At 47.5% G+C, this 144,179-nt stretch overlaps 1 protein-coding gene, 1 long non-coding RNA gene, 1 other non-coding gene and 1 pseudogene across 3 annotated transcripts; 2 read left to right on the forward strand and 2 right to left on the reverse strand.

The window, feature by feature from the left end:
* Positions 1 to 43,198: 43,198 nt before the first annotated feature.
* Positions 43,199 to 102,265, forward strand: LOC136498644 (uncharacterized; annotated as a pseudogene).
* A 487-nt stretch (positions 102,266 to 102,752) lies between these two features.
* LOC136497196 (uncharacterized) lies at positions 102,753 to 105,574 on the reverse strand. Its single transcript, XR_010769240.1, has 2 exons — positions 104,960 to 105,574; positions 102,753 to 103,166 (listed from the first exon to the last, which is right to left on the reverse strand). It is a non-coding gene; the product is annotated as an uncharacterized lncRNA (long non-coding RNA).
* A 7,276-nt stretch (positions 105,575 to 112,850) lies between these two features.
* On the reverse strand, positions 112,851 to 112,957 carry LOC136498763 (small nucleolar RNA R71). Its single transcript, XR_010769764.1, has one exon. It is a non-coding gene; the product is annotated as a small nucleolar RNA R71 (small nucleolar RNA).
* Positions 112,958 to 121,593: 8,636 nt separating this feature from the next.
* Positions 121,594 to 122,069, forward strand: LOC136495608 (protein PXR1-like). The gene is made up of 2 exons (XM_066491492.1): positions 121,594 to 121,871; positions 121,928 to 122,069. The coding sequence occupies exons 1-2, from the start codon at positions 121,594 to 121,596 to the stop codon at positions 122,067 to 122,069; spliced, it is 420 nt and encodes a 139-aa protein (XP_066347589.1).
* The last annotated feature ends 22,110 nt before the right edge of the window (positions 122,070 to 144,179 follow it).

Consider the following 144,179-nt stretch of genomic DNA (forward strand, 5'->3'; position numbering starts at 1 on the left):
TCATCATCACTATCGCTATCATCATTGGTAGCATGTTCATCACCACTACTATCATCATTTGATACCTTGCGATCACCCTTGGTCATAAGGCATAGGTGTGTAGGGGATGATGGTGGTGGTGGCAGTGAAGATGATGAAGAGTCAATAACAATGGCGACCACCTTCTTGTTGTCACTATCATCATCAGATGAGCCACTAGATGAATCAATGTCTATGAGCCAATCACCGACGATGTATGCCTTTCCACTTTTCTTCTTCTTGTGGAAGTCCTTCTTGCCATCTCTCTTCTTATATGGCTTGTTTTTCTTCTTCTCATCTTCTTCTTCATTGCTTGAGTCATCTTTCTTGCCCTTGTACTTGTTCTTATACTTGTCTTTCTTGGGCTTTGTGAATTGATGTGCTAGATGACCAAGTTCTCCACAATTGTAGCAATCCATCTCAAAGATTGGCTTCCTTCTAGAGCTTGTGAAGAACATCTTCTTGCCATCAAACTTGATGCCACTCTTGTTGAGCTTCTTTAGCATCTTGGTGGTTCTTTTCACCATGAGAGCAAGACTTGCATCATCAACTTCATTATCACTTGAGCTCTCATACTCAAGCCTTGCTTTGCCCTTCTCTTGGCTAGCTTTGAACGCTAAGTCTTTTTCTTTCTTCTTAGTAGAGGATGAGCCATCTTGTGGTGTGATGTGCATGTACATCTCATGAGCATTGATCTTTCCTAAGATTTGTGTTAGTGTAGCGGTGGAAAGATCACCTTGATGAAGCATGGTCACAATATGCCCATATTTGTCAATGGGGAGGACACTCAAGATCTTTCTTACAACATCGGATGGTTGCATTTGAGTGAGTCATAGCCCATTGACTTCCTCTACAAGAACATTCAAGCATGAATACATTTCATTAGTGCATTCTTTGGGAAGCATCTCAAAAGAGTTAAGCTTTTTGATGACAAGATGATAGCGTTCCTCACGCTCACTCTTTGTTCCCTTATGGAGCGCACAAACGTCTGACCATAGTGCATGGGCATCTTTGTGGTTCCTCACCCAGTTGAACACATCTTAGCAAAGGCCTCTAAAGATGGTGTTTCGAGCCTTTGCATTCTATTTTTCATAATTCACCTCATCGCCTTGTAGGAGTGTAGCATCCTGAGGTTTTGGGAAGCCTTGTGAGGTGGCTCTAAGTATTCCAACATCTAGAGCTTCTAAATACACCTCTATGTGGATTTTCCAATATGGAAAATCATCCCCCTCAAAGATAGGAGGAGGTCCATCCCCGTAAGACATCTTTCTCTAGGTGGTTAAGCCTAAATATGTGAGCACGAGGCTCTGATACCAATTGAAAGGATCAAGATGCCCAAGAGGGGGGTGAATTGGGCTAATTCTAAATTTCTTTGCAATAATTAAGTTCTATGGTCCCAATTAACCCCTTGTGCCTAGAAAGTGTATCTATTGATCTACCGCACAAAAGTTTAGCAACTTATGTTCCAATCCTACTCTAGCATGGCAATTCTATGAATGTAAATGACAAGAATTGAATTGCTCAAAGTAAATGCTCAAAGTAAATAGAGAAGGAGGAACACGGCGATGTTTTGCCAAGGTATCAGAGAGTCGCCACTCCCCACTAGTCCTCATTGGAGCATCCACGCAAGGGTGTAGCTCCCCCTTGATCCGTGCAAGGATCAAGTGCTCTCTACGAGTTGATTCTTTGATACTCCATCATGGTGAATCACCCACAACCGCTCACAACTTGAGTTGGGTCATCCACAAGGTCCACCGGATGATCACCAAACTCCCAATCACCACCAAGTCGTCTAGGTGATGGCGATCACCAAGAGTAACAAGCATGAACTCTCACTTGACCATGACAAGCCTAATGAGAAGGGTGGATGCACACTTTGCTACTCTTGATCTCACTAATGAGGGCTCTCTTTGGGATTCTCAAATCTCAATCACCTCACTAGGACCTTTCTCTTCTTGACACTCTCAAAGGTATTTCTTAGCTGTTGGAATGAGCAAAAGTACCTCCATACATGAATGGAGGAAGTATATATAACCATGGCTGAAAAACAAACTATTATGTGCTTCTACAGGGTGACCGGACGCTCCGGTTAGTTCTCCCAAACTCTAGTTTTTAAAATATGACCAGATGCGTCCGGTCATGATTTTCCCTCTCTAGAACCTTACTGGAGTCGATCGGACACTGGGACTCAGCGCTCGGTCACTTCCAGATGACTTCACCTTGATCAAATGAACTGATTGGACTCTGTGCCAGCGTCTGGTCAAACCGAAGCTAGCGTCCAGTCAGCATTTGACCCTCCATTCACTTCCAACCCTCGATCATACATGAATGAAGTTTGCTCTAATGGATCGAAGGGGTTTTTAGGAACTACCTAGTGCTAGGTTTAGCAAATGTGCACCACACCTAACCCACTAGACTCACCTAGGTCAAGCTACCTATCCATACCCCCCTTAATAGTATGGCCAAAGGAAAAACAAAGTCCTAAATTACTCTAAGTGTCTCTTCAACTCCAATCGACACTTAGAACTAGTCCATCCTTAACCATGTCATCCATCCTTTGAAAACTGAAATGATTTCCATTATAGGGGCATGACCACCATGATAGCCAAATCAATCTCCATTACCGTGACCTAACTTAGTTGCCTCTGCAAAACACACGTTAGTCACAATAATCATGTATTGTCATTAATCACCGAAACCCCACTAGGGACCTAGATGCTTTCACTTCTCAATGGTGAAGCCCTTCTCAATGAGGAAGTTCCGAAGGCGCTCATACCATGCTCTTGGGGCTTGCTTAACCCCATATAGCACCTTGGACAACCTATAAACATGATTAGGATATCTAGGATCTTCAAACCCGGGAGGTTGATCAACATAGATTAGTTCATTAATAAAACCATTTAAAAATGCACTTTTCACATCCATTTGATATAGTTTCATTTCATGATGTGATGCATATGCAAGGAGGATACGGATGGCTTCTAGTCTTGCAACTAGTGCAAAGGTCTCTCCAAAATCCAAACCTTCAACTTGAGAGAACCCCTTTGCAACTAGTCTTGCCTTGTTCCTCACAACTATGCCTTGATCATCTTGCTTGTTGCAGAACACCCACTTTGTTCCAATGACTCTTGCACCTTTTGGCCGCTCTTCAAGAGTCCAAACTTCATTGTGGGAGAAGTTGTTCAACTCTTCATGCATGTCATTTATCCAATCCAGATCTCAAAGAGCTTCTTCTACCTTAGTAGGCTCAAAACAAGAGACAAAAAAGTCATGTTCAATGAATGAAGCAAGCTTTTGAGAATGAGTCATTACTCCCTTTGATGGTCTCCCTATGATGAGATCTTGTGGATGAGCTTGAAGTAGAGGTGAATTTCTTCTATCAACCACTTGGGGGGGAGATTGCGGAGCATCAACATCTTGTGCTCGTACCACCATTTGCTCATAGGAGACATGAGTGTCTTCATTTTCTACTCTCCCATCTTTTTCACCATCTTGTGGCACACTTGATGAAGAAGGTGGATTGATCACTTGTACATCATCTTCTTCATCATTAGGCTTGATGTCTCCAACTGGAATATTCTTTGTGGCCTCCCTCAATGGTTCATCACCTACATCATCAAGATTCTCATGTGCTCCTTGGGAGCCATTGGATTCATCAAATTCCACATCATATGTTTCTTCAACCAAGTCGATGGCATGATTAAATACTCTATATGCTTTGGACTTTGATTAGTAACCAACAAGAAAACCAATATCACAATGTCTTTGAAACTTCCCTAGGTGTTGCCGCTTCTTGTAGATGTAGCATTTGCAACCAAACACCCTAAAGAAGGAGACGTCCGACTTCTTCCCATTGAGCAACTCATAAGGTGTCTTGCCAAGAAACTTTTGAAGGAATAGGCGGTTGGATGCATAGCATGCGGTGTTGATAGCTTCCACCCATAGAGCTTCGGGAGTGTTGTACTCATCAAGCATTGTTCTTGCTAGTGTGATCAAAGTTGGGTTCTTTCTCTCAACTACACCATTTTGTTGAGGAGTATATGTTGTGGAGACCTCATGCTTGATACCAACTTCATCACAATAAGCTTCTATGTTGTGTTGTCAAATTCTTTACCATTGTCACTTCTAATCTTCTTGAGCTTTACTTCAAACTCATTTTGTGCTCTCTTGGCAAACTTCTTGAAGCATGATGCAACTTCGGATTTGTCATAAAGGAAGAACACCCATGTGTATCTTGAATAGTCATCAACAATCACAAGACAATAAAGATTTCCTCCCAAACTCTTGTATGTTGTTGGTCCAAATAAGTCTATGTGAAGGAGTTCTAGCACTCATGTGGTTGATATGAAAGCTTTTGTTGGATGAGTATTTGCAACTTGCTTGCCGGCTTGACATGCACTACAAAGCTTGTCCTTTTTAAACTTCACATCCTTCAACCCTCTCACCAAATCATTCTTCATTAGCTTCTTGAGTGAGCTCATCCCAACATGAGCAAGTCTTCTATGCCATAGCCACCTGAGTGTTGTTTTGGTGAATAGGCAAGTCTTCAAGTTAGCATCTTTGGAGGTGAAATCCACTAAATATAGGTTGTTGTATCTAAATCCTTTGAATATCACTTGATCATCATCCTTCTTAGATATGACAACTTCCTTCTTGGTGAACAAGCATTGGAAGCCAAGATCACACAATTGTCCAACGGATAACAAGTTGAAGCTCAATGAAGCAACATATAGCACATTTGAGATAGAATGATCATTTGATATTACCACTTTGCCCAATCCTTTAACCTTGCCCTTTGAATTATCTCCAAATGTGATTCTTTCTTGTCCATCTACTTCTTGATCTAGTGAGGTGAACATACGAGGATCACCGGTCATATGTTGTGTGCAACCACTATCAATAACCCAATGACTTCCACCGCTTTAGGAACCCAAACTTGTTGAGGGCCCTTCACCTTCTCAACAAGTGACTTTGCAACCCAAATTTTCTTAGGCCTATTCTTGTTTGGAGGTCCTAAGAACATGACTTTCATCTTCCCACTGGAATCCTTTATAAGCATGTAATGAGCATTGAAGGCAAAAGGTCTAGCATGCTTGGGTAAGGGTTGTGGTGGTGGAGTTTGGCACTCATGGGCAAAGTGGCCTTCTTGTCCACACTCAAAACACTTCTTTTGCTTTGGCTTTTGTTGTTGTTGAGCTTGAGCCTTCTTCTCTTTGTTTGCCATGTACCTAATGCCACTTCTATCCATCTTCATGATGGTGTTCATTAGTAGCTCACTTTGAAGATGCTTGCCTCTTGTGAACTTGCTCAATCCAATCTTGAGATGCTCTTTCTCCAACTTGAGCTTCTTGTTCTCTTCCTTGAGTGCATCATTATTTTTATCTTCCTTGAGCTTCTTGTTCTCTTCTTTTAACTTCTCATTCTCAAGAATCAAATCACCATCATGATCAAGAGTTTCTAGCACTATAGTGTTGGTGGTTTTGAGCTCTTCAAGATCTTTCTTTAGCTTTTCATTGTCATTCTTGAGCTTGACATACTCATCATAATTATTGGTCTCAAACACTTGCTTGCCCTTGCTACTAGAACTTTGCTCTATGCTCTCAATGATCAAATCATCATATGATGTAGCTATATCAATCTTAACAACATCGTTAGTAGCATCATGTGGCTCATTGGATAAATATTCTTGAGCAATGACAAGATTATCATGATTAATCTTTAGGGTTGTATATTCATCTTTTAGCATAGTATGGCTAGTGATGAGCTTAGTATGTATCCTCTCAAGTTTATCATGTTTTTCTTTAAGCTCTTTCTTAGAAGATTTGAGCTTCTTGAGTTTGGATGATATAGCATCATTTGCTTCTCTAAGCACAGCACTAACTTTTCGGCTATATCACATTTAGCTAAAAGAGAATCATTCTTAGCTTCTAACTTGTCATTCTTAGCTCTAGTCTTTCTAATGATTCTAGTATATTTGTTTATCAATTTGACAAGTTCATCATACAAAGGTGATTCAAATTCATCATCATCACTATCACTATCACAATCATCATTGTTAGCATGATCATCACTACTACTATCATCATCATTTGATACCTTTCATTCACCCTTGACCATAAGGCATAGGTGTGTAGAGGATGATAACGGTGGTGTTGGTGAAGATGATGAAGAGTCAATCACAATGGCAGGCACCTTCTTATTATCACTATCATCATTGGATGAGCAACTTGATGAATCAATGTCCATGAGCCAATCACCGACGATGTAGGCCTTCCCATTCTTCTTCTTCTTGTGGAAGTCCTTCTTCTTGCCATCTTTCTTCTTGTATGGCTTGTTCTTCTTCTTCTCATCATCTTCTTCATTACTTGAGTCATCTTTCTTGCCCTTGTACTTGTCTTTCTTGGGCTTTGTGCATTGGTGTGCTAGATGACCAAGTTCTCCACAATTGTAGCAATCCATCTCCAAGATTGGCTTCCTTCTAGAGCTAGTGAGGAACTTCTTTTTCTTACCATCAAACTTGATGCCACTCTTGTTAAGCTTCTTTAGCATCTTGGCAGTTCTTCTCACCATGAGAGCAAGACTTGCATCATGAATTTCATCATCACTTGAGCTCTCATACTCAAGCCTTGCTTTGCCCTTCTCTTGGCTAGCTTTGAATGCTAAGTCCTTGTCTTTATTCTTAGTAGAGGATGAGCCATCTTGTGGTGTGATGTGCATGTACATCTCATAAGCATTGATCTTTCCCATGATTTGTGTCGTTGTAGCGGTGAAAAGATCACCTTGATGAAGCACGGTCACAATATGCCCATATTTATCAATGTGGAGGACACTCAAGATCTTTCTTACAACATCAGATGGTTGCATTTGAGTGAGTCCAAGCCCATTGACTTCCTCTACAAGAACATTCAAGCGTGAGTACATTTCATTAGCACTCTCTTTAGGAAGCATTTCAAATGAATTTAGCTTTTTCATGATGAGATGATAGGGTTCCTCACGATCGCTCTTTGTTCCCTCATGGAGCGCACAAATATCTGACCATAGTGCATGGGCATCTTTGTGGTTCCTCACATGGTTGAACACATCTTTACAAAGGCCTCTAAAGATGGTGTTTCGAGCCTCTGCATTCCATTTCTCGTAATTCACCTCATCACCTTGTAGGTGTGTGGCATCCTGAGGTTTTGGGAAACCTTGTGAGGTGGCTCTAAGTATTCCAACATCTAAAGCTTCTAGATATGCATCCATGCAGATTTTCTAATATGGAAAATCATCCCCCTCAAAGATAGGAGGAGGTCCATCTCCATAAGACATCTTTCTCTAGGTGGTTAAGCCTAAATACGTGAGCATGAGGCTCTAATACTAATTGAAAGGATCAAGATGCCCAAGAGAGAGGGGTGAATTAGGCTAATTCTAAAATTCTTTGTGATAATTAAACCCTACGGTTAGCCCAATTAAGCCCTTGTGCCTAGAAAGTGTTTCTATTGATCTACCACACAAAAATTTAGCAACCTATGTTCCAATCCTAATCTATGATGGCAATTCTATGAATGTAAAAGACAAGAATTGAATTGCTCAAAGTAAATGCTCAAAGTAAAGGGAGAAGGAGGAACGTGATGATGTTTTGCTGAGGTATCGGAGAGTCGCCACTCCCCACTAGTCCTTGTTGGAGCACCCACGCAAGGGTGTAGCTCCCCCTTGATCCGCGCAAGGATCAAGTGCTCTCTATGGGTTGATTCTTCGACACTCTATCATGGTGAATCATCCACAACCGCTCACAACTTGAGTTGGGTCATCCACAAGCTCCGCCAGATGATCACCAAGCTCACAACCACCACCAAGCCATCTAGGTAATGGCGATCACTAAGAGTAACAAGCATGAACTCTCACTTGACCATGACAAGCCTAATGAGAAGGATGAATGCACATTTTGCTACTCTTGCTTTCACTAATGAGGGCTCTCTTTGAGATTCTCAAATCTCAATCACCTCACTAGGACCTTGCCCTTCTTGGCACTCTCAAAGGTGTTTCTCAGCTATTGGAATGAGCAAAAGTACCCCCACACACGAATGGAGGAAGTATTTATACACATGGCTGAAAAATGAACTGTTATGTGCCTCTACGGGGTGACAGAACGCTCTGGTCAGTTCTCCCTGAACTCTAGTGTTTAAGTTGTCACCGGACGCTAGACAATGTTTGGTCACGATTTTCCCTCTCTGGAACCTTACTGGAGTCGACCGGATGCTGGGACCCAGCGTTCGGTCACTCACCTCTCAGCGTCCAGTCACACCAGACGAAATCACCTTAATCAAATGAACTGACTGGACTCTGCACTAGCGTTCGGTCACTCCAGAACCAGCGTCCGGTTAGCATTTGACCCTTCATTCACTTCCAACTCTTGATCATACATGAATGAAGTTTGCTCCAATGGATCTAAGGGCTTTTTAGGAGCTACCTAGTGCTAGATTTAGCAAGTGTGCACCACACCTAACTCACTAGACTCAATTAGGTCAAGCTACCTGTCCATACCCCCTTAATAGTACGGCCAAAGGAAAAACTGTAACACCCTAGGTGTTTATCACCAGTTAAGCAATGGGTTTAAACTCAACCATGGCATATTAAGTGGTGATGGAGATGTTAGGTCAAACATATGAAAATGAGCCACCACTTAAACTTGGACCATGCACCATTGCTTACATGCTGCCCTTTCTAAAAAATATGCTTGGGAAATGCTGGATGTACTTGTTTCATGTGTCTTGCCTCAATATCCCTCTATATTGATCCATGGAAAAGTTTCGTGAAGTTTGGAATCAAGAAGTCACATGAAATGACAAGATATATCCTTGTTGGAATGGCCTTATTAAGTGAATGAGAACATGTGTCATCAACCAAACCTTGCAACCTTGCCCAAATAACTCTAGATGAACTCTACAACAAAATTCATGAAAGGTTCATGTTGAGCAAATGCCAAGAAAATGCTCCAATGGATCACAAAGGATAATTTAAGCTTTATCGTGATCCTACTTTGGTCAAAGTAAAACTATAGCTTCTGCACCTGTTTTGAAGTTGGACATTAAATAAAAGTTGAAGCTCATGTTATGTAGAAGAAACTTTGTTTTTGGAGTATAACATGGATCGGCTCGGAACCAAGTCTAGCAGTGGCTCAGAGTTGGAACCTGCTGCTGATTTCAGCACTTAGAAATATTCTAAGTCTAGAAATTCATCGACATCGGCATTGGCGTCTCGCGTTCTCCAAATTTCGTTAAGCAACTGGACTTGATCCCAAAATAAAAGTTGGAGCATACATCGGGAAGAAGAGCGTGCAAAAGGATGGCACTCGTTGGACCTTGTCTTGACCATCGATTTTTGGAGTTTGGTAATCGCTGTCAATGCATTAACACTTGCTAATTGGATGCTAATTAACTATTGTTCCAAAGACCTAATGGATGTGACCCCTTAACCAAGTTTGTAGACCATCCTGAGTAGAGCAACTTTGCTACTGGAGCCAAGGTCGGAATCTCCACGGAATATGCCAAAAAATGGACCCCAAGTCGGGCATAGAGACGCACGCCACGTGCTCGATGAATTGTCTCCGTGGCAGCCATGCAGTAGCGCGTGCGTTCAACCTCCGTGCCACGCGCCACCCTGCTCCCTGTGCCTCCAAATGCAGACGCCCGAGCTGCCCTGGCATCCCGCACTCGCTCTCGCCCTTCCTGGCGCTCTTCCTCTGTGCGAGCACACCAGAGCGGAGCCACCATGGCCGCCGCCACCAAGCTTCCATGCCACCGCTGCTTCCTCTCCTACAGCCCTCCTACATCTACACTGAGTGTCGCTATGCGTCCAACGCCTCACGCCGCCCCTCCCGCACCCATTTTCCAGTCATCATGGCCGCCGTATCGCCGTCGCCATCGGAGCAGCCACCGGTGTTCCACCTGTGCATGTGGCCAGGCCAACCTAGCCCGCCTCTGGCCGACCTGAGTAGCCCCACGCGTGTGAGAAGGTCCCTGGATTCTCTCCGCCGCTTTGCCGATGCCATAGACGACCACAGCCGCCGAAGCTGCGAGCCCGGCCGCTCCCCTGCGCTGCTGTCAAGAGGTGGAAGAAGGTGGACCACGCACGGAAATAGAAGGTTCTCCAGAGTGTTAAGTGAAGGAACCGTGACTCTAGTGAATAGTGCCTGAAGGACCTCTTCGCTGATGTTTGATTTATGTTTTCCGCAGGGACCCCAATGCAAGTTTTACATTCCTTTCTTTGATTTTTTTTCAGATTTCGATGATCATCTTTGAAAGATCGTAGTAAATTGTAGAAAAAACCAAAAATAGCAAATGAGGACTTTTTGGAATCCTTCTGAAGTTATCTATGCACTAGATCTATAATATGGAATGATTTAGTTTAAAGTTTTTACTGTAAAAATCAATTTGTGCAGTTAGGTTTGTAATACTAGTTGTGTCTTGTCTTTTTCATAACAGTAGTTCTTTTGCTCAAATAAATGTGAAATGTTTATGGAGTGCTCATCCAGTGATTGTTGTTGTCTGGTAAAAATTTCAGGAGTTTAGGATTTATATTTTAATATTTATAAAAATAACAAATGCCCTGTATTGCTTTGCTCCTACTCTAAATAGTTCTGCATGTTTGAATTAATTGGCTCAGTTAAGTTATGAATCATGACTTTATGAAAATACATGAGTTGTAGTACTTTTCTTAAGATTTCCAAAAAAGTTAAATATCATGATTTTTGGTTAAGTAGATCTTGAGTTATACTTGCTTAAATCTCTGTGGCTGTTTTTGCCCAAACCCAAATAGGGTTTCCTTGTTCTTACTGTGGAGCCTTCTTACTTGTAGAATTAGCTTTAGGTGTTTACAACAAAGTTGTTTAGAATTTGCTAAGATTTCTAAAAAGTCTAGAACCACATTTATTGGACATGTATAACTCCATTTGTAGCTGTTTGAAGTGGCATATCAGTTTCTGTCCATGTTTTAGACAAAGATTCATTCATTGGATTAATTGACCTTGCTAACTGTAGAATCATCTTAATAGGAGAATAATAAAGTTATAGGTAACTTTATAAGCTTTTCAAAAAGTTAAGATTCATGTTTATTGGAGGTCTAGAACTCCAGTTATGCCTCTTTAAAGTCCTATCAGTTTTATGTACCACTGTTGTTTGGGCTGCATGTGCAGTTTTGCTTGTGCAATTATTTTTGTGGTGTAAATGATGTTTGCTATAGTTGTAGTGAATACAAAAGTTGTAGAAAATTTCATAATATTACTTGTGTTCATATTGTAAGACCATAGGCCTGATAGTTTAGGAGTTACATGACTTTTAAGTCTTCTGTCAAGTTTTGATTGTATTCAGAGCAGATCTGAAAGATGCTAGTGTTTGATCTAGTTAGGATTCGAATCACACCTAGATGATAATAAGAAAGTTGTAGATAACTCACTTAAACATCTTGTGTTAAATTTTCCTAGCATTTGGCCAAGTATTTTGTGAGTTATGCCTATTTAAAGTTGGGTTTTAGAAATGACTGCTCTCTATCAATTGTGGACCAGTTGTTGTAAATGGGTATATTTGACTTAAGTAACTTGAGAATCATGCTAAGATGAATTGTAGAAAATTTCATAAGCTTTTCAGAATGTCTTGTTGCATGACTATTGGATTTGTATAACCCTAGTTATGATCCAAACTTGAAGTTGTTGTTTCCAGTCCAGAAATAGACATATGCTAGTTGTGATTATTTACTCCATGTGTAGCTAAGTGTGGCTTATGCCCTTGTTGATGGTCAAGTTATGATACTTGTGACCTTGTTAAACTTGTGTCATGCTTGATGTGCTTGCTCTCTGTAGTTAGTTGTGTGATGTTAGTTAAATAGCTATTGGTGTCTATGTCTTGTATAATCTTGTGTTTGTCTTGAATGCTATTATATGATGCATCTTATATTACCGTTCTTCATATTCATACACCTACATCTTGCATCTCATTTAGATACGCTAGATGAACCACGTGAAGGATGTGATGTGGAGCCAAACTCGAGGATTGGGTTTGGTGGATCTGCCCCGACGATGGAAGGACTAGCAAGTGCTAGGACCAGAGATGTCACCAAGACGGTGCAAGCTAACTGAACTGACTTGTGTCAGATCCCAGGCAAGCCCCGGAGCATTCTAAGTCTTCCAGTGTTTTACAAAATATTACTTGAGTCCTTATGATTGATGCATTAGGTATAAGAGTTGTCTAGAAACACTTGATGCATGGAACTACCTTGCCTAGATACAAATACTAACTTTAACCCTATGTAGGTCTAGGATCGAATATATGCTTAGCCATGCTTAGACCGGTAGAAGTCGGGTGATTTCTTGTCACCTGTGAGATATAGGTGGATACCGAAGCACGGTTGGCTATATTTGCTATCGTGGAAAAGAACCATGGGGTAAAAGGAAATCAAGGTCGGGCGGAGTCTATGTGTAGATTGACTCATGTGATTCCGTCTGTGTCGATTAAGGACCATACCGTTGTTGGTGCTTCTGACAAGATTGAACGCATGCCTATCACTTAGCTGGCCAGATAACTTGTTCCGACCGTAAAGCCGAGTAGCTCAACTCAGGTCAGGTCCCATTCTATTGTGCGCTCCTTGCAGGGAGCCAAACTGAGCCCAAGGGCAGGGTAGTCCTGAACGTCCTGGCATTTGGTGTCCCTGATTATGTGGCACAGTATGAACCCGCGAAATGTGTACCTGAGTTGTACCAAAGGTGACCTAAGGTGACTAATGATCTGGTCTGCCAGGGTTTGTGTTGGGAATAAATTCCTAGCTGGTTGAAATCGATTCGAATCATCGTCTCTCCCGGATAGTGAGAAACTTGGCTAGTCCCAACATCGTAGTAACTGTGTTATGGAACTTGATGGTTCGAATGAATATGGAATTACAATACTGGCTATGGTTACTATTGTATGCTCTAAAAAGATATACCACATGTTTGGCATAGGATAGTTGCTAATCTAGAGATGGATAGTTATAATTAACTTGATGACAGAATTATAATTGTATAATTAAGTTAATCGTTTTTTATGTAAAATGTTGTCAAGCTACCTGCACTTATAAAGCCTTGCATACTCCTTGGAGTCAATTTTATTTCTGGTTATGATGGGTAAGTCTAGCCGAGTATATTTGAGTACTCAGGGTTTATCCCACTATGTTGCAGGTGAGGTTTCGGCCTACTAAAGATGGTGGCTAACCACCAGTGGGCTCGGTGACTCTATATTTACTTCTCATCTATATGCTTTTATCTGAGGATGTCACATATGCTAGCAATGTATTTGGAACTTATATTAATGAAATCCTTTGAAAGCAATGTTGTTTTCACTAATCAGTTTTGAAACCCAAACTTATACTATTATTTGTGAAACAATTTGTAATATTATTTCCGCTGCAACTCTGCGTATGTGATGTGTATTTGCTTAATCACGCAATCTTAGTTGTGATGTTGATTTACCGAGGTCCTACATGACACTTGGCGGACTACTGGGTTTATATAAGTGAAAGTATGCACGTGTCAACGTGTTAGCGGGGACAACCGTACTTGATCTTGTATAAATTGGGCAGTTCTATCACAAAAACAAAGTCCTAAACTACTCTAAGTGTCTCCTCAACACCAAACGACACTTAGAACTAGTCCATCCTTAACCTTATTGTCCATCCTTTAAAAACCAAAATGATTTCCATCATAGGGGCATGACCACCATGATAGCCCAATCGATCTCCGTTATCGTGACCTAACTTAATTGCCTCTACAAAACACACATTAGTTACAGTAATCATGTATTGTTATTAATCATCGAAACCCAACTAGGGGCCTAGATGCTTTCAATCTCCCCCTTTTTTGTGATTGATGACAATACCACCTCGAGTATGTGAAAGAGATGAGGTTTTTAACATGCTTGGTTCATATAAGCTTTTGTCAATAAGAACAAAAGAGTTAGGCAAGCTTATATGACCCAAGCCAACATGATGTACTCAACAGATATGAAATAAGCATGAGTACAAGAAATAAAGCTCATTTGCATCAGAGTAAAATGTGGAAGCAAAGTGAATGAGCATAACACAAGTGATATGACATATAAATAATTCAAAGTAGAGAGCACACATGTCACATATCACATAAATATCACGATCAAATTAATATCACGATTACGATCACACTTAAGTAGTTCAATGCATAATAGTAAACATGAATGCATAATGTATCACACATAAAACTCCAAATGTAATAGTTAAGCTATAAGCTAATAGATAGACTCCCCCTAAATGTATCGCTCCCCCTAAGCTATAAGCTAATAGATAGACACCCCTATATCGAAGTTCACAAGCACCTTATAAAGATCCTAATTAGGCGGCAAAGGTGTCGGGCTTGCTAGAGCTCACCTATCCAATTCTATGAGTAAGGTCAGACAAACCTATGCCACTAGTATTTTGCACACCGGGGAGCTCCTACACATGCTAGTAAGCAAAAGCACAAAGCCACCTAAGCTCACTAGCAATGCTCAATAACAAAGCTACACAAGCCAAATTATAGAGCGCAAATTACTTAGCTACACAAACTAAGCAATGTGACTAACAAGGTTACTCAAACTGAATTAGTCACGCAAGGGGGCTATTTCTATGCTACACAAGCTAGAAGGTACTAGCAAGCTACATAAGCTAACTAATTACAAGAGCAACTACACAAGCACAATGTAAATGAAGTAAATACAAGCTTGTGTAACGAGGATGTAAACCAACGGGAATACAAGGATGACACGATGATTTTTATCTCGAGGTTCATGTGCTTGCCAACACACTAGTCCCCGTTGAGACAAGCTCCAAGGTTGCTACCGGTCCTCTTGCTAGTGGTGACCCGCAAGTCACACTCTCCCATGTGGAGTGCTTACCTCAAGCTCTAGCACTTGACCCGGCTGGACCACTTGTCGCCCTTCACGTCTCGCTCTACTAGAGTTGCTCTTTGTGGCTCCCGCAGGGCGAGCACAATGCCCTTCACAAAGCTCTTCTCCAGAGCACCGCACAAAGCTTCTTGCGGGCTTCGATGGAGACCACCACCAAGCCATCTAGGAGGTGGCAACCTCCAAGAGTAACAAGCACCACTGGCTTGCAACTCGATCACCTAGTGCCACTCGATGCAACCTCATGATGCAATCACACTAGAATCACTCACTCACTCGATTAGACGAATACTATCAAGCTAGAGTGAGTTAGAAGGCTCCCAAGCACTACCACATAAGCCACCAAGGCTCTAGTGTGCTCCCTTACCAGCCCAAGGCTGGCCAAAGGGCTATTTATAAACCCCCACATGAAAAGAGCCATTGTACCCCTTTACTGGCCACAACTCGAGGTGACCAGACACACCAGTCAAACTGACTAGACGCACTCGGCCAGCGTCCGGTCAATGGATGCTTGCCACGCGTTGCTCCTATTCAACCTCAGTTGCTTGATCTCAATGGTCGGTTGTCGCGCACCAACAATCAAGTGACAACCAGATGCACCTATGTGCAAAGACCAGACGCGTGAGCCTCAGAGTCCGGTCATTTCCAGAGAGCTCCCTGAGCCTCTGTTTTGTGACCGGACACGTCTGGTCCCTAGTGACCGGACTCGCCTCCACGTCCAGTCCCCTCTAGATCAACTTAGCGTGCTACGTCAGCATACATCATCACTGACTGGACACAACCACTAAGCGTTAGGTCACTTCTTCGCCCAGCGTTTGGTCGAAGACCGACGCCTATGCCTTCACTACTACCACTGACCGGACGTGCCGATCCTGCCGAGGCTAGCCTCCGAACACTCACAGTGACCTCCTTTCAAATCCTTTTTTCACCGAGTAGATCCACATCAACTCCAACTTCTTCTCCTTTGTAAATGTGCCAACACCACCATGTGTGTCGATAGAATATCGTCGGTAGTCCTTCGAGGGGTATCCCACAAAGGTAGATTGATCGACAGAGAAGCATGTGATCAAGAACAAGAAGGCAATAGAGACACATGAGTTAGATGGGTTCAGGCCGTCAGTATGACGTAATACCCTACTCCTATGGTCTGTTGGCTTGTATTAGCTATTGTATGATATTGCGTGAATTTGGAGGGGTCCCTGCATGCCTTACATAGTCCAAGGGGCAAGGTTACAAGTCGGTTAGATCTAAGAGATAACCGGAAAGTAATAACATATTACATGAATCTTGGGATCATACATATCCTAACAGATCTCCTAGTATCTTCATGATATCTTCTTGGTGTCTTGCGAGAGGCGCCGAGCAGAGTCATGCCTTGCAAAGCTTCATCTTGTGGGCTAGCCCGCCCCTAGGGGTGCAACCCATGTGGTCTGTCATGGGTATCTAGGGTCATACCCCCCATAGCTAGTCCCTGAGCGCCTTGTACCCGTTCTGCAACATTGTCTTGAGCTTGTCCAAGCAGGTGTGAACAAAGCCAAGCAGTCAACTCATGGTCCGACCATCATGATGAGTTGCCAAGCAGCATGAACCATCATCGAGCAGCATGAACCATAGTCGAGCTATGTGAACCATAGCCGAGCAGTATAACCCAAGTACAGCTTGCCATAAGGGTGTAAGTTGCTCAAGTTCATAATCGAAAATTTCTTCGTAGTAGACCAAGTGTGCCCACTTAGAGTCCGACCACAAGAAAAGGAGATAGTCTTCTTTAGCTTCAAGAGGTGCAGAGTCTTCTAGAAAAAAGTAAACACATTCACTGCAAGGTGAAGTGTGCCCACTTAGTCCCCAAGCCTGATAGTAGATGATGTAGTCATGTGGTGCCAGAGTCCAAAGTAGAAGAAAAGTAGAAGACCAGTCTGGCAGCCAGTCCCCGGGTGTAGCCCCAAAAAGCACATTCACCGTGAGGTGAAGTGTGCCCACTTAGTCTCTAAGCCTGATAGTAGGTGACATGGTCACATGGTGCCAGGGTCAGAAACAGCAGTCAACTTAGAGAAAATAGAATCACAGAGAAAACACCAGAGTAATGGCTATACAATAGTAATTATTGAGCCATGATGGTTGGCGGAGATGTCGATGAATATTCGGTGAGCCATAACAAACTGCGAAGATAAATCCTTGAAATGGACCAGGGTTGCATGAAGGCCTAGGTAACGGCCCACCTTTAGTTGTGGAGAATTCGGAGAAGCACAAATCATGGGAATGGTTTCCCAAAAACCCTCAAATGCGAAAAGGTGGGGGAGTGCTTTAAAACTACACCACCGCACTCCACGCTCATACCTTTGCCCCTTTGCCATTTCATCTTCCTCCTTAGTCATCGCATTTCTAGATTCACATTAACACCTACTTCTACCGCCAATCCCTAACCAGATCTGAGAGATGGCGCCGAAGAAGGGAGCTATGAAACCAAAGAAAGCGAGGCCAAAGAAGGCGGATGCAGGAGCCAGCCATGATGAAGAGTGGGTACCATCGCGCATGGGTAAAGCGGAGCTCAACAGATTGGTGGAGGCGGGCGTTCTTCCTGACCGCGTCACCACCGGATGGCGGCTAGCCAGTGGTGAGCCCTTCTCAATGTCTCACACTGATGAAATAGTGGTGTTTGAGGATTATTTCTGGTGAGGATTGTGATTTCCTGTTCATCCTCTTTTGAGGGATCTGTTGGAGTTCTGGGCTATAGTCTGTGCAATCTCCACCCAAACACTATCTTGCACGTCTCGATTTTTATTCACTTTTGCAAAGCGTATTTGGGGATTCTTCCACACTTCAACCCCTTTAGACATCTGTTCTGGCTGAAGAAGAAGGGCGGCAGCTGTTCCAAGGTGGTCGACAGAGTATATCTTCAGTTGCATGATGGAATGGCAAGCGAGTACATTACTGTGCCGCTGAACACGTTGCTAAAAGGGTGGAACACAAGGTGGTTCTACATGAAGCAAAGCTATGGCAGAATCGCTCGAAATAGCACACTTATGGAGGCGCTCACCTTCCATCAAACACTGAGCACCCCGAAAGCAAGCTACAGTGGGAGGTATCCATCGGGCACACCCCAAGGGAGAACCTGAAAGATCCACATTTTTCCCAAGGATCCAATAATGAAAACGAGTTACCATACTTGTCCATTTCATACATCAGAGTTTCATAAAAAGTACATTATTATAGTACCAAATGTCAGAGTGCGGAATGATAAACAGTGGAATTTAAATAAACATCTAGCGAACAGAGTGAGGATTCCGTTTGAGCCCACTAGAAGGATCCTCCACACAAAGGTACTTCTCATGCATCACCTGCAATAGGGGTAAATAAACCCTGAGTACACAATGTACTCGCTAGACTTATCCCACTAGTGGGAATAATTTCTTGACTCCAAGGAATATGATAAGCTTTATGGTTTGCTGGTTTCTTTTGGCAGAAAGCAATGCTAATAGTGAGTCCTTGTTTATATATTATTATCAGCCGGATTAAGTTATCATCTAGCCAGTCTATATAAGCACCTGTTCTACTTTCAAGTAAGAGTTGAGCAATCAGTTCCATTTCTTCTTCTTTCAACTTTCAGTTCTTACTATGGTGCTAAACCACAGACAAGCCGTACCAGATTTCCTATCGATTCGCGAATCAATGTGCCTAGCTGGGTGCCCCGAAAACACATGCCCCGCTTATACCCCAGGCACAAGCAGGACTAACCCATCACTCTCCTGTCCTGGGTGTCTAGGTCCCTGTCCAAACTTGGACTCCAAGCCCCCATTCCTGCATCCTGGACTCAGTGTGGTGCAAGGACCTCCACCATCTCCGCCTCCAATCAGTCGGTCCGGAAAGAGCCAGATCCATGACAAGAGAGCAACAAGTCTTCCCTACGTCTATACCCAAGTATGCGCTCGAGACAATAAATCTATGACTAGCCTAGAGTCATATGCAACGACCGGTCCTTAATTGACACAGACAGGGAAAAAGTGTAACGAGCTATGCCCTGTTGGCTGTAGGACACAAACCTTTATACCCACTAATACCCAAACCATATCCCTGCCCAGTCACCAATTACCTTTACACATTTTAATCATAAGTGATCATATTTATCACCTACTTGCGAGTAACGGCAGGTTACTCATGCTATCGATATCCTGAGCATAGCAGCTACTCGACCTGTACTAGTAGCACTCATGGGTAGATATATTTATGCATGTAGTTTCCATAAAATGCATGTAACTTAAATGCACATCACACATATATATATTCAGTGCTCATTAAAATAGGGGTTATGCACTGGGGCTTGCCTTGGGTAGGCGACGGGTTAGTAAGGTTAGCACCAACAGGCTCTGAGGCTCCCTCCTGCATGAGGATCTCCTCCTCATACTCCTCGATCACCTCGTCATACTCCACCTCGCCGATAGGCACGAAGTCTACCAACTCATGATCTACATGAAATGATGATGCTATGCTTAGGAATATAACAACAACAACTCTTAAAATAAAAGTACATCGATTTAGCTACTAAGCTAGTGCTACCGACCACGGTGCTAAGCTATCTATTGTTATTGATAACAAGTTTGAAATATGACATTCATTATTATTATAGCAACTACAGGTGTTCTTACTCCTAATGCTAATTTACGCTATATACCATAAGGCAAGGGTAATAGCTACTCTATTTAGCATCCTATTCTAGGACTACGAAATTTACAGAAAGTACATAATAACCTAGCGAGCCCACTATAAAATTTTTATATCTATAGCTATCACTAATATTTCACAAATATTCCTACAATATTAATCTACATAATATTAGCTCTCTAGTTTTCGAATTTCTGAACCTACCATTTGCATGGCTAACTGTAATCTAACTGCACTAACAGGTAGATGGAAATTTTGGGAACCTAACAAACTTGGTTTCACTATTTTTGGACACCTACCGAATTTACTACAATTTATCAAAGTTCAGCTCATAACTAAATTAGATAACCATTTCTATTTTACTGGAAATTGAAGAAACCAATTTCTAACCCGTGGCCAAACTCGTGCGACTCGGCCCACAATGACACGACGCGCGTGCGCCCAGCGTGGCCCAGCCAGACGATGGCCCGTGGCGGGAATGACCCGCGCGCGTGCCACAATATGCAAAAGAGCCCTTGAGTTCCCATCAAATGATAGCGCAGTTCATTCCACTATTCCCTCCTCTCACTAACTCTAGCACTTAACCCCTTCGTTTACTTCAAATTCACGTCGCGACACCCTTGGTCAGACTTAATAGAGCCATGACCTCACCGGCCAAACACCAGCGAGCACCAGCCACGCCGGCACACACCAGCATCCCCACGAGCTTCCACGTGCCATGCATAATGGATTGAGGTAACACACGCTCAGAATGGCGCACCACGCAAGCATGGCCACACGCCGCGGCGGTGAATGGCCGTGGTAGCCCGACACTGGTGAAATCACCTATTCGAACGCCTCAAATACTACTCGGTGACCACCAGCAGGCTACGTTGAACAAAGTAGCAGTTCTAATTGGTTCGCTACTACTTTCAAACGCGTCGGCCTCAAAAACAGCACCTACCTACGTCCATCGGGGATGGCCACGCGCTCTGGCGCACTTCTGCCCTAATCAAGTCAACTAGGTACTCTAGGAGTAAGAGGACCTCACCAGTGGTGCGATAGACGAACTGGGCGAAGGCACGGGACTCGGCAAGACGGTTGGCCACGAACACGGGGTGATGCTGGTTCTTGGCGAGCACAGCGATGGCGTCTCTAGTGACCCGCTGCTCCGCCGACGAAACCACTACATGATTGCGATAACCAAGTCAACTATTACTCAAGGCACAACCTAATTGAAATGGTGAAGCACTCCACGACGCTCTGCCCATGCGCTCACTTAGGCGGCCATGGCGGACCACCACAAGGGAAACGCCCCGTCTCACCTCGCTGAAGGCCGAACGAAAGCTGGGACGACTTCACTCACACACTAACTATTTGGGCTCACAGTGGGCACGGCTAATTGGAAAATGGTGGAGTGGTTGAGGCCAATTTAAGTGGCGACTCCTAAGGATTTATGGCGGCCGACGGCGATAGAATTCCAAATTGGCGACCTTCCCATGTACCACCACCACAGTGACCGGTTTGGCATGATGCCATCCTTCCACACAACCACCACATGTGCATGATACACAAAAAAGGGCAGCGCATCAATTTGGTTGCTTAGCATGGCTCGGCCGGCCAATGACCTTGCAGGCGAAGTGACTAGCACCTTTGGCGTGGCCTTGAGCGCAAGCGTGAGAATGCGACAAGCCGGACGAACCCACGCACGCGCACAGCCGACGTCAACGGCAGCAGCACTAGGATGGTAGCGTCAGATGACACGCAATGCGAGTGACGTGACGCGACGCAACGCGAGCAGCAGCCACAGCGAACACACTGAAGGGGAAGCAGAGCTGCTAGGACCCGGGCACAGTGCACTTGCGTGCATGCGAGTGCCAGGCAGATACGTCCGCCTACAGCAGCATGGGACCCGACGCACATCCGGCCAGAATAGGGCAGGGCACGGGTAGCATCCCGGACACAGCGCGTTAGCCGCGGTGACTGAACCACGCACCAACGTGTCGCAGCAGGTAGCTGAGGCAGCAGCGCTAGGACCATGCGTGTGATGTGCTTGCACAGGGCGGTAGTGAAGATGCGGCCAGCGCTGCGGCATGCACTGAGCGAGCCAGCAGCGGCGCCAAACAGAGCAATGGCGGTGACCATGGCCAGCTCAGGCTCTGTTCGAAATAGGTGACGTTCATGATTTTTAAAGCTGTCGCAAAACCCTACCGAAAGGTCCAGATGCCAAACCAATTCTTCTATACACTAGAGGGTACATAGATCTATCGATCTATGCCACAACATCATGCTACTTCTTAAGCCGATCTCTCTACAAAAATTGCCAAACGTGGCTTCGTTGACCCGTTTTCAAACTTACGCGAAAAGACTTAAACTTCGGACGGTTTTGCGTCGAATTCAATTTCCGAGCTTCTTGATATACTAGCTAGCGAACCTCATCATCGACCGTACATATTTCATCATCGCCAATGAAGTACATACTAGCAACTTTTATTAAAGTTCGCATACACGTTCTACACCATTTTATTCGATAAAAATTCACTTAGAATACTAAACGATATAAAGCGACATGAAACGTAACATTTGTTTCTTGTTTTGGATGAATGTTTCAAGTGTCGTACATTGATTTATACTTTACGTTACACACATTTACACATAAGTATAATGCTCATGCAGTGTTTTAGCAAAAATTGTACAATGTAACACCGAGGGTGTTACAAATCTACCCCCCTAAAATAAAATCTCGACCCGAGATTTCATGTGCCTAGTGTGAGAAAGAGGTAGGGAATACATTTTTGGCGCAGCAACTAACTATCAGAGTCGGCGAGAAGGTAGGGGTAATGCTGCAATACATAACTCTCTTGTTCCTAGGTGGCTTCATCCTCTGAATGGTTTCACCATTGCACCTTATAGAACTTTACCACTCTGTTCCTCGTCATTCTCTCCTTCTCATCCAAGATTTTGATAGGGTGCTCCACATAAGTCAAATCTAGCTGGAGGGGAAGCTCTTCAATTTCCATAGCTTCCTCTGGAGCACGTAGACATTTCTTCAATTGTGATACATGAAACACATTATGTACCACCGATAAAATATCAGGAAGCTAGAGATGATAAGCAACGGGGCCACACTGTTGCAACACCTGGTATGGGCCCACATACCGAGGGGCTAGCTTACCATGGACACCAAACCGATGCACCCCTCTCATAGGAGACACTTTGAGATACACATAGTCCCCAACTACAAACTCTAAAGGCCTCCTTCGCTTGTCTATGTAAGACTTTTGCCAGCTTTGAGCTACCTTCAAGTGTCAACACATGCCCCAAAAACTGCACTCGATCTAACCAAAATTCGCACTTGCTAAATTTAGCATACAGCTTGTGCTCCCTTAGTCAAGTCAGTACTATCCGAAGATGTCGGACATGCCCTTCATCATTCCTAGAATAGATCAGGATGTCATCAATGAAAACTACCACAAACTTATCTAGCTCCGGCATGAAAACTAAATTCATCAGGTACATGAAGAAGGCAGGAGCATTTGTGAGACCAAAGGACATCACTAGGTACTCATACAGCCCATACCTAGTAGAAAAAGTTGTCTTTGGTATATCATGTGGCCTAATTTTGATCTAATGATAGCCTGATCGGAGGTCAATCTTTGAGAACACCTTAGCACCAGCTAATTGGTCGAACAAAGTATCTATGTGGGGCAAAGGATACTTGTTCTTAATTGTTACCGCAATAAGAGGGCGGTAATCCACACACATCTATAGAGTACCATCATTCTTCTTCATGAAAATAGCCGGGCAACCCCATGATGAAGAACTAGGACGGATGAAACCTTTGTCCATCAACTCTTCTAGTTGCTTCTTCATTTCTGCTAGTTCCCTTGGAGCCATGCGGTACGGGCATCTAGAGATAGGGGTAGTACTAGGCTCTAGCTCAATGGAGAATTCTACCTCTCTATCCGGTGGCAACCTAGGAAGATCTTTAGGGAAAACATCCGGGAACTCACATACTACCAGAATGGAGGTAAGATCAGGAGAGGCTTTAGCATGGGTAGCAATAGGTAAGACTGGATCTGAGGGTACAATAAGAGACGTCCTATCCTTAGAAGAAGGAAGCCATAACTCCACACTTCTTCTCTTCAAATCCAAAACTACCCCATACATCCGCAACCAGTTCATTCCAAGAATAGCATCAATGCCTTGCCCAAGCATGACCATGAACTATAAGTGGTAACTGTGGGTGGCTAATACCAAACTTACTGTATTTATATGGGTATTGATGAACATATGTGACCCCATAGTATGGATCTTATAGGCATAAGATATAGCCATAAGTGGTAAGTTGTGCCGCTTTACAAACCCCATGCTCATAAAGGAATGTGATGCACTAGAATCGAACAACACATAAGCTGGATGGGAGTTGATGGTAAACATACCAGCCATCACTGGCTCCTGCTGCAAAATCCATTTAGCATCTGTGAAATGCACCTGAACGGATCTGCTGGGCACTTTCTTCTTGATTATGGTCCTCTTGACAAGCCTGGAGTTCGCTGACGGTTGAGCAGACTGAGCTGGCTGGTTCTAGGGACAAGCTTGGGCATAGTAGCCATCTTTGCCACACTTGAAGCAAGCACCTAGCTTGTTCCTAAACCCCAGACGAGGTGGGACCTACTGTCCTTGAGACTACTGGGGCTGCACCTGCTACGGGGGTGCACGGTACTATGTGGAGGAAGTTTGAGAAGTCTGCTGGGGCTGCCGAAACGAAGACCCACCTGATGACTAATAGGGCCCCCATCAGACAACCTATACCTTCTGAGTGTGAGGGTGGCTAGAAGATCCAGCTGCCACCTGCTTCCTCTTCCACTCTACCTAAGACTCTTACTGAAAACCATCCACGGCGATGGTGGCATTCATCAGCGCCCCAAAGGTTTGATAGTTCGCCGTGTATAGCTTCTCCTGAAGGATGGAAGAGAGACCATGAAAGAAGCGGTCCTTCTTCTTGTCGTTGGTGTCCACATGAATGCCAGCATACTAGGCCAAGTGATTGAACTTATTCACATAGTCCATCACTGTCATATTCCCCTAGCGCAGCTCTAGGAACTTAGTCACCTTCCGGTTGATGACACCAGTAGGGACAAAGAACTCTTGGAATGCAGTGGTGAACTCCTGCTAGGTTGCTGGCTGATTAGGCTGCTCCATGGCATGGAAGGTATCCCACCATGCACTTGCGGACCCCAAAACCTATTGCACTGTAAAGCGCACCTTCTGCTCGTCGGCCACATCGAGCAGCAGAAACTTTTTCTCTAGAATGTGAAGCCAATGCTCCACATCCAGGGGCTCATCAGATAGGGTGAAAGTGGGTGGGTGAGTCTTGACGAAGTCCTAGTAAGAGGACGGTCCCTCAGGACAGCGGGCACCACCCCCATTCCCACCGTTGCCCACGTGGCCTCCGTGGGCGAGGCCCGCGATAGCTTGTGCCATTATGCCCATGGCACGAGCTAACTCTCAGTGAGCAGCTAATAGCTCCACCATCATCTTAGCATGGGTCATCGGAGGTGGCATTGGTGGAGGAGGAGCCAGAAGTGGAGCCCCATGGCTCTCCCCATTGGGCTCATGGGCCCGACCACTCTCGCCGTGGCCCTCGCCAAGACCGTGAGCCACCCTCGCACTGGTGCTCCCACGTCTAGACCTTAGATTCATCTGTAAGAGATATGAACCATCCATTAGAACACCCTCCTAATTAGAATCAAGGGATTAGAGAAATGACAACACAATTATTAAAGCATTCCTTTAGTTAGTCCTATCAATTTAGTAACTCAATTATACAAGAAGGGGGATTTCAATTTGAGTAAGATGCTATTATTATGATGCATGCTTTGGCCTATACGTTCACTCAAGCTAGAATATAGCAGCATTCATAAAACTTTTTGGCACATCGCACACTCACTTTTGTATACTAAGCAATTTCTTACGCAATGTAAGCCAATGTACCTATAGAAAATCGATTAGATAAAACCAGTGACGCCATCCTAGATAGACCATATTGACAAGGCTTATACTTATTTAACTTAACTTAATTGCAACCTACTTTTCGCAAAGCTTTTGATGGTCAAATTTTTAGTTTTGAAACAAAAATGATGAAACTCGTGACCATTATTGGCTCTAGTACCAACTGTGGCAGAACCGCCCGAAATAGCACACTTATGGAGGCGCTCGTCTTCCATCAGACACTAAGCACCCTGAAAGCAAGCTATAGTGGGCAGTATCCATTGGGCACACCCCAAGGGAGAACCTGAAAGATCCACATTTTTTCCAAGGATCCAATAATGAAAACAAGTTACCATACTTGTGCATTTCATACATCAGAGTTTCTTAAAAAGTACATTATTACAATACCAAATGTCAGAGTGCAGAATGATAAACAGCGGAATTTAAATAAACATCTAGCGAATGGAGCAAGGATTTCATCTGAGCCCACCAGAAGGATCCTCCACACAAAGGTACTTCTCATGCATCACCTGCAACAGGGGTAAATAAACCCTGAGTACACAATGTACTCGCAAGACTTATCCGACTAGTGGGAATAATTTTCTGACTCCAAGGAATATGATAAGCTTTATGGTTTGCTGGTTTCTTTTGGCAGAAAGCAATACTAATAGTGAGTCCTTACTTATGTATTATTATCAGTCAGATTAAGTCATCATCTAGCCAGTCTATATAAGCACATGTTCTACTTTCAAGCAATGGTTGAGCAATCAGTTCTATTTCTTCTCCTTTCAACTTTCAGTTTTTAGTATGGTGCTAAATCGCAGACAAGCCGTACCGGATTTCCCAATGATTCATGAATCAATGTGCCTAGCTGAGTGCCCTGAAAACACATGCCCTGTTTGTACCCTGGGCACAAGCAGGACTAACCCATCACTCTCCTGTCCCGGGTGTCTAGGTCCCCATCCAAACTTAGACTCCAAGCCCCCACTCCTGCGTCTCAGACTCAGTGTGGTGCAAGGACCTCCACCATCACCGCCTCCAATCAGTCGGTCCAGAAAGAGTTGGATCTATGACAAGAGAGCAACAAGTCTTCCCTGTGCCCATACCCAAGTATGCACTCGGGACAATAAATCTATGACTTGCCTAGAGTCATATGTAATGACCGGTCCTTAATCGACATAGACAGGAAAAAAAGTGTAACCAAGCTATGCCCTGTTGGCCGCAGGACACAACCCTTTACACCCACCAATACCCAAACCAAATCCCTGCCCAGTCACTAATTACCTTTACACATTTTAATCATAAGTGATCATATTTATCATCTACTTGCGAGTAACGGCAGGTTACTCACGCTATCGATATCCTGAGCATAACAACTACTCGACCTATACTAGTAGGACTCATAGGTAGATATATTTATGCATGTAGTTTTCATAAAATGCTTGTAACTTAAATGCACATCACACACACACACACACACACACACACACACACACACACACACACACATATATATATATATATATATATATATAATATATATATATATATATTCAGTGCTCATTAAAATAGGGGTTATGTACCGGGGCTTGCCTTGGTTAGGCGACGGGTCAGTAAGGTTAGCACCAATAGGCTCTGGGGCTCCTTCCTGCACAAGTATCTCCTCCTCGTACTCCTCGATCACCTCATCGTACTTCGGCTCACCGACGGGTACGAAGTCTACCAGCTCATGATCTACATGAAATGATGATGTAATGCTTAGGAATATAACAACAACTCTTAAAATAAAAGTACATCGATTTAGCTACTAAGCTAGTGCTACCGACCACGGTGCTAAGCTATCAATTGTTACTGATAACAAGTTTGAAATATGGCATTCATTATTATTATAGCAACTATAGGTGTTCTTACTCCTATTGCTAATTTACGCTATATATGATAAGGCAAGGGTAATAGCTACTCTATTTAGCATCCTATTTTAGGACTACAAAATTTACAGCAAGTACATAATAACCTAGTGAGCCCACTATAAAATTATTATATCTATAGCTATTACCAATTTTTCACAAATATTCCGACAATATTAATCTACATAATATTAGCTCTCTAGTTTTTGAATTTCCGAACCTACCATTTGCATGGCTAACTGTAATCTAACTGCACTAATAGGTAGATGGAAATTTTGCAAACCTAACAAACTTGGTTTCACTATTTTTGGACACCTACCGAATTTACTACAATTTATCAAAGTTCAACTCATAACTAAATTAGATAAGCATTTCTATTTTACTAGAAATTGAAGAAACCAATTTCTAACCCACGGCCCAACTCACGCGACTCGGCCCACAATGGTGCGACACACGTGCGCAGCACAGCCCACGCGTGGGCGCGGCCTAGCCGGACGACAGCCCACGGCAGGAATGACCCGTGCATGTGCCATAATATGCAAAATAGCCCTCAAGTTCCCATCAAATGACAGCGCAGTCCATTCCACTATTCCCTCCTCTCACTGACTCTAGCACTTAACCCCTTCATTTCCTTCAAATTCACGTCGCGATGCCCCTGGCCGGACTTAACAGAGCCGCGACCTCGCCGGCCAAATGCCAGCGAGCACCGACCATGCCGGCACACACCAGCATCCCCACGAGCTTCCACGTGCCATGCGCAACGGATTAAGGTAACACACGCTCAGAATGGCGCACCACGCAGGTGTGGCCACACGCCACGGTGACTGGCCGTGGTAGCCCGACACCGGCGAAATCATCTATTCGAACGCCTCAAATACTACTCAGTGACCACCAGCAGGTTGTGTTGAACAATGTAGCAGTTCTAATTGGTTTGATACTACCTTCAAACGGGTCGGCCACAAAAACGGCACCTACCTACGTCCGCTAGGGACGGCCACGCTCTCTAGCGCACTTCTACCCTAATCAAGTCAACCAGGTACTCTAGGAGTAAGAGGACCTCACTAGCGGTGTGACAGACAGACTGGGCAAAGGCACGGGGCTCGACAAGACGGTTGGCCTTGAACATGGGGTGACACTAGTTCCCGGCGAGCACAGCGATGGCATCTCTGGTGACCCGCTGCTCCGCCGACAAAACCACTGCACGATTGCGATAACCAAGTCAACTATTACTCAAGGCACAACCTAATTGAAATGGCGAAGCACCCCACGATGCTCTGGCGATGGGCCCGCTCAAGTGGCCATGGCAGACTGCCGTGAGGGAAACGCCCTGTCTCACCTCGCTGAAGGCTAAACAAAAGCTAGGACGGCTTCACTCACACGCTAACTATTTGGGCTCATAGTGGGCACGGTTAATTAGAAAATGGTGGAGTGATTGAGGCCAATTTAAGTGGTGACTCCTAAGGACTTATGGTGGCCGGCGACGACAGAATTCCAAATTGATGTCCTTCCTATGTACCACCGCCACAGTGATCGGTTTGGCACGATGACGTCCTTCCATGTGACCACCACACATGCACGATACACAGAAAAGGGCAGTGCATCGATTTGGTTGCTTGGCGTGGTTTGGCCGGCTGATGACCTTATAGGCAAAGTGACTGGCACCTTTGGCGTGGCCTTGAGCGCAAGCATGAGAACATGACAAGCCGGACGAGCCCACGCATGCGCATAGCTGACGTCAACGGGAGCAGCACCAGGACGGTAGCGCCAGACAGCACGCAATGCGAGCGACGTGACATGAGCAGCAGCCACGGCGAACACGCTAAATGGGAAGCAGAGCTACCAGGACCCAGGTGCAGTGCGCTTACGTGTGTGTGAGTGTCGGGCATATATGTCTGCCCGCAGTAGTAGCGTGGGACCTAATGCACATTTAGCTAGAGCAGGGTAGGGCGTGGGCGGCGTCCCAGACGTAGCGCGTTAGCTGCGGCGACTGAACCACGCGATAGTGCGTCGCAGCAGGCAGCCGAGGCAGCAGCGCCAGGACCATGCGCACGATGTGCTTGCACAGGGCGGTAGTGAGGATGCGGCCGGTGCTGTGGCACGCGTTGAGCGAGCCAGCAGCGGCACCAAACCAAGCAATGGTGGTGACCACGACCAGTGCGGGCTCTGTTTGAAATAGGTGACGTGCACGGTTTTTAAAGCTATCGCAAAACCCTACCGAAAGGTCCAAATGCCAAACCAATTCTTCTATACGCTAGAGGGTATGTAGATCTATCGATCTATGCCATGACATCATGCAACTTCTTAAGCTAATCTCTCTACAAAAATTGCCAAACGTGGCTTCGTCGACCCGTTTTCAAACTTACATGAAATGACTTAAACTTCGGATGGTTTCATGTTGAATTCAATTTTTGAGCTTCTTGATATACTAGCTTGTGAACCTCGTCCTCGACCATACATATTTCATCGTCGCCTATGAAGTACGTACTACAAACTTTTATTAAAGTTCGCATACACGTTCTACATCATTTTATTCGATAAAAATTCGCTTAGAATACTAACGATATAAAGCGATGTGAAATGTAACATTTGTTTCTTGTTTCGGATAAATGTTTCAAGTGTCGTACATTGATTTATACTTTACGTTACCCACATTTACACATAAGTATGATGCTCATGTAGTGTTTTAGCAAAAACTATACAATGTAACACCGAGGGTGTTACATAAGCCATCCTGCAATCCACTACGATGCTGACCACATCCTGGAGAGCTAGAAGAGATGGTCAGAGAGGCCAAATAGTGCTGATATGGAGCAAGTGATGGAGCTCCTTGGCCTAATAAAGGGAGTGAAAACCAACAGTGGACTAGTAGCGGCGTGCTTCATAATGTGTCGCATCCAACCCTGCAAGGAGAGGGCCCACACGGGCTTTGACTTTAAGGGAGACACCGACGGCACCCGAGAGAGGTCGGAGGCGCTATCGAAAGATGAGGTTGTAGAGCGGGCCATAGAGCTATTCACTTCATTGGCCTCCTTTTGAGTGTCGGGGTAGACAAGACCTTTTAACTGCATGAATCTGTCCCCTTAGGTAACCATCTCGATTGTTTGTTCCCAATACTTTTAATCCTGTAGCATTGCCGAGTAGTGAACTGAATCACTTATGCAAAGATCTATTCACAGGAAAGAGCAGTGTACTTCTCAGGCATGCCGAGGGGTGATTGGCTAAGGGGAGTAGACGCCCGACCACCGGCTCGGCCTAAAGAAGATGCGGCTAGTGCCTCATCAGAGTTCAGAGGCACGGACGCTGGTCAGACGGAGAGTCCTTCCCCGGTGTCAGAGAAGGTCTGAGGAAAGAGGGCAGCGACAGACTAGCCGGCCTAAAAGAAGAGAAAAACAGTGAGTGCTGCTTCCCTCAAGCCGAGCGGCATCTCACTTGGAGGTGACCAGAACACTCGAACATGGAGCGCCGCAGTGTCCGACAACGATGATGTGCTAGTGGCTCCTCCACCAAGCACAAATGTGCCTCCATGCAACACGCGCATGAGGTACAATCAAAGAGAGGTGAAGAAAGCCTCAAGCAGCAGGCGATGGGAGTCCTCGAGCAGCAGGCGACGGGAATCCTAGAGCGGCGAGTAGAGGAAGTCCTAGAATGGCAGGTGAAGGAGAGGCCGACAGTGGAGAAAGCAGGACCTCCACCCTAGAGCATGGGAGTCGACCCCATAGTTGCACCTAGGGGCTCGAGTATGAAGTGCCGGTTCAAGAAATTGTACTGGTAGACCAGGCCATAAGTATCCTTGCCTTGAAGTTAGTTTGCCCTCATTTCTTATCTGTTTTTGGCGATTGACGAGCTGATCTGATGTAGAGCGAGATGTATGGAGGATCCAGCCTAGCCTGTCCAGACTGGCGAGTAGCCGAAGGCTGGCCCCGAGGTGGAGGAGATGCTGGTGGACCCCATCCTGGAGTCCTTGGGTGTTCGGCAACCTAAGGAGGAGTCAAATGCTCCTTCTACTTAACTTGGCAATGATGAATGGTTGGCATCGATAGTAGACGGATCAGTGGCAGTGCCTGAGGCAACGACATGAACCACCGGGTCCTCAGGAGTAGAGGCTGGAGTTGCCAGAATCTATAGCAGAGAAGCCTACAGTGCTGGAGGAGCAGACAGCGCTCGCTGAGGCATCAGAGGGTGTGGTCGAACATGCTATCTGGCCACCGACGCCCCAAGTGATGCCCCCTAGCTACGGCGGAGGAGGACGAGGTGGAGGAGATCGAGTGTAATGAACCTCGACCCCAAGCTATCCGAATCCTCCAAAAGCGCAGCGATGAGGTGGTGGTTATTGAGGAGGAGGAGGACACCACCAGGGAGCTTAGCAGATTGGAGTCTGCCCTTGCTAGGGTGATGAAACAGATCAAGGTCAGTAATACGTCTGGAATGCTCCTCTTTAACGTTGGAGACCAGAGTTCTTCTTCATAATCTTAGCATTTTTGCAGGGAATAACTCGGACTGCCGAGTAGCGGCGCTAGCTAATAAAGAGGATGGAACCCCTTACCAAGGAAAATGAAAAACTCAAGGAGGCGATGAACCTTATGGAGAAGAACATCTAGAGGGCCTAGTGCGAACGAGACCTTGCTGAGTCCAACACGTGGGACCTGGAGTACCAGAAGGGGGTCCTGTCCAAGCAGCTGGCGGCTACATCCGAGCCACTGGCGGCTACGTCTGAGACGCTGCGGGGCAAGTCTAAGCAGTAGACGAATGCTTCCACACAACTGGAGCAGAAGTTCGAGCAGCTTAGAAGCATATCCAAACAGAAAGCAGGTACAATATATCGATGAATGTACATTGTATTGCTGAACAGCCATATTTTTGGTGATTACTATTGTGCTTGTAGAGCAAGACGTGGAGCTCGGCCAGCTACGCCAGGCCCTTGAACAACTCCGAGAGGAGAAGGCGAAGGAGACAGGGTTCAATGTGTTAGAGCAGGATGCCTGGACCCAGAGGGACAAATTTGATGCCATAGTTGCCAAAGTCAAACCAGTGCTCGACTGCGTCGACCTAGAGGTGGCTCCTTAGCCTAAATGCAGGCCACTGCATCTAGACATCATCATCGAAAGGTGCAAGACGACATGGGAGAGCTTCAACTGTGACGCCGTTGTTACCACCATTACTCATGCTCTTATAGTGGTTTGGTCCCACTATCCATCCGTTGACCTACAGGTGATAGGTGTTGGATTTGTCGAAGGGATGGGTGAGGCAAAGACCCAGCAGCTAGAGGATGAGGTGGAGGATGCGGTGAAGAATCTGGCCAGCGACATCGACCTATTTAGCGAGACAGACAGCGATGGTAGAGCTCGGTGATCTGCTCAAAGAGTATTATCTGTAACATCTGGAGAGGGTAGTTAGAGCGCGTGAGAGCACAGAAAACATTTATGTATTTGTATAAATGTTATAAAGTGCATGTTAATGTAGCTTGCTCGTATTTGCGGCGAAAAATCGTTGTAGTAATAACCCTAATGCAATTATACGTAATATAAGTAGCATCCAAGCAGTTAGTTCATTACTAAACTATTTGGCCTTAGCTAACCCATATTCTATAACATCGAGCGCGGAGCCTGTGCACGTGTAGGAGGAACAGGCATCACCAAGGAACCACAGCCGACCACCCATAACATAGAGCGCAGAGCCTGTAGCACATGTAGGGAGAAATTGAAGACTGGGTCTTCTCCAAAGAGCGCAGAGCGTAACATGTGCTGCTCGGCGGTTGGCGAAATACTTGGAGATAAACATAGTATAAGTGGCGTCTAAGCAGTTAATTCTTTACTGAGCTCTCGGCCTTGGCTAGCCCATAGTCCATAACGTCTAGCGCAGAGCCCGTGCATGTGTAGGAGCAATAGGCATGACCAAGGAACCACAGTCAACCACCCATAACGTAGAGCGCGAAGCCCATAGCACGTGTAGGGAGAGATCGGAGACTAGGTCTTTTCCATAGAAGAATAGAATAGAACATATGCTGCTCACTGATCGGCAAAATATGTTGGAGATTTAGAGAAAAGTGCTCGGTGATTTGGAGAAACCTGTTTGATGAAATACGATGGTGATTCGGAGAAACATGTTCGGCGATTTGGAGAAATGTGTTCGATGATTTGGAGAACTTGTTTGGCGAAATACGATGGTGATTTTGTATTGGAGTTCGTTATAGAGTAGTGTAGAGCTCAGCGACCATAAGTGGAGATTAAACGGTAATGGAGAAAAAGTGGAGACAAATTATGGAGACCAAAATTTTATTCATCACAAAGTGGAGAGTACATATCTGGGGAGTTTCAAGGATAGAACGTAGAGGTGCTCGATGTGCCATGAATTGGGAATATCGATTCCATCTAAGTCACATAGGCGATAAGCACCTGGTTGGGTAACCTCTTTAACGACGTAAGGCCCTTCCTAGGGGGAGGATAGCTTGTGCATTCCCTTGGTCTTTTGTTTTCTATGGAGAACGAGGTCGCCGACAACAAATGAATGACCTTTGATGTTGCGGTTGTAGTACCTCCGTAGTACTTCTAGATATTTGGCTGTGCGGACGTAGGTGATTAGGCATTCTTCCTTGTCCCTGTCGACGTCCTCTATCCGAACAGCTACAGCTTGCTCTTCATCATAATTTTCCACCCTAGGTACTCAGAAGGCAATATCCACTAGTAATATGGCTTCTGATCCATAGACCAAGAAATATAGAGACACACCGGTACTACGACTAGCTTGAGTGCGCTCCCAGACCATAGCTGGTAGCTCCTTGAGCCATCTACCCGGATGCTTTTCTTCTTTCTAATATAGCCTCTTTTTTAGGGCATCAAGGATCATGCCATTCGCCCGTTCGACCTGACCATTGGCTCTAGGATGGGCAACGGAGACGTATTTGACGAAGATGCACCGGTCTTCGCAGAAGTCCCAAAAGTGATGGCCAGTAAATGTAGTTCCAAGGTTGGTGATGATGTTGTTCGGGAGACCAAATCTGTGGATGATATCTTCGAAGAGCTCGACTGCTTTCTTTGCAGTAGCTGAGACGAGCGGTTTATACTTGATCCACTTGGAGAACTTTTATGGCGACATATATGTATCGGAAACCACCTGGTGCTAGCTTGAAAGGCCCAATCATATCTAGTCCCTAGCATGTGAAGGGCTAGGAAGCTAGGATGGTCTACAGCTCTTGTGCCAACACATGTATTTGCTTGGCGAAAAATTAGCATCCTTCACAATGTCGGATGAGGTCTTCTGCATTAGAGATGGCCATGGGCCAGTACAAGCTAGCTCAGAAAGCTTTGCCGACCAGTGTTCTCGAGGCCACATGGTTGTCGTAGGAACCAGAGTGAATTTCGAGAAGTAGCTTCACTATGTCTTCTTAGGTGATGCATTTTTGTAGTATCCCTTCCTTGGCACTTTTCCTCATCAAGTTGTCATCCACAAGTACATAATGCTTGCTTCAATGGATAAGGCATTTGGTTTCAGTCTTATCGGCGGGTACTTCGGCACTGGAGAGGTACTTGATGAACTGTTCCCTCCAATCGGCGGTCGGCGAAGGTACTGTAACTACCAGCTGCTCGGTAGGGGAACTTCCTGAATTTCATTATATTCCTTAATGAATGGTGCTAGAAGATCTTGAACGAAGACCCTCGGTGGAATCGCAGCGTGAGAGGAGCCTAACTTAGATAAGTGGTCAGCAAGCTGATTTTGATCGCGTACCACATGGTGGTACTCGATACCGTAGAATTTCCCTTCAAGCTTCCTGATTTTGGCGTAATATGCATCCATCTTTTCACTAGAGCAGGACCAGTCTTTATTGAGCTGGTTGATGACCAGTGTAGAGTCCCTGTATGCCATGAGGCATTTGATGCCGAGTTCGACGGCTATACAGAGTCCGTGGAGACATGCTTCGTATTCAGCGGTGTTGTTGGAGGTCGAAAAGTGTATCTGGAGAACATATCAGAGCTTATCCTTGGTCAGTGTAATGAACAGAATGCCTATACCAGTACCATTGATGTTGAGGGCGCCGCCGAAGTACATCACCCAGTGCTCGGGGAAGGTGGTGGCAATGGGCTCTTGGATCTCAGTACACTCAGCAATCAAATTAGCAAGCGCTTGAGACTTGATGGTAGGCCTGCTTCTGAATTCAATGGAGTAAGTGTCGAGCTCGATAGCCCACTTGATGATACGGCCATTGGCCTCTTTGTTGCAGAGAATGTCCCCAGAGGGAACTTAGTGACCATGGCGATCTTGTAATACTCGAAGTAGTGGTGGAGCTTGCACGACGTAATCAGGACGGCATATAGCAGCTTCTGGACCTAAGGATAACGAGTCTTGGGCTCGTTAAGAACCTCGCTAATGAAATATACCGAACATTGCACCTTATAGGCGTGCCTAGCCTCCTCACATTTGACCACAATGGTTGTGCTGACAACACGAGAAGTAGCGACGATGTAGATCAGGAGAGTTTCATCTAGCCGTGGCGTCGTCATGATCGGAGGCTTTGTTAGGAACAACTTGAGCTGCTTGAAGGCTGTGTCTGCCTCCTCCGACCAGGAAAAGCGCTCAGAAGCCTTGAGGAGTTTGAAGAATGATAGCCCTTTTTCATCGAGGCGCGATATGAAGCGGCTTAAAGCAGCCATGCAGCCTGTAAGCTTCTGTATATCCTTGATGCATGTTGGTCGTTTCATGTTGGTGATGGTGGAAACCTTGTTAGGATTGGGCTCAATGCCTCATGCGCTAATGATGTAGCCTAGGAGTATACCGAATGGAACTCCAAAGATGCATTTTGAAGGGTTCAGCTTCCATTAGTACCTTTTAAGGTTGGTGAATGTTTCTTCGAGGTCGGCGATAAGATCATCGGCAGTCTTGGACTTGACGACCACATCATTGATATAAGCTTCGATGTTGCGGCCGATCTATTGATCAAGGCACATCTAGATAGTCCTTTGATAAGTCGCCCCAGCATTCATGAGTCTGAAGGACATGGTGGTGTAGCAGTATGCACCGAACGGCATAATGAACGATGTCTTGATCTGGTCTTCATCCTTGAGGGAGATCTGGTGATAGCTAAAAGTAATAATCGAGGAAGGAGAGTAGTTCACAGCCAGCGGTGGAGTCTACAACCTCATCTATCTAAGGCAGATCGAAGGGGTCTTTAGGGCAGTGTTTATTAAGATCAGTGTAATCAACGTACATTCTCCATTCTTTATTCTTTTTTCAAACGAGAATGGGGTTTGCTAACCACTCAAGATGATACACTTCTTTTATGAATCCAGCAGCTAAGAGCCATTTTATTTCTACCCTAATAGCCTCCTTGTCTGGCATGAATCGACAGAGTTTCTGCTAGATTGGTTTGGCGGTCGGCGAGATATTCAAGGAGTGCTCGATTTCTCCCGTGGTACCCCTGGCATGTCTGTAGGTTTCTAAGCAAACACATTGACGTTGGCACGTAGGAAGGAGATGAGCGTGCTTTCCTATCCGGGGTTAAGGTGAGCCCCAATCTTCATGTCTTAGAGGGGTCATCGAGTCCGAGGCCGACCTCCTTTATTTCCTTGGACTTAGCAGGGGTGTGTGGAGGCTCCAGCTTTGGGATCTCCATGTCATCGGCGGGCACCGTCTTGGCTTTGGTGACCATGTTGGCCATCTGGATGGAGAGGTCGGTGGCTTCGGCGAGGGTGAGACTCTTTGTCTCGTAGGCATAGGCAATGAAGAGGTTAGCCCGTAGGGCCAGGACTCTTGCAGGCGAAGGCATCTTTAGCACAGATACACGTAGTGTGGTACAACCATGAACTTGGCTAGAGCTGGTCGACCAAGTATGGCGTGGTAGGCGGTGTTGAAGTCGGCGACGTAGAAGTTGATGTGCTCAACACGGTAGTTGCTTGTCGTGCCAAACTATACTAGCAGGGTGATCTCTCCAAGTGGTTTGGATGCCCTACTAGGTACAACACCCCAGAAAGGAGGAGTCTGAGGGTGTGAGATCTGTCATCTTGAGGCCCAGCTCCTTTAGGGCTCCAGCGAAGAGGAGATTCAGAGTGCTCCCACCGTTGATGAGAACTTTTCTAAAAACCACCTTCTAGATGGTTGCGTCGAGGACAAGGGGGAAACACCCTGTGTAGGGAATGTCCGCCCACTGGTCAGCCCTACTAAAGGTGATGGGGACCTCGGACCATGGGCGATAGCTGGGGTTAGTGATGGCGTCTTCCGTAGTGATGGCGAGCACCCACCGGGCGGCGAGCTTCCATTTTCTTTTGCTCTCGGTGGAGGCGAGGCCCCCAAAGATGGTGGCGACCACCTTGTCATTATCCTAGAAGGCATTGTCATTGCCCCTAGGTGGTCGGCGGACTTCAGCTCCATCGTTGGTGTCGTCGTCTAGCTTTTTGTCCTAGAACTCCTTAGCCAAGCCAACGCAGTTCGTCATCTTATATTTGGCGTTCTTCTAGAGAGGGCACAGGCCATCGAGGATCTTCTTGTATTGCTCATCGTAGTTGCACTTGGCCTGAGGTTCATTGACGGCGGCGATGATGTGGTCTGGCCGGCAGCGGTGATTTTGACCAGACTTGGGTCTTTTAGGCCGATCATAGCCACTGTCACGATGGTAACTGCAGTCATCGTAGCGGTGGTCATTTTGCCGTCGGTCGTCGAGGAGGTCATCATAGCAGCGTGTTGGGCGATGAGTGCCCGCATCCTTGTTGAAACGCACCTCGGCTTCCTCGACATCAGCATACTGGTTGGCAGTCGTGATCATCTCGCCAATCCCTATGGGCGGCTTGCGGTTGAACTTGGAGCAAAGCTCGCAGTGATGGAGTCCTCAGATGAAGGCGGTGAAGACCTCAGCTTCCATGATATTAGGAATAGAATTCCTCATCTCAGAAAAGCATTAGATGTAGCTACGGAGGAGCTCGAATGGCTTCTGGTTGATGCAGTTCAGATCATGCTTGGTGCCCGGCCGAGTATACATAGCCATGTAATTGTCGGTGAAGACTTTTTTTAGCTCTTCCTAGGATCCGATGGAGTCTGGGGCAAGGCTTGTAAACCAGCTCATGGTGGCTGGCATGAGCATGATGGGAAGATAGTTTGCCATAACACTGGTATCTCCTCCGGCGGCGCAGACAATAGTGGCGTAAGCCTATAGCCACTGTGTTGGGTTCATCCTTTCTTCATAGGGCTCAACCCCAATGATCTTGAAACCATAGGGCCACTAAAGTGTTCGGAGCGCCCTTGTGAATGCTAGGGGCCCCTTGGGGTTGTCGGCGCTATCGTCTGCAGCGTTGCCATCGGTGAGCGGCTCGAGAGCTGAGTCCGGGTTACCGTACTCTTGCTCGTACTCCTAGCGGTGGCATACTTCTTCTTCATGGTGATCGAAGTGGTGTTCGTTGATACATCATCATGCATCTCAAAGATTGTTGAGGTGCACTCGAACGTCCTGGTCGAGTTGGTGGTGATGTTCAATGCGGTTGCCCCTACCTCCGCCCTAGAGGGGTTGCTTATCATCATGATGCTAGTCGATGAAGCGATGTGGGCAATGATCGGATCTTGTGGCGATTGATCGGTGAATCGAGGTTGTGGAGTAAGAAGGTCTCTAATCCTAGTGGATCTCATTGACCTGGCAATGCACCGCTTTAAGAATTGCGGCAACCTTTGGTGTCTGCGGGAGCCGAGCGAGCTCATTGGCAGCCATGGCCAGGTTGGCGCTTAGGGTCTTATAGATATCATGGCCATCAACACAGACAAACTCATCTCGAGGTTGCATTGGAGTGGCCTTCCTTGCGAGTCAAGCTGCTGCTCGACCCTTGCAAGGACAATCTCATTTGCTCGGCGCTGCGCGCGGTTGACGCTCTGGTTCTCACGAACGGTGCATTCCTCCTCGGTTTCGCCGTTCTTAGGGGGACTGTCGATGTAGACGTTGAAGATTGCGTCGCCACAGAATGGAGGGGGAAGAAGTAGTTCGGTGGTCATTTCGGCGGTGGTCTCCATAGAGCCCTGGGACTCGGAGTCTGGATTCTCCTCCAGGATGGTCTGGAGGGATGCTCCGGAGCATCGACCGACATGGAGCATGTTGATGGCTGGCGGAGGCTGGTCAGCAATCTAGATGGTAGGAGGATGGACATCTCCAACCTGGTCAGCGAGTCTACCCCTTAGGGCATCTTGGTAAGCGGTGGCGGCATTGTTGAACCCAAAGGGTAGAACTATAACCCCTGGAGTTTCCCGAGCAGCCTCTGATAGATCTAAATCGGAGGGTGGTCGGCGCTAAACTAGAGTGTCCAAAGCCGATTCTACGATGAAGAGACAATCGGTGAGCTTTAGACTAATCTGATCCATGGATGCGATCAGATCATCATTGTTGATCTACCTCCTCTAGTAGCGAGGAAGCAGGCGGTGAGTCGTCGATGAAGGCGACCTCGGAGGCGGTTCTAAGATCGGATCTACAGTCATAGGTGCGGGGTTGATCAGCGCAGAATTGATCTTCACTGGCTCAAGGAACTCTTTGACTCCATCAGCGTTGATGATCCATGAGATGGATCTGACCATGAAGATCTAGCCGGGCTGTGGGAGGGATGAAGAGCCTGCAGAAAAAGCCATCTTGTTCGACAAGGAAATGGCATGCACACCCCTACCTGACGCGCCAATTGTCGATAGAATATCGTCAACAGTCCTCCAAGGGGTATCCTATGAAGGTAGATTGATCGGCAGAGAAGCGTGTGATTAAGAATAAGAAGGCAATAGAGACACACGAGTTAGACAGGTTCAGGCCATCAGTATGACGTAATACCCTACTCCTGTGGTCTGTTGGTTTGTATTAGCTATCGTATGATATTGTGTGAATTTGGAGGGGTCCTTGCCCGCCTTATATAGTCCGGGGCAGGGTTACAAGTCGGTTAGATCTGAGAGATAACCGGAAACTAATAACAGATTATAGAAATCTTAGGATCATACATATCCTAATAGATCTCGTAGTATCTTCAGGATATCTTCCTGGTATCTTGCGAAAGATGCCGAGCAGAGTCGTACCCCACAAGGCTTTGTCTTGTGGGCTAGGCCGCCCCTAGGGGCATAGCCCATGTGGTCTGCCATAGGTATCTAGGGTCGTACCCCCCACAATGTGTATGTGTGCTAGCATTTTCACAAGCATTTTCAAAGGATTAGCCACTCAACTTGCCATGCCACTCGATCCTAGCAACGATGCAAAGTTAGATCACTCGAGTGGCACTAGATGACCGATATGCAAACAAGTTTGCCCCTCTTGATAGTACGGCTATCTATCCTAAACCCGGTCATAAACTTCTCTACACACCTATAACTGGTGAAATAAAATGCCCTAGGTTATATATTTGCCCTACGCATTCCATTCCATCTCCTCCAATGTCGATGCAACATATGCACCAACACGATCAACAATGATACGATCCACTTCATATCATCATATGATCATATTGGTTCATCGATCTTGACTTCACTTGCTTTTCACCGTTGCCTTCATCCATCGGCGCCAAGTCTTGCTCAAGCATCATCGCCACGCGGTCCATCGCTCCAAAGCCTCCAACTTGCCCTTCACGCTTACAACCGGTCCATCAAGCCAAGTCATGTCTTGATCTTCTCCACCTTGATCACATGACTCAATGTCATGTCTCATGTGCAATAAGCTCCTTCATCATCACATGTGTGAGCTTTGCAACATCTCCGAGTCATTTTCACCTCCATGGCATATGTTGCTCACACAAATGTACCTATGGACTAATCACCTGTGTATCTCACATAAACACAATTAGTGCACCTAGGGTTGTTACTCAATTACCAAAACCAAATAAGGACATTTCAACAGGCCAATTGCTTGACCTCATCCCTTGATTCTGTGGAACCGGTTCGTCGGCAGGGCGAGCCACACCTCATCCCTCGATTCTACGGGACCAGTTTGTCAGTAGACGGAGAGGGAAGATGAGCAATGACACTGTGTATTGAAATCTATTTGTTGAAAATGTAAAGGCGTGACCTGTTGTATAACAAACGAAAGCATCGGTATAGTCGGAGTGCGTGAAGGCTGTAAATTACGAACATAGATGACGGAGTTGGGACATCTGGAGTTAACAGGTGGTGGCGGTGGTGTTCCCAGCAGATGACGACTGGCGAGATAGGTTAGAGCCTCTGCATAGGTAAGGAATGCATATGTTGGGTGACGTGTGATATTATGAGGGCTTACGTGATTGTTGACCCGATTTTTGGGATGGATGGGGATCAAGGTCAGATTGTGAGCGTGGTTTCATGGATGGATGTTGATTAGGGTGAGATGGTGAGCGTGTGTGAGAACCACAGCATGAGCGTGAGAGTCGGAGGGCCACTTGTTGGTGTGGAAAAATATTACCAGGGGAGCACGCCGACCGTGAGACCCTTCGTGCTGTCAGTGGAGTGTGTGGAAAAATATTACCGGGGGAGCACGGCGACCAAGAGACCCTTCGTACTACCAGTGGAGCGCGTGGAAAAATATTACCAGGGGAGCACGACGATCGGGAGACCCTTCATGCTGCCAGTGGAGCGTGCGATCGAGAGACTGTTCTTGCTCCCGGATTGACGAGGACTTCTAGGCCATGTTTGGAATTTCTGCGGGCTGTATTATTTTCTTGCACAAGAGAAACCCCTTGTAAAACTTTTCCCTTGTAAATTTGCATTTGGTCTACTTGAATTATTTCTCAACTCTAAGCATGGCCACCCGTGTCGCTCAAGCCTGAACACCAAACTGTAGCTGACGCTGAGGCTATGCATGGCCATGAACTCTGCCTAGGTACTGTCGAGCTGCCAAACCCCCCTCCATCCGCTGCATGGCGCATCTCTGTGCACTAGATCTTAATGATACATACACCAGTAGCAGCACAATCTCTCTGCCATCCCCTGCTCCCTCATCGCTATCGAGGCTCCATAGCATGAGAAGAAAAGGAGATGGGCGGTGATGAGGTGATGGAGATTAGAAGCAATTCGAGGAATTTGCTGCGGATTTGGTCACCGTGGCCGTGGATTTGCTGATTTGGTCGATGTTCCTTGGATTTGCCCTTCAATGCTGCTAATTTGGTTGTCATTGTCGTAGATTCAATTGTGTCAATCCTCACTGCCGCTCGCCATGGATTTGCCCGCTGTCACAACCGATGTCGATGTACTCGTGCATGTCATGGATCCACCGGTCATAGTAGCCACCGCCAATGTGCTCTCCACGCCGAGGAATCAAGCTTCAAAACTATCGACCGCCGCTAAGGATGTTGCTGACGCGGGTTGCCTCCGATGCGGACGAGACCTGAGTTAAGACAAGCCCGATAGTTGTCGTAATATTTTCTCCAGGCCTCTTCACATGACAATTTTCTTCCGCCGGTTTTAGCCCAATCTGAGGGTAATTTAAGTAGGCTCACAATTCATCCAAACAGTATTTCCAAAACTTTGTTTGGATGTGCACATGTGTTAACGTGCATAAGACATTAGAGCAAAACTTAAATTAAAATTCACCCTACTCCACCACAATACATATAGACTGAGATGAATTGGACAGCATTAAAAAAAAGGCAAGGTCCAAAACAACCTTTCCAAACATGACCTTAGGCTAAAAAAAAAATCAACGGTACCTGCAGTCTGGCCCACGGGTCCTTCTTTCCGGTACGGCCCAGCCCGTCAAGCAGCGGCAGTTCTATTCCTAACAAAAACTTACAAGCAACAAACGCTTCCTCAATCTAAAAAAATTAAATAAAAAATAAGAGCAACAAACACTTCTCCGTTCCTTTCTTCCTCCGCACTCCACCTTCGCCGGCGTCGCCATGGACGCCGACCTCGTGCAGCGCTGCCTCGAGGCCGGCGGCCGCGACTTCCTCCTCGACCATACCTCCTCCCCTCCCTCTCCGACCTCCGCCTCCGCCGCTGCATCCTCCTCCATCCTCCAATCCCTCCCCCTCCACGTGGTAAACCTTCTCCCTCTCGTCTCTTCCTCTCATCATCCATTCCTCGATCTAATGTCCTAATCCCTTCCTCTACCTCTTTCCCCAGTCCTTCGACCGCGGGTACTACCTCCTCGTGAAGGCGATCCAGGAGCTGCGTGCGCGCAAGGACGGCCACGTCGTTACCGTCGGCATCGGCGGACCCACCGGCTCCGGCAAGACCAGGTATCGGCGGCGGCGTTATCCGTTCCCCTCGATTAATCGCGCCATTTTTTAGGGACGGTTGGTGATTTGTTGTTGCTAACGTGCTATTTGGTGGCTTTGTGCTGCGCAGCTTGGCTGAGAAGGTGGCGTCGGTGCTAGGGTGCGTCGTGATCGTCTCCATGGAGGACTACCGTACAGCAGCTGGTGGCGACGACGGCAGCAGCGACGTCGACGCCATCGATTTCGACGCACTTGCTAGCAACCTCCAGGTTGGGTCTCGGTCTTGCTCTTCACGACCCGTTGGGATTTGGGTGGGATTGGTTCGATGCTCACGAGCTGATTGCTTTAATGACGGGCCAGGGTCTGTTGAGAAATGGTGGGATTTAATGTTCTTGCCGATTGTAGCATTGGTAGGGCTAATTAATTTTGGGTTGGGGGAGTGGACTTGTTTGCCGAAACAGAAGTGTACAATGTTTTTCTTTTTGCTGTCAATTTCTTCCAGTCCTTTATGAGTTTGAATTGAATTGTAAAACCGTGTCCGCATAGGGTCACATTTGTTGAATTTGGGGTAAAAGGTTTTGCTATACGACTAGTTGACGATTACGTGGCAATTTAACAGCCTTTTGGACTTTGGTTATGATTCTCTAGTCATTGACTGCGAAGGGAAAAACAAATTGAACCTTTGCTTTTCAACTGTTAGCCAGCTGATAAATTGTGATTACATGCAACTGAATTAGAAGGGTATGTCTTATCCTTGTATTAGATCTTTGCAGTTTCCTTAGTAAGGCTGATTACACACAATGGTAATGAGGACATTTAGGCTTGAATATTTTCTTTTTCTGAAGCATTTTAGGGTTTTTTATTGTTAGGCATGATAAGAACTGAAATTATCTGATAAGATAAATAAAGTGCCAACAGTGTTATCTTCGACGGGAACTCACGTGCATCATCACCAAATAAATAGTGGTGCCAGTATATGTAAAATCCAGTCCCCTTGGTTCTGATCTAATAGCCTGTGAATTTATAATGCTTCAAATCTCTTAATTAGTATATTGGAACATGGAAATATGTAGCTTGTGCAAGATTTGACATCCCCAACCCTACCATGGCTTTGTAATGTTTTGGCTTTTGAAAATGTCGGTAGACTGGCTACCCATGGTTTTGGTATTTTACAGTGATGGTTTGCCACTTGATCTTTAGGGCCTGTTTGGCACAACTCTAGCTCCAAGATATGGCACCTCCCTGGCGTATCCGTGTTACATAGCCGAGATCTATGCTGCATCTATAGTTTGTAGATTAAATTAAAGTGGTTTAAATATTTTTATTTGATCTAAAACACAAATGAAATGAGTCATGTAAATGCACTTAACATGCCTGCAGCTCTAGATCTAGGATTTTCTAGAGCTACAGGTGACCAGGTCTAGGAAATCAGATTTCCTAGGGCTAGAGTTGTGCCACACAGGGCCTTATATGCATAGTTGTAGATTTGTCCAAAGTTTGTAAAAGTGACGTTTGCTTTTGTTAGGGGACTTAGCACAATTGATTGGCTCAATATTTCAGATGCTAATTGTGCAATTTTGATTTTATGCCATTTGTTTAGTTCAGGTGTTAATTGCACAAATTTTATTGATAACTTTCTGCCTATTTTTTGGTGTTGATTAGTGCCCTTACAGTCATGTCTATCGAGCAGGATCTTGTGAAGGGTAAAGATACAATGGTGCCACTAGTTGATTTTCAAGAGAAGAAACGCACTGGATGGAGACAACTGAGGATTTCTTCATCTGGAGTGGTGCAATATCTCAGCAATACATGCTATACTTCTCAAAATCTTTAACATGTCATTGTCTTCTGATACAAGTTCTTCTAGGTGATTGTCGATGGTGCGTATGCTCTGCTTTCAACGCTACGATCATTGCTTGATATCCGGGTTGCTGTGGTAAACATGATAATTGCTTACTTTCTATAAGTTACTTTTTTGAGACTTACATTCTCACAGAACAATAATATTACCTGTTATGTAACCATACAAGTTGCATATGAGTTTTCAGGTTGGTGGTGTTCATTTTAGCCTGCTTTCTAAAGTTCAGCATGATATTGGAGATTCTTGCTCATTGGACTATCTGATCGACAGTATATTTCCATTGTTTAGGAAGCACATTGAGCCAGACCTGCATCATGCACAAGTACTGCCTTTGTCTATGCATAGCTGTTATCTTTTTTAGATTTCTGAGTATCATTTGGTTCTTTGGTAATGATGTTTCCTAGTTATTTGCTGGTGCAGATTAGGATTGATAACAGCTTTGTCTGCTCATTTCGAGAACCGTACTACAAGCTAAAGTGCAAAAATGAGGTCAGCAAAGGATTACTGTTGATTAATAGTTTAATATAATACTCCCTCCGTCCACAAAAGGATGCAACTATTGGATTTGTGCAAGTCAAACTAGCTTAACTTTGACCAAGTTTATAGTGAATAGTATTAACATTTATGTCTCCAACTAGGTTTACTACGAAAATATATTTCATAATTAATTTAATGGTACTTATTTTGTATCATAAATGTTAGTACTTCTTTATATAACTTTGGTCAAACTTCAAATCATTTGACTCCTCGAAAAGTGAGAATTGCATCCTTTTGTGGATAGAGGAGAGTACTATTGTTAATATAAATATTCCTGTTTTTTTTCATGAAATATTCAATCACTTTGGTTTGATGATTTCTATTAATCTAATAGATTTGATTGGATGAAAGTTTATTTTTCATCTGTGGTGGTATTTTTCTTTTGATGTTGAATAATCATATGGTTCTTCCTTTTGAAATCAATGCTATTGTGTCTGCTTTCTCTCTTGTTAACCCTTGCACCAGTATTCTGATAACACTTCCTGCTATTTGGTTGGTAGTGCTAATATTATGCAACTAGCTTTAGTTAATAGTTAGTGTAGCACAACAAGAGGCAATACGGGGAAATGGGGAGCTGCAACTATGCCAGGTGCTGGCGCCAGCCAAGCTTATATAACGAACCTCATCTTCACATGATCACAATAATCAACAAATAGTTAAGAATTTGCTTGCTATCCCAGTTAGTTAAGGTTATTCCAGGTGTTGAGATTTGTGTATCCTATTCCTTAGACATATTGCTGTAAGTAGCTACATGTTGGGGCCTTGCCACGATTTGAGAGGATGCATCAATTGCAATTAAGGAGGAATATCATATGGAGTATGTAATTATACTTTGCCCTGGAACCCTGGTGTACTCATGCCTTAGCATGCTCTGCCACCGGACAGCTCCAGGGTGACAACCTTGTGCCTCCCATTTGTATTTCGTGCTCCGGTCCCATGTCAGCCTAAGAGAACTGGCCAACCAGAAACCAGGTTGCACTTTGAAGTATCCCATCCCACCTAAGATTCCTTGTATCAGAAGTTCTTCAGCCTGTTCGGTTGGCTGGTTCATGAAAAAGTACTGCTGGCTGGTTTGTGTGAGAGAAAAATACTGTTCCGGCTGGAAATTTACGATTGTTTACGACAAGCCACAGCCAAACGAACAGGCTGCTTAACTTGAAAACCCTTCAGTCATTTCAAGAATGATACCTTACTCTATGTGGGTACATGAATATGAAATCTATGGCTATTTTGTTCACCTTGACAGTAGAGTTTTGATTATGTATTGTTTTTCCTGTTTACTCCCTTCGCTAGTTTTGCCTGATCATTTGTGTTTTTCATCATAAAATACTGCTGTTTAACTATTCAGTGGAAAACTGACATGATGTATTCTTTATATTGAAATATTAATTTGGGAGTGCTGCTTCTGCAGACATGCATTTAGTATTGTGGTGCTTTGTCTACGCATTATCAAATCGAACTGTAAATTGCAAATGCTAAATGTGCAAAACGTTGATCTTGGAGAGCACAGTGCTTTCAGAAAATTGTACATGTGGCCAATGAGTAGTAGAAATGCGTAGTTATGGACCCCATGTTACATTTAAATATTGGGTTTGAAGTCCTTGACTGAATTAGGGGGTTTTATGCATTCTCATATTTCAACATTATCATAATAGCAGCCTACATTTCATTTTGGACTGTTTTATTTGTTTATTTATCTTCATATTGCAGTATGAACTTATGTGATTTTTGATGTGGTACACAATTTGTAGCTATGGTTAGTTGGTTACTCATTCCATCTTTTTATATTCTTTGGTTTTTTAACTTTTTGTGTTTTATTGTAGTCATCAGATGGCAAGAAGTTGTATTCTTTTGAACATAATAAAGCAGAAACTGAGAAGTGAGTTCATGTTTCCTCTTCACCCTCTTAATTTATTTGTCCACTCGGCTGGAGTTGTTCAGAGAGTTTAAGGTTGTCAATATTGTGATATAGGTTGTAGGAGTGTACATTCCTGCAATTGTACAGTTTGGTGCCTTGGACTTAACCTAGATCGGTCAATGGATATGACCTTAATAGAATCATTAACTATTTGTGCTCAGGATTGTTATCATGTTTAATATCTGCTATTAATAGCTGATGGCTGCCTCCTAGGTTCCTGCCCAGCGTGCAAGAGACTCCTGAGATCTTGTGATCTCTTCCTTCTGCACCCTCTAATTTCCGCTGTCCTCCTTCCATGGCTCATGAGGCGTTATCTCCCACTGCCGCATCTGCTGCCGCTGCACAGGCTGAGCACGAGCAAGCCGCCACAATCGGGCGTACGGCAGCCGCCGCCACGGCCAAGGAGAAGGCCGACCTGGAGGAGGTCGCTGCGGTTGCTGCCCGTGCAGCAGCTGCCACCCAGTAGCGCGTCCTTGCCACTCGAAGCAGAGCATGCCGCGATCGCCTCGCCCTCTGTTGCTGATGCCGCTACGCATGCCGCTGGCTGCCGCTGCTTGTGACCGCGTGACCATGGCAAAGGCCACCCTAGAGGTAGCTGCCGCCGCTGCCACGCGTGTGGCCGCAGACGCACATGTAGTCGTCCGCGCTGCCCTCTACACCCTTGAAGAGGAATATGCCGCCGCCACTGCTCTGGAATGTGCAGCTACCGCGACTCGTGAGCGCGTTGCCCTGTCTCGCCTAGATGATGCCGGGTGGATTACCAGCGCTGCCAGCAACGACGATGCCCGCACACCATATCGACTTCGATGAAATTATGTGTTGAACCAGAGTCCAGCAAGGCGATGAATGTGTGGGGGCCTAACTTGGCGTAGACCTTGATGGATTGGTATCTCAGAGCCGACACCCATGAGCACCATGAGGGAGAGGCTGGATCCCTCGTGGAAGGTGCGAAGTCCCCCTTCGTATTATCTGAGTCCATGACCTCAATGATGAACAACTTTTTTGCAATGGTGTCCTATGATGTACCGGGGATCACAGTAGTAGCACAAGCCATTGGCCCGACGCTGGGAACTGCTCGCTGTGGATATTGTTGCGGCTGTTAGAGGTAGACACAGGTTTGGGGCTAGATATTTTCCATTACTTAGCCCTGCCACAAACCATGGCAGGTTGGGGATACATATAGAGTAGCATACTTGGTCCTTAAGAAAGGATTAAACATATCCCAACTTCTAAAGTTGATGCTATTAGGATAAGAAGATAAGGGTGCTGACATAGTCACCAACTACTCTAGATAAGCACAAGAGTTATAGAGGTCTATCATTCTCCCCCTAAGTCTTGTGTGGTGCCTTCTGGGGAATTTGAGCCATCCCAATCCTGGCGTGAAGCTCTTGGAACTTGACCTGCCCAAGGGACTTGGTGAGGAAGTCGGCGAGCTAGTCCTGGGTGTTGATGTAGCCGGCCTTGATGCTCCCCTCATCCAAGCAGCTTCTGATGAAGTGGTACTTGATCCTGATATGCTTGCTTCGTTCATGGAAGACGGGGTTCTTCGCCAAGGCCAAGGCGGACTTGCTGTCCACCCTGAGCTCCGCTGCTTGTGTGGCTTTGCCAAGGAGATCGCCTAGCAGCCGAGCCAGCCAGAGCCTGAGTCGAAGCGGTAGTGGCAGCGCTCTGCCTCCAGCTGCACCACCTGCTCCCGCTGCCGCTGGCCTCTAGCTCGCGCTTGACGCGTGGATCCCGCGAGCCTCGCGCGTTCACATCGCGTCTGTCCCACGCGTCGCGCGTCTGCGTCACGGTTGCCCGTCTCACGTCCGCCTAGGCCGCCCGCATCGCGTTGCGGAGCAGCAGCAGCCGCTGCCACCGCTTGAGCAGCCACCGCGGCCTCGTTGGTCGCCTCGGCGGCCCGCTCGGCTGCAAGCTTGGCGGCCGCAAGCCGCTCCGCCCAAGTAGCCACTGTGGCCCAGCCCGCCGCCTCCTGCTCCCGCCGCTCCGCCTCCTCGATGCGCGCTGCGTGCACGTCCGCCTCCCTAGCCGCGTGTGCGTCGTCCGTCGCCGGTCTCGTGCTGATGCCTGCCGGCGCCGCCCGCTGGAGGTAGTCGACTCGTGGGAGATGGAGTGGGTGCGGTTGGACCGGTGACTCATGGCGACGGGATTGGTTGTTGCCGATGCGTGCATCGACGATGGCATCCTAGGCATCCTTGGCGGTCATCCTCTGGCGGAACAGCAGCAAGAAGGGCCTCCAGTGCCCACCTATCCTCGGTGAAGTCGGCGTCGCCGTACTGCACCACGTCCCTCATGTGTCGCGCCTGCACCTTCACTTTCACCACCATAGACCACTCGGTGTAGTTGGTCTTGGTGAGCATAGGCCATCCGCTGCTGGTGCCGGAATCCTTGACGACGGTCTGGACAATGGTAGGGGAACTGCGCCGGCTATGGCGACTGCGGCGCCTGTCCGGGGAATGGGAGGCGTGCCGCCTGTGAGGGATCCGCGCGCCAGCGTCCCGTTCGCCCTGCTCCCAGTCATCCAGGTCGCGTCCGTATTGCGCTAGTGCCTCTAGCGCAACGAAGTCCCGCTCTGCCTCCAGCCGCACCGCCTGCTCCTTTGCCGCTGGGCCTCTAGCTCGCGCTTGACGCGTGGATCCCGCGCGCATCGCGCGTCCGTCCCACGCATGTCACGCGTCCGTGTCGCGGTCGCCCGCCTTACATCCGCCTAGGCTGCCTGCATCACGTCGCAGAGCGGCAGTAGCCGCCGCCGCTGCCTGAGCAGCCGCCGCGGCCTCCCTGGCCGTCTCATCAGCTCGCTCAGCTGCAAGCTCGGCAGCCGCGAGCCGCTCCGCCCGAGCAGCCACCGCCGCCTGGTCCGCCGCCTCCTGTTCCCGCCGTTCCGCCTTCTCGGTGCGCGCTGCATGCGCGTCCGCCTCCCTGGTCGTGTGTGCGTCGTTCGCCGCTGGTCTCGTGCGGTTGCCTGCCGGCTCCGCACGCTGGAGGTAGTCGACTCGTGGGAGATGGAGTGGGAGCGGTTGGACCGGTGACCCATGGCGACGGGATTGGGATGGGGTAAGGTAGAACCCATTGAACTTAGGCTCTAGATACCATTTGTTAGAGATAAACACAAGTTTGGGGCTATATTTTCCATTACTTAGCCTTGCCACAAACCATGGCAGGTTGGGGATACATATAGAGTAGCATATTTGTCCTTAAGAGAGGTTCACAACATATTCCAACTACTAATGTAGATGCTATTAGGATAAGAAGATAAGGGTGCTGTCACAGCCACCAACTACTATAGATAAGCACAAGAGTTATAAAGGTCTATCATTCTCCCCCTAAGTCTTGTGTGGTGCCTTATGGGGAATTTGAGTTGTACCAATCCTGGCGCGAAGCTTTTGGAACTTGACCTGCCCAAGGGACTTGGTGAGGAAGTCGGCGAGATGGTCCTGGGTGTTGATGTAGCTGGCCATGATGCTCCCCTCATCCAAGCAGCTTCTGATGAAGTGGCACTTGATCCTGATATGCTTGCTGCGCTCATGGAAGACGGGGTTTTTTCACCAAGGCCAAGGCGGACTTGCTGTCCACCCTGAGCTCCACTGCTTGTGCGTCTCTGCCAAGGAGATCGCCCAGCAGCCGAGGCAGCCACAGAGCCTGAGTCGAAGTGGTAGTGGCAGCGATGTACTCCGCCTCGCAACTGGATAGAGCTACCACCTGTTGCTTAACCAACTGCCAGCTGATCAGACACTTGTCGAGGAAGAACAGCGGGACTGGTGTTCTTGCTTGTGTTATGTCGCCGGTGAGGTCGCTGTCGCTGTACCCGATGAAGTGCTTCGCGCCGGGGCACATCGGGTAGTGCAAGCCGTAGTCGGAGGTGCCCGCGACGTAGCGAAGGATCCTTTTGACAGCCTGTTGATGCTCCGCCGTCGGTCGCTAGCGAACGCCTGGTTCGGCCTATTGATGCTCATACGCCGTGGTCAGCATGACGGCGTTGTTGAGGGTCTGCGGTAGACGAAGTGCAACATCGGTCTTGAGAGGATTTTGGAGCCTGGCCAGGAATAGCTGGACCTGATACGACTCCGTGAGTTCCGCGTCGTGGCGCTCCAAGGTCAGGAATCGATCGGAGTAATCGAGCACCGATCCCGTGCAATGGAGCGTGGCAATCTCTTCGGTCATGGGCTGCCCTAAGCGCTGGAGAACAAGTTGTGCAAAGCGGCTCCACGATGGGGCATCTCCGGTGAACTCTAGCCGATAGTACCAGAGTTGGGCTGTGCCAGTCAGGGGCAACGACTCATACCACACCTTGCGGTGTTATGGCATGTGTTGACCATGTGTTGACCCTGGAAGAACGTCTTGCAACAGTTGAACCAAGGGAGGATCCTCCTTGCCGTCGGACACCGGGAAATCCAGCTTGGCCCTGGGGTGGAAGCGAATGGTCATCGAGATCATTGTAGTCTTGTGCTGCGCGGCGAACGTAGTGGCCATCGCGTGCATCCTGCTATGGGTCCCAATGGTCGTGGTTGTTCCTAGGCTATGGGCGTAGTCGCAGGAGGCGGTGGCTAGCGCCCCAAGTCCTGCCTATTGTCGTCGGACTCTAGCGCCGGGTAGATAGGGAGCTTGCCCTCACAGCGAGGGTGGTCTAGGCAACTTACTACAAGATTCAGTGCGTGGACTTGCTCGGCGGTCTTGAAGGCAGAGGCATGTAGCGTGATGACTTTCTCTGGAGGCCATCGAGTTTCTTGGCAAAGGGGATTAAGTGGTTTGAGAGTGGTGAACTGTGTGGTATGGTCGGTGAGCTTGGCCACAACGTCCACGAGAGTTGTGGCCATTTGGTCAGCCGCGGCAGTAAGGTGTTGTCACCCATGGAGATGGAACCAGAGCTATCTGATAGCAGGCTGTCACAAGCAGAGGAAGGAGGATGATTGGTGCTGGGAATATGGCGTACTCCCGTGTCCCAAAATAAATGCAACTCAAGAATTTGAAATTTGTCTCCAAAAGAATGCTACTGAGACCTGCCTGTCAAAAGATGACGCAGTGTCCGGATGCTTCTCGTCCACACAAACCACAACACTGGAAAAAACAGCCGGCAACTGGAATGTACTAGCAGGAATGAGGAAAGGATGAGGCTGATATTTACAGAGGAAGGGGCATTTTTGTAATTTTGCACCTAGCATTGGTTTGTGTGCCCAACCCTAGAATTGCATTTAATCTGGGACAGAGGGAGTAGCTTATAATCAAATGCAGTGACAGGACGCGGCCTTGGACCTCGACGTTGCGGCGGAGCAATGGTGGAACTCAACGTCGCGCTAAGAAGGCAGCGCCAAGAGGAACTAGAGATAGATCAATCTAATGCCTAACTAACTATGCTGGATCAGAGGCTTATATTCTACCCATGTCCAGCCACACAAAGGGCTAACCGAATCTGTTACACCTAAAAATATGACAGGTTTTCATCCAAAGGATTCGTGCGCGCGCCTAAAACTATACGGAATCGTCTACACTCCACTCTGCTCCGTTGATCCCCTGATATGCAATATGAAACCATACTGTGCATGCCCACATGCAAACATGCAAACCTGCTACTTGCATGCCCACACGTCACGCATTGGAAGACTTGATAAAGGCTGCCCACCACTTAGCCACGTTGCGAAAGACCTGAAGATGGATGTTCTTGGGCTCGACATCAGCCACAAACTCATCGGCAGATGGCGACGCGAAGAAACGGGCAACACGGAGGCCGGCGTCCAGCCTTTTTTTTCCGGAATACGAAGGAGAGCTGCTTATCATTGCATTAGGATAGGGGAAAAAAGGAAGGCTCAGGATAGCTAATACAAAACTCACAGCACACCACACACACCTCAGGATTTTTCTGTTACAAACGCGCCTGTTCTTAATAAGAAACGACCAAAACCTCAACTATAGGAGCCTCGCGTGCCTCCGTCGCACCGCCAGCAGCTTCATCACGCTGCCGCACATCAACATCCAACCTGTTGGCGAGGCCTGACATGCGTAGAACTTGCATGGGCGCTTGAGCAGGAGGAGCGCGCACATGGTGATGCGGCGGTCAGCGTCGGGAGGAGCTCCACGAGAACTTAGACATTGCCCACCTCCATGGCCTTGGCGTGCGAGCGCGCTGTGACGTCGAGGAGCACATCTAGCGTGGGGGATCTCAGCCTCGCTGAAGCATCATCGGACAGGAGCTCGAGGGACTTGATCAAGTTCTCGACGTGTACACCAGGCCGTCAAACGGAGACCGTGTCGATCGCGAAACCGAGACCGTCCGGCGCCGTCAAACTGAGATTGTGTCAATCGCGAAACTGAGGCTGCTGCGCCCGTCAAATTATGTTAATTGAACATGAATCATAAAGATGGATCTGACTATAAATGGAATGTTGCGAATATTTTGTTCAAAGTATTGTTTTTTGGAAGCAGCCTCTCTGCAGATTTTGCGGGGGGAAGGCTTGCCTCGGTTTTTCCCTTCCCCAGACCCCACTTATGTGGGAGCCTCCGGCACTGGGTCTGCCCTTTTTTTTATTGTTTTCTGGAAATACTTGAACACAGTCAAATTTAAATTATCGTGGTACTATTTTCCTCCGGTGCAACGCACGGGCATGATTCTAGTAAATAAAACAAACTAAAAGCAAATCTATCTATCGTATATGATAGTATCTCTAGGCAGGCATCTGCATATCGTCCTTCTTGTTACACTGGCCATATTGAAGGCCCCACATGACTGTTTTCTAATGTATTCCTGACTCCAAACTAACTTAGCATTAATATACAATTTGTTGATACCTCTACTCTTTTAGTTTAATTTTGTTGCACAATGCATGTCTGTTTTTTTTCTTTTAAGGAGAAAAAAAAATCTCAGACTTATATGGGGTAGCACATGTTCACATTCACAATCAATGCTGTAGACTGTAACTGAAAATGCATGTGCAAAAAATCCATGTTTTCAATTTTCATTTTAAATATATATGATTTTAAGTCTGGCAGGATCATAATTTTATGATTGATTACAGTCAAATGGTAAAGATACTACCTAGATCAGGATCCTGACAGCCTTTTTAAAGTTCCCTTGTACCTTCATCAAGGTTTTTAGTTTGTGACAACTGTTTTTTCAATTATTCCAGCTTTATTGAGATGTACCTTAGGCCACCTTTTGCTTCTGAAGAAATGAAGATTGATGATTGGATTAAGGTTAGGCAATGTGGAATAAGATACTACCTATCTCTCGGAGACCAGAGGATTGTTGACAAGTACTTCATAATCCGTCCAAAAGCTGAGTTTGAGGTATACACTGATCTTCAAAGGATCTGTTTTGTGTTTCCTTAAGTTGTTGAGTACTGAAAACTTGCATTGGTTTGTCATTCTGGCAAAAGAATAGGTGTGGCTTACTAAGGTGAAACAGTATGTACTGCCAGTGTTTAGAGCACAGTGCAAACTAACAGTATCTTCACTCAGGCATGCATAGATGTTAGGCTATTTTCCTCAAATATGCAGGAGTGCTGTTACATGCGCAACAACACATACTCAAAACTATGGTTACATTAGTGCCCTGGAAATAAAATGAATTATCACATCTAGTAGGCATTGAGGAACTTCACAGCAAGCTGTGCTTGCCCTTTGTATACTTGGTGATGCTTTGTGGAAAATGCAACTGTTGCCTTCTTTTCATATCAACCAAAAGCTCCCAGAGTTATTGGAATGAGCACAGGGCTTTGACTTGTAACAGGGGGCGACTGAGGGCCAGAGTCAAGCCCTGACTGCTCTATGCTTGGTAGAGGAGATTGAGGGAAATAGATTTGAAAGCAATGGTAATACACGAGAGAACAGTAGATTGATTAGGGCCTGTAGAGTACAGGGGCATATACAGGCAAGGATGATCTACGGTTGGTTTATAGAAGGTATAACTAATGTCAGATATCCTTGCCTATTATGTCTAATGATCAAGCTATAGAAAACCATGGCGGGCTCAAGGCCCAGATGCGTACAACCGTGAGCAGCCCGAATCAAGTCGTTGCGGGCCTCTAGGAAGGTGGGGATGGGACGCCTAAACTGAAGGTGCATGCGAATAGAGAGGCAAAGTGCTCGTTGAGGCCACGGACGACGTTGAGGATGGTGTGCGGTCCTCTGAGATCACCAAGGGTGTCTGCCATGTTCTTGAACTTACAACAGTAGTCGGTGATGGAGAGGTCGCCTTGGACAAAGTTTTGAAAGGCGGTGTCGAGGTAGAGGGCGCGCTGTTCGCGATTGGCAAGGAATTGGTGTTCCAGGGCAAGCCAGACGGCGCGTGTGGTGTGCCTGGACGATCTCCTTGAGGTTGCTGGAGATGTTGCCGTAGAGTCCGTAGAGCCACGACAGGACAACACAGTTCATGCGTGCTCAGTCTAGGAAGGTATGATCGGTAGCATCATCAAGGACGTGGCAGTACTTCCTGAGGATGAGAAGGATCTGACTGCGCCAGCGGGTGTTGTTGTTGGAGTCGATGTCGAGGACAGCTGGGATGAGGCTGCGTATGTTCTGCACGTTGACAGCTTGAGCTTGTGTTAGCATGTTTACTGCTTCCTTTATTACTAGCTGGCTGACGCCTAGGAACCTCCCCTGGCTGTCACCTATTTACTCCCCATCTTTACTGCTAGAATTTACTTCTCTTTACTGTTAGACGGCTGATGCCTGGGAATCTTCCCTGGCTGTCGCCTGTGTGCTTCCCCCTCTCTCTCTTGTGTTAGTCTAGCTCCTATATAAATCCCTGTAATCTGGTTTACTCAATATGAATGAATACAAGAGCTAGTTCATCCTCTATCAGCGTGCAGTTGATGAATTCTAAAGCAGTGGAATTTGTAAATCTGAAAGTGGAAATACTACTATAAGTATTACATATTACTCTCTCCATTCCAAATTATTATATGACGTTTTGGTTTTCTAGATACATTGCTTTTACTATGTATCTAGACGTAGTGTATATCTAAGTGCATAGCAAAAGCTATGTATCTTGAAAAGCCAAAATGTCTTATAATTTGGAATGGAGTACATATTATCATAGAATCTTGTTTGTGCTGCAAACCTGCAAAATATTGGTAGCAAATGATCTTAATTTATTTGAGAACAACACTAAAACTCAAATATTCTTTTGTATCTTCTACATTATTACACTCCTTAAGATGAAATGTTTATATTACACTTAAATCTCTCCCAACTAGCAAGTGTTTTTCATAGTTCAATTAGGTGAAGCCCTCCTATAATGAAGAGTTAAATTGTTTCATAGGAGCACTCTGTATCACTTAAAAATTGCAGCAACGTGATGAGATGTTCTGAACGTGCTGCATGTTTCTGAATTATTTCAGGTTGGACGAACAACTCTTGGAGGATTGTTGGCTTTGGGGTACAGTGTTGTTGTTAGCTTTAAGCGTACATGCACATCTGTCAATAGAGATCAATTACTGATAGCGGCAGAGACCATTGACACCCTAAACGAGACCTTTTTGGTATTAAAAGGTCCAAGTAGAAAGGTATACATTCTTCTATGCTGGGTGATGAGTTATGACTCAGTTGTGCTTTTTGGTGCTCTTGATTTTTTCTGGATTCTCAGGAATTTTTAAGAGATCAAACTTGATGTCCATTCTTGGGTTTTGCCACATCTAGCATGTCATGGTCATCGTTGAATCTGATTAATGCTAACTTTTATCTTGTGCTAAAATTGTTCTATTTCGTCCTTGAAATTCATAATTCTTGAATTTGGGTAATGTCTGCCTTTTGGCTTCAAATATTTAGGGTGGCTTACAGGTGTTCTTATAACTAGTCAGTATTCCCATAATGCATATTATCACCTTTCATCTAAAGCATTTGATGACTGAGTTTGACAATTGTGTACTTCAACTATTTGTTATATATGTTTACTTCTAGGAACCTTATGAAATTCTAACTATTCAGGTACCTAGAGTTCACAATGTTTAGGCTATAGGATCTTTTATGCTGTGAATTTAATAGAGGTATGAAATTGAAAGATTGTTGCTCTTAATTCCAAGAGAAAGATATATATATGATTATGAATTCTGAACGATGTCCTGATTTCTTTTTATGTTTGTTGTGAACTTGTGATTGAACCTTGGTTAAAGTTTGATAATTTAACTGACTTACATAATTTAGATTGTTGTAGTTGAGGCTTCAAAGCTTGGTATAATTTAACTGATTTCTTTGTGTGTTGTGAACTTGTTCTTGAGCCTTGGTTAAAGTTTGATAATTTAACTGACTTACATAATTTAGATTGTTGCAGCAGAGGCTTCAAAGCTTGGTATAAAGGGACCATGGATCACAAAGTCATACTTAGAAATGATCTTGGAGAGCAAAGGTATAATATCTTGTATTCCCTTAGTTTGCAACCGGACCTTCTTGCTAATAAGTTCCTCATTGATCTTAGGTGTTCCACGACTTAATACACCACCACCAGTATCAAGCACACTGCTAACTGAAAGTCAAGAAAAGAAAATTGCTGCACCTAAACCTATTCGTGTTTCTGCTGAAAACATTACAAATCTTGATGACTTGATGCAACCATGGACGAGATCTCCGCCCAAAAAGCTGGAACAGGAACATGTTTTGGCAAAATGGCAGTTTATCCCAGGTTGTTAACTTTAACTTTGTATTGGAATTTCGTGAAATTGTTTCCACCAGCGCAGGGCTCGGTTTAGAAAGTGGCTAGATTAAAGGAGAGCCAATCAAGGGGCCTCTGATTTAGGAGTGATTTGTTAGAGTTTGTTGAGGCTATGGCCTATCAGAGTCCTTGTAATCTGTCATTTGGGATTAAGCAAGAACAATTATCTCTCCTCCCTCTCTCAACAAAATGGGCGCTGAGGGGTAAAACCTCGCCCCAACACGGATCGCGGCTACGAACTACGTAGCCGGGGTGTGCCTACCCTACGCGGAACGACGTGTCCTGCAGCAAGGACTAGTAGGCGGTGTTGTAGACGTACTCCGCCCATGGCAACCAGCGCGGCCACTGTCGAGGTCGATTGCCGGTGAGGCAGCGCAGGTACATGACGATGACACGGGTTGGCAGCTTCTGACTGGCCATCGGATTGAGGGTGGAACGCCGAGGTCATGTGGAGCTTGGCGCCCATCAGGCGCATGAGCTCTCGCTAGAACGTCGAGGTGAAAGCCGGATCGCGGTCGGACACCATGGACTGGGGGACACCATGAAGCCGCACTATGTCGGTGAAGAAGGCTTGCGCGACGGACTTGGCGGAGTACGGGTGCACTAGGGGAATGAAGTGGCAGTACTTGCTGAACCTGTCCACCATCGTCAAGATGACGGACTTGCCACGGACGCGCGGCAATGCCTCCACAAAGTCGAGCGCGATGTCCGTCCAGACACCCTGGGGTACGGGCAGGGGAAGTAGAAGTCCTGCCGGGTGGAGGTGCTCTGAATTGTACCTCTGACATGTCACGCACGAGCGCACGAGGTCCTGCACCAGCTGTCGCATGTTAGGAAAATGAAAGTCGCGTTGGAGGCGATGTAGTGTGCGCTGGACCCCTTCATGCCTGTCCTCGTGCACGACCACCATGATCTCCTGGACGAGCGGGGACGCCGGGGGGATGTAGAGGCGGCTGCCGAACTGGACCATGCCGTCGACGAGCGTCCATGGTGCGCCGCGGGAGCCCGCACGGAGCTCGTCCCGTATGGCGACGAGGGCAGGGTCGGTGTCCTGCGCTTGACAGTGTTAGTCGCTGAATTCTTACTCTCATCGAGAGAGGATGACATTAGGAGTTAGGACAATTTTCTGGTTTATTTCCAACTGCCATGCCAACCTGAGGGGTTGGGGGTACATATTTATAGCTTGCTAGCCAGTCAAGCATATGCCAAGATGCTAGTCTAATATGCTGTCCTTTAGTCTAAGATGCTGTCCTCTAGTCTAAGATGCTGTCCTAAAAACAGACCATGCAGCCACAAGGACCATGTGACCAGCACAGCCCCACAAAGAATAGCCCACACATGAGACTTATCCCATCATTCCCCCCCTAAGTCTTGTGCGTCGTCCTGTGGGAAAGTTGAACCATCCCAGTCCAGGAGCAGAGCTCAAGGAACTTGATCCTCCCAACGGGCTTGGTGAGCAGGTCCGCAAGCTGGTCCTTGGTGTTGATGTAGCTCGCCTTGATGCTCCCTTCCTCCAAACAACCTCGGATGAAGTGGTACCTCACCCGGATGTGCTTGCTGCGTTCATGGAACACGGGGTTCTTTGCCAGGGCCAGAGCGGACTTGCTGTCCACCCTGAGCTCCACCGCTCTAGTGTCTCTGCCGAGGAGATCACCGAGCAGTCGAGCGAGCCAGAGCGCCTGAGTCGAAGCGGTGGAGGCCGCTATGTACTCGGCCTCGTAGCTGGACAGGGCCACCACCTGTTGCTTGACCGACTGCCAGCTAACGAGGCACTTGCCGAGGAAGAAGAGGATCTCGCTCATGCTCTTGCTGGTGTCGATGTCGCCGGCGTGGTGGCTGTCGCTGTACCCGATGAAGTGTGCCGCCCTAAGGCACCTAGGGTAGTAGAGGCTGTGATCGAGAGTCCCCGCAACGTAGCGGATGATCCTCTTCACAGCCTGCTGGTGCTCCGTCGTCGGTCGCTGCATGAACCGACTAACGTAGCCGACGGAGAATGCCAAGTCCGGCCGTGTGTGGGCGAGGTAGCGAAGGCCCCCCACAAGACACCGGTACTGCGTAGCGTCCACCTCCTCCGTCGTGCTGTCGCGGCTCAGCTTCAACCTCTCCTTCATTGGAGTGAGAGCTGGGTTGCAGTCGGTGAGCCCAGCTAGCTCAACGACGCGCTTGGCGTAGGCGGTCTGTCGAAGCGTGATCCCGGAGTCATCCTGGTGCACCTCGATTCCCAGGTAGGAGAGAGGCCCTAGGTCACTCATCTAGATGGTGGCCATCATCTCTTCCTTGAATGCCGCCACCTCCGCATCCTTGGTGCCGGTGATCACCAAGTCGTCGACGTAGACACCCACCAGCTGAGCATTTTCTCCACTGCCCCGTCGGTAGATGGCCGCCTCGTGCGGGCTTTGCTCGAAGCCTATCCCCTTTAGCGTGGAATCCAACTTGGCATTCCACGCCCTCGGTGCCTGCCGCAAGCCATAGAGGGCCTTGCGCAGGCGGAGCACCTTGCCCTCCTTGCCGGGGATCGCAAATCCCGGCGGTTGGTGCACGTAGACCTCCTTCAAGTCGCCGTTAAGGAACGCCGACTTGACGTCCATGTGATGAACACGCCAGCCCTCCTGGGCAGCTAGCGCGAGGAGTCGCACGGACTCCATCCGTGCCACGGGATGAAAGGCGTCATCGAAGTCGACCCCCTCCTGCTGCACGAAACCTCGTGCCACCAAGCGAGCCTTGTGCTTGACGATGGCGCCGGCTTCATCCCTCTTCAGCTTGTACATCCACTTAAGGGTGATTGCGCGGTGACCACGAGGAAGGTCAGCAAGCTCCCAGGTGCGGTTCTTCTCAACCGCATCCATCTCCAACTGCATCGCGGCGCGCCATGCCACGTGTTTCTCGGCCTCAGCAAACGACCAAGGCTCGCCGTCGTCACACGCAAGGTGCAACTGCGCCTCCAGATCGTGAGGCACCAGTCCCGGCACCGGCTGGTCACCGAGAAGGTTCTCCACCGTACGGTACCGCAACGGCTCGCCGTCGTGGTATGCATCGATGCGCTCCTCGTCGTGAGAGAGCAGAGTAGCGAGCTCAACCGGGCTGTGCTCGATACGAGCTGGTGTTGGAGTAGACGTGCCCGGAGAGGTGCCTGTCGGTGCTGGAGTGCGTGGCATTGTCGGCTGTGGTCGAGCCGGCGAAGAACTCATCGTAGCCGAGGTCCTGGCTGGAGAGCGTGGTGCTGTCGGAGTAGCAGGCGCCGGGGTCGGTGGAGGCTTGGGGACTGGGGTAGACGCGCTCGCCGAAGAAGAGCTGCCTACTCCCCCAGCTACCTCGAAGTGGACGTACTCGACAGTGAAGTCGTCTTACGTCAGAGCCGAGCCGTCATCCACCGCCTTGTCCCACGCCCATCCTCGCCCTTCGTCGAACACAACGTCGCGCGCCGTGCGCACACACTGTCTTTGGGTCGAGGATGCGGTAGGCCTTCGAGCCCTCCGCGTAGCCGATGAACACTCCCGGAGTGCTACTGTCGTCGAGCTTGCTGATGTGGCCAAGCTCCTTGGCGAACGCGAGGCAGCCGAAGACCCGCAAGTGGGAGACCACCGGCTTGTACCCATGCCAAGCCTCGTACGACGTCCTGCCGTCGAGCGCCTTGGTAGGCGAGCGGTTGAGGATGTAGACGGCCGCCACCACCGCCTCTCCCCAGAAGGCAGTCGACATCCCCCTCTGCTTGAGAAGGGCCCGAGCCATCCCCACAACCGTCTGGTTGCGCCGCTCGACGACGTCGTTCTGCTGCGGGCTGTACGGCGCGGAGTAGTGGCGCTGAATGCCCTCATCAGCGCAGTACGACACGAATTCAGCCGCCGTGAATTCGCCGTCGTTGTCGGTGCGCAGCACGCGCAGCTTGTGGCCGCACTCCGTCTCCGCAGCAGCCTGTGTGCGCCTGATGGCGTCCGCAGCCTCTCCCTTGCTGTCGAGGATCATCACCCACTTGTAGCGGGAGAGGTCGTCGACGAGCAGCAGGAAGTAGCGTTGTCCTCCCGGTGTGGTCGGTGTCACCGGGGCACACAAGTCCCCGTGCACAAGCTCGAGCCTCTCCTTGGCTCGAAAGCTCGCCCGCTGGGAAAAGGGGAGTCGCCTCTGCTTCGTCAACACGCAGACGTCGCAGAGCTGCTCCACATGGTCGAGGCACAGCATGCCTGGCACCATCTCCGTGGCACTGAGCCGCTTCAGGGCCTCGAAGTGAAGGTACCCGAAGTGCTCGTGCCACTGCCACGCCTCGTCATCTCGACGAGCAGCGAGACAGAGGGGTTGTGCCACTTGCACGTTAAGGATGTAGAGTCGATTTGCGCTTCTGGATACCTTGGCAAAAAGGCGACGACGGCGATCCCAAATCCTCATGACTCCATCCTCAACCACCACGCGCGAACCGTTCTCATCCAGTTGTCCCAAGCTGATGATGGAGTTCCTCAACGCGGGGATGTAGTAGACTCCGGTGAGCAGCCTGTGCTCACCAGACACGGCGGTGAAGATGACGGAGCCGACGCCCTTGATCTCCACGCCGGAGGCATCCCCAAACTTGACGGAGCCTCGGACGCTAGAGTCAAGCTCAGTGAAGAACTCCCGTCGACCGGTCATGTTATGGGTGGCGCCGGTGTCGAGGCACCACCCGTTAGTCTTGTCGTTGCCGGAGCCATCGCCGAGGAGGGCATGTGCTTTTGGCTCGTCAAGGTAGAGGAGAGCCGCTGCGGCCAGTGCCGCTGGAGGTAGCTCGATGCTTGCATGTGCCATAAACAGAGCCGGCTCCTCCTCCGCCGCTTGTGCGACGTGGGCCTGGCCGCGTCGTGGTTGTCGACAGTCCTTGGCCCAATGACTGAGCTGTCCGCAGTTGCGGCAGGCGTTGTCTCGTGCCGGCTTGTGCCTGCCGGCGGCGCCGCCCTGGGCGCCTCCGTGGGCATCACCCTCGGCACGTCCTCGCGCCCCAGTCTGGGCGTCTCTGCGCGCCTTGCGTGGCTTGCCACGCTTGCGGCCGCTTGTCGCGGAAGAAGGCTCCCCCTTCTTCCGGTCACCTTGGCTGGCAAGCCACTGCTCCCGAGTGAGGAGATTCCCGCCAGTGGTGATGGGCCCCGAGAGGGACTATGGCTCATCGCTGTCGACGACCTATCGCCTCCTCGATCGACATCGTGGAGAGATCCAGCAGAGACTCGATCGAGCGAGCCATCTGCTTGTACTTCTCGGGGACGTAACGGAAGAGCTTTTCGACAGCTCTCTTCTCGCCGTAGGTGTCATCGCCGAACTACAACATCTTCTGCAACAGTGTTGAGACGGAGAGCGAAGTCATCAACGTCCTCACCTGACTTGAAGGCCAGGTTCTCCCACTCCTTGCGAAGTGCCTGCAGTGTGGACTTAGCTGGCGCGGTCGCTGCCGATGCGTGCCGCGGCGATGGCGTCCCAAGCCTCCTTGGCAGTCCGCTTGTTGGTAAGAGAGAATTGCATCTCAGGCGGGACTGCAGTGATAAGAGCATCCAGCGCCCGTCGATCTAAGTCGTAATCGACGTCGCCGTATCGGACTGCCTCCCACATGTGCCACACCTGGAGCTTTACCCTCGTCACCGCAGCCCACTTGACGTAGTTGGTCTTGGTGAGGGTAGGCCACCCACCGCCGGGGCCGACATCCCTGACGACAGCCTGGAGCCCGTGGTAACCACGGTACCGATCCGGGGAGAGAGCCACGCTGCCTGTGAAGGCCGCGCTCTCCATCGACCTGTCTGCCACCGTCCCCGTGCGCGCCCTCCTCCAACGCCACCGCCCTGCGCGCCTCCTCCGGAGCACCGCCGTCCTGCTCCTCCTCTCCAGGAGGCCACCGCCGTGCGCGCCGCCTCCACGACGCCGCCCCCGTGCGCGCCTCCTCCAGGAGCGCCGCCATGCCATGCGCGCCTCCTCTAAGAGCGCCGCCGCGCGTCCGCGCCTGTCGGGGCTGCCGCCGCGCTCGTGGGCGTGCGTGTCTGCCCACTCGCCGCCCGCTCTCACTCCTCCTCCCTCCCCCAACTCGAGGTCCGCGTCGGCGCTGTCGTCAGCAGAAACGGAGCTGCTGATGCTGCCGCCGGCGCATCGCCTCGACCTCTACTGCCGCGCTGCCGCTCCTTCATCCCCTGCCGTTGCTTCTGCCTCCGCTCTGGCTGCTGCCAGCTCCGCCGCTGCCAGCCTCGACGCCCTTGCTACCGCCGCAGCGGTCTCTGCCGCCGCTCGCTCGCGTTCCTCTGCCGCAGAAAGTTCGGCCTCCTGCCGACGCCGCGTGCTCGAGGCGACCGAGCGCTGAGACTGCCCTGCGGACATGACGCGCTACCGGGGGGCTGCTGCGTGGGGAGAGGGCTGCTTCAGATGAGCTGCTGCTCGTCTGCGCAGAGGGAGAGGAGTGAGCAGGAGCGGCTGGAGCTGCTGCTGCTCCTAGCTGGGGCTATTGTGCTGCTGGGAAAGGAGATGAGCAGGAGATGCTCAGGCTATAGGATAGTACGACTCTGATACCAGTTGTTAGTCGCTGAATTCTTAGTCTTGGTAATAGCAGAATTCTTACTTTCGTCGAGAGAGGATGACACTAGGAGTTGGGACAATTTTTTGATTTATTTCCAAATGCCATGCCAACCTGAGGGGTTGGGGGTACATATTTATAGGCTGCTAGCCAGCTATGCATATGTCAAGATGCTAGTCTAAGATGCTGTCCTCTAGTCTAAGATGTTGTCCTAAAAATAGACCATGCAGCCACAAGGACCATGTGACCAGCATAGCCCCACAAAGACCAGCCCACACATGAGACTTATATCATCAGACGGAGGCGCGTGACGAAGTCGAAACGCGGGGCGGAGATGGCGAAAATGACCCCCTCGTCCGTGTCGCGGCGAGACAAGGCGTCCGCCACCACGTTCGCCGCGCCCGGCTTGTACTCGACGGAGAAGTCGAAGCCCAACAGTTTCCCCACCCAGTGGTGCTGGGGAATCGTGGCGAGACGCTGATCCAATGGGTACTTGAGGCTGTAATGATCTGTCTTGACGAGGAATCAGCGGCCTCGGAGGTATGGTCTCCAGTGCCGTATGGCGTGGACGAGGCCGATGAGCTCCCGCTCATAGGCGGCGAGGGAGCGATCGCGTGGCGCGACGGGGCGGCTGAAGAACGCAATCGGGTGCGCGTCCTGAATGAGCACCGCGCCGAACCCGTGCGAAGAAGCATCGCACTCCACGACGAAGTCCTTGGCGAAGTCTGGCATCGCCAGAATCGGGGCCGAGGTGACCGCCGCCTTGAGCGCGTCGAAGGCCGTGGCTGCTGCGTCGGTCCAGGAGAACCCTTCCTTCTTGAGGAGGGCTGTCAGCGGCGCGGCGACGGAGCCGAAGTTGTGGACGAATTTGCGGTAGTACCCGGCCAAGCCGAGGAAACCGCGCACCGCCCGCGCCGAACGTGGCACCGACCAGTCATGGATGGCCTGCACCTTGGCCGGATCCATGACGACGCCCGCCTCAGAGATGACGTGGCTGAGGTACGAAACGGAGGCGACGCCGAAGGCGCAGTTCGCTCGCTTGACGAAGAGATGGTGCTGGCGCAGCATGGAGAGGACGGCGCGGAGGTAGCGATGGTGGTCGGCCCATGTCTTGCTGTATATCAAAATGTCGTCAAAGAAGACAAGGACAAACCGGCGGAGGAAGGGTCGCAAGACGTCGTTCATGAGCGCTTGGAATGTCGCTGGGGCGTTGCACAGCCCGAACGGCATCACCAAGAACTCGTAGAGGCCCTTGTGTGTGCGGAACGCCGTCTTGTGGACATCACCCGGCCGCATGCGAACTTGGTGGTACCCGGAGCGAAGGTCCAGCTTGGAGAAGAATCGGGCGCCATGGAGTTCGTCGAGTAGTTCGTCCACTACGGGGATGGGGAACGCGTCCTTGATGGTGAGGGCGTTCAGGGCGCGGTAGTCGACGCAGAAGCGCCAGGATCCCTCCGCCTTCCTGACGAGGACTGGCGCAGAAAACGGCGACGCGCTGCTGCGGATGATGCCTTGCTCCAACATGGCGGCGCATTGCTGCTCCAACTCGTCCTTGTGGGATGCAGGGTACTGGTACGGCCGGACCGCCACCGGCTGTGCGCCCGGCTTGAGGACGATGCTATGGTCGCGGGCGTGCGGAGGTGGGAGCCCCTTGGGCTCAGCAAAGACGTCCCCGAAGGATGCCAGCAATTCGTCCAGGAGGGACTCGTTGGCTGTCGTGGTGCGGACGCCGGGCGCGTTGGTCGTCGCCACGCTTGTCCAGCACACGGCGCGCCCCTGACGCTGGAAGGACATCTGCCGCGCGCTGAAGTCCCAGAGCACCGGCCCCAAGGTCGCCAGCCACTGCGTGCCGAGGACCAGGTCCTACTCGGCGAGTGGCATCACGAAGAGATCGACGCGGAACGTGTCGTTGTCGATGGTGAGCGGTGCCTGCCGAATGACGCCGGGGCAGGAGACGCGCTCGCCATTCGCCACTGTCGCCGTGAGGCGTGGGCGACGCTGCAGAGGCAGGCCGGTTCGGAGGGCCACGTCCTCGGCGATGAAGTTGTGCGTGGATCCCGAGTCGAGGAGGGCGGTGAAGACGGCGGCGCCCACGGCCACCTGGGCCTGCATGGTGTCGTTGAAGGACACCCCAGCGATCGCGTTGAGGGAGAAGTGCGGGGCCTCCTCCCCGGCGGCGTCCTCATCAGCAGCGGCCCCGTCATCGGTGTCGTCCTCGATGACGCTGTCGAGGAGGAACAGCCGCTTGCAGACCCGATTGTGCTCACGACCGAACTTTTCATCGCAGTTGTAGCAGAGACCGAGGCGACGACGCTCCTCCTGTTCCGCCTGAGTCAGCCGACGAACCGGCTGGCCCTCCACGGTGATCGTGGCCGGCGCGGCCTTGTCCGCCTTGTCCGCCAGGAGCGCCGGCAGGGCGAGTCGCGGTGCGGGCGCCGACAGGAGCGGCCCGACCGTGCGGGGGAACGCGTGCCGCGGGTGCGACATAGCTGTTCCGCAACTCGATCTTGCGGGTGAGGCTCATGGCCGCCACCAGCGACTGGGGATTGTGAATCTCCACATCATGGCTGAGCGGTGGAAGGAGGCCGGCGGTGAACAACTGGACGCGCTGTGCCTCGTCCAGGTGGCCCGCGCGAGGTAGCAGGGCCTGGAACCGGTCCTGGCACTCCTCCACGGTACCGGTTCGGTGGCAAGCCGCCAACTCGCCGAGGGGGTTGGATCGGATGATGGATAAGTCTGGCTACTATGGTCTTTGTGGGGCTATTATGGTCTTTGTGGGGCTGTTGTGGTATTTGTGTTTTTAGGACAGCATAGGACAACATCTTAGACTAGAGGACAACATCTAGGACAGTATCTTAGACTAGCATCTAGAGGACTGCATCTTAGCATCTAGGACGACATCTTAGACTAGCATCTTGGCATATGCTTGGCTGCCAGCCTATAAATATGTATCCCCAACCCTTTGGGTTGGCATGGCATTGAGAAGTAAACCAGAAAATTGTCCCAACTCCTAATGTCATCCTCTCTCGATGAGAGTAAGAATTCTGCTACTTTCCTAGAGTGAGAATTCAGCGACTAACAAGTGGTATCAGAGCCGTACTATCCTTTAGCCTAAGCATCTCCTGCTCATCTCCTCTCCCAGCCACACAACAGCCCCAGCTGCGAGCAGCAGCTCCGGCCGCTCCTGCTCACTCCTCCCCCGCGCAGACGAGCAGCAACTCGTCTGAAGCAGCCCTCTCCCCACGCAGCAGCCCCCTGGTAGAACGTCATGTCCACAGGGCAGTCTCAGCGCTCGGTCGCCTCGAGCACGCGGCGTCGGCAGGAGGCCGAACTTGCCACGGCAGAGAAACGCGAGCGAGCGGCGGCAAGGGCGCCGAGGCTGGCAGCGGCGGAGGTGGCAGCAGCCAGAGCGGCGGCGGCGAATGCAGCGCGTGCGGCGGCAGCGGAGGTCGAGGCTCTGCACGGCAGCATCGGCATCTCCATTTCCGCTGACGACACTGCCGACGCAGACCTCGAGCTACTAGAGAGGGAGGCAGCGCGAGCGCGGGCGGCGCAGTGGGCAGCCGCGCACGCCCACGAGCGTGGCGGCAGCCCAGACAGGCGCGGACGCGCTGGCGGCGCTCCTGGAGGAGGCGCACACGGCGGTGGCGCTCCTGGGGCAGCCGCGCACGCCCACGAGCGCGGCGGCAACCCAGACAGGCGCGGACGCGCTGGCGGTGCTCCTGGAGGAGGCGCGCACGGCGGCGGCGCTCCTGGGGGAGGCGCGCACGGCAACGGTGGCGGACGGGTCGATGGAGAGCGCGGCCTTCACAGGCAGCGTGGCTCTCTCCCTGGATTGGTACCGACGGGTCGATGGAGAGCGTGGCCTTCACAGGCAGCGTGGCTCTCTCTCCCCGGATCGATACCGTGGTTACCACGGGCTCCAGGCTGTTGTCAGGGACGTCGGTCCCGGTGGTGGGTGGCCTACCCTCACCAAGACCAACTACGTTGAGTGGGCTGCGGTGATGAGGGTAAAGCTCCAGGTGCGGCACATGTGGGAGGCAGTCCGATACGGCAACGTCGACTACGACCTAGATCGACGGGCGCTGGATGCCCTCATCGCTGCAGTCCCGCCCAAGATGCAGTTCTCGCTTACCAACAAGCGGACTGCCAAGGAGGCTTGGGACGCCATCGCTGCGGCACGCATCGGTAGCGACCACGCCCGCAAGTCCACACTGCAGGCACTTCGGAAGGAGTGGGAGAACCTAGCCTTCAAGCCAGGTGAGGACGTTGATGACTTTGCTCTCCGTCTCAACACTATTGCAGAAGATAGTGCAGTTCGGCGATGACACCTACGGCGAGGAGAGAGCTGTCGAAAAGCTCTTTCGCTGCGTCCCCGAGAAGTACAAGCAGATGACTCGCTCGATCGAGTCCCTGATGGATCTCTCCACGATGTCGATCGAGGAGGCGATAGGTCGCCTCAAGGTCGTCGACAGCGATGAGCCACAGTCTCTCTCGGGGCCCATCACCACCGGCGGGAAGCTCCTTCTCACTCGGGAGCAGTGGCTTGCCAGCCAAGGTGATCGGAAGAAGGGGGAGCCTTCTTCCGCGACAGGCGGCCGCAAGCGTGGCCAGCCACGCAAGGCGCGCAGAGATGCCCAGGCCGGGGCGCGAGGACGTGCCGAGGGTGATGCCCGCGGAGGCGCCCAGGGCGGCGCCGCCGGCAGGCACAAGCCGGCACGAGACGACTCATGCCGCAACTGCGGCCAGCTCGGCCATTGGGCCAAGGACTGTCGACAGCCACGACGCGGTCAGGCCCACGTCGCACAGGCGGAGGAGCCGGCTCTGTTCATGGCACATGCAAGCATTGAGCTACCTCCAGCGGCACCGGCCGCAGCGGCTCTCCTCCACCTCGACGAGCCAAAAGCACACGCCCTCCTCGGCGACAGCTCCGGCAACGACAAGACTGACGGGTGGTGCCTCGACACCGGCGCCACCCATCACATGACCGGTCGATGGGAGTTCTTCACCGAGCTTGACTCTAGCGTCCGAGGCTCCGTCAAGTTTGGGGGTGCCTCCGGCGTGGAGATCAAGGGCGTCGGCTCCGTCATCTTCACCACCGTGTCTGGTGAGCAAGGATGCTCACCGGAGTCTACTACATCCCCGCGTTGAGGAACTCCATCATCAGCTTGGGACAGCTGGATGAGAACGGTTCGCGCGTGGTGGTTGAGGACGGAGTCATGAGGATTTGGGATCGTCGTCGTCGCCTTCTTGCCAAGGTATCCAGAAGCGCAAATCGACTCTACGTCCTAAACGTGCAGGTGGCACAACCCCTCTGTCTCGCTGCTCGTCGGGACAACGAGGCGTGGTAGTGGCACGAGCGTTTCGAGCACCTTCACTTTAAGGCCCTGAAGCGTCTCAGTGCCACGGAGATGGTGCGAGGCCTGCCGTGCCTCGACCATGTGGAGCAGCTTTGCCACGTTTGCGTGTTGACGAAGCAGAGGCGACTCCCCTTTCCACAGCGGGCTAGCTTTCGAGCCAAGGAGAGGCTCGAGCTTGTGCACGGGGACTTATGTGGCCCGGTGACACCGGCCACACCGGGAGGACGTCGCTACTTCCTACTGCTCGTCGACGACCTCTCCCGCTACACGTGGGTGATGGTCCTCGGCAGCAAGGGAGAGGCTGCGGACGCCTTTAGACGCGCGCAGGCTGCTGCGGAGGCGGAGTGCGGCCGCAAGCTGCGCGTGCTGCGCACCGAGAACGGCGGCGAATTCACAACGGCTGAATTCACGTCGTACTACGCTGACGAGGGCATTCAGTGCCACTACTCCGCGCCGTATAGCCCGCAGCAGAACGGTGTCGTCGAGCGGCGCAACCAGCCCGCAGCAGAACGGTGTCGTCGAGCGGCGCAACCAGACGGTTGTGGGGATGGCTTGGGCCCTCCTCAAGCAGAGGGGGATGCCGGCTGTCTTCTGGGGAGAGACGGTGGTGATGGCCGTCTACATCCTCAACCGCTCGCCTATCAAGGCGCTCGACGGCAGGACGCCGTACGAGGCTTGGCATGGGCGCAAGCCGGCGGTCTCCCACTTGCGGGTCTTCGGCTGCCTCGCGTTCGCCAAAGGAGCTTGGCCACATCAGCAAGCTCGACGACAGGAGCACTCCGGGAGTGTTCATCGGCTACGCGGAGGGCTCGAAGGCCTACCGCATCCTCGACCCGAAGACACAGCGTTTGCGCACGGCGCGCTACGTTGTGTTCGACGAAGGGTGAGGATGGGCGTGGGACAAGGCGGTGGACGACGGCTCGGCTCCGACGTACGACTTCTCTGTCGAGTACGTCCACTTCGAGGGAGCTGGGGGAGTAGGCGGCTCTTCTTCGGCGAGCGCGTCTACCCCAGTCCCCGAGCCTCCACCGACCCCGGTGCCTGCTACTCCGACAGCACCACGCTCTCCAGCCAGGACCTCGGCTGCGATGAGTTCTTCGCCGGCTCCACCACAGCCGGCAACGCCACGCACTCCAGCACTGACAGGCACCACTCCGAGCACGTCTACTCCACCACCAGCTCGTGTCGAGCACAGCCTGGTTGAGCTCGTTACTCCGCTCTCTCACGATGAGGAGCGCGTCGACGCGTACCACGACGGCGAGCCGTTGCTGTACCGTACGATGGAGAACCTTCTCGGTGACCAGCCAGTGCCGAGACCGGTGCCTCACGACCTGGAGGCGCAGTTGCACCTTGCGTGCGACAACGGCGAGCCTCGGTCGTTTGCAGAGGCCGAGAGACACGCGGCATGGCGCGCCGCGATGCAGTTGGAGATGGATGCGGTTGAGAAGAACCGCACCTGGGAGCTTGCTGACCTTCCTCGTGGTCATCGCGCGATCACCCTTAAGTGGGTGTACAAGCTGAAAAGGGTTGAAGCCGGTGCCATCGTCAAGCACAAGGCTCGCTTGGTGGCATGAGGTTTCGTGCAGCAGGAGGGGGTCAACTTCGACGACGCCTTTGCTCCCGTGGCACGGATGGAGTCCGTGCGACTCCTCCTTGCGCTAGCTGCCCAGGAGGGCTGGCGTGTTCATCACATGGACGTCAAGTCGGTGTTCCTTAACGGCGACTTGAAGGAGGTCTACGTGCACCAGCCGCCGGGATTTGCGATCCCCGGCAAGGAGGGCAAGGTGCTCCGCCTGCGCAAGGCCCTCTATGGCTTGCGGAAGGCACCGAGGGCGTGGAATGCCAAGCTGGATTCCACGCTAAAGGGGATGGGCTTCGAGCAAAGCCCGCACGAGGCGGCCATCTACCGACGTGGCAGTGGAGGTAATGCTCTGCTGGTGGGTGTCTACGTCGACGACTTGGTGATCACCGGCACCAAGGATGTGGAGGTGGCGGCATTCAAGGAAGAGATGAAGGCCACCTTCCAGATGAGTGACCTGGGGCCTCTCTCCTTCTACCTGGGAATCGAGGTGCATCAGGATGACTCCGGGATCACGCTTCGACAGACCGCCTACGCCAAGCGCGTCGTCGAGCTAGCTGGGCTCACTGACTGCAACCCAGCTCACTCTGATGGAGGAGAGGCTGAAGCTGAGCCGCGACAGCACGACGGAGGAGGTGGAAGCTTTGCAGTACCGGCGTCTTGTGGGGAGCCTTCGCTACCTCGCCCACACACGGCCGGACCTGGCATTCTCCGTTGGCTACGTTAGTCGGTTCATGCAGCGACCGACAACGGAGCACCAGCAGGCTGTGAAGAGGATCATCCGCTACGTTGCGGGGACTCTCGACCACGGCCTCTACTACCCTAGGTGCCCTGGGGCGGCACACTTCGTCGGGTACAGCGACAGCGACCACGCCGGCGACATCGACACCAGCACGAGCACGAGCGGGATCCTCTTCTTCCTCGGCAAGTGCCTCGTTAGCTGGCAGTCGGTCAAGCAGCAGGTGGTGGCCCTGTCCAGCTGTGAAGCCGAGTATGTAGCGGCCTCCACCACTTCGACTCAGACGCTCTGGCTCGCTCGACTGCTTGGTGATCTCCTCGGCAGAGACACTAGAGCGGTGGAGCTCAGGGTGGACAGCAAGTCCGCTCTGGCCCTGGCAAAGAACCCCGTCTCCATGAACGCAGTAAGCACATCCAGGTGAGGTACCACTTCATCCGAGGCTGTCTTGAGGAAGGGAGCATCAAGGCGAGCTACATCAACACCAAGGACCAGCTTGCGGACCTGCTCACCAAGCCTCTTGGGATGATCAAGTTCCTTGAGCTCTGCTCCAGGACTGGGATGGTTCAACTTTCCCACAAGACGACGCACAAGACTTAGGGGGAGAATGATGGATAAGTCTGGCTGCTATGGTCTTTGTGGGGCTGTTGTGGTCTTTGTGTTTTTAGGACAGCATAGGACAACATCTTAAACTAGAGGACAGCATCTTAGACTAGCATCTAGAGGACAACATCTTAGCATTTAGGACAGCATCTTAGACTAACATCTTGGCATATGCTTGGCTGGCTAGCAGCCTATAAATATGTATCCTCAACCCCTTGGGTTGGCATGGCATTGAGAAGTAAACCAGAAAATTGTTCCAACTCGTAGTGTCATCCTCTCTCGATGAGAGTAAGAATTCTGCTACTTCCAAGAGTGAGAATTCAGCGACTAACATCGGAGGGGAGGCCCAAAGCGTAGGTGGAGGAGCTCCTTGAAATGGCGCCAGGAAGGAGTACCCTCGTCCTGCTGGACTTGGTAGTACCACAGCTGGGCGCCGTCCTCGAGGTTGTATGACACCATCCAGACTTTATCCTCCATGATTCGCTGTTGATGAAAATAAGATTCACAGCGATTGATAAAGATCAGGGGATCTGACTTGCCATCGTAGCGCGGGAAGTCGAGCTTTTGGAAACGCGGCGGCCGATCTTGGTGGTGCTCCCCCGACCCGGAGTGTGCGGAGGTTGACGATCCGCCTGGCGGCGGGCGCGCGGCGTCCAGGCGCTGGATGGCCTGGGCGTTGGCCTCCACGGACGTTTGGAGGGTCCTGATGGACGCGACCAGGGTGTCCAAGGTCGCATGCAAGGCAGTGTTGGCGGCGTTGTTGACGGTGTTGTCGCCCATGGCGTCGACGTGAGGCGAGGGTGACGGCGCGGCGGCTGAGGGTGGTGCGGCCGCTGGGGTTGGCTAAGGGGCACGGGATGAACTGGATCGCCTAGACCGTGATACCAGGTTGTCAAGGGCGTTGAGGGATAGGGTAGGCGCACCTCGGCTACGTAGTTCGTAGCCGCGATCCGTGTTGGGGCGAGGTTTTACCCCTCAACGCCCATTTTGTTGAGAGAGGGAGAAGGAGAGATAATTGTTCTTGCTTAATCCGAAATGATGGATTACAAGGACTCTTATAGGCCATAGCCTCAACAGACTCTAACAAATCACTCCTAAATCAGAGGCCCCTTGATTGGCTCTCCTTTAATCTAGCCACTTTCTAAACTGAGCCTTGCGCTGGTGCCTGCCGCGGTGACCGCGGCGCCCGCGTCGCCCTAGCGCGCTGCTGCACGCCGCGGATCTCGGGCCCTTTTATTCCTGGCGTATGTGCGGCCCCACATGACACATGGAAAGAAAAGTAGAATAGCTTAGGACCACATAATCCAATGTACAGTATGATGATTATGTACTACATGTTTTCAGATTCTTCTTCAAGAAGTAACATCCAGCTAGCTCCTCTACCAGATTCTTATGACCTGGATAGGGGCCTTCTCCTATCAGTTCAAGCAATTCAGGTAAATGTTGCCATGAGTCCTATGCATTGTTAGCTTGTATACATATTTAATAGATATCTCATTAAACGTGTATCATGTTATCTGTCAGGCATTGTTGGAGAACAAAGGATACCCTGTCATTGTTGGGATTGGTAACGCTTCCACCCTTTCTTTTTCTAACATAGTGGAACATGTTTAGTATTTAGACTGAAGTCTTAGACCAAACGTCTACCTTGCAGTACTTGATAGGTAAAAAAGCTATACCTGATTCTTCTGTCTTTGAAACCATTCAGTTGGTCTTAGAAATCCAAATAACCTAGCAATTTCATATTCTCATATTCACTCGGAATGTAGTCCTACTGAGTCTGTCAGTATCCTAATTGAATGGATATGCAGGGACGGTAGCCTTTTTTACTGGAAAACGACGAAAAGTCTAGACAGTCATACAGTATGAGGACAGAAATGTTCTTGTTCTGAGTGTGAGTGGTGCATGCTTGGATAGACTATTAGATGTAGCCAGAACTGCATTTTTATCACTGTATACTTTTGTGAATTGGATTGTCCAAGTATTAGTATCATTGCTGGGCTTATTGCTTTTGTGTTCCTGTTGTGATTACGTATCATGCTGTCTTGGTGTCGATTTGAATGTAGATTCGATATATACATTGATTATGAGCAGTGATGGTAACTCTTGGGGCATTCCTAGTGTGGTGAAAAAGGACCTTAAGGCTGAGCAGGCACCTTTTAAGGGATACATTATACTCTAGACATCATTCTTAGCCATGAAAAACTAAAGACCTACCTCTAAGCTTGAGACCTGACCACAATTAACAAAATTTGCAACAAATTGCACTGTTTCTTGTTGTCAGACATTGCCCATGGGAGAGAACGAGGATGATGCTATGTGTTGTTTCCCACCTCGGGAGAGAAGTAGAAAAGAGGTAAAGGATGCAATGGGAAGGCCGCCAGAGTGAAAAGTGGGGGACTAGATGAGGATGTTGCCCCATGGAGTGGAGGGTCATCGATATCTGCCAAGCTGACATGACATTTCACCCCAGCTTTCCTCCTCACCCAATCCCTCCTTCCCTGTACACCACAGATGGACTCTGGGCGTCCTGGATCTAAACGATGAGTCCTGTGATTAGTGGCACTATGGTGATGATGAAGGAAGGAGGAGAGAGAGCTGCTTGATGGGGGAAGGAGATAAGGGCGGTAACTCTGGGGTTAATCTGGGTGCAAGACAAGGCGAAAGATTGTGGGAAATGGATTGGGCGCATAGAATAAGGAGGTTGGGAAAAATGCTATATATACTTTTCATTGATATGGGAATCTCATCTTGAACTTCACCAGGACCTTATACATAACAAAAACTTTATCTCCACTTCTTAAGGCTCATCGTGACCTTATACACTGGCAAAATATTGGGAAATTTCAAATGACACTACAATATCGAGTACATCACTATTGAGGCATGCATGGAGTATTAGTTTTGTGTCTTTTTGGATATTCTGCTATAGTTGCACTCATTCTCTCCTATCTCTCCCTTCCCCTCCCCCTCCCCCTCCCCCTCTCCCTCTCTCCTCTCCCTTTTGCTCGCTCTTGCTTCACATTTCGTTAGAGGGTTTTGGTTTAAGCGCTTAAGTTAGTACTATTTGACCTCTTACTCTTTGTAGGTGGTCCTAGTGGATCGGGAAAGACAAGTTTAGCTCAGAAGATGGCAAATATAATTGGCTGTGAAGTTGTAAGCTTGGAAAGTTATTACAAGCCTGAACAAGTGAGAGATTATAAGTATGATGATTACAGCTCATTGGATATTGCTTTGCTCACTAAGGTGATGCATCCCCTTTTTTGTTTCCTATGCTAACATACACTTCAAACTCCTCGAAATTTCTGAACATGCAAAGTTAGTCAGAACTGGTGGTAAGGCAGCTATTGAATTTCCTTAGTATCAATGCAGCTGGCATACATATGACTCTGATACTATGGTATTTTGAAGGTGTGGCAATTAATTATTCTGAAAGTTAGCAAGCACAGATGCTGATATTAGCATTTTTCCACGTTCAGAGTAAATATATAAACTTAAACAATGTAAAGGATGATTCAGCTGATAAAAAAATCAATAGAAATGAGCTGATATCCATTTTACATGCCAGAATAATGGCTGTACATAGCGGTAAGCTGGTAACAAAGATGAAGAGCTTATTCTCATAACTGGCTTGCTATGTACTTTAGTTGAAAAGCTGGTGGGATAGCTAACTGTGAACTTACTGAACATGCTCAAACTGATCAACATAAGTTGAAATTGTAGTTGAGATTTTACTCACAGTATAGAAGGAAGAGAACATCTAACCTCTCTACTTGAGTACTTGACAGCTCTGGACCAACTTCATTCCTTGCTAAAACAGGACAATTTAAAGTGAATCGTGTTGTTACTCCATCCTGTTTTATTGAACCTGATAAACGTTAAATGCTGTGGATCCATTATACCATCAAATCCATGAAACCTTCCCTTTTGCTGCTTTTGCTTGTGCACTAAGAGTACTTCATTCAAAAATCAAAAGGTATCTGCAATATCATTTATTCATCTTGAAGCTCTAAAGTCTAAGCATAGTATCAAGATCTGTGCATTAATATAAATCTAGTAAGGTCCAGTACTCCAGTTTTTGGTTGCTGTGCTATGGAATCTAGTCTGTTACCCCGGGAAAGAAATGAGCGACTTTGAAATGCCACCACAATGCCTGAGTTTGAAGGAGTTGGTTCATGGTCTAGTGGTTCTTTAAATATGGATCAACCTCAAAAGGCCTCTATAAAATTGGCCTATGTGCTGATCGGTTTTGCACTTATATTATGATGAAATAGAGTAGATTGGTACAGTTTAAGGTGTTAATTCATGATATGAGCAAGTAGATTGTTTATTCGCTACTGTGTCTAAAATGTGTACATGAATTATTATAACACAGAACATTATGGAAATCAGAAATAGTCATAAAGTGGAAGTTCCTTGCTTCGACTTTGAAAATTTCAGCAGAAAGGGGTTCAAGGAGCTTCAAGTATCCGAGGAAAGTGGAGTGGTAAAGTATATATCCATCCAAGCCTCTCATGGAGTACATTTTACTTTGTTTCAACAGGGCTATTTTTTATTATTCTATGCATTTTTTTTTTGAAATTTGTCAACTACTGTATTGGAAGTATAGGGTAATTCTCTGGTGCATTGTAATATTTTCTGAATATGCAATTCCATACCTCCGTTCAAATGGTTGTCAGTTTCATTAAATGGTATGCTTAGTAGATAGATTAATGAAATGTATAGCTGAGATAATTGAAATATTTGTATTTAAACAAATGGAGACACTGGATCAAATTAGGTTGAGATTGACAATATTGTTTTCCAAATATTTATACTTCTCTTTAGGTACTTACTCCCTCCGTTCCAAATTATAGTTCACTTTTTTTTCCTCGAACTACAAAGGAGAGCTGCATGTTATTTCATTATGATAGAAGAAAAAAAAATAAAACGAGTTGAGTTTAGAAAGAACCAGGACTTGAGGTTCCCAACACAAAAATAAAACGAGTTGAGTTTAGAAAGAACCAGGACTTGAGGTTCCCAACACACACACACAAGTCAGCATATGAAGCCCTTTTCGTTGGCTCAATAAAGTTTATCCCATGGAAAAGAATATGGAAAAGTTGGGCTCCCTTACGCTGCAAGTTCTTTGTCTGGCTGGCTATTAAACAGTGGTTATGGACTGCTGACCGGCTGGCCAGGAGGGGCCTGCAGCACCCCCCGGCATGTCTGTTCTGTGACCAAGCGCAGGAAACAGCCCCCCACCTGCTGTTGTCTTGTGTTTTTACTAGACAAATTTGGATTTTGGTCTTCTCACATCTCAATCTGGTAGTTGATGTGCCGGTAAACTCCTCTACCTTCTCAGCTTGGTGGGGCAAAGTCATTAGAGCTGCTCCAAATCAGTGGCGAAAGGGTTTAAATTCGCTCATCATTTTGGTGGCTTGGGAGATTTGGAAACATAGAAATTCTTGCGTGTTTGAAGGTGTTCTCCCTAACTCCCAGGTGCTCCTGCAGGCCATAACAAATGAAAGCACCCTGTGGTGCTTGGCTGGAGCTTCTAAGCTCAAAGAGCTGCTTGCCAGGTCGCTTGTAGCACCATCTTAGGTTTGGTGCTCTATGGTCAGGTCTTTCCTTGTTTTGGGTGTGTAGTGTTTTGTAAGTGTGGGGGTGTGTTTGGTACTTAGTCTGGGGGCTCTCCCCCTCTCTATGTACTTTCTTTTCTATCTTAATGAAATGACTCGCAGCTCTCCTGCGTAGTTCGAGAAAAAAAAAAGACTATGCTTGTAACAAAAAAAAAAAAACATGACCATCCTACCACACCAGTGGCTAACCCCCCAGCCCCTGGGGTCAGTGACCTAGCTAGAAGGTCACTGACCTTGGAAGCACCTGCCATGCACCAAAGACTACACTCACCCCCTATGGTTTGTAAAAGCCCTTGAACGTTTGGAGAAGCTCCTTCAAATACAGAAGAGTTCCAATGTTTCCAACTTCCCAGGAAACAAGAATGATGATGGAATTCAAGCCCTTCCTCATCTCCTTCGGCACCCTTCTGATAGGCAACCTCTACCACCGGAGAAATTAGATGTCGTTGGTGAAAGTGCAACAGCTACAAAGTTCAAATGTCGAAGAATCAAGGCCCAGACCTGCCATTTGCTTGCTTGGCTGATTTCTTTGTGCTCCATCTTGTGCTTGGTGCTCTGTTCTGCTAGGTCTGCTGTCTGCTCTGTGCCCATGCATTCAATCTTCTGTTGTCCACCAATTTGCTTCATCTTCTGCTGCTAGAGTATGTTGAGGCCTATTTCCTAAATTCCATTGCATCAGTGTCCATCCAAGTCCAATTCTACACATCACAGTTCATCCAAGCCGCGTGTCCACAAATTTATTGTCAGATCAGCCATTTTTTTCTTTGGTTAGCTGAGTCTGTCCATTTAGCTAATCATCATCATCATTGATGCGACTATGCCCTCTTGGTCTCTTTTGTAGCCCATTTTGCTATGCTTCATGATCAATGACCGTTTATTTTGTTGTCATCACCATTCTATCCTACTGCGTGCCATCTTGCAGCAGTGATCTCTCTGTGCTTCCTTTGGCTTGATTTGACACATCTCTATATTATTGTTGAGTTTAAAGTCTCCAAAGCAAGGTTCATAGTTGAAGAGTGAAGTACTGTTTTGTGAAGACTTGAGGTATTTGCTGAAATACAGGTTGTGAAGGCAGTACCCTCTTGTGGAGATCATTTTTTACATCGACGTTGTTCAAGAGTTGCACGCTTCGACAACATCTTCTACTTTGGATTTTGGATGCTTTTATATTTGAAGTCTAGTGCATAGTGCCAACTCTCCAAATGCAACAACATTGCGTTCACGTTGCATTTGAGAGGGGGTGTTAAGGTATAATAGTCAAGGGTATTAGTGTAATCTCATAGTCTTCGGTTTCCCTCTTGTGTCTCTCATGTACTCTATATATAGTAATCCTTATTGGGCCTCAATATTATCATCCAATTCAGTTTCTCTTTATTCGTAACAAATGGAACCCAGCATAGGGCCTAAATGAGACGGTAGGGGTCTGTTAATGACTATTAAGCGTGCGTAAACGTACAATTAATTACATTTTTTAGACCATGGATTCTCCATGAAATATGTTTCGATAGTACATCTATTTAAGCTTGTAGGTGTTAATATATTTTTTGAAATGACACGCAGCTCTCCAGCGTCCTTCGTGATTTTTTTTTTCAAAAAACTCAGTCAAATTTAGAGAAGTTTGACTTAGGACAAAACCAAAGTGAGCTACGATTTGGAATGGAGGGTGTATTACAATCTGCAATGCTTAGATCTCTATGGATGAGGAGTGATCCTTTCATGATTTACATTTGGATACCAGGTCATCTTTGAAGGTGTTCTATACTTTACATCCTGCTATAAGGAAATTTCTGGATTTGTGGATTGCAGTTGTAAGACCCTTCTCAAATCTTCAACAAATTTCTAGTCTGGTTCCATCATCTTGCTATATCATTGTAAATATTTCTTTTGAGATTAACATATTCCCTGGGACTAGGTTGGTGGAGTTCATTCACACCTTATTGCAAGAATACAGAGAGACAAGAATCGTGCTGGCTTGTCTATTTCCCAGACTGAAATCATGACCACTGTGTTTCCACTGTTTCAGCAATACATTGAACCACATCTTGTCCATGCTCATGTTGGTACAAGAAACATAATTGTTGACCTTTTTTTTTTCACCTTACATAACTGTCCAATATTCTGCTGTTATGATGCTTCCAGTAAGTTTGTGTACTTATGCATTGTTATTTCTCCACTTTCTTGGCAGCTTAAGATTCAAAACGATTTTGATCCTGTGCTCTCTCCTGAAAGCTCGCTTTTTGTGTTAAAAAGTAAAAAACAGGTAAACATACAACTTTATATTCCCACATTTCCTATGTTCACCCTCGGCGCTAAGTGATAGTTGGCAGGCAGATGATTGCTTTGTACCTAATAGGTCATTGCTATGCTTAGCTGACTGCCCTGGGGGGGATAGTGTCACTAGAGCCTAAGATAGTTTGCCTAGGCTAGATAAACCTACTACTGGGGTTTTATATCTGAGCACCTAGGAAGCCATCTAGGGAAACAATGCGCATTCCATGTTTTGGGTGGTGATGAGTTTTTGCTCTATTGTTAGGTGTCATACCAAGACATACTGAAGGTACTAGATGCTAGTAAAGTCTGCAGTTCTGTCCAGAACTTTACTGATGTGTACTTACGGCTTCCTGGCATACCAACAAATGGCCAGCTGACAGAAGGTGAGTGTATCCGGGTCAGAATTTGTGAAGGAAGATTCGCATTGTTGATACGAGAGGTATGCACACTTAATTGTTTTTTCATTATGTTTCTTTGACATGGGTCTGTAACATGTTGCCCTTTCTCTTCCCTTCAATATTTGCTAGCCTATAAGGGAAGGAAATTTTATTATCCAGCCAAAGGTTGATTTTGATATTAGTGCCAGCACTGTTGCAGGGCTGCTTAAGCTTGGGTAAGTGGTGCATTGTTGACTTTATCCATCTCTTTACATATTACAGGGAAAAAAATACACTGGGCTATTCCTTTATCTGAATACTGGCGTGCTAGGTGTAAACATCATAATCTTGAGTTGTTGGTTAATGTGTCGCTTGTTGGATTTAATTGCCATTTTTTTAGTATAATATGCTAGTGAGGACTCAGTGATGGGATGTGTAAGAGGAATAGAGTTTGTGGAATAGGATGATTTACATTGAGCCTCTCATGCGGTATATATAGAATTTACATGACTTGGGTGTGAAACAGGGACGTGGGATCTTAATCCCAAATAACTCTATCGTAGCCATGAGGTTTTCTAACACTGGAGAAGAAAACCGATGAGTAGCTCATGCAAGGTGATAGCCCTTTGTGCCAATGTCGATGTAGACGAGCGTGAGCATGAAGTAGCCATGGTCGAAGATACCATGAAGTCGTGGTCTACGTAGTTGTGGTCGGGTTGTTGATGCCGACGTAGTTGCACATCATGCCATGGGCGCAAAAGAGGTGCCATGGTGATGACAGAGACACGTCTTGTCATGGAAGAGGGCGATGTCAAGGTCGACGTAGTCAGGGCTGTTGATGTAGACGATAAATGGAACGGGGTGAGAAAGGGAGGGTCAATGCCGAAGTTGATGTAGTCAAGTCGCTATGGACGAAGTGTGTGCTGGGGTTGCTAGGCCTAGTAACTCATCGAGGATGAATGCTTCCACTGGTGTTGTCAATACTGGATGTACTAGGTAGTTGACCCCAACCGTACACAAATGTCCAAGGGACTAGCATAAAAGGCCCAGATGATGTCGTCTCTCCTACTCACCGGCGATCCTTGCCAGAGATAGAGAGGATGACCCTAGGAATTTGGTGAACGCACACACGCAACTCAGTGGACACAACACGAACACACTGGAACTTTTGGGGCTGCAACTCACAGCTTTTTCTGTATGCTATTGATCAACTTTAATACAGACCACACCATGCACCTCACTACCTCCTAGCGGTTCATGTCATCCCATGAACGAGTCAGTGCTGTGCACGATCACCACTACAAAAACTGAAGCTAAGCTGAGCCACTGCATGAACTATGCATGCATCTGGCTGATACAGAGACATGCTCGTCCATTGAGAAGAGAACGAGCTCACCAAGAGTAGCTGAAGTAGGTAGAGAAGAGACGAGGACGGTAGCAACGAGGTTGTGCTGGACGAAAAAGAAGCATTGTGGGAGACGCTCTGTGTGAAGGTGAGCAATCCTGGTGGACGCTCTTGCTCGAAGGCGAGCAATCCTGACGCAATGTTGGCAGTGGTGCTCGATGTTGGCGATGAAGACCTGATTAGGTTAAGATAGATGGCGCACAAGACATTGCTTAGCATAATCGTTGATGCACAGGAGATGGCGATCTAGATGCAACTATGAGGGGACAAGTGATGGGTCATGGGTGGTGGTGTTGCATAGCAGGTACGGGAGCTGGGTGGATCATGCACAATCGGCTGCTTGTACGGGTGAGGTGGGACGACGATGGCGCAACAACAACAACAAAGCCTTTAAGTCCCAAACAAGTTGGGGTAGGCTAGAGTTGAAACCCAGCAGAAGCAATCAAGGTTCAGGCACGTGAATAGCTGTCTTCCAAGCACTCCTATCTAAGGCTAAGTCTTTGGGTATATTCCGTCCTTTCAAGTCTCCTTTTATTGCCTCTACCCAAGTCAACTTCGGTCTTCCTCTGCCTCTCGTCATGTTACTATCCTGGCTTAGGATTCCACTACGCACCGGTGCCTCTGGAGGTCTCCGTTGGACATGTCCAAACCATCTCAACCGGTGTTGGACAAGCTTTTCTTCAATTGGTGCTACCCCTAATCTATCACGTATATCATCGTTTCTGAACTCGATCCCTTCTTGTATGACCGCAAATCCAACGCAACATACGCATTTCCACGACACTTATCTGTTGAACATGCGGACGCAATGACAAACCAACAATAAAGACATGCGGACGCGATGCCTGAGAAGCGACATGGGAAGGCATCCCTTTGGCATCGCTTGCCTGTCGCGGAGGTTGAAGTGGTAGTGGCTGGTGTAGTTGATTTTGATTTTGGAGTAGATATGTGCAAGGTCGATGGGCGATCGGTGACTTAACCCTGATCAGTAGTCGGGAAAACCAAAAAAGGATATAAGCACCGAGAGATCAAAACCTGGGTACACCGCTGGGTGCTCGTAGCAAACACGCCTCACCCACCATGACGTGATACTGTTGTCTGGTGGTGGCGTGCTCTCGTTCAGATGGGGTAGGTGGCAAAGGGCGTCCGGGCGGAGCCGGGTGGGTGGCAGGATCTAGTCGACCTAGGAGGCGGCGGAGGAGTGGAGGCAGGTTGGGCATCCTCCGGCGACACGCGTGCCTCGGTAGCGGGCTCCCAGCGCGCTGTCGGAAGGAGATTAACGTAGAGCAACAGGAGCACGCGGCATGTTGGGGCCAGATCCACCCACCAGGACGCCCAATGGCTGTGTTGGGGGTGCCTGCTTGGGGGTGTTGGAACACATGGTTGGGATGTGGCCTAGCATGGCCGCTACCATATCCACACAGGGACGAGGTGCAGTTCGGCGGTGAAGAATCTTGACGAAGGAGGTGAACAGTGCGACAAGATGAATTGGATCTGGGCCACGACAGTGGCGAGGAACGACAAGGAAGACGCGAGGGGGTAGGCTATCTACTGTTGTGACCCCACCCTAGAACAATGATGAGAGTTGCACATCAATAGGACTTGCCGCCTAAATGTTGGTGTTGCCCTCGGCCAACTTCGATCTTTTCACTTCTTATGGATAGGCTAAACACAAGGAACATCCTAAAGAGGAAGAAGCATAAGCTAGAAGGCAACAACTATAATTGTGTTCTATGCAGCAACAACGTTGAAGAAACTGCCTTTCACTTGTTCTTCAGCTGCCCCTTCAGTCAAGCCTGTTGGCGGCTCTTAGGAATTCACTGGGACTTTGCAGGAGATTTTTTCCAAATGATGAGACAGGCAAAACAGCAGTTCCAACACTCCTCCTTTATGGAGATCTTCATCATTGCTGCTTGGCAGATTTGGAAGCAAAGAAACAAACTTCATCTTTGACAGGGGCCGTCCTTCCCTGGAGTCTTGGAAGCACCTCTTCTGTGAAGAGGCCAGATTGCAGGCTTGTAGATTTTGTGAAAACAAACGTCATGAGTTCCTCCTCTGTATAGATTCCCTCTCCTAGTTTTGCAGGTCTCCTTGCGTGTTCTGGCTTGGTTGCCCCTTCAGTCAAAGATGCTAGCAGCATTTGGGCATTCAATGGAATTTGGCTGCAGGTTTCTTCGAAATGATGGTACAAGCAAAGCAGCAATTCCAGAGTCCCTTCTAGCTGTTTTTCTTCTTTGTGTAGAGCTTCTTGTTTTCTTCTGTTTTGTTTCTCTTTTGGCCTTTTTAGGCCAGCTCCTGCTGTTTGGCATCTTGCCAGACAGGTTTGTACAGTTTTTTTTTTTTTTGCCTCTTTTAATAAAATCTCTACAGTGGGGGCCTCCCCTGCTGTATTTAATGCTAAAAAAAACTTCGATCTTTTCGGGGGTGTGCGGTGCAGAATCGAGTGACGGCTAGGGTTAGGATTTGAACCTGGGCTCGTGATACCATACAAGAGGGATAGAATGGTGGAATAGGATGATTTCCATTGTGCCTCTCGGACGGTATGTATAGAGTTTACATGACTTGGGTGTCAAGTCGGTGCATGGGATCATAAACTGTCCTAGTCATAATATACTCTGACATGATGAATGTTTGATGTGACATGATGGCGTTGGAGGAAGAGATTTGGTGGAATTATTGATTGTATTGCCGACCCTTAGGGGTAGATTATAATGAGTACATTCCTTAGGGGGCATGAATTCTCCCTTAGAGATAAGGCAAGCTGAGATTACATGATCCTAATCTACCATATCTGGAGATATCCCATCCTCTCGTAGTCACAACAGGAGCAGCACAGATGGTGAGATTGGAGAAGCTGAAGGTTTGTAAGTCGATGACCTGACACCCACGTATTCATAATGGTCGATGCGTCGCGGGTGTTGTGGCTAGAGAGGAAGTCGATGCGATTGCTTAAGCAACGCGGTAGCCCTTTGTGCTGATGTCAAGGTTGCCGAGCGCGAGGGCAAGCAGCCGTGTTCAAGGATGTCGTGCTAGAGATAGCCATGGTCGATGTAGCAATCGAGGTAGCAAATGTCGAGGCAGTCGCACATGAAGTCGGGGGTGTAGAAGAGGTGCTATGATGATGACAGAGATGGATCATGGTGATACGGCGTTGCCGCTGGGAAGAGCGCAGAGGAGAATGGAGTAGGCGGGACTGGGAATTGGAGCGGAGAGGATAGCGTGGCAATGGCGCAGTGGGGAGATCGCCGGCGGCAGCGGCTGAACCGCGCGCAGCCACCGTCGAAGAGGAACCCCACCCGCTCAGGGAGGTTCTATTCTTCTTTGATGCCAATTACATTATTCCTAAGCCACCTTTATAGTTCAGGTGCTTTCCTAACAAACCAAGACTCAGATCCTAACAAACCAAGACTCAGATCCTAAAATTCCTCCTGCCTGATTGCCTTTCCAAACCAACTAAGACTGACTCAGCCACTGTTGGCCGTGGTACGCCTGGACCTACGCCGGTACTGCCGGCCTACAAATGAGTCCACAATATTTCCCTCCTCCCCAACAAACAGCTCGTCCGCGAGCTGAAACGCTGGGTAGCGCTCCTTGAAGTCGGCAATCGGTTCCCAAATAGCATCAGCAGCGGAGCGTCCATCCCAGTGAACTAAGAGCTCCCAACGGCCCCTGTTAAGGCGAGCCCGAACCACTTGAGACGGCGAAGGAATCACACGGCCCCTCAAAATGTCTGGGAGCGGCATGATGGCAGAAGGAGGGTCACCGGTGTACTTCTTCAGCAGAGCAACATGAAAGACATTGTGGATACGTGCCTTCGGAGGGAGCTGCAGGCGATAGGAAACTACACCAATTCGCTCGATCACCATATATGGCCCATAGAAACGCGGAGCAATCTTGGAAGGGTTGGCGGCCGTGATGCCCACAACAGTCCGCTGATGGAGCCGAAGGAGCACCCAGTCGCCAACAGCAAACTCCACATTACGACGCCTCTAATTGTGATGCTCCCGCATAGTGTCCTGGGCAAAAACAAGACGATCACGGATCTCTGCCAAGAATGTGTCGCGATCCCGGAGCTGGTGATCAACAGCAGCCACACGTGCAGCGCCCGGCATGTAGGACACCAGGGCCGGCGGAGCCCTGCCATAGACCACTTCAAACTGCGTGGCTCGAAGTGCAGATTGGTAGGATGTGTTGAAGCAAAACTCTGCCCAAGGCAGCCACTGCAGCCAGGAGCGCGGGCGGTCGCCAGCCAAACACCGCAGGTACATAACGATGATGCGGTTGGTGACTTCCGACTGGCCATCTGTTTGGGGATGAAAGGCCGAACTTCGCAAGAGCTTGACACCGGCCAGTTTGAACAATTCCTCCCAGAAGTGGCTAGTGAAGACCGTGTCACGATCGCTGACAATCGAGCACGGAAAGCCATACAACCGGACGATGTTGTCGAAGAACGCCCGAGCCACGGATTGTGCGGAGTAGGGATGGCTCAAGGCCACAAAGTGGCCCATCTTGGAGAAGCGGTCGACGATGGTCAAGATAACTGACTTCCTGCCGACTCGGGGAAAGCCCTCGACGAAGTCCATGGCGATGTCACTCCAGACAGAGGATGGTACAGGCAGGGGCTGAAGGAGGCCAGCCGGGTGGAGGTGCTCCGTCTTGTTGAGATGACAGACGGCGCACACCCTGATGAAGTCGCGCACCAGCCGGTGTGCACGGCTGTTGTAGAACGAAGCCCGCAGCCGGTGCAAGGTCTTCTGGACTCCCTCATGGCCGGCGTCATGAGCATCCCGCAGCAGCTGTGGCCAGATGCTGGAGGTCTCGGGCACAAAGACCCGACCACGGTAGAGCAGCAACCCATCGATCAGCTGCCATCCATCCGGGGCTGTGCCAGCCGTGAGCTGATCCTAGAAGGCCTGAGCCGCCGGGTCGGCCTGCAGCTCCTCGCGGAGGGTGTCGTAGTCTGCAAAGAGGGGCCCGGTCAGGGCCAATGCCGTGCCCTCCTCATCCTGCCGAGACAGCGCTTCGGCGACGGTGTTGAACCTCCTGGCGCGGTACTCAACCGTGAGGTCGTACCCGAACAGCTTGGAGACCTAAGTATGCTGCGGAATGGTCGTTAGGCGCTGGTCAAGGAGAAACTTGAGGCTCCAGTGGTCGGTTCAGATGGTGAACGCGCGACCCCAGAGGTAAGGCCGCAAGTGACGGACGGCCTTGACCAGCCCAATGTGTTAGTCGCTGAATTCTCACTTTTGGTAGTAGGAGAATTCTTACTCTCATCGAGAGAGGATGACACTAGGAGTTGGGGCAATTTTCTTGTCTATTTCTCACACAAGCTCACACAAATGCCATGCCAACCTGAGGAGTTGGGGTTACATATTTATAGGCTACTAGCCAGCCAAGCATATGCCAAGATGCTAGTCTAAGATGCTAAGATGCTAGTCTAAGATGCTAAGGTGCTGTCCTCTAATATGCTGTCCTAGATGCTAACAGCCACTATCCTAGATGCTAACAGCCAACAGCCCACTGTCCTAGATGCTAACAGCCAACAGCCCCACAAAGACTAGATGCTGTCCTTGTGCAACAGCCTCCAACAGCCCCACAATAGACCAGCCAGACTTATCCATCATTCTCTCCCTAAGTCTTGTGCGTCGTCTTGTGGGAAAGTTGAACCATCTCGGTCCTTGAGCAGAGCTCAAGGAACTTGATCCTCCCAAGGGGCTTGGTGAGCAGGTCCGCAAGCTGGTCCTTGGTGTTGATGTAGCTTGCCTTGATGCTCCCGTCCTCCAAACAGCCTCGGATGAAGTGGTACCTCACCCGGATGTGCTTACTCCGTTCATGGAAAACGGGGTTCTTTGCCAGGGCCAGAGCGGACTTGCTGTCCACCTTGAGCTCCACCGCTCTAGTGTCTCTGCCGAGGAGATCACCAAGCAGTCGAGCGAGCCAGAGCGCCTGAGTCGAAGCGGTGGAGGCCGCTATGTACTCGGCCTCGCAGCTGGACAGGGCCACCACCTGCTGCTTGACCGACTGCCAGCTAACGAGGCACTTGCCGAGGAAGAAGAGGATCCTGCTCGTGCTCTTGCTGGTGTCGATGTCGCTGGCGTGGTCGCTGTCGCTGTACCCGACGAAGTGTGCCGCCCCAGGGCACCTCGGGTAGTAGAGGCCGTGGTCGAGAGTCCCCGCAACGTAGCGGATGATCCTCTTCACAGCCTGCTGGTGCTCCGTCGTCGGTCGCTGCATGAACCGACTAACGTAGCCGACGGAGAATGCCAAGTCCGGCCGTGTGTGGGCGAGGTAGCGAAGGCTCCCCACAAGGCGCCGGTACTGTGTAGCGTCCACCTCCTCCGTCGTGCTGTCGCGGCTCAGCTTCAGCCTCTCCATCGGAGTGAGAGCTGGGTTGCAGTCGGTGAGCCCAGCTAGCTCAACGACGCGCTTGGCGTAGGCGGTCTGTCGAAGCGTGATCCCGGAGTCATCTTGGTGCACCTCGATTCCCAGGTAGAAGGAGAGAGGCCCCAGGTCACTCATCTGGAAGGTGGCCTTCATCTCTTCGTTGAATGCCGCCACCTCCGCATCCTTGGTGCCGGTGATCATCAAGTCGTCGACGTAGACACCCACCAGCAGGGCATTACCTCCATTGCCCCGTCGGTAGATGGCCGCCTCGTGCGGGCTTTGCTCGAAGCCCATCCCCTTTAGCGTGGAATCCAGCTTGGCATTCCACGCCCTCGGTGCCTGCCGCAAGCCATAGAGGGCCTTGCGCAGGCGGAGCACCTTGCCCTCCTTGCCGAGGATCGCAAATCCTGGTGGCTGGTGCACGTAGACCTCCTCCTTCAAGTCGCCGTTAAGGAACGCCGACTTGACATCCATGTGATGAACACGCCAGCCCTCCTGGGCAGCTAGCGCAAGGAGTCGCACGGACTCCATCCGTGCCACGGGAGCAAAGGCGTCGTCGAAGTCGACCCCCTCCTGCTGCACGAAACCTCGTGCCACCAAGCGAGCCTTGTGCTTGACGATGGCGCCGACTTCATCCCTCTTCAACTTGTACACCCACTTAAGGGTGATCGCGCGGTGACCACGAGGAAGGTCAGCAAGCTCCCAGGTGCGGTTCTTCTCAACCGCATCCATCTCCAACTGCATCGCGGCGCGCCATGCCGCGTGTCTCTCGGCCTCTGGAAACGACCGAGGCTCGCCGTCGTCACACGCAAGGTGCAACTGCGCCTCCAGGTCGTGAGGCACCGGTCCCGGCACCGGCTGGTCGCCGAGAAGGTTCTCCACCGTACGGTACCGCAACGGCTCGCCGTCGTGGTACGCGTCGATGCGCTCCTCGTCGTGAGAGAGCGGAGTAGCGAGCTCAACCGGGCCGTGCTCGACACGAGCTGGTGGTGGAGTAGACGTGCCCGGAGTGGTGCCTGTCGGTGCTGGAGTGCGTGGCGTTGCCGGCTGTGGTGGAGCCGGCGAAGAGCTCATCGCAGCTGAGGTCCTGGCTGGAGAGCGTGGTGCTGTCGGAGTAGCAGGTGCCGGGGTCGGTGGAGGCTCGGAGACTGGGGTAGACGCGCTCGCCGAAGAACTGCCTACTCCCCCAGCTCCCTCGAAGTGGACGTACTCGACAGTGAAGTCGTCGTACGTCGGAGCCGAGCCGTCGTCCACTGCCTTGTCCCACGCCCATTCTTGCCCTTCGTCGAACACAACGTCGCGCGCTGTGCGCACACGCTTTGTCTTCGGGTCGAGGATGCGGTAGGCCTTCGAGCCCTCCGCGTAGCCGATGAACACTCCCGGAGTGCTCCTGTCGTCGAGCTTGCTGATGTGGCCAAGCTCCTTGGCGAATGCGAGGCAGCCGAAGACCCGCAAGTGGGAGACCGCCGGCTTGCGCCCATGCCAAGCCTCGTACGGCGTCCTGCCGTCGAGCGCCTTGGTAGGCGAGCGGTTGAGGATGTAGACGGCCGTCACCACCGCCTCTCCCCAGAAGATAGCCGGCATCCCCCTCTGCTTGAGGAGGGCCCGAGCCATCCCCACAACCGTCTGGTTGCGCCGCTCGACGACGCCGTTCTGCTGCGGGCTGTACGGCGCGGAGTAGTGGCGCCGAATGCCCTCGTCAGCGCAGTACGACGCGAATTCAGCCGCCGTGAATTCGCCGCCGTTGTCGGTGCGCAGCACGCGCAGCTTGCGGCCGCACTCCGCCTCCGCAGCAGCCTGCGCGCGCCTGATGGCGTCCGCAGCCTCTCTCTTGCTGCCGAGGACCATCACCCACATGTAGCGGGAGAGGTCGTCGACGAGCAGCAGGAAGTAGCGTCGTCCTCCCGGTGTGGCCGGTGTCACCGGGCCACACAAGTCCCCTTGCACAAGCTCGAGCCTCTCCTTGGCTCGAAAGCTTGCCCGCTGGGGAAAGGGGAGTCGCCTCTGCTTCGTCAACAAGCAGACGTCGCAGAGCTGCTCCACATGGTCGAGGCACGGCAGGCCTTGCACCATCTCCGTGGCACTAAGCCGCTTCAGGGCCTCAAAGTGAAGGTGCCCGAAACGCTCGTGCCACTGCCACGCCTCGTCGTCCCGACGAGCAGCGAGACAGAGGGGTTGTGCCACCTGCATGTTAAGGACGTAGAGTCGATTTGCGCTTCTGGATACCTTAGCAAGAAGGCGACGACGACGATCCCAAATCCTCATGACTCCGTCCTCAACCACCACGCGCGAACCGTTCTCATCCAGCTGTCCCAAGCTGATGATGGAGTTCCTCAACGCGGGGATGTAGTAGACTCCGGTGAGCAGCCTGTGCTCACCAGACACGGTGGTGAAGATGACGGAGCCGACGCCCTTGATCTCCACGCCGGAGGCATCCCCAAACTTGACGGAGCCTCGGACGCTAGAGTCAAGCTCGGTGAAGAACTCCCGTCGACCGGTCATGTGATGGGTGGCGCCGGTGTCGAGGCACCACCCGTCAGTCTTGTCGTTGCCGGAGCTGTCGCCGAGGAGGGCGTGTGCTTTTGGATCGTCGAGGTGGAGAGCCGCTGTGGCCGGTGCCGCTGGAGGTAGCTCGATGCTGGCATGTGCCATGAACAGAGCTGGCTCCTCCTCCGCCTGTGCGACGTGGGCCTGGCCGCGTCGTGGCTGTCGACAGTCCTTGGCCCAATGGCCAAGCTGGCCGCAGTTGCGGCAGATGTCGTCTCGTGCCGGCTTGTGCCTGCCGGCGGCGCCGCCCTGGGCGCCTCCGCGGGCATCACCCTCGGCGCCTCCGCGGTGGCTGGCAAGCCACTGCTCCCGAGTGAGAAGGAGCTTCCCGCCAGTGGTGATGGGCCCCGAGAGGGACTGTGGCTCATCACTGTCGACGACCTTGAGGCGACCTATCGCCTCCTCGATCGACATCGTGGAGAGATCCAGCAGCGACTCGATCGAGCGAGCCATCTGCTTGTACTTCTCGGGGACGCAGCGGAAGAGCTTTTCGACAGCTCTCTCCTCGCCGTAGGTGTCGTCGCCGAACTACACCATCTTCTGCAACAGTGTTGAGACGGAGAGCAAAGTCATCAACGTCCTCACCTGGCTTGAAGGCCAGGTTCTCCCACTCCTTGCGAAGTGCCTGCAGTGTGGACTTGCGGGCGCGGTCGCTGCCGATGCGTGCCGCAGCGATGGCGTCCCAAGCCTCCTTGGCAGTCTGCTTGCTGGTAAGCGAGAACTGCATCTCGGGCGGGACTGTAGCGATGAGAGCATCCAACGCCCGTCGATCTAGGTCGTAGTCGACGTCGCGGTACCGGACTGCCTCCCATATGTGCCGCACCTGGAGCTTTACCCTCATCACCGCAGCCCACTCGACGTAGTTGGTCTTGGTGAGGGTGGGCCACCCACCGCCGGGACCGACGTCCCTGACAATAGCCTGGAGCCCGTGGTAACCACGGTACCGATCCGGGGAGAGAGAGCCACGCTGCCTGTGAAGGCCGCGCTCTCCATCGACCCGTCGGTACCGATCTGGGGACCTAGCCACGCTGCCTGTGAAAGCCGCGCTCTCCATCGACCCGTCCGCCACCGTTGCCGTGCGCCTCCTCCAGGAGCGTCGCCGCCGTGCACGCCTCCTCCAGGAGCGCCGCCGCCATGCGCGCCTCCTCTAGGAGCGCCGCCTTGCGCGCCTCCTCCAGGAACGTCGCCGCCGTGCGCGCCTCCTCCAGGAGCGCCGCCAGCGCGTCCGCGCCTGTCTGGGCTGCCGCCACGCTCGTGGGCGTGCGTGGCTGCCCACTGCGCCGCCCGCGCTCGCGCTGCCTCCCTCTCTAGCAGCTCGAGGTCCGCGTCGGCGGTGTCGTTAGCGGAAATGGATCTGCCGATGCTGCCGCGCAGAGCCTCGACCTCCGCTGCCGCCGCACGCGCTGCATTCGCCGCCGCCTCTGCTCTGGCTGCTGCCAGCTCCGCCGCTGCCAACCTCGACGCCCTTACCACCGCCGCAGCGGTCTCTGTCGCCGCTCGCTCGCGTTCCTCTGCTGCGGCAAGTTGGGCCTCCTGCCGACGCCGCGTGCTCGAGGCGACCGAGCGCTGAGACTGCCCTGCGGACATGACGCGCTACCGGGGGGCTGCTGCGTGAGGAGAGGGCTGCTTCAGACAAGCTGGGAGAGGAGTGAACAGGAGCGGCCGGAGCTGCTGCTACTCTCAGCTGGGGCTGTTGCGAGGCTGGGCAAGGGGATGAGCAGGAGATGCTCAGGCTACATGATACTACGGCTCTGATACCACTTGTTAGTCGCTGAATTCTCACTCTTGGTAGTAGGAGAATTCTTACTCTCATCGAGAGAGGATGACACTAGGAGTTGGGACAATTTTCTTGTCTATTTTTCACGCAAGCTCACACAAATGCCATGCCAACCTGAGGGGTTGGGGTTACATATTTATAGGCTGCTAGCCAGCCAAGCATATGCCAAGATGCTAGTCTAAGATGCTAAGATGCTAGTCTAAGATGCTAAGGTGCTGTCCTCTAAGATGCTGTCCTCTAATATGCTGTCCTAGATGCTAACAGCTACTGTCATAGATGCTAACAGCCAACAGCCAACAACCCATTGTCCTAGATGCTAACAGCCAACAGCCCCACAAAGACTAGATGTTGTCCTTGTGCAACAGCCTCCAACAGCCCCACAATAGACCAGCCAGACTTTTTCATCACAATGAGCTCACGCTCATACGCTGGAAGCTTGGCATGGTGAGGCGCCACCGGTCGGCTGAAGAAGGCGATGGCGCCATCACCTTGGTGCAGCACAGCGCCAAACTCGGCACCGGACGCGTCGCAGTCCACCACAAATTGCTTGGTGAAGTCCGGAAGTTGCAGCAAGGGAGCGGTGACCAGGGCTGATTTGAGGGCAAGGAAGGCGGACTCCGCGTCAGCCGTCCAAGTGAAGGCCTCCCGCTTGAGGAGGGCTGTGAGCGGCGCCGCCACACCGCCATAACCGGCGATGAATTTCCGGTAGTAACCGGTGAGGCCCAGGAACCCCCGCAGCGCTCGGGCCATACGGGGGCGTGGCCATGCCTCCACGGCCGCCACCTTGTCGGCGTCCATGGCAACCCCCTTGGCTGAAATGATATGGCCGAGGTAGGCCACTGACGGCTCGTCGAAGTAGCACTTGGACCTCTTGGCAAAGAGACCGTGATCGCGCATCAGTTGCAGCACAGTCTTGACATGTTGTAAGTGCTCAGCCCACGTGGGGCTAGAAATTAAGATATCATAAAAAAAACCAAAACAAAGCGGCGGAGGAACGGCTTCAGCATGTCGTTCATAAGCGCATGAAACGTCGCCGGCGCGTTGGTGAGGCCGAAGGGCATGACGAGGAACTCGAAATGCCCGTGATGCGTCCGGAAGGCGGTCTTGGCGATGTCGTCCGGATGTATGCGCACCTGATGGTATCCGCTACGAAGGTCGATCTTGGTGAAGAAGCGGGCACCCTTGAGCTCGTCCAAGAGCTCGTCGACCACCGGGATCGGAAACTTGTCTTTAACGGTGACGTCGTTGAGAGCGCGGTAGTCAACGCAGAAGCGCCAAACTCTTGTCATGCTTGCGGACCAGGAGCACCGGGGAGGAAAATGGTGATGTCGACTCCCGGATGATCCCCTGGCCGAGCATGTCCTCGCACTGCCGCTCGATTTCGTCCTTGAGGAGCTGCAGGTAGCGGTATGGCCGCACCGCCACAGGTGGGGATGCCGGCAGGAGGTGGATTCTGTGATCATGTCGGCGTGGTGGCGGTAAACCCTGGGGCTCCTCGAAGATGTCGTGGTACGAGTGTAGCAGCTCCTCCAGCACGGCACGGGGGTCAGCTAGGGCGCGAGCAGCCACGCCCCGGTTGTGCACGCCGGTCCAATGGTGGGAACGGCCATTGTACCAGAAGGACATCGCCAGGGCGCCGAAGTCCCAGACGATTGGTCCCAGCGTCCGAAGCCACTGGACGCCAAGCACCAGGTCGAAGCCACCCAAGTCCAACGCGAAGCAGTCGATGGCGAAGGCCTCGCCGCCGATGGTGACCGGGGTAGCGAGACAGACCCCCGGACTACGCACCCGATCACCGTTGGCCACCATGACGTTGAGGCCAGCGCGTGGGGTGACGTTGAGACCCAGGCGCTTCGCGAGCGTGGAGTGGATGAACGTGTGGGTGAAGCCGGTATCCACCAGGGCGCGCAGCTGGACACCCCCCACTGTCGCCTGCAGCAGCATAGAGTCAGCAGACTTGATGCCAATGAGGGCGTGGAGGGAGATCTCCAGGTCGTCGATCTCGCGGAGCGGATCTTCCTCGTCGTCCGCCAGGTCCATGAGGAAGACGCCCTTGGCGGCGCACTTGTGGTCCTTGCTGTACGGCTCGGGGCAGAAGTAGCACTGCCCGTTCTGCCGTTTCTCCTGCATCTCCGCCGGCGTGAGCCAGCGAAAGCATGGCCGCGGACCCTCTGTCCTGCCGTCCTCGCCGTAGCGCTGGAGGGAGCGGCCGAGGCCGACGCCATAGCGCGGCGGCTCGAGCCCTTAGGTGCCGCCGAGCTATTGACCGTGGATGACTCGGTCTGACGCTGTTCGAACGCCCGAGCGAGACTCATGGCCTTCTGGAGGTTGGCCGGGTACTGCATCAACACATCATGGGCCAGCGGCTGTCCCAACCCGCCCGTGTAGAGGTCGATGATGGTCCGTGTGGCGAGGTCGTCGCAGCGCGCGAGCAGGGATTGGAAGCGCCGCGAGTATTCCTCCACCGTGCCCGTACGGACCAAAGCCTTGATCTCCGCGATCGAATTCGTGCAGATTGGGGGCCCGAAGCGGAGATTGACGAAGTCAACGAAGCGTGGCCACGGCACCATGCCGAAGTCCCGTTCCATTTGATAGTACCACTCTGCTACGATGCCGTCCAGGTGCAGGGAGGCCATCCAAACCTTCTCGTCTTCCGGAACTCGATGGCCGCGGAAGAAGTTCTCACACTTGTTCAGCCAAGTCAGGGGATCAGACTCGCCGTTGAAGGTGGGGAACGGAATCTTGGGAGGTCGGTGCGGCTCATGGTTGCGATCAAAGAAGCGGCCGCCGACGCGGTCGTAGTCGCGATCGTGCACGCGGTCCCCGCGTCCGAAGTCGCGCCCGCCATGATCCGCGTAGTCGCGGTCGCCAGGATCCGCGTAGCCGCGCCCGCCGCGGATGTCGAAGTCGCACTCGACGCGATCGTCATAGCCGCGTCCTCCGCGGCTGTAGAAGCCGCGATCGTAGCCGCGGCGGCCGGAGTCGCGCGCGTCGAAGGGGCGGGTGAAGCGCTTGCGCTCGCGCAATGTGCGGTCGCGGAACGATGTCCAGGCGCGGTCGCGCTCCAGGTCAAGCACGTCATCTTCCTCGGTGGCGCGGAAGGGATCGTCGTCGCCGTGATCGTCATCACCGCTAGGGCCCTTGCCGGCGTCAGGCTTGCCCGTCTCCACACAGGCGATCCTGGAGTCATGCGAATTGAGGCGGTTGTTGATGGTGGAGAGCTGACCCAAAATGCGATCAAGTTTTGCATCCATGGCCGCAGGATCAGGCGCGGTGCCGGGCATGGCTGCCGATGCACCGGAATTGCTCTCTGATACCAAATTGATACGGCGTTGCCGCCGGGAAGAGCGCAGAGGAGAATGGAGGAGTAGGCGGGACTGGGAATTGGAGCGGAGAGGATAGCGTGGCAATGGCGCAGTGGGGAGATCGCCGGCGGCAGCGGCTGAACCGCGCGCAGCCACCGTCGAAGAGGAACCCCACCCGCTCAGGGAGGTTCTATTCTTCTTCGATGCCAATTACATTATTCCTAAGCCACCTTTATAGTTCACGTGCTTTCCTAACAAACCAAGACTTAGATCTTAAAATTCCTCCCGCCTGATTGCCTTTCCAAACCAACTAAGACTGACTCAGCCACTGTTGGCCGTGGTACGCCTGGACCTACGCCGGTACTGCCGGCCTACAAATGAGTCCACAATACATGGTCGCCGATGCACAGGGGACGGTGTTGTAGATGTAGTGGCAAGTGCCACATGGACAGAGGCATGGGCGACACATCAGCATCCTTATTGCTCGGAGAGGATGCATGTAGTACTCGATGACAAACGTCATGGGAGCCGAATGGGTGGTGCATAATCGGCTGATTAGACTAAAGTACATGTGAGAAGTCAGTAGAATCGTCTCGATCAGTGGTGTTGATGATGCATCGGCGATGAGGACGTGCGGACATGATGACCGAGAAGCAATGTTGGAAAGCGTCCCCTCAGCATCGTGTGCCCGGCCTACCAGTACGAGCTAAGGGGTAGAGGTCAGCGTAGTCGACGTCAATGTCGGAGTAGATACGTGCCAGGTTGATGTGCGACTCAATCTCGATCAGTGAGCGGGTAAACCAAAAAGGGATACATGCAGCAATAGATCAAAAACTAGTGGTTGTGGGGTGGCCTGGCCGGTGGCGTCCTCTAGCGATGCTTGCAGTGTGGCCCCATGGCGGGCTCCTGGTGCAGGATTAGACGTATCTTGGTGGTGCAGGAGGGAGCGGTGGATGACGCAGGTTGGTGACAAGTTTCTGACATGGGTGGCCTGCCGAAGCTGTCCTTTGGTCATGTGTACAGGCCAGGTGGCAGCCTCCTGTCACAAGATCAGATGGATCCTGGTGGTGCAGGAGGGAGTGGCAAGGCGTAGACGACGCTGGTTGGTGGCGAGCACTGGCATGGATAGTGGCTGGGCATCCGGAACAAATCGTCTGCCAGGATGTTCGACGGCAGCAGGGCAGGACGTGTTGATAGCAGTGGAGGATGCCGGAGTGCATGGTCGGGGTGCGATCTGCCCTGGCTGTCACCACAGTGACGTAGGGTTAGTTTGTGTCCAGTCTGGCAGCGAAGATCTGGACAGAGAGAGAATCTGATGTTGCGACCCACACTAGAACGATGACAAGGGTGACAAATCAATAGGATGTGCCACCTAAACAAGGGCGCTGCCCCCAGCAAAGGTCGAGCTCTGCGGGGGCACATGGTGTGGAAGCGATATTGTGCCCTAGATCTGAATCTGAACTTGTGTTACCATGTAGGAGGGAGAAAATTGGTGGAATACTATGTTGCTCGTATTACTAAGCCTCTTGGGCAGATGATATAGGAATACGTTGTTTAGGTCCAAAATACTATGATAATACTATTGCCAAGTGGTTACCTGTTTTGGTCACCACTAGACATCAACTTACCTGAACAAGTGAACAAATTCTATATGCTTCTTGAAATATAAGAGAGAATAGTATAAAGGTTCAATTAATGGTGCAGTGGAACTTATGACCTCTGGGGAACTGTGCTGTACTAGCTGAGCTATGTAACATTATTTTAGTAATCTTTCGATTGATATGCTAAAATCTATCCAGATATTTCCTAAGCCTTCTTAAAGTTCTTTTGACAACTATGATATATTAATTTATTTTCATTCCTGTTTTGTAGTTACCAAGCTGTTGCATATATTGAAGCTTCTGCTGTCATTTACCAAGATGGAAAGGTTATTATGTTCCTTAACCACTGTAGCCCTTCTTTTTTATTTGGAGAAAAGACCGCATACTAGCCTACCCTCTAAATGGACAAAGTGTTTTTGTTTTTGTAAAAATCTCTCTACTCCTGTGCTATTATGCCATTATTGCTTGATTGTACAGTGATTTGTGATCCTTTGGTGTCATTGTTGAGCTATGTACGATTAATAAGGATTAAATGACTTAGGGAATTGTGAAATTTGCTGGCACATTTTCAGGTTTGCTTGATTATTATGAATGCCTTCATTAAGAGGAAAGATTTATCAAAGTATTGTTACATATTTATCCTGTAGATTTAGAAATTTGAAGTTCGACAGAAATTCATAATTTTGAAAATGAAAACTACAATCTCATGTCAGTCATAACATTTGGTTGTTAGTAATTTTATTAGTAGTTTTTGGATGGACCTATGATATTTATCTAGCTGTAAAAGGGCGTACCCAGTGCAGGGAGCTCCCGCTCTATGCGGGGTCTGGGGAAGGGTGTTAGTGGCAAGCCTTACCCTCGCCTGTGCAATGCGAGGAGACCGCGACTCGATCTTTATCTAGCTGTACAGGAAATAAATACTATAGTGATAAAAATGAACTGAATGCATGCATACTGTGTTTGAACAATCTTGTAACAGGGCACAATCCTACTGCTCACTCCTATTACTATACCTCTATTGGTATGGCTGAACATACGAATTTAACACATTTGTCTCTCATTTTGTGGTTTAAAACTGCTTCGATAGTAACTTTACATACCTAAAGCAATTATCATCTTATCTGTTATTTTATATAACATTATTTTGTAATGTTATGATGGAAGCAGTAGTGTATCTGTTAACTACAAGTATGTTCTGATGCCTTTTGAAATCCATTGAAGATTTTAATAGAAGTTGACCATCTACAAGGAGTGTCGACTCCATATCTTCAAATTAAAGGGACAAATAAAGACATAGTTACCTCTGCTGGTTCTGCACTCAGCTTGGATGGTTCATACACAACAAAGGTTTGGTTAGGATTCCTGAAATCAATCCGTGCGAAACATAGTTATATATATAGCTTATTTCTATTTTCAGTTTCATGGTTCCTTGGTGCTATGCAGAGCTATCTTCAAATTATTTTGGAGAGCTTACCAGCTGATGGTAATGCATCTATTGGTATTCACAATCAACAAGCTGCAAGGCTGCAGGAACTGGTTGAGTTCATCCAGTCACAGGTATGTTGCTGTAGATACGTATGTAAACTATTTGTACACCATACTAGGAAGCTTCCTTGATAAGCTATCGTGAGGGCAGTAACAATATCAATGCAATGTTTGCAACTGAGAATACTTGTCTGCATTTAGCTACCATATTGTTAACCATTATTGTTTCAATTAACATAGCAGGAAGAACATTATAAAAAAAACGTTAATTTGGAGTCATCCAACATTTGGGAATTGGGATTATACAACTACTAGTTTTTACTATGTATCTAGACAACTTATATCTTGGTGCATAGTAAAAGTTATGTATCTAGAAAACCCAAAACGACTTATAATTTTGGATGGAGTAATTTGCAAGTTCGATGAGCTAAATATTCTAAGTTGAACAAATCGAGGGAACTGCTTTGCTATTTTCTCCAAAATGTTATTGTAATTTTGTCATATTTGATAAATGTGTCAGGATTGTTAAAGTGCGAGATTACCTAATTTTGGACCTTTTAAATATTCTTACACGGCCTAGATTTTTTTAGTATGTCATTTTCTTTAAATTCATGTAGCATTTGTACTAATTACAGACAAAATTGGTCATAATTTAGTATCCTGTGAATGACTGGTTTGACCGGGACTCAGATATTTGCTGCAAGTTCTTGGAAACTGAAACCATAGTCCCAACTGAGAGCGGTAGCAGACACCTCAGTTCTATTTCTCCTCTTTAGTGTGTATATATACATGGGTAAACAGGCAGCCTTTTCTGGGCATCTAAAATGTACAGGGCTATTTAGTACAACTGAACGTTAGCAGACAACTCAATTCTATTTCTCATAAGTGGACTGCTTCATCTGGGCCTCTAAAATGTACAAGGCTACTTAGTTCTTCAACAACTGTACAACAACAACATAGCCTTTCACTCCCAAGCAAGTTGGGGTAGGCTAGAGTTGAAACCCACCAAGAGCCCCAAGTCACGGTTCAGGCACTTCAATAGCTGCTTTCCAAGTACTCCTATTCAAACATAGATCTCTAGGTATATCTCAAGTTTTCAAATCTCTTTTTATTGCCTCCCCTCATGTCAATTTCGGTCTTCCTCTACCTCTCCTCATATTATTAGCTTGGCTTAGGACTCCACAATGCACTGGTGCCTCTGGAGGTCTCAAGCTTTTCTTCAATTGGTGCTACCTCTAAACGATCACGTATATCATCGTTCCGAACTCGGTCCATTCTTGTGTAACCGTAAATCCATCGCAACATACGCATTTCTGCAACACTCAGTTGTTGAACATACCCACTTAGTTCTTCAACAACTGTCTGTCTGCTCAAATTTTATGCTTACTGTTCTTTTCAAGTTATTCTCATATACTGAAATCATTACTCATGCAGGGAGGGAGCTTCAATTCAGATTCATCTTCACCAATGCGAGAAATTTCCTCTACAGATAGTGTTCTTGATGACATGCAGTCCAGGATAAGGAAGCTTGAGAGATGGAATACAATAAACATGGTAATCTTTTAAATTCTAAGTGCTATTTTTTTGTATGTTAAAATTTAGCTGATGGGGATTTGTACATTTGTTACATATTCATGTAACTTTGTTAGTGTAATTCTATATATTATATGTTAAACAAATTTAACATTATGCAAAGTCATTGTTCAACTGTTGACCCACTTAGTTTCATATGCAGGTTCTGTGGACTATATTATTGTCTGCTCTTGTTGGATATTCACTATACCAGAAAAAACGTCACTAGGTGATTAGTTGACCCTCGGGTGAAGAATGACTAATTTTGCTTTGAGTAGTGATCGGAAGGTTTGAAAAAGGACACTAGTCGCATATTGGACACTCTTTCTGCAAATGTTCAGTTTTTTTCTCCTTCGAAATGCTGTGGTGATGTTTCAATGCTGATGATACAGATTCTCTGGCAGTTTTACTGATAGGGTAGGACGCATACCTCATTCATGGTGTTTGCAGAACTGACTTGCACGCCACTAGCACAAAGTTGTAAGTGCTCGGAAAAAAAATGAAAAACAGCATGTAGATACAATATCTAAGACGTGAGAGGTGGCCAGTGTTCATGCCGTCCCAAATAACTGTCTTATTTGTCTGATCACTCCATGTCTGTAAGGTAACGGCGGGAAGGTACAAAAATCTCATGCTGAATGTTTTATTCGTGTGCCCAGTGCCCTCTATGGTTTTCGTGCATTGTTTAGGATTTTATGTTTTGCTTGGAATCTGAGATTTTTCTTCGGGCATGGACCTATGCAAGGTTTCTAGATTTTTGTATCATTCGTGTTTTTCTGGACATGGTACAACAGCTATAAAATTGAATCTCACGAAAATATTGTTCGGAAGATGAGGAATGTAAAAAGGTTGTGGATATCCATCAAAACATTTTGTGCCTATAGTTAACTAGCTATTGCCCGTGCGTTGCCACAGGTAACAAAAAGACTATTAATTTTTAATTATGATAAGAAATCTATATTAACCCAATTTGTTTGTATAATAATTATGCAGCCTCTCAAAATGCTCCATTCACGCATATGCATGTTTCCTTGTCTCAATATCTTGGGCAAAATAGACCATAGAAGATATGAGCATAACAAATTCAGAATCTCACAATATATCAGTTGTCCAATGCAATACCATTGCTACAAAATTTGAGAATTTGGTGCAATGCTCGCTTGCAAATCTTCACCGACCATGTCAAGTAACTGCACAAATTTGTCATTTTTTCTATCAAGCCGAAATGACTCAGGTTGTGGAGGAACTGGAGAACTTGGGGATGCTCAGTTCATCCTTCATGGAACCTTTACATTGCGTGAGGGTGTACAAGTAGTCGAGTACCATCTGTTCAGCCATACCTTGTTTTATAACACACTGCTTGTTTGGATTTCACCAGAACAATTTTCCATTTTTTCACAAAGCTTGCTTGCTTGAGCACCTGATATCATGATCACCCGATCCATCTTCAAACATTTCTGATGGAGCTTGATCAATTAAATGATACCACTCTACATTTAAGAAGGCCAAAGTTTAAACATGGTAACCTATGAAAGCAAATTCACCAGAAATGAACAATCATGTAGCTTATTGTAGCCATTGGTGTACACACAAAGTGATAGATTAATGCATAAAATGGAATGCTGGAGAACAGGAACTACTCTACTTGTAGTTCACCATAAATAATAATATCTTATAAATGTCAAGGGCAAATAAAGGCAGCAACCAGGGAACCACCAAATGCAATATGGGACCAGTATATCAATCACATTCCCAACAAAAGCATGTACATAGAAGCAGAAAATACTGACTAAAATGCTAGTCCACATGTATCAACAGTATTTTACTTAACCGTATATCAACCTAAAAATATTTTTTAGAACAGTAGTCTCAGACCAATTCAAAGGAATATTTGTAGGAGCGAACTACTGCATAAATAGGAAACAATTGCTTGAACGATTGATTCACTATTGCATGAAATACAATGTCACAATTAAAGCCTCTCTAAGCTGCTGCCATGAACGAACTGCACTGAAGCAAAAATACTGTGAACTCTATGAAAAACAATGGCTATAGCTGCCACTGAATTACTTTGCTCCTATCGCCACTGAATTACTTTGCTCCTATCAACACACTGCACGCAAACTGCTACAACCAATACGACTTAGGCAAATGAATTAACTGAAGAAATAAACAAAAATTCTATGCAACCTAAAGGTGAATAGAACTCGTAAACATATAGTTTATTGTTGCTACTGCAAATGACAAGATGAACCAAAGCTAACTGCTTGCAGTTGCTACTGCTACCGAACAGAGCAGGAACAAGCTGAGCTGTTCACTTGCTAATATTCATGAATTTGTACTGATGCACAAAACATAAACCACAAATGAAAATTTTCATGCATATTCCTGCTGGTCAACAAAAACTCTGAAAAATTGGGTACACGTGGGCTAGTGAAGGCTGACTTTAGACAAGCCAAAATGAACTTGATAGCCATTAAGCTAATTATTAAAACATGTGAATGTTTTGTGTTCCATCATGCCGTCTACTGATTTCACCAGGTAACCAGCAGTTGAGGAGCAGGGGCAAGTGTTTGGCAAAGGGGAGAATGCTGTAGGCAACAGATGGGAGAATGCTAGTCAAAATTGAACTTCATCTTCGAAAAGTTTGGCATTATCTTAAAATCATAATTCAATTGTTTAGTATTTCTAATCTTAGCCCACAAAATAGACATGCAGTTTCATACTTACCTGAAAACGGACTAACATTCAGGAATTTGTACTTGCTGGATTATTCAACTGACATCCAATGTTTAAGCACCAAATAGGAAGGTACTGAAGTATTGATAACTCTCTAGTTTAAATAATCCAATATCCTGAGGTTCTGAACTGATTCGATATTCAGAGATATTACAACCCAGAACAAGACATCATGAAAAATTAACAACATAGAGATCTCTGGGTCTTCTAAAAACTTTTCTAACAGAAAAAAAAAATAATTTTAACTATGGCGTAACTAAAAGTTTCATGGAACAAATTCTGCTCAATATGCCATATTCAGGAAGTTGTGCTGTGATCAAGCTGATGATCCTTCAACTAATCCTCCTCCAAAACAATAATCTACATGCTAAATCAAATCCAAATGGGACAGAATAACTTGCACCCAAATGGAACGGAATACATAGGTGAACACCTAAACTGGCTAGATCTAGCAGAGGGTAGAGAGAGAGAGAGAGAGAGAGAGAGAGAGAGAGAGAGAGAGAGAGAGAGAGAGAGAGGAAGCATGGAGGCAGATCTTAATTACATTTGCTGCTGCGGGCAGCGGGGTAGCTGCAGAGGAGCATGTGCACTTCTGGAGATGGAAGCTGCGGTGGCTGCAGATTGTGTGTGTCTTGTTCCGGCGGATGCAGTGCGCCACAGCATCTCGGTGCCTCGGTGGATGGTCGGTCTGGCGCCCGCGCCGCTCTCGGCCGCCCAGGCGCCCGTGCCTCGCCTGCCTCGCGGGCCGGCGAGATCCCGCAACAGCACCGCCCGCCCTGAATCGAGCAGCGGCAAGATCCAGAAGCCGTTGGGGCCAACTATGGGTGCGGGGAAGAAGGGGAGGGCGAGGGAGCGGGTGAGGAGGAGGAGAGGCGGGCGACGGCACGTCGTCGCTAGTCGCATCCACGACGGCACGTCGTCGCTCGTCGCGTCCGCGACGGCAGCAGGGCGAGACGGGAGGTTGATGGAGCAGGCGAGGAAATGCCAGGCCGCCAGGCGCCAGGTGAGGTGGGCGACGTGCGCCTGGCCCACCTGTCGGCACGCACGGGGAGAGAGACGGAGCGGGGAGCATGCCGAAGTGAAGAGGCACGTCGGTGGTGACGTCTCCTGTTTGGTCTTTTGAGGAGCAGAAGAGACGTGTATGAAGCACTCTCTACCATAGGCGCATATGATAGGGGTTTATGTATTGTCATCACCATTTATGTATTGTCATCGCCATTTCTTAAATTTCTAGGGTTAGTTGTACACCCTCCATTCATGAATAGAAGGCACAACTCCTTTATTGCAAAGATCAATAAATGAATTACATGATGTGCCTTCTGAGGAGAGCGCTTCAACTCCACATCACGGAAATTAAAACTTACCTCAAATTCTAGCCTCCCCCCCCCCCCCCCCCCCCCCGCCCCCCGCCGCTTTACAGGTGTGTTGAGAGCCTGGCCTGACTTGTCAGCCCCTCGAGCCTCCACACTGCGTGAGGGAGTAGAGCATGCTTAACTTGCATGTTGTTATTTCCTTCATTCCTAACCACCGAAGGGGTAAGGGTCGGGTCTCGCGACTCCCCCAGCGCTACCGCCGTCGCTGCTACCCGCCTTCACCGCCACTGGTCCCCCTCCGACATCTGTCAGAGGCTGAAGGGAGTGGGGATCTATTGTTTTTATGTAAGTTTTTCTAGTAAATCGAGTCCTTAGGGTTAGGGTTTCTCCATGCCAAGTTTTTTGGTATTAGGGATTTATCTTCTCCTCTTCGGCGATGGGGAAGGGTGGAACCGTTTTCTCCATGGTGGCTCTATTGAAGATGAGGGCGACAATTACGGTGTTAGCAACTTCACCGGCATGACGACATGGAGACCTTTCTTTCAGGACGATGATATCAAGGCGGAGATGATGTCGCCGCCATGGAATAATTTCCTCCGGTCTCTTCTCTGTTTTGCCATGGTTTGATCTGGCCACGATGAAGGACTAGGGAGAATAATTTTTAGATCAATCTTCCTTATTCTTCGGTGGCAGAAAGAAGAAGAAGGAAGACACAAGAAAAAAAAGTTTCTTAAGTCCGCCTGCAGGAATGTTGGTCGTCGTTCTTTGGGCATCTGTCCTCAGGTCTTTTACCGAGTGTTTGCCAGTGCGGTCATCCATACGAAGCGTCATACAGGTTTGGATTTGAGATTTGAAGCTATTCACAGTGTGGGTACAATTTAGATGGAAATCAGCTTCTAGATATATGTAGTGTATTTTAGAGTTCTTGTAATGTGATGATGTACCCAACTATATTTTAATATAATTCTTCAATGGTTGTACCCAACTATATTTTAATATAATTCATCTCAAAAAAAACTTGCCTGTTGTTTGTCCCATAGTAGGCTCAACAACCCCCTTGCCTCTTTTCCCTCAATGGTTGTGTTCTTTTTCTCGCCCATCCCTTCGGCCCTTCCCTTTTCATCTCTCTTGCGGCGACGGCGGTACGATTACAACGCTGGTGGTGGTCTTGAGCGTGGTGGCGAAAGGAGGATGGCCAGTCTAGCGGATCCATGGATGGAGGTGTCCACGGAGGTGGGATCCTATGCTCGAAGACCCCTGCACATATTGTCTAGATCTGAATGCCCACGGAGTGGATCTGGTCATCCTCCGCCAATTCGACAGATGAGGGGTCTCCCTAGCACGTGAGTTCTTCTCTTGGAGCAATTGACCGGCAGCGCCACGAGGGTAAAGGTGCAGGCTACGACGCTCGGCGCATGAGCATGGCGCTAGCGAGAAAATTGAATATTTGACACCCAATTCATTCACCAGTGAACATTTGACATCCAGTTCACACGTTGAAAATTTGCCACTCTGTCTACGAATTTGTTAAAAACAATGTTTTCTCCTTTTCTCCATTTAACATTTTCTTCTTCTTTCTTTTAGTTTCCAAGGCAAGGTTGAATGACTAAACTACCCATTGGCCTTATCTCTTTGCCGTAACTTCTTGTGGATAGAAACCTCTCTCTCATTTCTTTCTTCTTCACCTCTTCTCTTTCAACACAGGCGCTGCCGGGGCACATGGCCGCCGCCACTGGGTGTAGGTGGAGCGGAAGCCACCGGCTAGGTGCGGTTATAGGTGCTTCTCTGTGGCCAGGCCAGAGGCAGCTAAGGCAAGTAGAAGTCGGGACGTGAAGACACAACAGAAAATTAAGCCATTAAAGCCGGGAGATAGAGATGGATGAATTGGTCTTGTTTCATGATTTTAGATTTGCACAAATTGATATGATATTTGTTCAAAGTTGTAGAGCTCTTCATTAGGTTTTCAAAAGTCCAAGATCAACAAAATTAGAGTTCGGAGCAAAAAAATTACACCCTAAATACGAATGTGTATTGTGCCAAAAATGGAACAGCGAAAAATTGTTGCTATTCTCTAATGACAATCGAGCTTGCCCTTGCAAGAGTATCCTTGTGAGGGGCTCCAACGAGGACTAAGAAGAAATATGAGCTTCTTGATACCTCGGTAAAAATACCAGAGTCACCAATAGGAGTTTGCATTCTTTACCCTTGAGCTTCCACATTTACAATGTGTACCTAAGTCGTGTGCTTACTATTCTATAGTTTAGCTTGCTGGAGTAGTTGATAGGATTGGAACCGAAGTTGCATAACTCTTTTATGGTAGAGATAGCAACACACTTAGTAAAATCTTAGTTGCATGTATAGATAAATTACTTTATTGCATAAGGTTTTGATAAGTGCAACTAGAAGCCATAGTTTAGAGTAGAAGTTTTAGAAAGCCTAATTCACTCCCTTCTCTTAGGCATTGCGATCCCTTAAAAAATTTGTTAGTGGAAGAAAAATAATAGAAATAGGACGTCGATAGACCATTTGCACAAAAAGGAATGCGTATAAAGTCGTGACCACGGATGATCATAAGTGTATAGGTGGCCCACCATCATATTAACGTGTATCATAATAAGATTTAAATATATGTAGTGATCTAAGGGTTCTTATATAGGCCCTGTATGGCCACCACCAACTTCTAAAACTATTTGGAACCCCTAAAAATATGCTCTCACAAGGGATGGAAGGGAGATGTAACTGATAATAGTAGCTTCACCTAGCTACAACTCGCTCCGGTAGGCCCTGTGTGAGATTCTGTGAGAGCTGCTTGTGGAGCTAAAGCAAAAGAAATGGCTTCATCAGTGAAGTAAAGTTGTGCCAAATGGAGCCATAAGTGCCTCTGTCCCAGAAAAACGTCGTCCTAGCGTTCGAGCGTTGTCCCAAAGAAATCATCATTTTAGACTATGGGCCCCACAAGGAAAGGTTGTAGGCCTACATCTTTTATTGTTTACCTTGGTTCACGTGCACTTGGAATAGAGTCGTTGAGGCAGAGCCTCCGTTCCCCAAGCGAATCGATGGCACGGAGGTTGACGCTGAGGCGAATCTAGTGACGCCTCCCGAGTGAGCCCTACCCTTGCCTTCTTCCTCACCTACTGCCCAGCCGAGATCCACGTGCAGTCATCGTCAAAAGGAGGCGGCGATCGACATTGAGGTGAGCGTGTCATTAGGCTACGCCATGCTCAGGAGGTCGACAACAAGTCAATGGCAGCACGCCCTCCCTCTTCCTCTCCATCAGCGCACGGAGGCCGGTGCGGCAGAGATCTAGGCCATGCCCTATTCTTCTCCTCTATCGACGACCGAGCCCTTCCTCTTCTTCTCCGCCAGCTGTCAGGCCTTTCCTCTTCTCCAACAGCGTGCGGAGGCTAGGGTGGCTGAAAGCCCTAGTTTGGTTTTGGATAATTGATTAAACCTAAGGACTAACCTTTGTCATAAGTGATGATATGAGCTAGGTTGGTGCAATCCAAGTGAGGAGAATGGTGGCACTCGAATGGTGGTGTTGATCACATGAAATGATGAGATGGACACATGTGATGATGATCAAGTGCTCAACTTGGAAAACAAGAAAGAGAAAAACAAAACCCTATGGAGATTAGGGCAATGGTATAATTAGAGATTTTGTTTTAGTGATCAAGACACTATAGAGAGTGTGATCACATTTAGGATAAATTGCCGTACTATTAAGAGGGGTTCTTAACTAGACAATTCAGTCATCTAGTGCCACTAGGTGTTGGACTTCATGCATTGCATTTAGGCCCAGGGCACTTCGGAGAGCAATCAAAAAATATTTATTGAAAATGTTTTGAGAAATGCTAACTTGGCTATAACATGTTTTTGGAAAACATTTTGAGGGTCAGCAACGCTTGCAAAGGAGTGTTAGACTGTGTGTGGATTGAATCGAGAATCGTAAATGCAGCTAACAAAGTTTTTTGCCTTAGGGTGGTCACCACAATGGCAGGGGTGGTGCACTGCCATGGCCCCTCCGGTGACCGGGTAACCGTGGCTGAGAGCAGCAGTTTCAGGGTGGTCACCGCCCTACCGGTGTACACTGCCACTGGCATGGCGGTGCACCACCGTAGGGTGTCCAGTGCCACCGTCACTTTTCGGCAGAGAGCCGAGGCAACCGAGGGGGGCACCACCATGGTCACCGCCATGGGTGCGCGTGGTGCACCACCCCTTTTATCCAGAGATTTGATTTCTAGGGCACGACTGGGTGGTCACCGCCACCTTTAGGGCGGTGCCACCGCCACCCAGGGCGGTGCCCCAACGACTAGTTTGTGACCGTTAAAATTCGACCATTGGGCAGGTCACCGCCATGTCCGGTATCAGGCACCACCCTGTCCAGTGACCTCACAAAAATAGCTCTAAGGGGTATAACGGCTCTATTTGCTTGTGTGGCTATAAACAGAGGGTGTGGCCGGCCTTGGCTACTCTCTTGGTGCCTCATACACTTGTGCACACCCTTTTGAAGCTGAGCAACACACTCCACTCACTTGTTCACTTGATTTCATCATCTTTAGTGAGATTGGAGAGCCTCTAGTGCATTACATTGAGTTGCATCATCTCGTGGTACAAGTTGGGTGATTTGGGCTAGTTGTGAGCTTGTTACTCTTAGTGTTTACCGACACCTAGATGGCCCGATGATTGGAGGATCATTGAGCAGAGTTGGTGATTGTCTCCGGCCTCGATCGGTTGCTTGTGAGGGGTGTTGACGGTAGTTATCCTTCATTATAAACTTCAATATAACTTGAAATAATGCATGAAAATGATCACCAACATAGACTTAGGGGTTTAAACAAACAGTTTCCATGAGTTTTGGTGAATCTATGTTTTCAGCGTTTTTAGCAAGGTTATTTCAGAAAACCGTCAAAGAGGATCAAAACGTCAAATTAAATCATGCTTATCTATGGCGAAAACTACTCCAGAAGGTTCCAGAGGACTCAGGAAGACACCACACCGAAGCAGAGACTAAGGCACTGACATGTGGGGCCGGTCAGCCCCACCTATAAGCCACTCAACCCCCTGGGCCCACATGTCAGCCCCTCCTTCGAATGTCGTTTCTCCACCGCCTCCTAAGTTGCATCTACGCCGTCCTTTTAGTCAGTTTGATCCAAGGGCTCATGTTGGACGCTCCGGCCTATATAACCAGCCCCTGCCCTCGCTCTAGAGCATGCTGCCATAAGTCAAGATTAGACCAAAAATTAGGGTTTCTAGAGAGATGAGAATAGAGCTTCGATTCTTCAAGTTTCTAGTATAGGCTAGCTAGCAAGGTTCAAGTAGAGTGTGAGCTATTGCTTAGGATTCCGGATCTGTCGTCTAGAGACTAGTATAGCCATTGTATCTCTATATTTATGACTTTGTGCTACTTCAATATTATGTTGCTATTTATTATGTTCCTAGTTTGCTCTAGTTATATGCTTGATATAGTTATGATTGATGGTGAATTTATGCATATGTTTGCAAAGCTCTTAGCTCAGTACTCAAGTGAGTTAAGTGGTCAACATTATATAAGCATGGTGCTTAGATATTGTTTGCCTGTGGATGCATTCTGCACTCTAGGTCATGTGGTAGATCGTGGATGTGACAGTCCTGTTAAGTCCTTTGTAGTCCACTCCCCGTTTGTAGAGCAAGTAGAACGCGGTTGCAAAGGGAGACAAGCTTTGTTCTTAATCTTCCTTAGTAATATTCCTTATACATAGATCTAAAGTTAGTTATACTATAGATGAGAGTGTATATACTTGGGTGTACAAAAGACTTAGTAAATAAGGAATGACTTAGAAATCTTTTGCTCTTAACGAATCTCTTGCTTAGCCGTACTACATTTTATGAGTCTCTATTTCTATCTCTGGAATACCATTATTACTTTACACTTATTATTTATTTATCATTTAAGTTACCCCTACCATAGCATGAGTGGTTTTATTATAAGTATATATATATTTGTCAATATCTCTATGCCAACACAACTCCATAGCTCCTCCCTGTGGATAAAATATAAATAACGATACTCGATATACTCCCGAGTGAAATGCTACAATAGTATATTATCTGTGCGCTTGCAGATACTTTTATATTTATATATATAGAGAGAGAGCTACTACCCTGTAGCTGGCTATAAAATAACTTATTCTATAGCCACTTTGAGTTACGATAATTACTATGTTAATTTATGAGATTATAGTAACTCCTTACTAAGTAGTTTATTATAACATTATGGTAAATATCCTCATGTGTTATAGTAACCCAATTATCGCAAATTAGTATATAAAATTATCATAAATGGATGTGGCTACAGAATAACTTATTTTGTAGCTGGCTACTAAATATACTCTCCTTATATATATATATATATATATATATATATATATATATATATATATATACAATTTTCCTCTATGTTTTCAAGTGTCATTTATAATTACCAACAACGCATTTCTGGCGTCATGCTAGGGATGACAACTTAGTAAAGAGTGATGCTAAGAAATGTCAACAAGCTTTTCTGGCGCCGTTGCTGGGGAGGGGCATATGTCTACAGAGAATTGATCAACTAAATACTTATTGAAAAAAATCATAACCTCTGCTTTAGCAGGCTTACCCTTGTTTGTCTTTGTTTATATCTTATACAGGGTATTATAGGATTGATTGTGATTTACCAAAAATTCCCATTAATCATATTCAACCAAATCAAGAGGAAGCTTAACACCAATTTTCTGAGCTATGGATGACAAGACCCTACGTGAGTTCTCTACTCCAAGCACCGAGAACATTCGCACTGGACCAACACTCAGAACTACCAACCTCAAGTTTGAGCTCAAGCCAAGCCTCATCAACATGGTGCAAGCTACCCCATTCAGTGGAAAGGCACATAAAGATGCTAGTGCTCATCTTCAGAATTTTCTAGAGATTAGCAGCACAGGCATCATCAAGGAAGTTGCTCAAGACATCATACTACTCTACCTGTTTCCATTCTCACTAGTGGGAAGAGAAAAGCAGTGGTTCTACATCAACAAAGATCACATCAACACATGGGCAAAGTGTTCAAAGGCCTTTCTAGAAAAGTTCTTCCCTATAGGCAAGACAAATGCCTTAAGAGGAAAGATTTCCAATTTCCAACAGTAGAAGGGAGAAACCATTCTAGAAGCATGTGAACATTTCCAAGAATACATTTCAGATTGTCCTCATCATGGGATGGAAGATTGGTTGCTCATGCAAGGCTTTTACCATGGATGCAACTGTTGGAGGATCATTTATGTCACTCACCCTTGGAAAAGCTGAAACTCTTATGGAGAAGATAGCCTCTAATCAAGGCTAGTCATCATGCAACATTCAATCGTGCAATAGAGCGAAGAAGTACTAGAAGAGGTGTGTGCACTATCAACCAAGATGGACGTCTTGTTAAATTGGCTTGAACAACGAGCCAATTACAACAAAGATCATTAGGCCATTCAAGATGCATTTAATGCTCAAAACACATGTGGAGAATATTTGGGGGTAGAATTTCCTGAATATCAGGAGGATGCAAACGTCATCAACAATTCTATTCCACAAAAATAGAGACAAGGATGGAATCAATAACAATGGTCGAATTACCAAGGTAAGTACCCCAGTAATTACTATAATTCTTCTAATCCTAAGAAACCATCCTTGAAAGACTTGATCTTAGAACAAGCTAGGATTAATGAGAATATTTCTAAGAAGCTTGCTTTTAATGATAAGGTCCTATAAAACATAAATACTAAAATGGATAGTTTTTCTTCCGCCATAAAAGACGAACTTAGCTATAATAAAAAGATAGAATCGCAATTAGCCCAGTTGGCTACTGCTCTGTCTTTTGCCACTAACCTTGAGAAGGTAAACGCTATAACCACAAGAGGTGGCAAATCTACTCGTGATCCGCCATATTCGACAAGGACAGGTAAGACACCAGTGGTAGTGCTGGAAGAGAAGAGAACCAATGAAGTTGAAGAAGTTGGGCCACAAGAGCAAGAGTTTCAATAAGATTTTTATGACACGACCCTCCTACTGTTTCCACCCAGAAATCGGAAAACCAAAATGGATGAGCAGTTTGGTAAGTTTGTAGAGGTAATTCAAAAGTTATATATCAATATTCCGTTGCTAGATGCCATACAGGTACCTACCTACGTGAAGTATCTCAGATATCCTCAACAACAAAAGACCACTGCCTTCCACTGAGGTAATCAAGTTAATGGAGGAGAATAATGTGGCCATCCTAAACACTTCACCTATCAAGAAGACGGATCTAGGATGTTCCACTATCGATTGTTCGATTGGGAGCCAGAACTTTAATAATGCGTTATGCAATCTTAGAGCAAGTGTCAGTGTCATGCCCAAAAAGGTCTTTGACAAGCTCAACTATTCAACACTCATGCCAACATCAATGTGCTTGTAACTAGCCGACCAATCGGTCCGCTACCCTATAGGAATCGCTGAAAACATTCCGGTAAAAATACAAAAGTTTTTCGTTCCCATAGATTTTGTAGTACTTGACATGGAGGAAGACATGAAGACACCCCTCATTCTTGGGAGACCCTTCCTGAGCACTACAAATGCTCACATTGATGTCGGAGCCAGAAAAATTAAATTCCATATTAATGAGAAGGAAGAGTGATTCGCCTTCAAGCCAAGACCAGAAAATACTCTAATTCGGAGTGACATGAAAAGCAAGTGTAACTATTAAGGTCTCCATCTCTAGGACCTACTGACGCACCAGAAGAATAAACCTGCACGGAGAAGTCTGGTTTGGTGGACTTAAAATTCTGAACCCTCACTGGGAGGTAACTCGGTAGTTATCCATATTTACTTTTTCATACTGTATTAATCATTTTATCTTAGCATATTTACTTTTCAACACCTGCATCATGAAACAAAAATTCTCATCATGGCATTATAAAAACTTAAACCCCATGTAAATAATTTTTATGACGTAAAAACCCATAAGAAATATTTACCATGGAGGCATAAAAGTTTAAAAATACCATCATTCATCTTGTTATATTACATAGTATCATAAAATATTTTTGCATTGCATTTTTATACATATATTTGTTAGAAATATGGGAGACACATGGGACCGATTCAACCATCACCCATCACCTCCATCTCCACTCAACCTCCATTATTCATCTCCATTCCCACTCAACTCCATTCTATCATATCTCCACCAAAAAAGCACCGACGGAGCTGATATTTTGCTTAAGGGTGAAGTAAAGATACACTAGAAAAATGGAGAGGCCATTTGGCCATGATGTGGGGTCGGCCGGTCCCACCACTTGGGCGGCCGGCCTGCTACCTCCCCCTCTATAAATCCCACTCCTTCCATGCTGCTCTCGGCCTCCAACACAACACAATTCCAGCTCCTGAGTTTAGAATTCCATTTCCAAATTTTGTAGTTGAATTTCTTTTAAGAAGTAGTGTTGGAGTAAGAAAGAGTGAGAGAAAGTTTGGGTGTGAAAGTAGTGCTAAATTCTTGAGAAAGAGAGAGAGAGAGGTGTTGCTGAAATTTGAAAGAAAAATAGAGGTTAAGTGTGGTAGTGTTGTCCAAATCAAGAGAGGGAATTAAAAAGAATTAAGATGGAAGTCATGCCAAAATCTTGATTAGAATATTTATTAGACAATTTTGGATGACTAACCCTCGAACTACAGACTCTGGACAGCTAACCACTAACATTTTCATCTGCTATTCCTATTCCATGAGTTATGTTTGTCTATTTTGTAGGAAAATGAGCAAGATCACCGGCAAACTCAAACGGTCGATGTCGTTTTGTTCAAGGAGGAGTTCTTCATCCTGAGCGAGCACCGACATGGAGGTCGATCCGCCGTCTCCCACTATTGGAGCACCATCTCGATCAGCCCTCGCGGAAAGAAACATTCTTCTACAAGAGAAGCAGCTCAATCTCTAGGGAGATAGGGAGAAGAACATCTACAAGAAGCTAAAGACCTAGGATTTCATCCTCACTCCTACCTATGATCCAGCCCTACTATAAGCCACAGGTATGACTGCTGAATTCGAACTTATTTTTAAGACCGTAGGATGGGAGGATGCTTGGGAAATTGATGAGCCGGGGTGTAAGCTTTTGACTATTGAATTCTTGTGCACTCTGTAACCCACCGATTTGGAAGTTTCATTTAGACTTTTCAGGAAAGAATTTTCTATTCCCTGGAAAAAAATTAGCGAACTTCTTGGATTTCACTCCCAGTGCATATTGACATAGACTCTGCTATACAAGACTTTGATAGGAATAAGTTTTGGAGAGAGATTTCAAAAGAAATTGTATGCTACCATCCTCGCACTAATGAAATTCACCATCCTACTTTGCGCTTCATGCATAAATGGTTAGGCTTTTCCTTATTTTCTAGAAGTGATTTCCACACAATTAGGAATGATGAACTAAAACTGCTTTATGCCATGATCAAAAGAAAGAAGGTCTCACCCATAAAATTCATGATGACACAATGGTTAGAAATTCCTGGTCTTAAGCAAGATATTGGGTGCACTTCTTTGGTCACCCGCATAGCTAAAAATTTGGGCCTACTAGAAAATGCTTCTGTTACTTACATTGATGTTCCCTGTTGGCTTATTGATTATGATTATTTTAACCATGCACATATGTTAAAAAAGGGAAGAGACGGGAAACTTGTCATGATGTATGTGGATTATAAAACCGAGTTCCCATTACCAGTCCAGAATCTCGGTCTATATGCAGTGGATTCATTTGACTTTGATTTGTAGAGAAAGGATGAAGCACCTCGTAGGAGTGCCTCTACGAGGATCACTCGCAACTCGCAGCCTTGGTACCATGGAGATGACCCCATTCCAGAAGGCCCTACCTTCACTAGCTACACATGATTTGATCAAGCAGGACCTTCCCAAGTGCACCATCCTGTGCATGCAGGTTGGGACTAGCCAGGATCTTCCCATATGCACCAACCTGAACAAGCTGGGTGGGAGCAGCTGTCTCCGCATCATTCAGAGAGTTCTTGGCAATAGGGCCCAAGTGGGCAATGGCAGGATGACAATTTTGACTACTACTAGTAGTAGTCTTATGAGGAGGTCTCCAGCGGCTACCAGGGAGGACGCATGTCCTTCTCTGCTCGTGGCTTCCATGACCATCCCATGGGCTATCATGACAAGCACATGGGCCACCATCCGCCACCCATGGGTTACCATGAGCAGTAGATGGAACACGCTCACTTCTTACCAACCTCACCACCATCGAGGAGAACCAGCATGAGATTCAGAACACTCTACACCAACATTCCTAGTGGCAAGGAGAAACAGGACAACGCCTTGCAACCATCCAGCAGCACTAGGGGCAGGAGAACTAAAATTGGCAGTACTTATTCTAGGGTCTCAACATAGACCCACCCTTCTAAGCGACCCCAGCAACAACCAGCTTGGGAGAGGAGCCCCCATTACTTTAGGTAAGTTTTCTTTCTTGTATTTTATTATTTTCTTTAGTTAATTTTCAATTTTCTATTATAAAAAAATGCGTAACTAAGAAATCAAAATAAAAATTTGCCTTTATCTTATATATATATATATATATATTACTGTGGAGTGATCTAAAAAAACCAAACAAAAGAGTGTGCATAGTTTGCTTTAAGTTTAATTTGCTTAAGATGTGCTTTAGTTTTTTGTCTTGTTTTTAAGAGCCAAATGAATAAAAAGAACTTGAAGATGATCTCACATGATAGAAATGATGAATAGTTGCTCTATTGTAATTCATTTCAAGCACCTAGTTTTCAACGTTGAACTCTCCTGAGTTTTGGATAGAATTGATTTGACATGAAAATTTGTTCTGAACTTGAAACTTATGGGTAGCAAATGCTTGATCTAAGTCTAGGTAATTGACGGATATGATATGAGAAGGTCTGAACTGCTATTTATCTTGTTCCAAGTGATACTAAGTTCTGGAGATTTATCTTTTGAAAAATATAAAAATTCCACATGATGAGATCCTGTATGACAAAGCTTGAATTCCTACTAGAGCCAAACATGTTTATATCTAGACTAGAAAAACTTCCACTCATATGCTACTTGTTTTGCATTGAGTTTAGTCAAGCTTTGTTGACCCTTATGAGAGGTTTGTCATGCTCTTAAAACCAAGATCATGTACACACCACCCACATATGCACTATTCCTACACTAGGGATAGGCGCAAAAACATGCTTTTCATCTAGATTCACCCAAAAATATTTTACTCCTACACGAGGAGAAAACACCAAAAGTATGCTTCATAGGTTTTCACCACATAAATGCTCCAAGTTCTTGTTACTATCTCTCCAACAATTGCTATGCAGAAAAGAAGCATGGGCTATGCAAAAGTTATTCATAAAAAAGAAAAAAGAGTTAAGAAAAAAATGGACAAGTGTCCGAGATATTTAAAACAATGGGTAGTTAGATGTCCACCAGAAAAAAAATGAGATGAATAAGATAGCCCGTGTTTTCTTGCAAAGATGATTCTAATGAGAGATATGTTTTCAAGGAGCATAGTAGAATTAGGTTGTCCACCATATATTCCACACACATGCACATCTTGATTTGATTGTATGACCCAACTCTCTTTGGATCCGAGGTTTGACTTTACAATATATGTATTGCAAGAATGTTCTTTGATGTTATCACCATTCCTATAAGGTCCACATAAGCCTTAGTTGTAGGAAAAGAAAGGCATATAATCGTTTATTTCCTTAGTGAGGATCCACAAACACAACATATTTTGAGAGATTTGAGAGTGTCATACAATGGAATCTTTGAATTTTATTTTGAAAACTTGCAAAAATTCTAGAATAATGGTTGAACAAAGAACATGAGACATAGTGCTTGACTTGATCGTTCTATCTTTCAATTACCCAAGACCCAAGTGAATGCTAAAAGCCCCATGGTTGAAGGTAATATGGGTAAGTTTGAAAGACAGATCAGTTTGTTCTAATCTAGAGAAGAATTCTTGTTTGAATACATGTGTACTTTTGAGGAGTTGCTACAATGTTCTCAAAGATCCTAAACTTTTGATCCATTGATAAGTTTAGCATTGCTCAGGGGCTAGCAAAGCTTAAGCTTGGGGAAGTTTGTTGATGGTAGTTATCCTTCATTATGAACTTCAATATAACTTGAAATAGTGTATAAAAATGATCACCAACATAGACTTAGGGTTTAAACTAACAATTTTCATGAGTTTTGGTGAATCTGTGTTTTCAGCGTTTTTAGCAGGGTTATATCAGAAAGCCATCAAAGGGGATCAAAACATCAAATTAAATCACGCTTATCCATGGTGAAAACTACTCTAGAAAGTTCCAAAGGACTCGGGAAGACACCACACCAAAGCAGAGGCTGAGGTGCTGACATGTGGGGCCGACCAGCGCCACCTATAAGCCACCCAGCCCACTGGGCCCATATGTCAGCCCCTCCTTCGAATGTCATTTCTTCACCGCCTCCTAGGTTGCATCTACGCCGTCCTTTCAGTCAGTTTTATCTAAAGGCTCACATTGGACACTCTGGCCTATATAACCAGCCCCTGCCCCCTTTCTAGAGCACGCTGCCATAAGTCAAGATCAGACTAGAAATTAGGGTTTCCAGAGAGAAGAGAATATATCTTCAATTCTTCAAGTTTCTAGTATAGGCTAGCTAGCAAGGTTCAAGTAGAGTGTGGGCTATTACTCAGGATTCTGGACCTGCCGTCTAGAGACTGGTATAGCCATTGTATCTCTATATTTAAGACTTTGTGCTACTTCAATATTATGTTGCTATTTATTATGTTCCTAGTTTGCTCTAGTTATATGCTTGATATAGTTATGATTGATGATAATTTATGCATATGTTCGCAAAGCTCTTAGCCCAGTACTCGAGTGAGTTAAGTGGTCAACATTATATAAGCATGGTGCTTATATATTGTTTGCCTACGGATGCATTCTGCACTCTGGGTCATGTGGTAGATTGTGGATGTGACTCCTATTAAGTCCTTTGTAGTCCACTCCCCATTTGTAGAGCAAGTAGAACGTGGTTACAAAGGGAGACAAGCTCTGTTCTTGATCTTCCTTAGTAATGTTCCTTATGCATAGATCCAAAATTAGTTATACTATAGATGAGAGTGTATATACTTAGGTGTACAAAAGACTTAGTAAATAAGGTTTGACTTAGGAATCTTTTGCTCTTAACGAATCTCCTGCTTAGCCATACTATATTTTATGAGTCTCTATTTCTATCTCTAGAATACCATTATTACTTTACACTTATTATTTATTTATCATTTGAGTTACCCCTGCCATAGCATGAGAGTGGTTTTATTATAAGTATATATATATATATATTTGTCAATATCTCTATGCCAACACAACTCCATAGCTCCTCCCTATGGATAAAATATAAATAACGATACTCGATATACACCCGAGTGAAATACTATAATGGTATATTATCTGTGCGCTTGCAGATACTTTAATATATATATAATTTTCCTCTACATTTTCAAGTGTCATTTATAATTACCAACAACGCATTTGGCATCATGCTAGGGATGACACCTTAGTAAAGAGTGAAGCTAAGAAATGTCAACAAGGGGTCTTGTGCCTTCCCCGGTGGAGCGCCAAAGGCAACTCTAGTAAATTGCTCGGGTCATTGAGCTACCTTACTTGTGGGTAGGTTCTTGTAGTGTCCAATTGTGTGGACGAGGTTCGTGCTAGACCACTTAGCCGTTGAACCATCAAGTGTTAGTCGACACAACAGGGACTAGCGTGCCGGCAAGCACGTGAACCTCGGGAGAAAAATCGCTTCTCTTGCCATTGACATTCTCCCGGTGATTGTATTGGTGATCTTGTTGTGATTGGTTCATCCCTCTACATGGAGGTATAAACATCCCACTCATTCCTTTACTTACTTGCAAAGTAGTTGTATCAAGCTCTTTAGTGTAACTAGTTTTGAGAGATTGTTTGCTTCCAGGTTTAGTATCACCTAGTGGAGCTCTTTAGTGTAGACTTGTTGAGAGCTCTTAGTGAGTAGTGACATAGCTATTGTTTGTGTCTAGTGATCATAGCAACTAGAATTGTTGAATAGATGGATTGCAGCCCTTGTAGAGCTAGAGCAAAATTGCATTTCATCATTTAGTGTACCAACCTCTTGCTCTAGTGTATTTGTAGAAATTTTTATAGGATATTCACCCCCCTCTAGCCATTTAGGACCTTTCAAGTGGTATCAGAGCCATGGTCACCATTTATTTCAAGGTTTAACAACCTTTGGTGCAAAATATGGGTCAAATTGTGTTCAACCATGTTGGGGGTAAACTATCGTTCTTTGATGACACATCTTTTGACTATTGGAAGATAAAGATGAAGATGTATCTTGGTTCAATTAATGACAAGGTGTGGGATGTAGTAGAGAATGAGTTTGTGATCATTGACCCTACCAATCTCATCGACAATGACAAGATCAACAAGCAATGCAATACTATGGCACTCAACACAATATACAATGGCATTGATTCAAAGCTGTTTGAGCAAATCAAAGATCTTGAGAAGGCAAGTGAAGTTTGGGTGAGACTAGAAGAAACATATGAGGGCACTTCAATGGTAAAAGTGCTAAGCTCTACATGCTCAAAGACAAACTATCAAACTTCAAGATGAAGGTTGATGAGTCCATTCCGGAGATGTTCTATAGGCTACAAGTCATCATCAATGATCTTAAGAGTTTGGATGAGAAGGTGAAGGATGAGGACTTCTCTCACAAGTTCTTGATATATTTGCCAAAGAGAGAACTATCATCTTTAGAGGTGGATTGAAGGATGTCACTCCAAATGAGGTGCATGGTGATGTGATGACTGAGGACCAATACAATAGTGATGGTGAAGAAATTATGGAGGAGGAAGACAACAAGAAGAAGAGTGTGTCATTTAAGGAATACACTTCATCCTCCAAAAACAAGAGCAAGGGCAAGGCTAAGAAGGAAGAATCAAGTGATGAAGAATGCTCTCATGATGATAGTGATGATGAAGCACTAGCTCTCTTTGTGCGCAAGTTTGGCAAGATGATGAAGAAGAAGGGTTATGGTGCAAGGAAGAGAAGAGATCACTTCAAGAACAAGGAGTATGTGAGGTTGTGCTACAAGTGAAAGAGCCCTGATCATGTTTAGCGGATTGTCCCTATAATAGTGACAATGAGGATAATGAGAAGAAGAAGAAGAAGAAAGAGAAGAAGAAGAAGAAGAAAGAGAAGATGACCTTCAAGAAGAAGAAGAGTGTATCCTATGCTATCACATGTGAAAGGATCAAGATGCCCAAGAGGGGGGGGTGAATTGGGCTAATTCTAAATTTCTTTGCAATAATTAAACTCTACGGTTAGCCCAATTAACCCCATGTGCCTAGAAAGTGTTTCTATCGATCTAACGCACAAAAGTTTAGCACCCTAAGTTCCAATCCTACTCTAGCATGGCAATTCTAGGAATGTAAATGACAAGAATTGAATTGCTCAAAGTAAATGCTCAAAGTAAAGAGAGAAGGAGGAACGCGGTGATGTTTTACCAAGGTATTGGAGAGTCGCCACTCCCCACTAGTCCTCGTTGGAGCACCCATGCAAGGGTGTAGCTCCCCCTTGATCCGCGCAAGGATCAAGTGCTCTCTACGGGTTGATTCTTCGACACTCCGTCACAGTGAATCACCCACAACTGCTCACAACTTGAGTTGGGTCATCCACAAGCACCGCCGGATGATCACCAAGCTCCCAATCACTACCAAGCCATCTAGGTGATGGCAATCACCAAGAGTAACAAGCACGAACTCTCACTTGACCACGATAAGACTAATGAGAAGGGTGGATGCACACTTTGCTACCCTTGATCTCACTAATGAGGGCTCTCTTTGGGATTCTCAAATCTCAATCACCTCACTACAACCTTGCTCTTCTTGGCACTCTTAAAGGTGTTTCTCAGCTATTGGAATGAGCAAAAGTACCCCCACACATGAATGGAGGAAGTATTTATAACATGGGCTGAAAAACAAACCATTATGTGCCTCTGCGGGGTGACCGGATGCTCCGGTCATGTTGACCGGATGCGCCCGTCAGTTCACCCTGAACTCTAGTGTTTATAGTGTGACCAGATGCTGGCCAGCGTCCGGTCAGCACTGACCGGACGTGTCTGGTCGTGATTTTCCCTCTCTGGAACCTTACTGGAGTCGACCGAACGCTAGCCCTCAGCGTCCGGTCATAAGACCTCTCAGCGTTCGGTCGCACCAGATGAAAACACCTTGGTCAAATGAACTGATCGGACCCTGAGCCAGCGTCTGGTCAGTATTTGACCCTTCATTCACTTCCAACTCTTGATCATACGTGAATGAAGTTTGCTCCATTGGATCTAAATGCTATTTTGGAGCTACCTAGTGCTAGATTTAGCAAGTGTGCACCACACCTAACTCACTTGACTCACCTAGGTCAAGCTACTCATCCATACCCCCTTAATAGTATGGCCAAAGGAAAAATAAAGTCCTAAACTACTCTAAGTGTCTCTTCAACTCCAAACGACACTTAGAACTAGTCCATCCTTAACCTTGTCATTCATCCTTTGAAAACCAAAATGATTTCCATCGTAGGGCATGACCACCATGATAGCCCAATCGATCTCCATTACCATGACCTAACTTAATTGCCTCTACAAAACACACGCTAGTTATAGTAATCATGTATTGTCATTAATCACTAAAACCCAACTAGGGGCCTAGATGCTTTCAATCTCCACCTTTTTGGTGATTGATGACAATACTACCTCGAGTATGTGAAAGAGTTGAGGTTTTTGACATGCTTGGTTCATATAAGCTTTTGACAATAAGAACAAAAGAGTTAGGCAAGCTTACATGACCCAAGCTGATGAGTACAGGCCAGATCTTTCGAGAGGTAGCCAGTAAGTTCGATTTTGTGGAGATCTCGATGTTGGCGATCCGGCTTCAAATCAGACATGATTCGAACCCTGCAACCATTACACCACTACTCCGTTGGTTATCAACCAAGCACAACTTGATTGACCTCGCCAAGAAGGCTTTTCTTGCAAGCGAATCGAAGAGCACAAGCAAGAAGGTAAAACATGCAATCTGAAATTGCAAATATGAATGACGTGAATATCAATAGAGGATTCAAGAACTCGGTTCCAAAGGACTAATCAACACAGTGGAGGAGATCAAGAACAGGGGCCCTAGATCACTGTAAAAGGATTTGTCACCACAGTTACAATGAACGATTCAGTTTCTCGATGAAAAACTAAACTCTAAACAAAACCCAATTGTGTAGCAGCGGCGGCGGCTGTGTTTATAGTCTAAGACTCGACCTAGGGTTGGGGATGGCCAGGGGTTGGGCGCCCACAACTTGGGCTTAAGGCCCGACACGATACATGGCCAAGTTGGCCCAAATAGGTGACACAGCACCTTGCCGTGGTCACACAGAATGATCCACAGACCTTCTGGAGCTGGGACCAGATCCAAAATGATGGCGTCGTCGTCCCCTTTCCAACGCATCCAAGAACGGCCTGTTTCGATGTCGTATGAGAAAGTTATGACCGAAACAGTGACGACGTGTCTGCAGAATCCGAGGGCGACGTGGCAGCTGAGTTGGGAACGAATTGCAACTTGGGGAAGACCATGGCGTCGGTGTGTCCAGCGTGGCGATGTCCTCATCATCCTCCCCTTCTCGAATTAGAGTCGTCCTCGACTCCATCTTGGCGATGTCCTCATCATCCCCTCCTTCTAGATTTGGAGTCGTCCTCGACCCCATCTCATCATCAGCGAACTCCTGCAAAAGGTTAGTGACAGCAGGCAATGCACCAGACATAAAAGGTTGACAAAACATAGTATAACATGGTGCATCAGGATTATCACATAACTCAGCAGTAGCAGAAGTTGTAGCAAGAAAAGCACCTCCTTTTAACTTAATCCCATTATTTTTAGCAATGTCTGTTGGAGGTTTATTTTTGATCTCATTAGCATATTTAATAATATCCGTAGGAGACAAAGGTAGCAATGTAATTTTCTTGTCCTTATGTATGATAGTGTATGTATTAGTTCTACCATGGTGTAAAGCATCATTATCAAATTCCCATGGGCGACCTAACAAAATGGAGCAAGCTTGCGTAGGGACAACATCAAAATCAGCAGTATCATGATAAGAGCCTGTGAAAAAGCTAATGCGTGCTAATTTAGTTACCTTAGTCTTACCACTATTATTGAACCATTGAAGTTTATATGGATACGAATGTTGTCGTGTGTCAAGCTAAGCTTGTCAAACAAATCTGAACTCACCAAGTTGTTGCAACTCCCGCTATCAATGATAGTGAGAACACGACAACCCTACACAATGAGATACATGTGGAACAAATTGTGGCGTTGGATCTTCATCTCTTCTTCATGTCCCACATGTGTACTCAACACACGCTACACAAGAAGGCTAGGGTAGTCCACGGCAGCAGCCACGGAGTCAATGGTGATGGCCTCCTTGTCTTGATCGTCCTCGGTGGGATCTGCATCAATGTTAGCAGCAAGGGCTAAATCATCTTCAACATTACTAGCACTCACATATCCATCCTCGGTAGCAATGAAAGCGCGACGACTGGGGCATTCCTTCATGACATGTCCCATGCCTTTGCATCGGTGGCAAATGATTTTAGAGCTAGACGAGGAGGAGCTAGTAGAAGCACCCAGAGTGCCACCTTTCTTCAGCTGTGGAAACTACACATTAGACAATTTACTTACCCCGGAAGAAAATGGAGGTGTAGATGGCTGTGGTGCAACAGGAAGCTTGGGCGTCTCCGGCTTGGAACGCTGCTGAAAATTCCTCCCATTGTTAGACCTAAAAGGCTGGTGTTGTTTGTGTCCCTGTACTTCTCGTTCTGCCTTAATATCAGGATGATACAATTGGGAAAAATTGCGCCATTCTTTGTAATCAAGTATGTTCTGTATATCATGGTTTAAACCACCAAAAAATCTAGCACTAGCATCATGATCATCTTCATTTATACCACAACATGCTAAACCAATAAGCAATTCTTGATAGTATGCTTCTACTCCTTTTATCACCTTGTTTTAAAGTTTGTAGATGAGTACAGGCCCGATCTTCCGAGAGGTAGCCGGTAAGTTCGATTTTGTGGAGATCTCGACGTTGGCGATCTGGCTTCAAATCAGACGCGATTCGAACCCTGCAACCATTACACCACTGCTCCGTTGGTTATCAACCAAGCACAACTTGATTGACCTCGCCAAGAAGGCTTTTCCTGCAAGCGAATCGAAGAGCACAAGCAAGAAGGTAAAACACGCAATCTGAAATTGCAAATATGAATGACGCGAATATCAATAGAGGATTCAAGAACTTGGTTCTAAAGGACTAATCGACACAGTGGAGGAGATCAAGAACGGGGGCCCTGGATCACTGTAAAAGGATTTGTCACCACAGTTACAATGAACGATTCAGTTTTTCGATGGAAAACTAAACTCTAAATAAAACCCAATTGTGTAGCAGTGGCGGCGGCTGTGTTTATAGTCTTGATGACACCGTTTTTTGCATGTGTCAAAATGATCAGAGTGGGCTAATCGGCAGAGGAAAGTTACTGTGTACACTGACAGCTGATGAAAATTAGCTTGTAAAGATGGTTGCCGATGAATGGTGGTGATCGATGGAAAAGTTGGTTTAGACTCAGGCGTTGCCGATAAGGTTGGAGATGTTATTGTCGATGCCGATGGGGGAAGGTTTGAAGACTACTGCCGATGAAACAGGAAGTATGCCGATGGAAAGGAGGTCGGTGAGATTTCCATCGTAATTAAGGCGGACAGGGAAATAGATAGGAGTTGATTTCCTTTTCTATATTTGTTAGAGTATGATTCATGTAAGAGTCACATGTTTCCTTAGATATGGGCTTGGTGTCCTAGTTGTGTTGGTTATGTCTCTTTAGATCAGGGTATAAATATGGAGTGAGGAGCAATGTAATAATATATATCAATCAATATCAAAACCAATTTTTACTCCTATTTGCATCTACTTACTTTTCGGCGACTTCGTCAATTTGCATATTTTTCTTTTTTACGAGTTCTCATTGATTCGGCGAGTTGCATAGCTTCAGTGCGACCTTCGGCGATTCTCGAGTTTCGCGTGAGTACCTCTTGGCTGTGACTTCCGGGTGTATCGCTGTTGTCAGGACCAAAGTGCTCGTATCTTCATCCTTGTCGATTAACAGGTCAAATCGACTGGCATGCTTTGGATATCGATTCGGGTATTAGCCCTTTGTGTTTGCAGATCCACTTTTTGCATCAACACATCTTTTGGCACGCCCAGTGGGACCAATCAATCCGATCAATATGTTCAATTCCGAGATTAATTCAGAGAACATTATCGCGGTATCAAAAGAAGATCTTAAGGAAGAGCAGAGGCAAGCTATGGAAAAGGCTGTAGAAGAATACAAGCAGCTTTGTCTAAAATCGTTTAGCCTGAACAAGAGTGGACAAGTCATCCAGAAGCAAGATTTGCCGTTGCCTCGGTAGGTTACCTTTGACTCCAATCCTGGTAAACTTCAAGAGATGGTTAATTCTGCAGTAAATCATGCTTTGATTAATCATTCCAATGTGCTGTCCAATACTGTTCATAATGCTGTGGTTCGAACTCTCAAAGAAGGACAAGCGGCACCGCATTACGTTGGGCCTGCCTATCACCAACCAGAGTCGGCATCTGTCAATACTCCATCGGCTCCCTCGGCCGTTGCGGGTACAGAAGTTACTTCCCCTCTAGTATTGGTAGGCTTACCTAATATTCAATCTACACCGATATGATCAGATTCGGTACTACCAGGAGGACAAGTTCAGCTTAATACAGATCTATTAGCATCAGCAATGTCAGGCCCTGTGTCTCAGAATAACCAGATTCCTACTAATTGGTGGGGATATGGTATGCCTTCGGAGTCATATGCTTTCAATCCTGGGTTATCTCAAGTGTTTGATGCAGTAGGAAAAGCTCCTATACCATCGGTTGTTTCGCCGATGGCTCAAGTGCCTCAATATGCCACAGCAACTACTGCGCAACCAACTCCAGGAGGTTTCTAGATGCAAACACCCAATTCAAGTCCATCGGCAAGCTTACTGCCGATGCAGCAGAAAGCCCCTGCTATGAGTCAAACTGGGGTTCAGTTCATGCCTCAAGCTGGTTATAATTATTCAACAATGTCAGCAAATTACCAGCCATCGGTAAGTTTTGTACCGATGAGTTCTAATAATGGTTGGTCAGGACAGTTACCTGTTCAACATACAGTTCAGCAAAATCAGCAGGTTGTAGGGATTCAACAAGGTCATATGCAAACTGGTTTCTAGAATCAAGCATCGGCAGCTCAGCCAATGAATCCTTTCCAACAGGTTAATGGACTACAAGTAACGGCAAATATGCTGATTGCTGGAGATCGTGGGCCACAAAGATATCTGGAGGGATATCAGCAGGCACCTCCCGTAGAAATTCAACCAGTTCGTCAATAGGAGGCTGATGCTTTTTGGGCCAATAAGATAGCAGAAATTATGAAGGATCAGTTTGGGATAAAGCCCAAGGTCAATACTTATTCTTATCGGACTCCATACCCTCCTGCATATGATTTAATTCCTCTCCCAAATCGGTACAAGGTACCAGATTTCACTAAATTCTCTGGGCGAGATGATACATCAACAATGGAACACGTCAATCGCTTCATTATTCAATGTGGAGAGGCAGCCAGCAGAGACGAATTAAGAGTTTGATTATTTTCATCATCTTTGTCTGGATCGGCATTTACATGGTTCATTTCATTACCACCAAATTCCATTATTACTTGGGTCGATCTAGAAAAACAATTTCATAAGTATTTCTTTGCTGGAATCCATGAAAAGAAGCTTACCGATTTAGTAAAATTGAGACAGCGTAATGATGAATCAGTAGAGAGCTTTGTGCAAAGGCTACGAGATGTAAAAAATAAGTGCTACAGTCTAGTGCTGGATGATCGGCAGCTTGCCGATTTGGCTTTCCAAGGGTTATTGCCACATCTCAAAGATAGATATGCTTCTCAGGAGTTTGAAAGCCTCAGTCATCTTGTGCAAAGGATCTCTGATCAAGATACTAGGGTTTTTGAACCTAAAAAGAATTGGAGTAAAAAGTATCATTTGTTGAAGAAGTAGGAGATTCTGATTCTGATGAAGAACCAGTTATCGGCTTAGCTGAGTGGGTTAAGAATAAAAAGCCGATATCTTGTCCCTTTGGTCAAAAAGTGCCAGAAAAGTTTACCTTTGATATCACCAAGGCCGACAAGATATTTGATCTTCTGCTTCAAGAGGGCCAAATTAAGCTGTCACCTAATCATGTGATCCCATCGGCAGAAGAGTTGAATAAGATCTTGTACTGCAAATGGCACAATGCAACTTCACACAGTACAAATGAGTGCAAGGTGTTCAGGCAACAGTTATAATCGGCTATTGAATCTGGGAGAATTAAGTTTGGTACTTCCAAGGCCCAGAAGCCAATGAAAATTGATCAACACCCTTTTCCAGCAAATATGTTGGAGGCCAAAGGGAAGACCAAGGTATTGACGTCAGAGGCTGCTGAGAAAAACACATCAGTGGATCCCCAACATCGGATAACTACCGATGATGCAAAAAGTAAGGGTTTGCTGGGAGAAAGCAGTAGTTCCAAAAATCCTCTTCGACCTGGCATTGTGATTACTCATCGAAGGCAACAGGAGAGTTGGCGTCAGCGAAATGACCGATATTGACAACAGCTAGAAGAGAGACGTCGGGAAGAATGGCATCGGCATGAAGATCATTGGAGGTGCCCGTTTTTCATCCATTGCTGGGAAGAAGGTATTAAATTGCCATCTGTTGAAAATTGCCCTGAGTGCAATGGTTATTATGGGGTCAATCGGTCAGAAAGGAGGTTTCAACCTGGCGATCAGGGTTTATTTATTAATGAGCCGATCAGAGGCAGAGCATCAGTGCATGATTGTCTAGGGGGCAGACTAAGTGTACATGAGAGGCTTGGTAAACGCGCTGGATATTTTCCAAGGAATCAAGAGGAGGTTGAGGAGATGGCAAACGCAAGAGTTCCTGATGAAGAAATATTCTACAGGGACCCTAATATACGCCGTGTAGAATCAACTAGGACCTGTTATCAGCCGGTTTGGAAAACCAAGTTTCCCCGATGGTGCCCGAAGGGTCTGACAAAGACACAGAGAAGGAGGATGCAACGTGAGCATTAGGAGGATTTATACCGAGAGGAAAATTACTCCAATGAGAGGTCTGGTCATCAGCAGTGGTAGGTAAAACACAAAAATAAGGGTTCATCGGTAGATGTTAATGTGGTATTCATGTTGCCAATGGAGTTTTTGGCACTATCTGATAATGAGGAAGAAGTTGTTCTCTCTGATCAAGTAGCTCAGTTAACACTAGATCCAATGATGGCTGTTTTTGAGAAACCTACCGATAATGAGAGACAGCATCTTAAAGCTTTGTTTGTGAAAGGCAGAGTTGATGGGTAGCCTGTATCTAAGATACTCATTGACGGAGGGGCTATGATTAATATTATGCCTTATGTAATGTATCGGAAACTTGGTAAGGGAGATCAAGACTTGACCAAAACCGATATGATGCTGAAGGATTTTGAAGGCAATGTGTCACCGGCTAAAGGGGCAGTATGCGTTGAATTGGCCATCGGCAGCAAAACCTTGCCGACGACGTTCTTTGTTATTAATGGCAAGGGTGCATATAATCTACTTCTAGGGAGGGATTGGATTCATGCTAATTGTTGTGTTCCTTCTACAATGCATCAATGCCTCGTACAGTGGATTGGGGATAAGATTGAGGTTGTTCCTGGTGATTCTTCTTATATCATCGCATTGGCAGAATCAGATACTTATGAGCGAACTAAATGCATATCAGGAGAAGTTTGGGAAAAAGAGTTCCTTAGAGTTGCTGACTATGAAATTCCACCGATCCAAGCAGTCGGTTCTGAAGAAGAATTTTAATGGATAGGTTTGCCGATGATGGAAAATTAGGTCAAGGGTTCACATCGGCAGATGATTTAGTAGAAGTAGATATTGGTGATGGCGATAGGCTAAGACCTACTTTTATTAGTGCTAAGTTAGATTCCAAGTGTAAGCAGCAAATGACTAATTTGTTAAAAGAGTATAAAGATTGTTTTGCTTGGGATTATACTGAGATGCCTGGATTAGACCGATCGATAGTTGAACATCGGTTACCTATCAAATCTGGATTTCAGCCACATCAGCAGCCAGCGCGCCGATGCAACCCTAATATACTTCCTAACATTAAGGCTGAAATAACTAAATTAATTGAGGCAAGGTTTATTCGACAGTGTCGATATGCAGAGTGGATCTCTAATGTGGTTCCTGTTTATAAGAAAAATGGAAAACTTCATGTTTGTATTGATTTCAGGAATCTCAACAAAGCCACACCGATGGATGGCTATCCAATGCCGATTGCTGATTTGTTGATTGATGCTGTAGCCGGACATCAAATTATCAGCTTCATGGATGGTAATGCAGGTTACAATCAAATATTCATGGCTGAAGAAGATATTCCCAAGACTGCTTTTAGATGTCCAGGTCATGTAGGGTTGTTTGAGTGGATAGTCATGACGTTTGGTTTGAAAAATGTCAGTGCTACTTATCAAAGAGCTATGAACTTTATTTTTCATGAATACATCGGCACATTAGTGGAGATCTACATTGATGATGTAGTGATTAAGTCTGGAGATATCACAAAACATCTAGCCGATCTACGAAAGATATTGGAGTGTACAAGGAAGCATGGATTGAAGATGAATCCTAGTAAATGTGCGTTTGGTGTATCGGCAGGTCAGTTCTTGGGTTTTATGGTGCATCAGCGGGGCATCGAAATCAGTAGGAAGTCTATTGATGCAATTAACAAGGTGGTTGCTCCTGCCAATAAAACTAAATTACAATCTTTGATTGGTAAGATTAATTTTATCAGAAGATTCATATCTAATCTGTCGGGTAAGATCAAGGCTTTCAGTCCATTACTTAAATTGAAAGCCGATCAGGAATTTGTATGGGGAGCTGAGCAGCAGTTAGCCCTAGATGAAATTAAGAAATATTTAACAAATCCTCCGGTGTTAGTTCCACCTCAACACGGGAAACCTTTCAGGTTGTATTTATCAACTGATGATACCGTTATCGGTTCAGCTCTTATTCAAGAATTTGAAGGGAAAGAACGTGTTATTTATTATTTGAGCAGAAGATTAGTGGATACTGAAACAAGGTATTCGGCCATCGAGAAATTATGTCTGTGTTTATACTTTTCTTATGTCAAATTAAGACATTATTTGTTATCTGCCGAGTGTACGGTCATATGCAAAGACGACATAGTCAAGTATATGCTGTCGATGCCGATATTAAGTGGTAGAATCGGCAAGTGGATTTTAGCATTATCAGAATTTGAACTACGTTACGAATCGACTAAGGCAGTTAAGGGGCAGGTTATGACTGATTTTGTCACTCAGCATTGTAATGCAGTGGACTCTCTAGAGGTTGCTCCTTGGACACTTTTCTTCGATGGGTCCACATGTGGTGAAGGAGCAAGTATCGGCATTGTGTTGATTTCACCTCAAGGAAGAAAGTATGAGTTTTCATCGCCGATTGTTGCTACATCGACAAACAATCAGGCTGAATACCAAGCCTTGATAAAAGGGTTAGAATTGCTGAAGGAGATACGTGCCGATGCTGTTGAAATCTTTGGTGATTCTATGCTAGTTATAAATCAATTGGCTGGGATTTATGAATGCCGAAGTGAAGTTTTAATTTCGTATTATGAAAGATGTTTGCAATTGTTGAAAGGGTTTAGAGATTTTCGTCTTGAACACATTTCTCGACTGCATAATGAGGAGGCTAATCGACTAGCTCAGCATGCTTCAGGGTATCAGCCTATTCAGGAAGTGCTAACATCGGCAGTTGATACCGATGACTGGAGGAAGGAGATTGTCGATTATTTAAAGGATCCATATAAAAAGGTTGAAAGACATATAAGGTTCCAAGCTACCAAGTATGTGCTCCTCGATGATGAATTATATTATCGAACTATAGATGGAGTTTTACTTAGATGTGTTAGCAGTGATGAATCGAAAAGCTTGATGGGTGAAATTCATGAAGGAGTGTGTGGGGCGCATCAATCGGCTTTCAAGATGAAGTGGATGATCAGAAGAAATGGATACTATTGGCTGACTATTCTTGAAGATTGTTTTAAATATTTTAAAGGGTGTCAGGGGTGTCAAAAGTTTGGTAATATTCAAAGAGCGCCTGCATCGGCTATGAACCCTATAATCAAACCTTGGCCGTTCCGGGGATGGGCTATCGATCTCATCGGTCAGATTTATCCGCCATCGAGCAAAGGACATAAATTTATTCTGGTTGCTACCGATTATTTCACAAAATGGGTTGAGGCAATTCCTTTAAAAAGGTGACATCGGCTAATATGATCGATTTTGTGAAAGAGCATATTGTTTACCGATTTGGTATTCCTCAGACTATCACTACCGATCAGGGTACTATGTTTACATCGGGAGAATTTGATGAGTTTGCTGTAGGTATGGGAATTAAAGTTTTAAATTCTTCTCCATATTATGCTCAAGCTAATGGTCAAGCTGAGGCTTCTAACAAAGGGATCATCAAACTCTTTAAGCGCAAAATTGAAGAAAATACTAGGAGGTGGCATATAGTATTAAATGAAGCCTTGTGGTCATATCGGATGTCATATCATGGTGCAACCAAAATAATGCCTTATCAGTTAGTATATGGACACGATGCAGTATTGCCTTGGGAAATTAAAATTGGCTCTAGGCGAATACATTCTCAAAATCAGCTGACAGCTGATGATTATGATACTCTTATGAAGGATGAGTTGGAAGATGTGGCGGGTCATCGGCTAAGGGCTTTAGTTAGCATCGAAGAAAATAAGAAAAGAGTAGCCAGATGGTATGACAAGAAGGTAAAGGTAAAGGAGTTTGCCGATGGAGATCTGGTCTGGAAATTGATTTTACCGATTGGGACTAAAAGTTCAAAGTTTGGAAAGTGGTCTCCTAATTGGGAAGGTCCATATCGGATACATCAGTCTATTCCTGGTAACACATATATTCTAGAAACCCTCGAAGGGGTTGTGTTTCCTAGAGCATTAAATGGAAAATATTTAAAGAAATATTACCCTAGTATCTGGATGGATGCATAAAAGTATAAGTGCCGATAACAGTGCTATCGGCTAGAATTATGCAAGGGTGTTAATGTCTCATAAAGTGCCGATGTAATAAACAAGATTTACAAGTTTAACAAGGATTGGATAGCTAATATCGCACGCAGGCGAATCTGGTCGGCTTCCTTCATTTCTTTGATGTCTTCATCGGCAGCACCCTCCATAGGCTTGAGTTTTTTCTTCATGGCCAAAGCTTTGCGAGCCTGGATGTCTCTTTCTTGCTGAAGGGCCTTGATGGCATTGGGTAGCTGGCTTTCTTCTTGTTGAGCATGAGTTAAGGCTGCCTCGACTTCTTTTAATTCAGCTAATAGAGCCATCTTCTTTGCCGATAAATCTAAGATTTTCTGCTTAAGTTCAGCGCCCGAAGTCTGCAAGTTGCCGATGCCCTTGTGCTTCTCATTGGCAATTTGTTTTAGTTGTAACATCTCTTCTTTGAGTTGAGCTTGAGTTGCTCTATCGGCAATGCGTTGAGCAGCCCGTTGATATTGCAGTTGGCGGCTTTCTAAATGGGCTGCTAGGAAGAGTACTTCTTCAACATCGACAGGGACCTGGCCACAGATTGTTTTGAAAATTGCCTTTGCGGGGTCCGAGTCATCTACCAGTTGGGCGGTATCCTGCTATAGCAAGTTCAGGAGAGCTTCCAACTTAGACTTAATTTCTGCCAATATTGTTCCCAGTGCAAGGGAAGAACTTGTTTCCTCTCCATCATCGTCAGAAACGTCAATGGCGAAGGAAAATAGGCTGTTGGGGGAGTTTTGTTCCTGAGGAAAAGAAAAAGAGGTCAGTTAAGGATAAGTATGAATATTATAAATCGACTAGGTCAATCGGCTTACCTGTTTTAAGGCAATTTCCTGTGCTTGGCTGGAGGAAGCAGCCTGGAGTATGCCGTGTGGAGGATCGGTTGAGATTGCCGATGGGATATCCTCTATGGCCTCATCGGTGGTTGGCTCTTGGGGTATGATGACTGATGGTATGTCCCGTACAGGAGGATTAACTGCTTGTTCAGTTGCGTCGACTGATTCTGGCCGGATTGCAGACATTGGGGTAGATGTGGGGATCGGCATGGACTTCTATCATTTTGGTTGTGCCTCGGCATCTGTTAAGGCTTTGCGTTTTGCTTGGGCCTCAGCAACGGTTGGCTAGGGGGCATCGGCACTTGTTGGTTGTGGAGCTTGGACATCTGGTACGCTTGCCGATGTACCCATTTGTTGCTGCGAAACAAGTGTAAGGTATAATATTTAACAGATGAAATGTAAAATCAAAGGAATACCTCTGAAGGTTTGTCAGAAGTAGTGGTGCTTGATGTTGGAGGAATTGCCGATGACGATCCAGCAGTGGCTCTTACACCCTGATGATTAATGTTAATACAGTTTGTGATCGGCATGAGTAGAAATAAACAGGGTTGTTACCTTGAATGCCTTGATCAGGGTTGTAGCAGCAGCCGATGGAGTGGCCCTAGCTATAGCCAATTTGGACTTGGAGGTGATGGTCCTGGCACGAGTCTTCTGGTGAGTCAAAGTAGCTAAGGTAGGGGCATTGTAGCCGATCGGTGATATCGGGGAAACAGGCTGAAGATTGAAGGGTTTCCCACTTTTACTCATAGATGGTGCTGGGTTGTTAACCTGTCATGAGAAAGTTAGTTACCGATATATGAAAGGAAAAAGCAGAAGGGAGTTAAAAGAAACTTACTATGTCATCAGGGATGGCGTATTCAGGGTCGATCATGTGCCGATATGTGTGAGCAGATGTTGCAAACAGTTGTTCCTTCCACTCTCGCCACCATTGCTTATATGACTCGGTGATGAAAGATACTGGCATCCAGGTGGATATATCAACATCTATAGTATCGGCATCGGGGGAAAGTCGCACTACCTTATTCCAATCTATTTCGTAGGTGATTGTTTCTCTAGGTTTGATCACATCGACAAAACAAAGTTTGATTGGCAGTTGCCCAAAAGCCAATTGACTATATACTGCCGATGGGTTGTAAAATTCGTACGTAATGTGGGTGTTTTTCCCGCTACCGAATGTGTTTACTGAAATTGCCCTGGGAGTAATGATGGCCATCATGAGTTCATTATCCTGATTCAGAGTGTCATCGACAAAGTTGAAAAGAAGGGGAAATCTGTTTTCTTCATCAATATAAGGTTCCCAAGCACATGGTCTTCGGCAATTTCTCGTGGGAATTGTTGGGCAAAAAAGTCCCATTGCAAACGTTTGTGCATATGGGCATTCAGCTACATGTTGATAAACCACCACGGGCCTCCTAAGTTGCCAATGGATTCGCCAAGCAAAAGTTTCTAAGACACTTGATGAAGAAGATGATAAGTGGAGCTCAGAAGGTATCGGCCAAGAGGGAACCTTACACCATTAGCCAAGAGTTCAGCTACGGGGAGGAAGGCGTTGGTTGGTCCTACTGATCAACCATAGAAGATAATTTTTTCTAACCACATATTCAAGAATGTGGCATGTTCCCTCTGGTTAACTGTCCCGGTCTTCTAGCATTCTTGAATGTATCCCGTCCAACCGCCGATGTTGCGAGTATTCACCCTGTATTCAGATTTTCTGCCATAGATGGAGCCTTCATCGGTAGTTGAAATATCCAAGCCAGTGAGCATGTGGACATCGGCAAGTGTGGGAGTAGCTGGGCCATGTCCAAACATAAAAGTATTTGTTGTGTCTGACCAGAAGTAAGCAGCTGCAATCATCATTGACTCATTCTTTTGCATATCGGCAATAGATAGCCTAATGCATTGGTCTAGTTTCCGTTCTGCCCAGTATACTTGCATCGACCTATTGACCCTTAAGTACCAATCTTTCCACCCTTTGGTGGTTTTGGGCCAAGATCGGAATGTATCTTTCCATAAATTCAGAGAGAAATTTTGGGCTCTAAAGGGGATTCTATTGGCTTCTGCATTAATCAGATCAGTTGGATCTGGGTTGCCCATTGGTCCTAGGCATTGAACATGTGGCTGATCGGTTGGAATAACTAATTTGTTGCGCAGTTCCTAAGTTTAGAGGATCCGAGGAACAAAAGAAAAGAAAAAGTTACCAACTGTATGAACTCGCAATGACCAGAGGAATCGAGGTAAAAGGTAACGGAAGTGGAACGAACCACAGGGACATCGAAGTTGATTGCCATTATCTTGAGGTAGATGGGGGCACGAGCTGGAGACTCGAGGTTGACGCTGGAGAAAAGTTCTTGTTGGTTGAGGTTGCGCAGTTGTTCGTCGGAGTCGCCGCCGGAAAGAGAGAATGTCAAAGATTGGGGTCTGAGGGTAGAAGACGAGTGTTCCGGAGAGATCTATTTATAAGCCGCTTGGAGTAGGGGTATTTTGGACTTATCTCTATACCGCGCGCATGTAGGTCGAGGTGGTTTAGATAGATATGGTAACTGTTCGCACGATAATCAAGGGATTGTACATATGATTTGATGGCAAGTAATCATGACTTGGAAGAGATATCGGTACAGGATATTTCAATTCTGAAAGTGGCGGCATTATTATGTTAGGATCTTGCCGATGGATTATTGTTTCGGTATCTTAACCATAATTAAGGCAAGGGTGGTTGGCGATTGTGCGATATTTACTGAGGTGCGTGAATCAGGATTAGGCTTGATTAGATTTGATAACAGATCAAGTTTTGGCTTGAAGGATGAGTTGCGGTAATTGGGCGAAGGCAAACGTTATCTGGAGTAAATTTCGGAGCATTAATGGTTTTATACTCCGAAATTGGGGGGCATGTGTTGACACCATTTTTTGCACGTGTCAAAATGATCAGAGTGGGCTAATCGGCAGAGGAAAGTTACTGTGTATGCTGACAGCCGATGAAAATCAGCTTGTAAAGATGGTTGCCAATGAATGGTGGTGATCGATGGAAAAGTTGGTTTAGACTCGGGCGTTGCTGATAAGGTTGGAGATATTATTGTCGATGCCGATGGGGGAAGGTTTGAAGACTACTGCCGATGAAACAGGAAGTATGCCGATGGAAAGGAGGTCGGTGAGATTTCCATCGTAATTGAGGCGGACAGGGAAATAGATAGGAGTTGATTTCCTTTTCTATATTTGTTAGAGTATGATTCATGTAAGAGTCACATGTTTCCTTAGATATGGGCTTGGTGTCCTAGTTGTGTTGGTTATGTCTCTTTAGATCAGGGTATAAATATGGAGTGAGGAGCAATGTAATAATATATATCAATCAATATCAAAACCAATTTTTACTCCTATTTGCATCTACTTACTTTTCGGCGACTTCGTCAATTTGCATATTTTTCCTTTTTACGAGTTCTCATTGATTCGGCGAGTTGCATAGCTTCAGTGCGACCTTCGGCGATTCTCGAGTTCCGCATGAGTACCTCTTTGCCGTGACTTCCGGGCGTATCGCTGTTGTCAGGACCAAAGTGCTCGTATCTTCATCCTTGTCGATTAACAGGTCAAATCGACTGGCACGCTTTGGATATCGATTCGGGCATTAGCCCTTTGTGTTTGCAGATCCACTTTTTGCATCAACAAGTCTAAGACTCGACCTAGGGTTGGGGACGGCCAGGGGTTAGGTGCCCACAACTTGGCTTAAGGCTCGACACGATACATGGCCAAGTTGGCCCAAATAGGTGACGCAGCACCTTGCCATGGTCACATAGAATGATCCACAGACCTTCTGGAGCTGGGACCAGATCCAAAACGACGGCGTCGTCGTCCCCTTTCCAACGCATCCAAGAACGGCCCGTTTCGATGTCGTATGAGAAAGTTATGACCGAAACAGTGACGACGTGTCTGCCGAATCCGAGGGCGACGTGGCAGCTGAGTTGGGAACAAATTGCAACTTGGGGAAGACCATGGCGTCGGTGTGTCCAGTGTGGCGATGTCCTCATCATCCTCCCCTTCTCGAATTGGAGTCATCCTCGACTCCATCTTGGCGATGTCCTCATCATCCCCTCCTTCTAGATTTGGAGTCGTCCTCGACTCCATCCCATCATCAGCGAACTCCTGCAAAAGGTTAGTGACAGCAGGCAATGCACCAGACATAAAAGGTTGACAAAACATAGTATAACATGGTGCATTAGGATTATCACATAACTTAGCAGTAGCAGAAGTTGTAGCAAGAAAAGCACCTCCTATTAACTTAATCCCATTATTTTTAGCAATGTCTGTTGGAGGTTTATTTTTTATCTCATTAGCATGTTTAATAATATCCGTAGGAGACAAAGGCAGCAATGTAATTTTCTTGTCCTTATGTATGATAGTGTATGTATTAGTTCTACCATGGTGTAAAGCATCATTATCAAATTCCCATGGGCGACCTAACAAAATGGAGCAAGCTTGCATAGGGACAACATCAAAATCAGCAGTATCATGATAAGAGCCTGTGAAAAAGCTAATGCATGCTGATTTAGTTACCTTAGTCTTACCACTATTATTGAACCATTGAAGTTTATATGGATACGAATGTTGTCGTGTGGTCAAGCCAAGCTTGTCAACCAAATCTGAACTCACCAAGTTGTTGCAACTCCCGCTATCAATGATAGTGAGAACACGACAACCCTGCACAATGAGATACATGTGGAACAAATTGTGGCATTGGATCTTCATCTCTTCTTCATGTCCCACATGTGTACTCAACACACACTACACAAGAAGGCTAGGGTAGTCCGCGGCAGCAGCCACGGAGTCAATGGTGATGGCCTCCTTGTCTTGATCGCCCTCGGTGGGATCTGCATCAATGTTAGCAGCAAGGGCTAAATCATCTTCAACATCACTAGCACTTACATATCCATCACTAGCACTTACATATCCATCCTCGGTAGCAATGAAAGCGCGACGACTGGGGCATTCCTTCATGACATGTCCCATGCCTTTGCATCGGTGGCAAATGATTTTAGAGCTAGACGAGGAGGAGCTAGTAGAAGCACCCGGAGTGCCACCTTTCTTCAGCTGTGGAAACTGCACATTAGACAATTTACTTACCCTGGAATAAAATGGAGGTGTAGATGGCTGTGGTGCAACAGGAAGCTTGGGCATCTCCGGCTCGGAACGATGCTGAAAATTCCTCCCATTGTTAGACCTGAAAGGCTGGTATTGTTTGCGTCCCAGTACTTCTCATTCTACCTTAATAGCAAGATGATACAATTGGGAAAAATTGAGCCATTCTTTGTAATCAAGTATGTTCTGTATATCATGGTTTAAACCACCAAAAAATCTAGCACTAGCATCATGATCATCTTCATTTATACCACAACGTGCTAAACCAATAAGCAATTCTTGATAGTATGCTTCTATTCCTTTATCACCTTGTTTTAAAGTTTGTAGATGAGTATAGGCTCGATCTTCCGAGAGGTAGCCGGTAAGTTCGATTTTGTGGAGATCTCGACATTGGCGATCCGGCTTCAAATCAGACACGATTCGAACCCTGCAACCATTACACCACTGCTCCATTGGTTATCAACCAAGCACAACTTGATTGACCTCGCCAAGAAGGCTTTTCTTGCAAGCGAATCGAAGAGCACAAGCAAAAGGTAAAACACGCAATCTAAAATTGCAAATATGAATGACACGAATATCAATAGAGGATTCAAGAACTCGGTTCCAAAGGACTAATTGACACAGTGGAGGAGATCAAGAACGGGGGCCCTGGATCACTACAAAAGGATTTGTCACCACAGTTACAATGAACGATTCAGTTTCTCGATGGAAAACTAAACTCTAAACAAAACCCAATTGTGTAGCAGTGGCGGCGGCTGTGTTTATAGTCTAAGAGTCGACCTAGGGTTGGGGACGGCTAGGGGTTGGGCGCCCACAACTTGGGCTTAAGGCCCGACACGATACATGGCCAAGTTGGCCCAAATAGGCGATGCAGCACCTTGCCGTGGTCACACAGAATGATCCACGGACCTTTTGGAGCTGGGACTAGATCCAAAACGACGGCGTCATCGTCCCCTTTCCAACGCATCCAAGAACGGCCCGTTTCGATGTCGTATGAGAAAGTTATGACCGAAACAGTGACAACGTGTCTGCTGAATCCGAGGGCGACGTGGCAGCTGAGTTGGGAACAAATTGCAACTTGGGGAAGACCATGGCGTCGGTGTGTCCAGCGTGGCGATGTCCTCATCATCCTCCCCTTCTCGAATTGGAGTCGTCCTCGACTCCATCTTGGCGATGTCCACATCATCCCCTCCTAGATTTGGAGTCGTCCTCGACTCCATCCCATCATCAGCGAACTCCTGCAAAAGGTTAGTGACAACAGGCAATGCACCAGACATAAATGGTTGACAAAACATAGTATAACATGGTGCATCAGGATTATCACATAACTCAGCAGTAGCAGAAGTTGCAGCAAGAAAAGCACCTCCTTTTAACTTAATCCCATTATTTTTAGCAATGTCTGTTGGAGGTTTATTTTTGATCTCATTAGCATGTTTAATAATATCCGTAGGAGACAAAGGCAGCAATGTAATTTTGTTGTCCTTATGTATGATAGTGTATGTATTAGTTCTACCATGGTGTAAAGCATCATTATCAAATTCCCATGGGCGACCTAACAAAATGGAGCAAGCTTGCATAGGGACAACATCAAAATCAGCAGTATCATGATAAGAGCCTGTGAAAAAGCTAATGCGTGCTGATTTAGTTACCTTAGTCTTACCACTATTATTGAACCATTGAAGTTTATATGGATACGAATGTTGTCGTGTGTCAAGCTAAGCTTGTCAAACAAATCTGAACTCAACAAGTTGTTGCAACTCCCGCTATCAATGATAGTGAGAACACGACAACCCTACACAATGAGATACATGTGGAACAAATTGTGGCATTGGATCTTCATCTCTTCTTCATGTCCCACATGTGTACTCAACACACGCTGCACAAGAAGGCTAGGGTAGTCCGCGGCAGTAGCCACGGAGTTAATGGTGATGGCCTCCTTGTCTTGATCGCCCTCGGTGGGATCTGCATCAATGTTAGCAGCAAGGGCTAAATCATCTTCAACATCACTAGCACTTACATATCCATCCTCAGTAGCAATTAAAGCGCGACGACTAGGGCATTCCTTCATGACATGCCCCATGCCTTTGCATCGGTGGCAAATGATTTTAGAGCTAGACGAGGAGGAGCTAGTAGAAGCACCCGGAGTGCCACCTTTCTTCAGCTGTGGAAACTGCACATTAGACAATTTACTTACCCCGGAAGAAAATGGAGGTGTAGATGGCTGTGGTGCAACAGGAAGCTTGGGCGTCTTCGGCTCGGAACGCTGCTGAAAATTCCTCCCATTGTTAGACCTGAAAGGCTGGTGTTGTTTGCGTCCCTGTACTTCTCGTTCTACCTTAATAGCAAGATGATACAATTGGGAAAAATTGCGCCATTCTTTGTAATCAAGTATGTTCTGTATATCATGGTTTAAACCACCAAAAAATCTAGCACTAGCATCATGATCATCTTCATTTATACCACAACGTGCTAAACCAATAAGCAATGCTTGATAGTATGCTTCTACTCCTTTATCACCTTGTTTTAAAGTTTGTAGATGAGTACAGGCCCGATCTTCCGAGAGGTAGCCAGTAAGTTTGATTTTGTGGAGATCTCGACGTTGGTGATCCGGCTTCAAATCAAACGCGATTCAAACCCTGCAACCGTTACACCACTGCTCCGTTGGTTATCAACCAAGCACAACTTGATTGACCTCGCCAAGAAGACTTTTCCTGCAAGCGAATCGAAGAGCACAAGCAAGAAGGTAAAATACGCAATCTGAAATTGCAAATATGAATGACGCGAATATCAATAGAGGATTCAAGAACTTGGTTCCAGAGGACTAATCGACACAGTGGAGGAGATCAAGAACGGGGGCCCTGGATCACTGTAAAAGGATTTGTCACCACAGTTACAATGAACGATTCAGTTTCTCGATGTAAAATTAAACTCTAAACAAAACCCAATTGTATAGCAGCGGCGGCGGCTGTGTTTATAGTCTAAGACTCGACCTAGGGTTAGGGACGGCCAGGGGTTGGGCGCCCAAACTTGGGCTTAAGGCCCGACACGATACATGGCCAAGTTGGCCCAAATAGGTGACGCAGCACCTTGCCGTGGTCACACAGAATGATCCACGGACCTTCTGGAGCTGGGACGAGATCCAAAACGACGGTGTCGTCGTCCCCTTTCCAACGCATCCAAGAACGGCCCATTTCGATGTCGTATGAGAAAGTTATGACCGAAACAGTGATGACGTGTCTGCTGAATCCGAGGGCGACGTGGCAGCTGAGTTGGGAACGAATTGCAACTTGGGGAAGACCATGGCGTCGGTGTGTCCAGCATGGCGATGTCCTCATCATCCTCCCCTTCTCGAATTGGAGTCGTCCTCGACTCCATCTTGGCGATGTCCTCATCATCCCCTCCTTCTAGATTTGGAGTCGTCCTCGACTCCATCCCATCATCAGTGAACTCCTGCAAAAGGTTAGTGACAGCAGGCAATGCACCAGACATAAAAGGTTGACAAAACATAGTATAACATGGTGCATCAGGATTATCACATAACTCAGCAGTAGCAGAAGTTGTAGCAAGAAAAGAACCTCCTTTTAACTTAATCCCATTATTTTTAGCAATGTCTGTTGGAGGTTTATTTTTGATCTCATTAGCATGTTTAATAATATCCGTAGGAGACAAAGGCAGCAATGTAATTTTCTTGTCCTTATGTATGATAGTGTATGTATTAGTTCTACCATGGTGTAAAGCATCATTATCAAATTCCCATGGGCGACCTAACAAAATGGAGCAAGCTTACATAGGGACAACATCAAAATCAGCAGTATCATGATAAGAGCCTGTGAAAAAGCTAATGCGTGCTGATTTAGTTACCTTAGTCTTACCACTATTATTGAACCATTGAAGTTTATATGGATACGAATGTTGTCGTATGGTCAAGCCAAGCTTGTCAACCAAATCTAAACTCACCAAGTTGTTGCAACTCCCGCTATCAATGATAGTGAGAACACGACAACCCCGCACAATGAGATACATGTGGAACAAATTGTGGCGTTGGATCTTCATCTCTTCTTCATGTCCCACATGTGTACTCAACACACGCTGCACAAGAAGGCTAGGGTAGTCCATGGCAGTAGCCACAGAGTCAATGGTGATGGCCTCCTTGTCTTGATCGCCCTCGGTGGGAT

Source organism: Miscanthus floridulus, chromosome 12, assembly GCF_019320115.1.
Source record: "Miscanthus floridulus cultivar M001 chromosome 12, ASM1932011v1, whole genome shotgun sequence".
In the NCBI taxonomy this organism is placed as follows: Eukaryota; Viridiplantae; Streptophyta; class Magnoliopsida; order Poales; family Poaceae; genus Miscanthus; species Miscanthus floridulus.

Excerpts from the sequence above, each read along its gene's own strand:
- LOC136495608 (XM_066491492.1), top strand. The coding sequence starts at position 121,594 with ATGACTGAGGACCAATACAATAGTGATGGTGAAGAAATTATGGAGGAG. Across the intron at positions 121,872-121,927 it reads AAGAACAAGGAGTATGTGAG|TGACAATGAGGATAATGAGA; the intron begins GTTGTGCTACAA and ends TCCCTATAATAG.